The 127,500-nt window shown below is 43.7% G+C and overlaps 6 protein-coding genes across 9 annotated transcripts in view; 1 reads left to right on the plus strand and 5 right to left on the minus strand.

Moving 5' to 3' along the window:
* Positions 1-15,023: 15,023 nt before the first annotated feature.
* clcn5b (chloride channel, voltage-sensitive 5b) lies at positions 15,024-48,707 on the minus strand. 2 transcript variants are annotated; one of them, XM_061066194.1, is made up of 17 exons: positions 48,586-48,707; positions 47,596-47,756; positions 37,647-37,813; positions 36,745-36,844; positions 36,464-36,651; positions 35,981-36,103; positions 34,405-34,611; positions 32,592-32,672; positions 31,791-32,025; positions 31,509-31,684; positions 31,274-31,414; positions 28,719-28,905; positions 26,850-26,992; positions 25,996-26,145; positions 25,014-25,119; positions 24,580-24,796; positions 15,024-15,994 (listed from the first exon to the last, which is right to left on the minus strand). In XM_061066194.1, the coding sequence occupies exons 2-17, from the start codon at positions 47,732-47,734 to the stop codon at positions 15,904-15,906; spliced, it is 2,451 nt and encodes an 816-aa protein (XP_060922177.1). In that variant the 5' UTR covers positions 47,735-47,756; positions 48,586-48,707; the 3' UTR covers positions 15,024-15,903. The 2 variants fall into 2 exon arrangements, with proteins under 2 accessions (XP_060922177.1, XP_060922178.1); XM_061066195.1 differs by lacking the exons at positions 47,596-47,756; positions 48,586-48,707 and adding an exon at positions 39,779-39,912.
* A 2,182-nt stretch (positions 48,708-50,889) lies between these two features.
* On the minus strand, positions 50,890-70,026 carry shroom4 (shroom family member 4; the record flags this gene model as incomplete). Its single annotated transcript, XM_061066615.1, has 10 exons — positions 50,890-52,504; positions 53,429-53,571; positions 54,643-54,813; positions 56,256-56,357; positions 56,455-56,584; positions 57,550-58,182; positions 58,301-59,083; positions 59,355-59,416; positions 62,523-65,226; positions 69,944-70,026. Coding segments are annotated over 10 exons (4,980 nt in total), but the record flags the coding sequence as incomplete, so codon positions are not given.
* Positions 70,027-87,167: 17,141 nt separating this feature from the next.
* Positions 87,168-105,884, minus strand: LOC132996210 (protein Shroom4-like). The gene is made up of 2 exons (XM_061066541.1): positions 105,762-105,884; positions 87,168-87,323 (listed from the first exon to the last, which is right to left on the minus strand). Exons 1-2 carry the CDS (start codon positions 105,882-105,884, stop codon positions 87,168-87,170), a joined length of 279 nt encoding a protein of 92 aa, XP_060922524.1.
* A 3,564-nt stretch (positions 105,885-109,448) lies between these two features.
* Positions 109,449-113,379, minus strand: bmp15 (bone morphogenetic protein 15). The gene is made up of 2 exons (XM_061066486.1): positions 113,097-113,379; positions 109,449-110,500 (listed from the first exon to the last, which is right to left on the minus strand). Exons 1-2 carry the CDS (start codon positions 113,374-113,376, stop codon positions 109,449-109,451), a joined length of 1,332 nt encoding a protein of 443 aa, XP_060922469.1. The 5' UTR covers positions 113,377-113,379.
* Positions 113,380-119,865: 6,486 nt separating this feature from the next.
* leap2 (liver-expressed antimicrobial peptide 2) lies at positions 119,866-122,220 on the plus strand. The gene is made up of 3 exons (XM_061066537.1): positions 119,866-120,081; positions 120,653-120,828; positions 121,244-122,220. The coding sequence occupies exons 1-3, from the start codon at positions 120,004-120,006 to the stop codon at positions 121,296-121,298; spliced, it is 309 nt and encodes a 102-aa protein (XP_060922520.1). The 5' UTR covers positions 119,866-120,003; the 3' UTR covers positions 121,299-122,220.
* A 1,318-nt stretch (positions 122,221-123,538) lies between these two features.
* phka1a (phosphorylase kinase, alpha 1a (muscle)) overlaps positions 123,539-127,500 on the minus strand; it is a 20,031-nt gene continuing 16,069 nt past the window's right edge. Inside the window, exons 29-34 of one of the 3 annotated variants that reach the window (XM_061066538.1) lie at positions 127,178-127,204; positions 126,449-126,493; positions 126,138-126,299; positions 125,956-126,009; positions 124,654-124,854; positions 123,539-124,553 (exon numbers count right to left, since the gene is read on the minus strand). In XM_061066538.1, the coding sequence (XP_060922521.1) occupies positions 124,386-124,553; positions 124,654-124,854; positions 125,956-126,009; positions 126,138-126,299; positions 126,449-126,493; positions 127,178-127,204 (657 nt within the window). In that variant the 3' untranslated portion in view covers positions 123,539-124,385. Of the gene's footprint in view, positions 124,554-124,653; positions 124,855-125,955; positions 126,010-126,137; positions 126,300-126,448; positions 126,494-127,177; positions 127,205-127,500 lie in introns of those variants that run through there. The other 2 variants (XM_061066539.1, XM_061066540.1) reach the window with 2 other exon arrangements.

Below are 127,500 nucleotides of genomic sequence, written 5' to 3' on the forward strand. Positions count from 1 at the left end.
ACGGCTCCTCTGAAGCCTCATCTTCCTTATGGACCCCTGGTGGCTGGTCACAGTATAGCTCATGAACCGTGATTTAAAATACACAAAAAATATGTTTTTTTTGTGTAGTTCTATGAAGTTTCTGATGAGTTTGGTTTCAATTAGTTATTTGATTAGATTAGACTGAGTTTAAAGATGGACGCCATGACTGAAGCCTCATTGTCCTCATGGACCCCTGGTGGCTGGTTACAGTATAGCTCATAAACCTTGATTTAAATTACACGATAAATACGTTTTCTCAAAGATGGTTTCTGTCACTTTAGGTTGTTCAAGGAAGTTTCTGATGAGTTTGGTTTCAACACTTTCTTCTTCACGTCATTTGACCTCCAGCTTCAGTTCTCACTGTGCCCAAGCTGCAGCTGACCCCTGACCTTCGACCTCTCGGCTCAGGAGCCAAGTGAAGTGGCAGCGCTTCTGTCCGGATTAAAAGTTAATTCCCAGGAAGTGAAACTTGAATTGGTGTCTGGCGTCGAACTGGTTTCCAGTGCGTGAGCTCGTCTCTCGCTGCCGTCGCGCTTCCTTTCGTCCTTTGAGGATAAATAAACAAGCCGTCCTTTGTTTTATGATCAAAAAACACAAAATGGAAACCACGCGGCCGCCCGCACACTGTGGGGCCCTGTCATCCCAAATTATCTTTGCATTTGATAACGGCTAAATCTAATTTTTGTTTTCAAAAAGAAAAGATCGAACGCCATCATCCTGTGAAGCAGCGTGAAGAGCGAATGGGAAACAACAGAGAGAATTCAGGATTTAATTCCGGGAGACAGTTTCATGATCTAACAGAAACACACACGGCTGGAAAAAGCTTTTGTGTATAAATGAGTCAAGGCGGAAAAAGCTGGTTCTGCCGTTGTTGTTGTTGTTGTTGTTTACTCGCTGGTGACTCGGTCGTGATGGAGGAAGAGGAGGAAACGTGGCAGAAGAGAAGCTTCTTCAGGTCTACGAGCCGGACTCCAGGTTTTCTGTCCGTGTGGATTCACTTTGACTGTGTTTGGACATTTTGCACGAGTGCAGTCACAAACAGAACGTGGACGTTTTAGGGAATTGACTCGTGACAAGTCAGAAATCAAGTGGACAACCCGACAGCCTCAGGAGCATCTGATCTCCACTCGCTACGACTCCAAACCAAACCGCACGTCTCAGGAATCTGTTCCAAACTCAGATCCAACTCCTCCGCTTCACTGACTGCAAAGGATTCTCTCCACTTTCCTTTGTTCAGAGGAATCCCGTCTCTATTCAGATGTAATCATCCTCAAATTAAAGCTGAGGCTTCTTCACAATCGCAGATTATTTCCAAATACGTTGAGCTGAAACGAGGGAAATCGAATCAGTGCGGCCGAGACTCAAATTCACAAGAAACCAGAAAGAAAATTCAAAATAAACCACATCAGCCGTTCAAGTCGGAATCAAACTCAGGACGTCCCACTAACCGCTGAGCCACCGTGCACAGAGGAACAGGCCCAGATCGAATTAGATTTATGAGAAAGCTGATGTGAAACAGGCTCTGGTCGTACGTACGTGAAATTATATACGTGCGTAAACACAGTCTGCTCTGAATCCAACACAAGGTCAATTTAATCAGATTTACCCTGAAACCAGGAAACACCACGGAGCACCGCTGTGGAACTTGGCAGATCACTTTGTGTAAGAGAATAATGCTGCGTGTAGAATCGACCGGCTGTAATTATATCCTGTGTGATTCTGATGCATGTGGTTTTGCACAGAAACGCACAAAAAGGCCTTTGAGCGCCAGATCGGTTTCTCCAGAACGTTCAGATCCGTTGGAAAAGTTCCGGAGAACGAGTCGGACGCGCTGCATCGATCATTTGTTCCTCATCAGACCTGGAGAGGGAAAGTGAGCCAGCACTTAGAAGGCCGGGGAGACAGAGGCCTTGAATAAATCAGCTCCGGGACGGATTTCCAGCTGCACACCGCTCCGAGCTCCCGTCCAAGATCCACGCGCACGTATCAAAAGTGACGTGGCGTCCTGAACAATAATACATATCTCAACACCAGGCTTCGTTCCAGGTCGACTCAGCGGACGTCCAAAAAGAAACCGACATGGAAAAACTGTTTCCTGCTGAATTCTGGAGAGAAACTCTGGTTTTTAATAACTTCTGAGTCTTTTTAACTGATCTACAGTTTAACAAATAGATTTTTGTATTTAAAAAAACAAGTAGAAGGCAACGTAAAAGTGCCTGGAACCTGTATTCTCTCAACTGACCAACAGGGGGCGACTCCACTGGTTGATACTATAGAAACAGTTTCCTGCTGAATTCTGGAGAGAAACTCTGGTTTTTAACAACTTCTGAGTCTTTTTAACTGATTTTACAGTTTAACAAATAGATTTTTGTATTTAAAAAAACAAGTAGAAGGCAACGCAAAAGTGCCTGGAACCTGTATTCTCTCAACTGACCAACAGGGGGCGACTCCACTGGTTGATACTATAGACGTCTATGAAATATGAAACATGACGTTAAACTAATCTCAACCTCTGAACATTCGCCTCAACACAAAGCATCATTTGAAGCTGAAGTTTTTAAAAGGTAAAAAGTTGCTTGAGCCGAACTTTTGTCCGAATTGGTTTCATGTCGTTAGCAGCTACTGCGAGTTTTCGTTAATTAATCAAATCAGAGTAACTTTCAACCCATTAAACCTGCAGCTCTTCTCTAGAAACACTGATGACTAACCGTCACCTCAGATCCACGTGGTTTTAGTTTTAACGATGCAGCTCAGTTTAACAAATAGATTTTATGATTAAAAAAAAGACGTAGAAGGCAACGTAAAAGTGCCTGGAACCTGTACTCTATCGACTGACCAACAGGGGGCGACTCCACTGGTTTATGTCGTTAGCAGCTACTTTTTTTTTTTTTTTATTTGACCTTTATTTAACCAGGAAAGTCCCATTGAGATTAAAAACCTCTTTTTCGAGGGAGTCCTGGCCAAAAGGCAGCAACAAATAACATATGTACACTCACAATATTACACTCACAACATATAAACAGAAATTAAAATGATAAAAAACAGTTACAAATAAATTAAAATTCATAAAAAACATCTGCAAGTAAAAGAAGTGGTCTGAAATGATCTCATCATAGATTTAAAAGCGTTCAAAGAAATCATTTCGTTAACTAATCAAGTCAAATTAACCTTCAACCCATTAAACCTGCAGCTCTTCTCTAGAAACACTAACCATCACCCCAGGTCCACACCGTGCCGTCAGTTCACGTTTGTTTAGAAGCAGGTTTTAGTTTTAACGATGCAGTTTTGGCCACACCCACGTTTCTCAGGAGTCACGACTCTAATCCCATGTTTCGCTGCTTGTTCCTGATCTAACATCTGATCTGCTGGAATCAACGTGGCTCAGCGGCTCCTCCAGGTGCAGCTCCACCAACCAGAGCTTCCATGCTCCAGGAAACAACATCTGGGGCTTATAAAATAAAAGATTACCATTAAAAATATGAAATTGATGCTCATTAAATAGTGAGCGAGGAAACACTGTGTGTAGCTGCACAGTCAGATTCAGCTAATTGTCTGAAACTCAGCAGCTGATGAAGGTTAATGAAATCCAGACCTTCAGAACCTGCTGCTAATTGGTTGAGTTCTGGTAAACTCCTGAGAACCTTCGAGATGAACCTCTTTACAGAAGTGAGGAGAGAAAACCTGCTCTTACTTTGAAAGAGTGTAACTGGGAGGATTATGGATTTTTATATGAATAGAGATAGAAGATTAACTCATGTACAGTTTGGTATTTTAATAAACTTTCCATCCTCACTACATGAAATCCAGTAGAATCCTCGAACCTCAGGCCTCAGAAGTTTCATTAGTTGCTTTACTTGCAGCAGCAGCTTCACCTGAACTCTTCACGGGTCCGGATCTGCTCCACGCTTCCTCCTCTCGCCCGATAACAGGCTGTGAAATGAGAGAATTTACAGCCACATTTTCAAAGCAGAGATATGTTTTCATAAATTAAACTGCACTCCGTCGTGCTTTGGCTTTTGTATTTCTCCAAAATATCACAATCGACAGAGAAGCCCTAAGACAACTTGAGCAGCTAATCTGCTGGTCTGCAGCTGTGATGGAGCCCAGATGTTTCTCCGGCCGCTGGAACAATAACCGACGTGTTTTCTATTTAACTCTCGGGGTCAGAAGGTTAATCAGGACCCGAGCTTCACCTTCACTTTGAGTTTGACGCCACATTCATGGAGGATTTTGTTATTTCTCATCTGGGGCTGGAAGGTTCGAGCGATAATTGCAGAGGCTGCGTGTGATTTCAACCTCGTGTGGATCCGACGTGTCTGTCGTCCGTCCAGTGAAGGATCCAGAACTTTGACGCGGAGGTTTCCTGGTGACGCTGATCCTGGGAAAACTCAACTCTCTCTCACGACAGGCCTTCGGGTTTTTGTTTCTGAAACCAACCCGAGCTTGACGTTCTCCTTGATTCCGACAAAAGAAAAATCACGTAGAAAGTCCAGCTAACGAGACCGAACACAAATATCATTAAAACCGTTATTGTCCGAACCAGTAAGGACCAACTGGGACCAGTGGGACGCACAGGACCACAGAAACACAGCTAGAGCTTCTCCTTCGTGAAATACAGTTTCCACTTGACGCACACATGATGTCGATAAAAGTGACAGTGAAGTAGATATAAATTCACGGCCGGCCCTTAGCCTCGATAACACCTGCTGCCAATACATCAATTTATACGACTCACCCAGGTGCTGGTATAAAGAATTTTATTTCAAGTCAAATGGGGCCTTTAAAATGACTGATGGGCATCTAACAGGCGGATGATTCAATGGTCCGTACGTCCACCACACGTTTCCTTATCTCCTCCGCTCTATGAAGAATCCAGCGTGGATCCACGGAGACGAGAGACGAGACGTTTGTCCTTCATGAGACACACACGAGTTTCAGGAACTTCGTTTGCAGGCGACTCATCGAAAAGGAAAAAGCTGAAACTGGAGGAATCGACCCGTTCGGTTTCTGAGTCGACTGAAAACGTCTCCGTCACTTGAAGCAAGAACTTCTCCAAGAGCAAGAACTTCAACCTAATGCAGTTCAGCGTCTTTAGAGCTGAAAAGAGATGTGAGATTAAACTATGAACAAGCTTTTGTCTCCACGTTGGAGACAAAAGCTTACCATCTGTTAAAAATGTTCTTCTTAAAAATCCAACCTAAATGAGATTTCTTCATCCAATTTACATTTTCTTTGCTTTAATTCATTATACGTACACTTAAAAAATAAATCTCAAATTATCCTTGTGTGTTTTATTTCTAATTTCTCAACATGATCAACGTGAACAAGAGCAACAACACAAACAAACTCGTCTCAACAAGGTTAAGCAAGGACTATTATGTCAGCTTAGCTTGAGGCAAACATTCAACTCATCTGTAAAGATATATATTTAGATGTATATATTTTATTTTCTATTTTAAATTTTTGATATTCTATTTCATTGTTATTCTATTTTTTTTCTTTTTTATTCTATTTTATACTCTTTCTATTTTTATTTTATTTTTTGGGGTTGAAATGACTGAGCATTGCTTAAAGAGAGTGTGTGACCCAAGCATTTCATTGACAGTGACTACTTCATGTTATCTCTGTTCATTTGACAATAAAAATCTTGAATCTTGAATCTTGAATCTTGAATCTTGAATCTTGAATCTTGAATCTGTGGTTTATCTTAATGTCTTGCTGATGTTTTCAGGCCAATCAGCACAAACCATCCACTTCTCTCAGATCGTGAAGTGAAAGCCACATGAAGAAACTATTCCAGTGACGCTAGAGTGAAGAAGAAGAAGAAGAAGAAGAAGAAGAAGAAGAAGAAGAAGAAGAAGAAGAAGAAGAAGAAGAAGAAGAAGAAGAAGAAGAAGAAGAAGAAGAAGAAGAAGAAGAAGAAGAAGAAGAAGAAGAAGAAGAAGAAGAAGAAGAAGAAGAAGAAGAAGGTCCATCAATGTCAAGTCGTGCAGATCGATGGACCAACTCAGAGAGAGTCTGTGTTTGGAAATGAAAAGAATGTTCAGTTCGTCTGCTCCGGGCGAAGAAGGGATGAGAATGTGTCCGTTGGAAGAAGAGTGCGAGGACGGGAGAGTTTTACTAATGGAGGAGATGAAGATTCCTCCAGGACGCCATCAGGCAGCGAGGACAGTCGGTGGAATCGTCGTCCTCCTCTTCGTCTCGCAGGTCAGCGGCAGGAGGAGGTTGAAGAAAGGTGAAACTTTGTGAGAAGTAGAGAAAGCAGCTGGTGTGTGGAGCCGATCCTCGGACTCACACAAACAACCCGGGTGGAGTGTTTATCTGTAATCTACCACATTAAAGATTAAACACACAAAAACAATCCTGACCCGTCGCCTGCAAACACTTTGAATGCAACTTTATTTAAAGAGTCGAGACGAACGTTTAGATAAATGAGGCCACGGCTCAGTTTTAACACTTTATCATCTTTCCCTGACCCGCGGTGTTTTCATAAGAGTGTTAACAAAAGAGCGATTGGTTATTTTAACCTGCTCCGCTAATACAGCACCACCCTTCCTGACCACACACACACACACACACACACACACACACACACACACACACACAAAACACACCTCTATGCAGCTGTTATCTTCATATCAGCATTCTCCTGATCTCACACTGCACTTTCCCTGTGACTCCACTTCTCTCTCTCTCACACACACACACACACACACACACACACACACACACACACACACACACACACACACACACACACACACACACACTCACAACGCTGCCGCACACCCTTCATATCTACAGCGTCTCCTGTATTATTACCCAACATGCTCTCTGTTTTCCTTTGACCCAGCCAGGAAATGAGTTTCATAGAGCTCACACACTCTCACACAAACACACACACACACACAAACACACACGCACTCACTCAGACACACACAGTAAACCCAAAACATCCTGAAGAGACTTAGAGGGGCCAGACAAGCGCTCGACCTGACACACACACACACAGACACACACACACACACACATTGAAGAACAATACTACAGGTTCAACCCTCGGCCCGGCTCCCGGCCTTTGGCAGTGGGACTTTCAGGGCGGGGGGGTGGGGAGTGGTGCAGTCAGAAACTCGCCGGGCACCGAGACAATGCGGTTCCTCCTGCAGCGGAGCGACAAACACCAGCGGGTTCTTTGATAAGGTCTCAACCAGCCGCCCAGGCTCGGCTTGCTGGGTTGGGCGCAGGAAGCCGAGGGAAACGACCCGTGGAGAATTGAGGACGTCGCCTTTTCACATGGACGAAGGTTTGTGAGAGAAATGAAAAAAGTTACAGGTGGAAAACAACTCGTAGGGATGAGAGAACACATGGAGGAGGAACATCGAGCCGAGGACGTTACAGACAAAACTGTGTAGGTTCCATGAAGTCATGAAGTCATGGAACCTACTACCGACAGAAATTACAAACGTGACACGTAAATGTATGTTCAAAAGGTAAATAATGAAACACTTGGGTAGTGAGACTTGTGACACTAGATGGTGATGTACTGTACATTAATGTGTAGTATTCTCTTACATGGTTTGCAGTTTTCGTCTCTATGTAATTGGATATATCAGTGTTTTATATCATGACAAAGGTAAAACTGCATAACCACTAAGTTAATTTTTGATATCTGTAATGTAAAATTGTATGATCATTATTTTTTATGTATTTTAACTTTTGATATTTGCAATGTACAGATGTTTTAAATGTTTTATATTGTTATTGTAATGTATGTTTTAAATGTTTGATATCTGTATGTATGTTTTAAATGTGGACCCCACTAAAAGAAGCTCTGTCTTAGGGCGGAGCTAATGGGGATCCTTCAAAATAAACAAATAAACAAACAAATTAAAACTTAAAGAAATCTTCCACGAACTTGGAAAAATGGGAATTTGGTGGAAACAAGTTGATTTTCAGGCCAAAGAAAATGTTTTCCTGAAACCAGCAGCTTGATGAAAGTGAGTCTGATGTGTGAGTGTGAACAAGGAGAAGGTTTGAGAAGAACTGACTGAGAAACTGTCTCAACCAGCTGCAGCTGAAGAGTGAAGCTGAACTGAGATCAGTTAAAAAGACTCTGAAGTTATTAAAAAACAGAGTTTATCTCCAATATTTCAGCAGGAAACTGATAAAATATGAAAACCAACGTGAACAGGTGAGTTTCTCCGTTTCTGTGGAGAACAAAATGGAACCGAGAGAAAAGTGATTACTGGACTTTATCTAAAACACAAAATCAAGCGAATGTTGAAAAAATCTGTTCTTTGTTCATAATCGTATAATTTTTTGTGTTGCCCCCAAATCAAACGAGTTTAAATCACTAAATACTTTCGATCAAATGTAGAAAAGTCGAGAGAGATTTCTGTTTTTCAAACCAACTTCAGTTGAGTCGGACGAATGAGACGGAGATTCAAGCAACGTTTTCGTCACAGGGGAGACACTCGATAAATCAACGACACGTTCAATAATCCTTCGTCAAGAATCAACTCCGAGTCCACGTGAATAAACCCGACATCTGCCGGCCGCTCTGGAAACACTCAAACACGTCCAGACGCCGAATGGGATCAATATGTGGGTTCATGTAAAGTTTCTGTGGCAGGACGTCGGTGTAAAAATAAACTTGTGGTCGATAGCGATCTGGGCCACGCCGAGGGAAAATATGGGAAAAATATGGAAAACAAACAAGTTGGAAGAAATCGAGTTTGTTTCATATTCTTGGCGATATTTTAGACCGACAGTTATTATGGGAGAAATGTGGGTTGAGTTCAGAAATGTAAATGGATGCAGAGGAAACGTGGTGAAGGCGAGTTCCTTCACATGAGACGGGCGAGACGGATTCTGCCCAAAATGAAATAAAGGTCCAGTGGTTGTTACTGTAATCGAATACTTGTGTAAACTCAACACAGGCAGGAGCAGTGAAGCAGCAAATATAAGTACAGTGGTACATGTGTGTGGTACTGTAGTAAACTGTACTCAGACTAAAGTACCTCATGGGTAGAGTGGGAACAGGCCCAGAGCCGATGGGGCCTCGGCTTTAGTGTGAGATGCATTATCATTTTTAAAAGAGGGGATCGTAAAAAATAGTAAACACGAGTAAAAGTAACACACAAAAAAAACACACACACACCAGGAAATATAAAATATGTAGAATTCTTATAAATGTCCACGTGTACAAAATAATCTAAACGGCTGTAATCAATCAAGATCATCCGCTGGAGTTAACGAGAACATGTTTAAATTCTACGCTTGGCAACAGGAGACTGAAACGTCACCCCCCCACCCCCCACCCCCCCCACACCCTTCAGCACACACATGAAGACACGTCAACATTCCACAGATAAATATAACGATTTTCCCGCAGCTGGATTCCATCAATCCAGATGTTTCTGTTTTACCGGCCGCGATTGTTTCAAATGTCAAGTTTCATATTCGGTCGAGATCCGATCATATTTGTGATCTTATCGTCTGGTGAAATCTTTTAGATGTTCATCATGTTTCAGAATCAGAAGAAAAATATTAACGCAGATGTTTCTCGTCACTTCTGTACATGAGCAGAATCGTGGTTATCGTCATGGTGACGTCTGTGTTTACCGGAGAATCTGCAGTGAAACACATTGAATCTAAATTAAAGATCATAAACATTATTTATTAACCTGCAGTTTGAACTCGTCTCAGTTTCAGAGTCTGTTGAGTTTCATAGAATCTGTGGAGCGTGAAAGTGACATGAAGAAGAAACACTCAGAGGAGAGCAGCTGTAACACACTGCAGATTAATAACACACAAAGTCTTTAAATAACACAAACAACACTTTAATGTTGCAGCTGCAGACGATGGAACCATTTGAATTATTTTTATATTTTGATGATCTTTTGTGTTATTTTAAAATCGTAACTTCACTTATCAAATAAAGGTATTAGATTTATCATGTTTATATTAATTGTATTCATAAAATGCTGTATACACTTATTTCCCTATTATTATAGTTTAATAAGTAAAATAAGGTGCAGAGATGGAAATACTTAAATAAAGCAAAACAATTAAACTTATTTGATTTTCCTGTGATAAACCAGTTTAAATAACAGTTGCTGAGCTACAGTTCAAGTCTTTGTTTTCTTACTGTGCAGAAGAAGAAGTGAAGTCAAGTTAGATTTGTAGTGAAAAATATGATAAAAATTAATCTGGTTCAAACTGCTGCAGCTTGATGATCATGACACCTGAGCCTCAGATGTAACTGAGTACTTTTACTCCATTACTCCACTCAAGCACATATCATCAATCTGTACTTTACTTTAATAGATTAATTTACCTTCACTTGTCTTTCTTCTCCACCATATTGTTACAAAGCGCTGTGTGTTACATATTCAAATAATATTTAATATTTCTAAGAGTAATCAGTACTTAGAGGGGAACTGGACCAATCAGAGCGGGCAGGTAATCAGCGTGACTCCGCCTCCTGCAGAAGCGTCAGTAGGAAACACCTGAGAAGGATTCAGATTAATTAGGTAATAGGTTACACTCTGAAAGTATTTACTTTTTAATACTTTGTGTATTTAAATCCAAGTTTTCACTTTTACTCAAATAGAAAAGTAATATGTTTTAGTACTTACTCTGTGATATTAAAAACAACGTCCACATCTGGATAAATCAGAAGTTTAGATGTGACTGTGTGTACAGTTCATTTTATTACATGTATATAAAATCTGGATTGACACTCAGTTGAGTTCATACTCCTCATAAACCACATTCAAATTCACTGGATCCAGATTTTATATTTGGATCTGCACCAAATTGCCCACATTCATAAATATAGAATCGAATCAAAGGCTCATTCAGATTTCTGGGTTTGAAACACTGGTGCTTTTCTGGCAAAGACACCGAATGTCACTGGGGGAGAAAAACACAGAAATGCAAAACATGACAAAAACAATTCATAGCAAAAGTCGCATTGAACAAACATTAAACGTTAAAAAGTTTAGAAAAAACCTTCGATGGGACTCGGGCGCCGTTTCTATAAAAAGCTGATATCTGTTACATGTTCCACTCAGTTACACAAAGTGCCCGTTCCGATCAGGAATCAGATCTGAGGGCGCAAACTGGCGCCAACTTCAGGACTTCAAGGAATGTTTCGTTATCCACGGAGAATAAATCACAACCAGCCAAACGCCGAGCGGGAGGAGAACCGATCTGATTACCAGCACGGGTCCGTCTCGTCTTTCGTGTGTTCTGGAGATTCAGAGATAGTCGTCCACGCTCCGACCTCAGCCTCCGACCCCGAGTCCAGCATGTGACGTTTCCAGGGTCTCACCAGAGGAACCAGGGATTCATGTGGGACTGGTTCTCTTCCAGATCAGACCCAGAGCTCGGTATCCTTCTCTGGATCCAATCAGGCTCCGCTCTCTTCTTCCAACGCAGGAGCTTGTAATCATTTCGCCGTGTGAGCTCTTAAAGCTAAAGCGGTGCACGTGTTAGCACTTCAACCGGGAGTTATTCAGATTAACCACCAGGAGAAACACCGGGCTAGTAACCGTTGGTCCTGACACCGAGTCCAGGACGGGTTCAGACTGTTTGATTAACTCTGAACTTCTGTTCCGATGTGAAAGGTCCGGGCTCTCGAACACGTTGATGTGACTTCTCAACCGATCTCTGATTCCATCGGCTCTCGTCTGCGGTGGTTTGGACTCCGGGGGGAAACCGAGGATATCTTGGGGCTTCCGGTGCAGACAGACCATCAGCGAACCAGGAGTGAGTCTTTCTCTCGATTGGCAGGGACCGAAAAAGTTCGGTTGACAGGTAACGTCAACGTGTTCGAGAGTCTGGACCTTTCACATCGGAACATTGGTTCAGAGAAAGGATCTCTCTCAGGGGACCACGACTAACGAGCTCTTAAAGCTAAAGCGGTGCACGTGTTAGCACTTCAACCGGGAGTTATTCAGATTAACCACCAGGAGAAACACCGGGCTCGTAACCGTTGGTCCTGACACCGAGTCCAGGACGGGTTCAGACTGTTTGATTACTCCACTGAGATCCTGTCTCTGAACTTCTGTTCCGATGTGAAAGGTCCAGACTCTCGAACACGTTGACTTATCAACCGATCTCTGATTCCATCGGCTCTCGTCTGCGGTGGTTTAGACTCCGGGGGAAACCGACGATATGCTGGGGCTTCCGAGTCTTTCTCTCGATTGGCAGAGACCGAAAAAGTTCGGTTGACAAGTCACGTCAACGTGTTGGAGAGTCTGGACCTTTCACATCGGAACATTAGCTCAGAGAAGGGATCTCTCTCAGGGGACCACGACTAACGAGTAATCAAAGAGTCTGAACCCTTCCTGAACTCAGTGTAAGGAAGTGTAGGGGGGGGGGGGTGTTGGATCGGTTTCGGGAGCTTGAAAACTCCGGAGCAGTGTGAACCATGAACTCAAAGATATGAATCTGGATCCTTCTGAGACTCGTTATAGAGACAGGACTAAAAAAAAAACAGTCAATTAAATTAATGTAATGCATGTAATCAGATTACTCTGATGCCGTCACGCTGCCCACAGTCTTTACTGGTCGTGGGGGGGGGGGGGGGGGGGGGGCGTCACCAGTCGACCCAGTTCGTCCTGTGGCTCATCAGTGGTCGTCATGGTGACGGCTCAGTCACATCACCGAGCTGACACATGAGCAGCGGCTGGAGCTGTGGGAACCTCCACCTCAGAACCTCAGGTGAGGCCAAGAGGGCAGAGACGCTACACTGCCGAGCGGATTGGATTGCATTCCTTGCAACACAATTACACACACACACACACACAGACACACACAGACACACACTCTACATAAACTCCCCCTGAAATATTTGCTGGCTTTATCTTGCCCTCAGGAAATGCACTCACACACAAAAACACACACACACACACGTCATCTCCTTGCATGTTTCCTTGTGCTTCCTGCTTCTCTGACACACACACACTGTGACACACACACACACACACACACACACACAGACACACACAGGGAGGAGATGAGCTTTGACACTTCAGGGTGTACGGTGACACCTTGAATCGGCCGATTACAACATCCAAATGTTTGCGCTGCGTTGTAATGTGCACCGGGACAAAGGCCTGGGAACGGAGAGAAGTGAGGTAAAGTGTCTCCTGGACGACGAGGGGACGGAGAGAAAGAGACGGAGAAAAGAAAGAGAGAGAATCAAACGGGTTATTAAAAGAAGAAAAGAAAGAGAAGAATGAGAAACTCTGACCTCATCAGGAGCAGTTTACCTCACAGGGACCAAAACCTGGTGCTCATGAGGGTTCACATCGTTTCTGGAATCCTGGTTAAGGTTTGGGTTAAGGTAAGTTCCCGTGTGTGTGTGTGTGTCTGTGTGTGTGTGTGTGTGTCTGTGTGTAGTTGAGGTGTGAGATGCCACAAGCAGCTCAGTAACTCGAGCTCCATGTGAAGTCTCAGTCACAGGAACTGAGCTCGAGAATAAACTGAGTCATTACGAAGCAGCTACACTGATGCTCATGTTCCCAACACACACACACAGTTAATCAAGTCCAGCCGCACACACACACACACACACACACACACACACAAACAGAAAAGTGAATTCAGTGACACACACACGGCCGCCGCCAAGCAACAACTGAATCCATATGCAACACACCCACACACTCATGAGGTCGCTCGTCCTCTTCGATCCAGATTCCTTCTCACAGAGATCATGTGACCGGAAGACGAGCCGCGACTCGCCGGCGGAGACGCTGAGTCAGCGAGTGTCACCCCCCCCCACGAAGGGTTCTGAGGTGAGAACATAGAACCAGCGCGAGGTCAGAGAAGAGTCTGACCTCCTGACCTCCAGGATGTGAGGGATCCAAACTACCATCTTGTTTCTAGAAGATGTTCAACTTGAAATATCTTCTTTTGCCTGATTTTCTGTCCTAAACCCAGAAATACTTCAGAGCAGTTTGAAACTCTCGTGGTGAGGAAGAGGAGGAGGAAGAGGAGGAGGAAGAGGAGAAGGAGGAAGAGGAGGAGGAAGAAGAGGAGGAGGAAGAGGAAGAGGAGGAGAAGGAGGAAGAAGAGGAGGAAGAAGATGAGGATAAAGAGGAAGAGGAAGAGGAAGAGGAGGAAGAGGAGAAGGAGGAAGAAGAGGAGGAGGAAGAGGAGGAGGAGGAGGAGGAGGAGGAGGAGGAGGAGGAGGAGGAGGAGGAGGAGGAGGAAGAAGAGGAGTATAAAGAGGAAGAGGAGGAGGAAGAGGAGAAGGAGGAAGAAGAGGAGGAGGAAGAGGAAGAGGAAGAAGAGGAGGAGGAAGAGGAGGAGGAGGAGGAAGAAGAGGAGGAGGAAGAGGAAGAGGAGAAGGAGAAGGAGGAAGAGGAGGAGGAGGAAGAGGAGGAGGAAGAAGAGGAAGAGGAGGAGAAGGAGGAAGAAGAGGAGGATAAAGAGGAAGAGGAGGAGGAAGAGGAGAAGGAGGAAGAAGAGGAGGAGGAAGAGGAAGAGGAGGAGAAGGAGGAGGAAGAGAAGGAGGAAGAAGAGGAAAAGGAGGAAGAAGAGGAGGATAAAGAGGAAGAGGAAGAGGAGGAGGAGAAGGAAGAGGAGGAGGAGGAGGAGGAGGAGGAGAAGGAAGAGGAGAAGGAGGAAGAGGAGAAAGAGGAGAATTCATGACATAACCAAGAAAGAAAGTCATAATATCCCAAGAAGATTATTTTAGGAATAATGTTCTGACTTTACAATCATGAAATTACATTAATTTTCATTTTTTAGTGACGTTTAAACCAGCGTTCGTCTCTAATATTCATCAGGAAACTTTTCATAAATATGAAGAATTCCTCTTTGGTTTGTTCTCGACGTGAAAACCACTCAGCAGAACAACAGCTTCAGTTGCTAAGTAACCAAAACATGGGTTTGGGGTCTTTCAGCTTCATAAAACCAGGTATTTAATAAAGTCAGAAACCAGGAAGTAAAGATCCGATCACATGACGAGACCACTCACTCTGTTCAAGTTAGTGAAATAATTTAGTAGAACAAACAATTTTTACATTCACATAAATTACAGATCGGAGAGAGACGCTTCATAGTCACAATCTCAAAGTAATCACAGACAACACGTTGCCGGGGGGTTCCCAGGCTTTCATTGTGGAGTGTAAGTGTGTGTTTGTGTTGTGTGTGTGTGTGTGTGTGTGTGTGCATTAGATCCTCTTCTCACACTCCTGCATCCTTCATCCTGAGGCAGCCGGGGAGGAAGAGGAGGAGGAGGAGGAGGAGGGAGGTGACGGAGCATCCATCAGCTCGGCTCAGAGCTTTGTCCAGGCTCGCTGGGACGGCCGGAGGGTTAGGCACCGAGCTCCCCAAACTCCTCCTCCACCTCCTCCTCCACCTCCTCCTCCTCCACCTCCTCCACCTCCTTCAAAAGTCTCTCTCTTTTCTCGGTGGAAGAGAAACAAGACGGCAAACGAGCAACGACAGAACAGAAAAGGCCCAAAAGAAGCAGATGTGAGATTATTCCATTGACTTGTTCCTCCTGCGTTTCTGTCCCACTTCCTTCTGGAGTCCGAACACCAAACTGGGACCAGCAGCTTCCCAGTGGATGAGTCATTGTTTCTACCGAGCGCCGTTCGGTTTCCAGTGGGACGCCAAAAACAAAAAAAAACCAGCCTCCAACTTACTGAACAGAAACAGAAATCCATTGTTCGACAATCACCTTTTCCAACTGGAGCTCGACTCACTTGGCTTTTGACTTTAACAGTCAAAGTTGAACAGATAAAGGTGCATTTCGAGTAAGAGCTGGTGTTGTGTTGTGTCCCCCCCCCCTCTGGTCAATAGAGGATGGATGGATGGAGGGATGAGGAGGAGGAGGACGTGGGAGGAGGACAAGGCTCAGTTGAAGAGGATGGAGTCCGGGTCTCTGTTGGCGATCTGTGCCATGTGTTTCAGGATGTCCTTCTTGGTGATGATTCCCAGCAGCCTCCTTTACACAGGGAGGGAGAGAGAGAGGGAGAGAGAGAGAGAGAGGGAGAGAGAGAGGGAGAGAGAGAGAGAAACGTTAGGCAGAAGCAGATTCCTTCCCCGAGAGTCAGAGGAAGAGACAGAAAGCAGAATCGCACACATCAAGGGAACACGGGAACATGGGCGAGCAACACGCCAAGGCCGAGATCACACGAGAGACGATCACAGGCGACACCGCGGCGCCGACCACGCTCAGCTTCACCGACGGGACGCCCCCTGGAGCCGGGAGGTGGAAACTGGGTTTGTGACGTGCGGCAAAATCTAATCTCTCAACACAACTAGGGATGGGGCGAAAAATCGATTCAGTTACAAATCGCAATTCTTGTGGATTTTAAAATCGCCATGCTGCCTCCAAAATCGATTTAAAAAAAAACATATTTATTGTTCTATACGGGGGGGATATATGGGGGGGGGGCAAGTTGACCAGCTCTTGTTTTTGCACAAGAATCTAAACATACCCAAGCACTAGCTTTGCATCGCCTACATGCAAACAACAATGAAGCATAGCCTACTTTTTGTTTATGTCAAAGTTGAAATAATGAATGAACTTTTATTCATTGTATTTAATTTACCTTTTATTTATTGTTTAAAAGTAGCCTAAGTGGTCATTAAGTTAATGTTAATATTTGAAATAAAACTTGTAAAGCTCTAAGTGAATTTTACTGTGTTGTATTTGTACTATGATTCAACTTTTTTCCATGGTCCAATATTTAAAAAAAATAATAACCAAAAGAAATCGCAGGAAATCGTAATATCGAATCGCAATACTTACAAAATCGCAATACCCAAAGAATCGCAATACATATGGTATCGCCACCTAAGTATCGTGATCGTATCGTATCGGGAGGTCCCTGCAGATTCCCGTTCCTAAATACAACCTTCTGCTCCAATTCAAAACAGCACCGGTGTTTGGCAGGAACCAGTTCAGAGAGCAAATGTATTAAAGACGTTTTTTCTATTGGAACCAACGGGATAAACACGGGACATTTAACCCTTAAATTATCATTATCAACACCTCAGAGGCTAAAGTTCAACAAAACCTTTCTTAAGTTTGAATGAACTGGTTAATTACAGTAACTTCTGTGTGAGAAAAGTTGATTAAAATCCAGTTTTCAGCTGATTTGGCCTCTTTAAAATTATAAAAGCACAAATATTCACGGCCTCAGTCGGATCCCTTCAGGCTGAGAATCACAGACGGGTTAAAGAAAAGACAGATGCTCACTCATCCCCTCACGAGTGTGTGGAATCCCGACAGGCACAGAGAACTCAACACAAGGAAAAGGATGTTTTTATGATCTGTGTCATCGTTTTTTCTGAGGAAGATTCTTTCAACAGCGCAGAGAAATGAATCCTGACTCATATCACGGGAGGAAGAGAAGCAGCCGATGGGCTTTTCAACTGGGAACCTGCAGGTTTCAACAAGTTCAATGTGAAGAGTGGATGAAAAGAGTTATAAGAATTACATACAGTTTTTAGTTCTGTGTTTTATCTATCAGCAACAACAAAAACACACAACTGATCCCGAACAAGTCGTTTGTACTGCGTTCTAATGTCTGTATGTTTGAGAAAAACGACAAAACCTACAAACTATGCAACAGAAAAACGACAAAACCTACAAACTATGCAACAGAAAAACGACAAAACCTGCAAACTATGCAACAGAAAAACGACAAAACCTACAAACTATGCAACAGAAAAACGACAAAACCTACAAACTATGCAACAGAAAAACGACAAAACCTACAAACTATGCAACAGAAAAACGACAAAACCTACAAACTATGCAACAGAAAAACGACAAAACCTACAAACTATGCAACAGAAAAACGACAAAACCTACAAACTATGCAACAGAAAAACGACAAAACCTACAAACTATGCAACAGAAAAACGACAAAACCTACAAACTATGCAACAGAAAAACGACAAAACCTACAAACTATGCAACAGAAAAACGACAAAACCTACAAACTATGCAACAGAAAAACGACAAAACCTACAAACTATGCAACAGAAAAACGACAAAACCTACAAACTATGCAACAGAAAAACGACAAAACCTACAAACTATGCAACAGAAAAACGACAAAACCTACAAACTATGCAACAGAAAAACGACAACCTACAAACTATGCAACAGAAAAACGACAAAACCTACAAACTATGCAACAGAAAAACGACAAAACCTACAAACTATGCAACAGAAAAACGACAAAACCTACAAACTATGCAACAGAAAAACGACAAAACCTACAAACTATGCAACAGAAAAACGACAAAACCTACAGACTATGCAACAGAAAAACGACAAAACCTACAAACTATGCAACAGAAAAACGACAAAACCTACAAACTATGCAACAGAAAAACGACAAAACCTACAAACTATGCAACAGAAAAACGACAAAACCTACAAACTATGCAACAGAAAAACGACAAAACCTACAAACTATGCAACAGAAAAACGACAAAACCTACAAACTATGCAACAGAAAAACGACAAAACCTACAAACTATGCAACAGAAAAACGACAAAACCTACAAACTATGCAACAGAAAAACGACAACCTACAAACTATGCAACAGAAAAACGACAAAACCTACAAACTATGCAACAGAAAAACGACAAAACCTACAAACTATGCAACAGAAAAACGACAAAACCTACAAACTATGCAACAGAAAAACGACAAAACCTACAAACTATGCAACAGAAAAACGACAAAACCTACAGACTATGCAACAGAAAAACGACAAAACCTACAAACTATGCAACAGAAAAACGACAAAACCTACAAACTATGCAACAGAAAAACGACAAAACCTACAAACTATGCAACAGAAAAACGACAAAACCTACAAACTATGCAACAGAAAAACGACAAAACCTACAAACTATGCAACAGAAAAACGACAAAACCTACAAACTATGCAGCACAAACATAAAAACTCACTTTAAAAGGCCATTGAAATTAACGTTGAGGTTATTAAGAACAACTTAAACACATGTTAAACCTTTAAAGCTCATTTCTTGGGGTATTCAAGACTAGGGTTGCAAAGGGGTGGGAAGTTTCCGGTCAATTTCCGGAAACTTTCCGGAAACATTCCATGGGAAGTTAAGCTCGGGAATTTTGAATATCATTACTGGGGAAAATATATTAGCATGCTGATTGAGGATTGTTCATCTGTTCATCTAGCCTATTTCCATTCATTTATCCATCAATTGTAAAATATGTTTACAGACGATTCCAATTGTTTGGCTAACTATTTATATCTCTGGCATTGCATTAGTGTTTTTTTACAAACTTTTTTCTCATCTTATTCTACAGAACAATGCCACGTGCACTCTCTCATGTGTGGAGACATTTCACCCCATCCAATGTAGAAGGAAAGGCTGTGTACATTTGCAAATACTGTGCAAAGACCTATGTTAAGAATGACACAACGATGCAGAAGCATATAGTCAAGTGCCCAAAGTTTCCTCAGGGCTCAAATCAGCCTATGACAAAACAAAATGTTTATATTTATGTCTGTATATGACAAGGTAAATACAGTTAGTATAAATTACCCACACTAGTTCCAGTTTATTCCCGTTAATTCCCGTTAATTCCCGTATATTCCCGTTAATTCCTATGGAAAGTTTCTAATTTTGAATATTCCCGGAATTTTGCAACCCTATTCAAGACTTACATTTCCTGCTCTTAACTCCCACAACAGATAACAACACGTCGAGCTGGAACTGGAGACGAGACAGTCTGGGAAAATACCTGCTGTCCTCCCAGTGCGTGTTGGAATGAGCAGGATCCATCTTACATGTCGAGCGGGGGGGGATCAGAAGCTGCTCTTCAGCCTCCAGCTCTTTCTCCTTCAGTGTGTGTGTGTGTGTGTGTGTGTCAAACTTCATCTTCACTCTCAGGCGCTGAGTGATTGATGAAGCTTCACGTGAATATAAAACACACACGGACGTTTTCCTCTCTCTAATCCCAGCTCCGCTCTGGATTCTACTGTCACACATGGATCCACTCGGGGGGGAAATCGCAGCCTCTCTGTTGTTGTTGTGGACGAGCATCTGCGGCAAACGTGTGCGACTCGTGCTGAAGCCATTGTGTGTCTGTCAACAGCCAATCAGCAGCCATGTGCACTGTCGGGGGGGCCCCATGAGCAAGGCAGCGAGTGACCCTTCAACTGTTCATTTATGATAATGTGTTCTGGTGGAGATAACCCGAAAGAAGTCAACATGAAGGATTCGGTTTAAATTAGTGCCGCAATAATCCAAGAAGTCCACCCAACACACACACAAAACACACACACACACACACACACGAAACACAGACACACACTTGTCTTTTGAGTGCATGACATAACTTACTAGTGAAACCTTTCCAACCCTAACCCTCAACCTTCTTTAATTCTACATTTCTATATTTGATAGCTATTTGTTTAAAGATTTGTTAATTTTTGTATCTATACTTTTATAACAAACATAATCACACTTAGGAGGAGAAGAGGAGGAGGAAGAAGAGGAGGAGGAAGAGGAGGAGGAGGAGGAAGAGGAGAAGGAGGAAGAAGAGGAAGAGGAAGAGAAGGAGGAAGAAGAGGAGGATAAAGAGGAAGAGGAAGAGGAGGAGGAAGAGGAGGAGGAAGAAGAGGAGGAGGAAGAGGAGGAGGAAGAGGAGGAGGAAGAGGAGAAGGAGGAAGAAGAGGAGGAGGAGGAGGAGGAGAAGGAAGAGGAGAAGGAGGAATAGGAGAAGGAGGAAGAAGAGGAGGAGGAGGAGGAGAAGGAAGAGGAAAAGGAGGAAGAAGAGGAGGAGGAGGAGGAGGAGGAGGAGAAGGAAGAGGAGAAGGAGGAAGAAGAGGAGGAGGAAGAGGAGAAGGAAGAAGAAGAGGAGGAGGAGGAAGAGGAGAAAGAGGAGAATTCAGGTCTTAACCAAGAAAGAAAGTCATAATATCCCAAGAAGATTATTTTAGGAATAATGTTCTGACTTCACAATCATGAAATTACATTTATTTTCCGTTGCAACGTCCCAGCGTTGCAAAAATTCCGGGAATTTTCAAAGTTGGAAACTTTCCATGGGAATATACGGGAATTAACGGGAATATACGGGAATTAACGGGAATTAACGGGAATAAACTGGAAATGTTGTGGGTAATTTATACTAACTGTATTTACCTTGTCATATACAGACATAAATATAAACATTTTGTTGTGTCTTAGGCTGATTTGAGCCCTGAGGAAACTTTGGGCACTTGACTATATGCTTCTGCATCGTTGTGTCATTCTTAACATAGGTCTTTGCACAGTATTTGCAAATGTACACAGCCTTTCCTTCTACATTGGATGGGGTGAAATGTCTCCACACATGAGAGAGTGCACGTGGCATTGTTCTGTAGAATAAGATGAGAAAAAAGTTTGTAAAAAAACACTAATGCAATGCCAGAGATATAAATAGTTAGACAAACAATTGGAAGAATGCACAGTGGAGCGTGTGCTGCATTCCATACATCTTTAAAATAGAGTTTTGAATGATGTTTTTATTGCCCAGCGTTTCATTTGCATAGTTGTTCCCGGGCTTAATATTCCCGTGGAAAGTTTCCGGAAATTTACCGGAAACTTTCAGCCCCTTTGCAACCCTAATCACACTAGACAAAAAGCTGAAGTGTTCAGTTTTTGAGCAGATTCTTTGCAAAGAACATTTGCTCTCGTTCCCTCAACTTGAGACAAAACCCAAGTTCGACCAAAAACCCAGAACTCAAACCCGAGCTGCTGCCAAAGTTCCTGCAGAGAAATGAATCCAGTTTATTTATCTGAGGCAGAGAAAGTGACGGAGAGAAACCACAAGTTGTGTCGTGTGTGAGCGGCTCCGAGCCAGCGATGGAAACTCACACTGGTTCTGTGCCGTCGTGAAAATATACTTCTCAAATCCCTGAGAGCTTTGTTTGAAAAATGTCAAACCTCCATATAAACAACTGTGGTGTGTGTGTGTGTGTCTGTGTGTGTGTGTGTGTGTGTGTGTGTGTGTGTGTGTGTGTGTGTGTGTGTGTGTGTCTGTGTGTGTGTGTGTGTGTGTGTGTGTGTGTGTGTGTGTGTGTGTGTGTGTGTAAAACATGGACATGTAACATAACACTGATTAAGTTTATTCTCACTGGGCTTTATCTTTTCTTCTGGTTTGTCTGAATTTAATTCTCCAGATTAACATTGTTCTTTTTGTCAGTACAGTCTCGTCATCACCACCACAAAGACACAAACTGGACTGTGTGTGTGTGTGTGTGTGTCTGTGTGTGTGTGTGAGATATGTTCGTCTGGAAGATGTTTTTAAAGATAATGACAATTTCGGGGATGGTTCTGGTAAATAGAGGTTACGCCCTGGCCTCATTAGAAACAGTTTTATTGTTAACAGCTCGATTTCCCGACTGTCTTCTGCTGTCGTCGCTCAACAATTTGCAGTGTTTTTATCAATTAAGGCGAAAAAGCCACAAAAAATGTATCAATAGCTACGTTGATTAATAAATTTAAATGGATTTTGGTATGTTCCAGGCAGCAGTGAGCTTTGTGCTCGTCGGAGGATGTTTCAGATGCTGTTAATGTGAAACAACATAAGTCAGAACATTTGTAATTGTTGGATTCCGATGCCAAACACGCCCAATATTTTTGAACGACAAATTCAAAATGTGGCATTTTCTCTTTTTAAAGTCTCAGCCTAACAAAGTTTCATTTATCTGCAGCCAGCAGCTCAAGCTTTGATTTGTTTGAACTGCACCGAGGAGCTCATGTTCTCATCAGCAGCAGCAGCACGACTGAACAACTCAGATTGTGTGGAAAGGTGGTGAACAACACAAAGAGCAACACAAGTGACCTTCTAGTTTAAACTGCAGGGGGCGCTATCGAGCCATTTTGTCACTTCCACGTGCACGACACATTAAATAATGAATTTCTCGGAGAATGGAGACGAGTCGTGAGATTTCAGTCTGGTTCATGTTCTTCAGAAGATGGAACACGTGATGAAACCTTCTGTCGAGAGAAATAACCATTTAACCATTTCTCCCACTCCCTCTCTCTCCAGATCAATACTCACTCACTCGTCCTCTGCTAAGTTTCCCAAGCAGTCACTCCATCATACTGGGTAGCGGGGGGGGTGGGTGGGGTGGGGGTCTCACTTTGAAGCGGCTCAGTAAATTAACGTTTACTCCAGAAAGCAGCAGGAGGACGTTTCCGACACCAGGATGAAGGAGGTGCTCGTCCTCTCGTGTTTCTCCAGGGTCACGCCGTTACGTCAACACAGATTAACCCCCCCCCCGCGCTGAGCAGACCCCCCCCAACCCCCCCGTCTGAGGGGGTCTCAGCCCAGTGGAGATTGATGGGTTCAGTGGCAGCGCGGAGATGTTCCTGTTCCCCTCCTTCCATTAACCGTGTGTGTCCTCCTCCCTAACTCCTCTGTAATGAATGAGCTGACTAGAGTGTCTCCTTCACATCCATCCTTCACTCCTTCACTCCTTCACTCCTTCACTCCACCACTCCTTCACTCCACCACTCCTTCACTCCTTCACTCCTCCACTCCTCCACATCCATCCTTCACTCCTTCACTCCTCCACATCCATCCTTCACTCCTTCCCTCCTTCACTCCTTCACATCCATCCTTCACTCCTTCACTCCTTCACTCCTTCACTCCTCCACTCCTCCACTCCTCCACTCCTTCACTCCTTCACATCCATCCTTCACTCCTTTACTCCTCCACTCCTTCACATCCATCCTTCACTCCTTCACTCCTTCACATCCATCCTTCACTCCTCCACATCCATCCTTCACTCCTCCACATCCATCCTTCACTCCTCCACATCCATCCTTCACTCCTTCCCTCCTTCACTCCTTCCCTCCTTCACAACCATCCTTCACTCCTTCACTCCTTCCCTCCTTCACTCCTTCACTCCTTTCCTCCTCCACTCCTCCACATCCATCCTTCACTCCTTCGCATCCATCCTTCACTCCTTCACTCCTTCAGTCCTTCACATCCATCCTTCACTCCTTCACTCCTTCACTCCTTCCCTCCTTCACATCCATCCTTCACTCCTTCACTCCTCCACTCCTTCACATCCATCCTTCACTCCTTTACTCCTCCACTCCTTCCCTCCTTCACTCCTTCACATCCATCCTTCACTCCTTCACTCCTTCCCTCCTTCACTCCTTCACATCCATCCTTCACTCCTTCACTCCTTCCTTTCTCAAGCCTCCTTCCATTAACCGTGTGTGTCCTCCTCCCTAACTCCTGGGCCTCCTCCCTTTTCTCCCCTGTAAGGAATGAGCTGACCCGAGTGTCTCCTCTACATCCATCCTTCACTCCTCCACATCCATCCTTCACTCCTTCCTTTCTCAAGCCTCCTCCCCTGACGCTATCTCCCTCTAATGTCTGCAGGAGTGGGAGTGAGAGCAGTTTACACGTCCGTTCCTCTCGTCTGTCTTTTCTCTAGCTCGTCCTTAACGATGTGTGAAGGCAGACATTACATAAGATGTTTTCTTGTTATGCATGTGGTCATAGATGAGGTTATTCTCACCCGTTATGTGTGACCAGACATTGGCGCAGCCCCAGCTTCCTGAAGATGTCCACGGTGATGTCCATGGGGGTGTGGTCAGTGACCGTGAAGGGACTCAGGTCCAGGATCCCTCGGAGGCGGAGAGGAGGCGGGCCGTCCTCCGCCTGGGGAGGGGCGTGCTCGGTGAAGACCACGTGGGAGGCGCTGACCACGCCCTCCTGACGCTTCCGGGCGTTGTCTGAAAGGAGAGGAGCTTGATGTTCAGGATCAGAGACGTGGGAAAAACTGGGATGTTTCACCGATAAAACAATCGATTCACTCTATTTTTATGGTTTTATGGTTTTATGGTTTTCAGGTTGTTCCCCCAGTGGCTTCACTCACCAGAATCTAACTTCATCTTTATACACAGTGTGTGTTCGTGCTATTTGAATTTGACCTTAAGCTGAAGTTCTGACCTATTGATATGAGCAGGTCTCTCCTCAGCACAAAGCCCACGAGCCTCTGGGACTCCTGGGACACGACCACCGGGAACCCGCTGTAGTGCGTGCTCTCCACCAGCGTCTGCACATAAAACACAAACACACACACAGAGACACACACCTGTTACACACTGAATACAACCTACAGAGCTTGAACATTACAAGAGAATAAAGCTGAAGCGGACTTGCAGCTCTCACTTTGCACGTTTATGAACTGTTATAGTTTATAAACCAGCTAACCTGTTAATATAAACCATATTGATATTATGTATAATTTTATACAATAATGTTGTCTTTTGCACACTCTGTCTACATATTCTTACACTCATAGTATATTATATTATCTATTGTATAGTCAAATACTTATATTTATACCTCCACTATATATCATATATTATATCATACTCTCTGTATATTCTTTGTATATATAAGTCTATATACACATATTTAAACATGTGTACATGTTATAATTATTATTATTATTACTATTATTATTATATAAACTGTTGCTGCCATTATTACTATATACTGCTATTATATTGGTATAATTACTATCATATATAAATATATATTATGTTATATTATATACCACATATACTGTACTATTTTTATATACTGTCTAACAATAACATTACCATCATATCATCAGTACTATTACCATCATCTTGCCACTGCACCTTATCTACCTATTTATCTTGTGCTTCTGTTTTTTATTCTTTCTACCTCAATATTTTTTATTTTATTCTATTGTATTGTATTTTATTGTATTCAAATATACCGGCTGCTATGACGACTTAATTTCCCTTCGGGGATGAATAAAGTAATCTATCTATCTATCTATCTATCTATCTATCTATCTATCTATCTATCTATCTATCTATCTATCTATCTATCTATCTATCTATCTATCTATCTATCTATCTATCTATATCTACTGAATGACATCACGTGCCCGTACCTCCACTTCCCCGACAGTCATGCCCTCCTGCGTGAGCATGGCGAGCGCCGGGTCCGACCTCCTGGGCCTCATCACGTCCACGGCCAGGCTGCTGTGGTCGAACTCCTCTTTGGCCTCCAGGAAGGGATAACCGTTCAGCCGGATGTGAGCCTGCGGAGCCAAGACGAGTCAAGAGAGGTCAAACTTTTAACTCTTCGTCTCTTAAAGCCGGCGTTACGTTTCACCAGGTTTTACACGTGTGGCAGAAATTTAAGCCTGAGCTCCCGAGACAATCGATGAAAACTAGAATTATTAAAATCATGTTATGCATTACAGACTCTTCTTTCCTTCAGCAGGTCGATGACAAAAAGTTAATAATCGTGAGAATTTCCTTTTGTAACTGTTGTATATCGTGCAGGAACCAGAGCCAGAGGGAGCAGCTCGATATATAAAAACACACAATTAACTGATGAAGACGTTGGTGGAAGAATCGAAAATGAGGAAAAGAGACAGAAAACAGTGAATATCAGACCAGCTCTTATTTAAAGAGAACTTAAAAGCTGCTGAATTCAGAATCTGCTGAAGGAAGCACCCGACTGTAGCCGAGAGCATTCCTTGGATTGTGTTGCTCTAAGTCTAACGCACACATCCCAGTGCTTTCACATGAGTGTATTTTCTTTCAGCTGGAGAGGAACCAGTGGGAACGGTATGTAACGTATGCTCTCCAGTGGTGGTTTGCCAAAAAATACATCAAATCAAATAGAACTTACACAAACACCCCCCCCCCCCGACAAAAAGGGAGGAATTCGTGTTGCTTCACTTCTTATTCCGCAGTGGATACGTAATCGTGATTTATCTCCGACAGCCGAACTCACCTCGTAGATTCCCTCTCGTCCGAAAGCATCTGCCACCCATTTGCTGGTCATGGTCGCGGCCATGAGCGGGACGATGTACTCCAGCCCGCCCGTCAGCTCGAACATGATGACCACCAGCGACACCGTCATACGAGTCACGCCCCCTGCAGGGAGACAGAGGGGAGATGGCTCAGAACATGACTCGGCTCAAAAGGGAAAGTGAGAAATCCGTCTGGGAGGAGTCGAACACGAGAGAAACACACGAGTGGAGATAAATATCTGTAACATCCAACCGGCTGGGGTCGGGTGCCATGTGGCTGCGGGGGGGCACTGAGGTGACGACAGGAAGTGCGTGCTGCTGCTTCCTGTTTAGTTCGTTATATGTGAAAGTTTTTTGCGTCTCTGCATTTTCCCTCAGTTTTAGTTCAGTGGTTTCACTCTGAATCCGTTTATAATAATCTTGTGTGTTTGTGGCCAGAAACCAAAGATCCACTTTTAACTCAAAGCTCTTGATGTTCTCCTCCTCCTCCTCCTCCTCTTCCTCCTCCTCCTCCTCCTCCTCCTCCTCTTCCTCCTCCTCTTTCTAAACAGCCGGCGTTAAGTCAACTGTGAGTGAAAGACATCAATTTCGGAGGCGATGAAAGCAAAGTCTCTTTTAGTTCAGAGCTCCGTATGTTAAAAAGCATAAAGGGAGGTGGTTATGTTTTGTCACGATTGTTGCCCGATGTTAGCTGGAATAAAAACACACCAGACATCCACACGTCTTTAGGAAAGATTTAGATTCAACGCCAAAGCCGAGGGAGTTGGACAGAATGGATTCTATGAAAGATGTCACTGACGCCATAAAACGCAGAGTGATTTCCCTGATTAATCTAAGATTTAAATTGTCTCTCTATTATTTGTGGAGATATCTTGGAAAAGGTTGTTTTTCTGACCATATTTTTATGTTGATCTTGATGTTGACCTTTGATAGATCGGTTCCAAAAGTGAATCACCTCGAGATAAACTCCTGAGTAATATTCCCACCAAGCTCGGTGCAAATCCTCCGTGTGTTGTTGGGGATATTTTGTACAAACACACACACACACACACACACACAGACAGACACACACACAGTTGGGGGGGTAAACACAACACGCTGCCTCCAGCTATGCCAACGCTCACGCTCATAAAACCTTCACGGCACTGAAAGCAATTACTGGAGCCCGACCGAACCAGAACATAGTCATAAAAACATGAAATGCTTATGACCAAATATAAAACTGTTACACATATAAGAACTGTTCAATAAGAAATAGAAAAACAAGTTCCCCCCCCGCCCCAAGGGGTTTCCATCAGCCCCACAAACCAGCTATTCAAATACTGTGTATAAAAATAACACTTATACACAAAAATGCATCTTTGTATTTGAGACGTTAGGGACACAAATGGCCTCTGGGTAATTACTGCAACGCCTTTCTAATAAGAACTTTTAAATATAATAATCTTTTAAAAGATTTCCTCATGACAAGAACTTCTTACTCATGAGTTTTATACCAAACATGAGCGACTCTGTCTTAGAACAAGAGAGAAGAACTCAGGTCAGAGAATGAAATCTAGCTTCAGACACAAATCATCATCTTCTCGTATCGCTGACAGACGAGAGGGATTTGTAGCAGGAGGATATTTTTTGACGTGTTCGATCCACGTTTTGCTCAACTAATCTAAATTAAAGTCTCTGTTCAGGGTTTGTCTGGAGAAGCTTCTGGAACCGAGCACGTCCATCTGCTCGCTGGGCATCAGGAGACATTCCTCCATCAGGGGAAACATGTCTCCTAATCCCTGTGGCGTGTTCCCAGTCCTACACGCTGGGAGGGAATACCAGGCTCCAAGCCCCCCCGAACCTCTCACCTAGACACGCAGCGGCGCCGACCATGGCGTAGAGCCCCGGCGTGATGCAGTCCGCCCCCGGCGAGCACCACCCTTTAAAGATGAACCAGTCGTGGTTGTAGTAGGCCAGCTGCTCCATGCCGACGCCCAGCAGCCTGCCGGCGATGGCGCCCACCGCCATGCTGGGGATGAAGAGACCGGAGGGAACCTGGACGCACACAAAGAGAGGAGAGACTTTATGTTAAAGGAGAAATTAAGGCTCCAACAGGTGGATCCTTCCCGGCCGAAGCTAACCCAGGATTCAAAGGCGCTGGTGACACAAACGTTATTAATAGCGACGCCGTCTGACATTTAGTTTAACCCCCAAAATCGAAGTATATCATCCTTTCCAAATTTAAATGAATTCCCTCAGAGGGGAAAACGGTAAATTCAAGGAAATATGCAATTTTTGGAAATCGACCAAGTTGTAATTATGAGTGAAACAGAATAAAATAGCAGCACCTAATAGGATGAATATTAATTGTAACTAACTAATATTATGAATAAGAGAACGTTATTTTATCTAGGCTTTTGATTTAATTGATTGGAATTTAATTTAATTTATTTGTATAATTATTTCTTTATTTACTTCCATTTATTATTATATATTTTTTAATTATTTTATTTAATCTTATTTAAGTTATTTAATTTCTGCCTCTTTTTCTTTACCCTGAGTGTTTGATTGTGGGTTGGGGGTGTTCATAAATGTTTATAAATGTTTGAATGTGTGTTTCTTATATGTAAAACTCAATAAATATATTGTTAAAAAAAAAAAATGAATTCCCTCAAGGCGTTCTTGAAATATCGTTTCCACGAGAACGGAACAAAACGACTCCTGTCACCGAAAACAGTTGTAATGACATGGTTAATAAATTGTCTTTCTTTTTATAGAAAAACTGGATTTCAGTTTTCCAGTTCAAAGGGTGGGAGATTTATTTTTAGCCTTCGGTTTGGAGCTCTGTCTCGACTCGTCGTGTCTGGAGGCCAACGGATCTCCAGGAAGGTCACAGTCACACAAACACAGCAGAGACGAGTGTGTGTGGAAGTTATTAAATCCCACATGTCCTCTCCGTCTTTGAAGATGAACTCTCGATAACTCTGAGTGAGGACGGTGGTCGGGCAGGTCGGGCTGCTGGTCCGTGACCTCCGTGACCTCCGTGACTTAACGCTGCTTTTCCCACGACCCCCTGTTGCTTCTCCTCATGCTTGAGGCCTGATTCACCAATTACTGAGATGCACACGTCCACTTTATTGTCCTCATCACGTCGAGGGATGTTTGTGTACACGGCGTGTTCTCTAGGAAGCAAAATTAAAACCTCCGTGTGCATTTTTCAGCCACATGTGACTCAGCGTAAAGCCTCGGTAATAAAGTGATTATCGCTTTGTCTGGAGAACAATCTGCTTTAATCGGCATGCAAAGCCCACGGAGGGTTTGTTCCTAACAACTTGATCCTCCACTAAGCCACATGACAGTGACTCATGTTGCTGTGAATCACTGAATAAAAACGCAAAAAAAAGCTGGTTTCAGAGTTCCAATTACACGACATCTGGCAGAACGGGCGAGTGCAGCGAATGAAAAGTAGGACACTGGTCGGGAGTCTGGTTCCAGACATGTTCCACGCAGCTGGTTGTGTTGCAACTCGCACACGGTGCTACACAGCGTTCACATGCCTGAAGGAAGAGCTCAAAGGGGAGTGATGACACGTGAACAGGCCGGGGAGCAGATAGCGGAGGTGGTAACGACAGCGGCGGAGCGGAGGAGCAACTCGTCAGGAACTCTGGGAACTGTCTGGAAAACTGAACCAGGTCTAATCCTCATAACCAGTGGTGTATAAAGTACTTGAAAGCCATACTTGAGTAAAAGTACAGATTTCTTACCTGAAAGTGACTTCGGTAAAAGTAGAAGTCACCCGTTAGAAAATGACTTGAGTAAAAGTCTTAAAGTAGCTCATATTAAAAGTACTTAAGTATCAAAAGTATCTGGTGTTGAAATGTACTTAAGTATCTAAAGTAAAAGTACAAGTACCAAAATTAAAAATGCAAAGTGCTTTTTATAGTAGGTCTATAAAGACACAAAACAACCCAAAATGTTTCTCCTCAAGATTGATCTCAACTGAAAAATTATAACAACAATATGAATATTATGTATATAATGTATAATTTTACAAATTTTGAACCCTAGATGAGAGAGAGAGAGAGAGAGAGAGAGAGAGAGAGAGAGAGAGAGAGAGAGTAACGAGCCAGTTTGAGAATGTAAGAAGTAGAAAGTACACACATTTTTGTTCAAATGTAACAAGTAAAAGTAAAAAGTCGTCAGGAAAATAAATACTCAAGTAAAGTACAGATATGTGAAAAATCTACTTAAGTACAGTAACAAAGTATTTCTACTTCGTTACTTCCCACCACTGCTCATAACCCCTGGATTGTGTTGTTATGATCCAAGTTGACACGCCAGATGTCACAGAACCTTTGAGGAATCTGGAAAGTGTCCGGAGATGGTGAATGTCTCAATGCAGCTGCAGTGCGTCTCCACCCACCTTCATGCCGAAGGTGATAACTGTGACCACCATCTTGAATATCAAGGCCAGGGCCAGCTGCCACAGAGCCGTGAGGAGGGCGTAGTCTGCAGGCCGGTCCGCCAGGCTGTTCCCTGCACCGGTGGCTGATGTGTTGGTCGGCTGCGAGAGGACGGAACAACACACAACGAGTCACACAACGAGGACACACAAAGAACCGGAGGACAGGGAGAGAGGGAGAGAGACGTCAGCTGACCTGTTTGTATCCACAGAGCTGAGAGGAGTCCAGCAGCGAGCAGTCGTTGAACAGCTCGGAGATGAGCTCGGCTCCGCTCATCTTGGTGTAACTGTTGGGGAACGCGATGAGGGCGGTTACCGCGGTGACCACCAGCACCTCCGTGACCGGGTAGTGGCCGAGACGCGTGGTTTTACCTGAGGAGAGAGAGAGATCTGATTTACAGGTGAACCGGGAGTCGGAGAGAAAGACAAAAGGATCTCAATGAAAGCCGAGACGTTTGAAGTCGGCGCCGTAACTCACGTCTCCGGCACCAGGCGATGTTGGCTCTGATGAACAACGCCCCCCAGACGCCTCCGAAGATCCCCAGCAGGATGAAAGGGCCCAGCTCCAGCAGGTGCCACGGGGCGTGGAACTCCACGTAGAACAGCACCAGGCGGCTGTTTCCAAACGGGTTGATGGAGCGCAGGGTGAAGGCGGCGACCAGCGCGGCGAAGAAGGAACGCCACAGGGTCTTCAGGGGGAAGTAATAACTCACCTGGAGGAGAGAGGCAGAGGAGCGCCGAGGGAATACATCATGTTAGATTCTCCGAGAACAGAGAAAACTTAATTGGACGATTTAAAACGTCGACAAACGATGAATCAAAACCATCAATCTTGACATTTACCAAGTGAAATCATATGGAAAAGGCTCAGAATAGTCACACAAAATAGAAATAACTCAGAGCTGGCTTCTGGCGTTCAGACGAGTCGGGACGGATGTGAACACCGGGTCTGCACCGGGCACGAGGGCTATAAACAATCTGGATTATCAGATCAGAACCAGACTTCAATGCTTCAGAAATAGTTCTTTCATTTTGGAGTTTCCTGATGCAGCACGATGAGAGTTCAACGGATTAGAAAGCTGCCAGGAACCGTCTAGGACTCTCATTTTGTAACGGGTCAAAAGCAATTAAATATCAATTCAGATTTGTTTTGGTATCTGGTTGTTATAAAATATCTGCCGAAGAGAATCTGATTGGATTTGATTTGCCTGTGATTACCAGACAAAATGTCTTAATACCAGTAGCCGAGCAGGTTAATAAAAGAGAAATAATCACTCACCTCCTCCAGGCTGAAGAGGACTCCTCCAATGGGAGCCCCGAACGCCACGGACACGCCCACGGCCGCCGCCGCCGATAAAACCTGCGTGCGAGAACAAACACATCTGAATTAACTTCAACTGAGACATTTTGAACAGATGAGACTCTGATAGGATTCTGACAGGACTTAATTATTTCTCTGTGTCTGTCAAACGCAAAGAAAAACATTTGATTCTCATCAGCCGAGGATTCGTGTTGCCAAGCGATTGATCGCGGAAAGAAAAACCGCGACTTGTTTTTCATTTGGTCGCAGCGGGAGTCGCTGTTGGTTCGTGTGGTTTCCGACAAACACAATGAGAAGCAGCAGGTTCTCTCTACCGCTGTATTGATACTTAGTCCTTCTACTGAATAAGTCAGAGCAGATGAGTCCGATTCAAACTAAGACATTTCCACTGAGCTGGTGATAAAGACTGAATATTTTCATAACAGATTGTTCCAGCGAGATGAATATTCACCCGTTCGTATATTCGTCGGCAGGATTACGCAAAAACTACTGACTGGATTTCCACAAAGCTTCGTGGAAGGATGGAAAATTGGCCGAGGAAGAACTCAATCGTTTTTGGCATAGATCTGGTTTTTTTTTAAAATTTTATTTGACCTTTATTTAACCAGGAAAGTCCCATTGAGATTAAAAACCTCTTTTTCGAGGGAGTCCTGGCCAAAAGGCAGCAACAAATAACATATGTACACTCACAATATTACACTCACAACATATAAACAGAAATTAAAATGATAAAAAACAGTGACAAATAAATTAAAATTCATAAAAAACATCTGCAAGTAAAAGAAGTGGTCTGAAATGATCTCATCGTAGATTTAAAAGCGTTCAAAGAAATCATTTCGGTTAATTTAAAATCTTTTTGCAGCCAGTTCCATGTGGTGGGAGCAGAGTGGACGAATGCCCTTTTTCCTGATTCAGTGCGGGCCAATGGAACTAGCAAAAGCATCTGATTGTTTGAGCGCAGACTGTAAGAAGCAACACTTTTCGGTGTGATTAAATTACAAATATATGATGGCAGTAGCCCAAGCATGGCCTTATAAATAAAAGTGCACCAATGTCCCAGCCTCCTGGTGGACAAAGAGGGCCAACCCACTCGAGAATACAATTCACAGTTTTAAAGTTTTAATAAAATTGGTTCTGGAGTTTTTGCATAATCCTGCTTAAAGTCAATCTAACGACATTGAAAACACAACCTCTTTGCCTTTTTATAGGGTTCATACACATTTTGACCAATGGATTTCCATGACTTTTCAATAACTTTAAACCAAATTTCCATGACCGAACATTTTGTGAAATCTCGGTGTATACGCGAAAAAGTGACAAAATGTAGTTTTCAAACTAACAATGCGAATTCCAAGGCATACAGTAAACCTTAAATGACACAAACCCAAAGTATGCCTGCCTATATTTTGAGCGTATTTCTTTAAAAGCATATGAATTATTTAAAACTCAGCGTAAATGAACTAGGGATGGGCATTCGATTAAATTGTCTTAAATCGATCGTCTATTAATTATGCCCATCCCTAAAATGAACGACATGAAAATATGAATATAACAAATTTCCATGACTTTTCCAAAACTTTAGGAAGATTATTTTTTCCCATGACTTTTCCAGGCCTGGAAAAATACATTTTAAAATTCCATGACTTTTCCAGGTTTTCCATGACCGTAAGAACCCTGGTTTTTGTTTTTCTTCTCCGGTTAGTATCTGCTCCGCTGAGACGCCCAGGACCATGAAACTGAACCCCCCCCCCCGACCCGCCTCGGAGCCTACCTCTCGCCGCTTGGCCTCGTTCTTGCGGTATTTGGTGAACAGGTGACACAGTATGTTGGCGCAGCAGCAGGCCACGTGCACCAGGGGGCCCTCCTTCCCCAGGCTGAGCCCCGAGGACACGGCCAGGACCAGGGTGATGGTCTTGATGATGAGGGTCCACTTCCCCAGGTAGCCGCGGATGATGAAGCCACTCAGGATGGTTTTTATCTGCGAGAGAAAGAGGGAAAGTGTTTGTGTGAGCGCGGATTAGTTTGTGTGCGTAGACAGGATCAGGATCTGTTTACGCTTTGGAGAGGGAGAAAAGGTTTAGATACGAGCGTAAAAACCGAGCGTACGAAAGCGTAAATATTGATGGAAGTGAAGGAAAGAAAGTGGAGTTTGTGTTCTGAGTGTTTTACTTTAAATAAGCCAATAATCTGGTGAGCAGGAGCCGGCTGACCAGGGTCTGACCTCACGGCGAGGAGACGTCAGGAGAACGGGATTCAGATTCCAGGAGAATTAAAGCAGGTCTTCATTTGAAAGCAATTAGAGAGAGGGAAGTGTTTGTGTTTGCAGGACAGAGCTGTGTTTGTGTGCTCTGTCTCTCTCTCTCTATACATGTCTCTGAAATGGTTGAATAAGTTTGGATGTGCTGGAGCTCGGTTTGGATTTCAGAAGGGAAATCTTTAGCTTTTAGTTTCCTCAGAAATAGAGGAAGAACAAAAGAGAGCAGAGAGTCGTCGATAAATCAATGTGCAAGGATGACTGATCCTGTTCATCATCCTGTCGGACAAACCTTATCCATGAATAGGGTTGCAAAGGGGTGGAAAGGCTAGTGAGGCCTACTGTAGAGTGCAGGACTAGTCAGGTAAGTTTTAATGATATGACTGGGGAAAATATATTAGCATGTTGATTGAGGATTGTTCATCTGTTCATCTAGACTATTTCCATTCATTTATCCATCAATTGTAAAATATTTGTACAGACTATTCCAATTGTTTGGCTAACTATTTATATCTCTGGCATTGCATTAGTGTTTTTTTACAAACTTTTTTCTCATCTTATTCTACAGAACAATGCCACGTGCACTCTCTCATGTGTGGAGACATTTCACCTCATCCAATGTAGAAGGAAAGGCTGTGTACATTTGAAAATACTGTGCAAAGACCTATGTTAAGAATGACACAACGATGCAGAAGCATATAGTCAAGTGCCCAAAGTTTCCTCAGGGCTCAAATCAGCCTATGACACAACAAAATGTTTATATTTATGTCTGTATATGACAAGGTAAATACAGTTAGTATAAATTACCCACAACATTTCCAGTTTATTCCTGTTAATTCCTGTTAATTCCCGTTAATTCCCGCATATTCCCGTTAATTCCTGTCAATTCCCATGGAAAGTTTCCAATTTTGAATATTCCCGGAATTTTGCAACCCTATCCATGAACAAACCACAGCAAACAAGGTGAGGCGTGAGGAATGAAACAGAGAATGGAGGGCGGAGGAGGAGGAAGAGGAGATGGAAGAGGTGGAAGAGATGATGAAGCAACAACTGTTAAGTCATTCACACGATTCCATTTTGTCTGAAGCCTCACCTCAGGGATCCCGGAGCCACATGCGTACGGAGCGAAGGCCCGGACCAGCGCCACGGCCAGGAAGGCGAAGAGCAGAGCCCAGAAGATGTACATCATATAGTTGACGAAGTAAGCAAACCCCCCCTGCAGGCGACACAGGGAACATCAAGTTACAAATCACATAGAAAACATCCACTGGTTTATTTGCTTCCTCACTCAGACCTGGTGGTTATTTTGTGTCATGACAGAGAACAACCAGCAGAAGGCACCAAAGCACCATTTAACGTTTTCTGAGTGTTATGATGATGCTGTACGAGCATGTGACTCTTCTGAGGATTTATGAATGAGAGACTGTGGATGAATATATGTGACAGTTTATAATAATATCATAATTCTGAGACCTGGATGAAAGAAGAGGATTGAAATCTGGATCCTGTGTAATTTGGTGCAACTTGAATTTAACGTGTGTAACTGTGATTCTAGTTGTTTTGTGTTCTCTCTGACCGTCGACGTCCCGGCTATGAGCTCGGCCCAGCTCTGCCACTGTGGACACCGGTCCCTCTCCTCGAACTTGGTCTCGTTGTACGTCCAGCAGCAGTGCTCGTGGTTAAACCAGAAGCCGTCGAGACACACGCCCTCTTTCAGGTCCGTCAGCCAATGGGCTGCGATGTCGATGCCGCCGGCGAGGGCGCCTGGAGAGACCAGAGGGAAAGAGACGAGTTCAGCACTGAAGGTTGTGAGTCTGTGTGTGTCTCTGTGTGTGTGTGTGTGTGTGTGTGCTCTACCTGACATGAGTCCCACCAGCAGCATGAGCAGCCACCCAGAGAAGGCATCGATGACGCTGAGCAGCAGAGCCACTTTCGACTGACGGCTCTTATTGGTGATCTGAGACGAAGGAGATCATCACATTACGTTGCTTTGATTCACATCCTGGTTTTTTTTTAGCAATATATTTATATATTTTTTACATATAAGAGTTGTAAAAATATTTTTTTACATATAAGAAACCTACATTCAAACATTTATAAGCATACAAAGGTTTATGAACACCCCCAACCCACAACCAAACACTCAGGGTAAAGAAAAAGAGGCAGAAATTAAATAACTTAAATAAAATAATTTAGAAAAAATACATATATAAAAATATAAGAATAAATGGAAGTAAATAAAGAAATAATTATACAAATACAAATAAATAAAATAAAATTCCAATCAATCAAATGCCTAGATAAAATAACGTTCTCTTACTTATAATATTAGTTAGTTACAATTAATATTCATCCTATTAGGTGCTGCTATTTTATTCTGTTTCACTCATTAATTTCCACTTGGTCGCTTTCCAAAAATTGCATGAAGGTGTCTCATACTTCATTGAATTTACCGTTTTTCCCTCTGACCCATTTATGTTAATTTCTCCAAGGCAAGGCAAGAAGCCATTTCCCTTAGCCACATTGCAGTTATAGGACTGTCCATACTCTTCTCACATCCTGTTTTTAAAATTATAACAACTGACAAAACTCACTATGCTTCTATTTCTCAGGTGCATTATGGGACAATAGAATCAGGCAGAATCACAGCTCTGCTTTACCAGAGGTTGTCTCATTTGACTGACTCAACCATTCATATAAATGTGAATTCTTTAAAGATGTAATAATAGTGAGGTTAATATGATAACTCTTGTCCGTACCTCTCGGTGTCGGTCCCGGTCCTTGCTCTTCTCTCGGACCCAGTCGATGGTGTTGAAGTCCTCGTAGGTTCCCACTCCGGGCAGCGGGTCGTCCAGCGGGTCCACCAGTTTACTGGGACCGTTCCCGTTCATACCGGCGGCCCTGCTGCTGCTGTACTCCTCATAATCTGCAGCGAGAGAGAGAAAGAGAGAGAGAGAAGCACGTTATACATGCACATCAAACACCTGCCTTGTTGAGACGTGAAGATCTATCTATTTATATAGTTTTACTTCTGGTTTCATCAAAAACACAGAATTCTTTGCCGAGCCACGGACCCGTTTTTTATTTAAAATCAGATGTCGATAAAATAACTTTCCTGGGACGGATTTGTGAAAGTAGGTGTTGTATAAACAAACCAAGAACTGAGACGATACTGAAGAGAAATCCACTAACGACCTGGAGTTCACCGCTCAATCCAAAATGAACAGATTTATGTCTTAATATCATTTCACAATTTCCCCAGTGGCTTCTTTTAAATGTTCTCTTGTATCCGAGCTTGAGGAGCTTTTCTCCACTAATGGATCTGTCAGCTCTTCTCTCAGATTCTACAAACTGACTCGTGCACAAGGACACACACAAACACACACACACACACACACACACACAAGAGCCTTGAGAAAGTGCAGCCAGCAGCGATGCCACTATACAAAGGAACAACAGAAGATGTGTATTGCAATCTGTGTAATATGGATTATTCCGAGGCGAGGACACAGAAATGTACAAGGCTGACTTCAGCTGCTCAACAGGAGCTGGAAGCAGCAGCCAATCAGAAGCTACCGTGGACAGAAACAGGAAGTGAGGACGGACAACAGATCTGAGATGTTGGAACAATCGTCTCAGCAGAAGAAACCACGTGTTTTCATTTGATCATAGACAAGCACAAAGTAGGTTTTCACTCCTTCTAGTTATTTCTATAAATTAGTAGAAGGCAGGAAAGGTTAAGAGGAGAAGTTTATACTTTCACACACTAAACAATATCATAAAGTAGAGTTCGTAAAATGTATACAAGAGTAAGTAGAAGTCATATTCCTCAAAAATGAACTACAAAACAATATGAATGGATAAATGAATTCCCAGAATCCTCCCGTGACAACCTCCACTGGAGCAGCTGAGGGTTTGAGTGCCTTGCTCACAGGCTCCAGAAGTTACAAAACTCAGGTTACGCAACACATCTGAAAGTTGTCGGTGATGAAACATGTTGAACACAAATAAAGAGTTATCAAGAAGAGGGGAAGGGAGAGTATTCGAGGAAACAGGACATACAACACCGATTGGGCAAGAGAGAAATGAGTCTTTTACTTTTCCTCATCAGAACAAGAGCTTTGCAGTATTTGATTTTTAAAAGGTTTTTATTCCCAGAGTGGACTGAACCTTCAACCTCCCCCCCGTTACCTCTGTGGTTTGGATTTGCCCTTTAACTTATTCGTGACAGCCAAAACAAAGAAGCAGGGATTTGTCTATATCTCATTTTCAATATATAAATATATAAACTAAGCTACTTGTGTGTGTATAGTATCTGGAGGACTGGGACAAAAGGCATCGACAACAAAAAGATAACATGAGTGCAGGGTTGTGAGTTTGACCTCAGCTCTGAGGACACAACAGCGTCTGTGACCCCCAACATGCATGAAATGGGAAACGCACTGACACAGACACACACACAAAGAGATAAGAGTGTTTGGAATTCATCAGGAATCTGATGCTGTTGACCTCTGTGTCAAATACAGCAACTAAAACAGCTGTAGACACACACACACACACACAAACACACTCTCTAAGGTCTGTTTCCCTCATGCAAGCTGCAGCACAGAAACATTAACCACATGACTCACTGCCTGATGAGTCGTAAATGGCTTTAATGATTAAACTCCACTGTGTTAAAGTTACAAAACACAACAAAGCACATTCGGCTATAAAACTCAACACAATTTCAAACCAACATGAAATCAGACCCACACACAGAGGTAGCTGCAGTGAGTGTTGAGGAATTACAATGATCCTGTTGATCAAGTAGAACCTGTGGCGTCAGTGTGACAGCACCTGGAACCTGCTCCTTCGCCTCCTGATCCTCTTTAGAACAAACTGAACTCACTGTTCTCCACCAGCTCCTCCTCGTCCAGCTGCGTGGTCCACAGCTCCAACACCATCTCCCCCAGCTGGAGACACACTCGGTGTCCAGCGTCAGTGACAACAACTCCCACCAGGAATCTGCTGCCTCCTCTGAACTCCTCGAGGAAGTGGACTCCAGCTGAGCTCCCCCCCCCCCGGTGGCCACCACCAGGCTCTGATAATGACTAATGATTGGCTGAGTTGTCTGGGAAGTGAATGCTGACTTGCTGAGCTGGTGGGAACTGTTTCCAATAGGCTGAGCGCGTGTGAGCTTTTCCCTGATTGGCTGTCGGTGGCTTGCTGCGTTTACAAAAATTGGGTCACATGTTTATCGTGTCTTTGACCTCTTAAATCCCACGGGATCTCTGGAGTCGCTAAGGAGAGACAGTGATAAACAGGGATCGTACAGGGTCAGGTTCAGAGGCAGCTTTCTTTCTATTCAGCTCATTCTGGGAAAAAAAAAACTTTTAAATATCAAATACTGCAAAGTTCTCCTCCGAGGTTCCAGTGGTCCAGTGAGGAAACCACATTCAAATTCAGCAGATCCAGATTTTTATATATATAATTATCAGTCCCCTAAACCTGTCTGATATTTGTCTGATATTGTAAAAGTAAATCCTGACATGTTAAAGGTTCAGTGTGTTGGATTTAGTGACATCTAGTGGTGAAGGGTCGTGTTGCGGCTGAACACCCTTCATCTCCCCCTCTCCCTCTGAACTTGTGGCAGCTTCAGTTGTCATAGGAAACTCAAAAGGTTTAGTTTGTCCACTCTGGGCTACTGTAAAAAAACATGGCGGCCTCCATAGAGAGGACCCGCTTCTGATATACATATAAAGAATTTAAATATAACATTTTTTAATAGAGTCAGTTCTAGGGCAAAGAAAACAACTTGTACAATTTAGATGAAACACACCAAAAGATCCTTTCACCTAAATCTTACACACTGGACCTTTAAAGAAAGTGTTTGTCCAGATCTGCGTCAGAATCTAACAGGTTGTTTCTTGTCCCATGGTTCAGTAGTTTTTTGCGAGTCGTTTGTTATCGTTGGTCGTCTCTGACGTCAGTGCTCGACCTTAGACGTCTCCCGTTCTCTGACCTGAGCGAGATCTTACAGGGACCTCTGGTAAATGGAGACGTACGTCAGCAAGTGAACCAGAGAGATGAAGACAAACAGACAGACAGACAGACAGACTGGGCTCTAACCTCCTGCTCTCTAATAACAGTCTGGAGCCTTCATATTTGAGAGCGTCTGAAGGAAGAAGCCTGACATGTTGGAGAGGATACGGTTAAACCACAGTCAGAGTGTTTTCCCAGTGGCGAGCGCCCCCACTGAAAGGTTTGGACTGGGATCATACTTTCTACACGGTGGGACTGTGACTGACAGGAAGTGAAGCAAACTGTGGTCGTTCAGAGGGAAATTATCAGAAAAATAAATCAAAACACGAGTTAGAGATGTTACAGGACGACAGAAGGAACCTGGTGTAGCGGTGAAGTCGAAAGTGAACACACGAGAAACCCCGTGGACAAGTGAAACCGGCAAAACAGAAACAATCCCAGCTCGATTTCACTGAGCAAACTGATCCAGGGTTAACTGCTTGAGTAAAAAGGGCAAGAAGCGTCATGCTGAGCTAAGCACCAAGTCTGTGTGTGTCTGTGTGTGTCTGTGTGTGTGTGTGTTTCTTGAGAGGCAGCACAGATGATAATCTTTCAGTTTCTCACACACATGCTTGATTCTTTACAGAAAACTCGACACACACTGTCTCACATGACAACGGAGCTAAAGCTACACAGATCGGTATCTACGGCAGAAGCATTTCCACAAACATGCGTAAAAACACCACACACACACACACACAGACCATAGTTGAACATTAAACTCCTGAGCGCTGGTTGCCATGGGAACTGGCAACTCACCTGACCCCCTGTGGCCGCGGCCGACCCCTAACGAGCGCTCATGCACAACGTTAATATTCATCCTGACGTCTGCACGGCTGGAGATTCTCGATCATATTTACTGGGTCAGAGGAAATTGAATAAAGACATAATGTGCGTCCCTGCGGTTTGTTCTGTTGACTTCTGGTGAACGCTAGACAAACGTTTTCCACATGGTCGGAGGAAAGAGACTTTGAATATGGAAAACCACAGAGGACGACTTCCATAGAAACCTGGCTCGGAAGCTTCGGAGGAAATCAGCTGTATCGTGATTCATCGCTGGTGATGCTTCCACTAAACATCTTCACCTTGACACTAATGCTAACTTATGGGTGAGAGCACGTCAGGTGACCGTGGTTATGACGATAAAATATGAGGTTTCCCTTCGCCTCTGTGGTGGAGCTGTCAGCTCCCAGCTGGGTGGACGTGAAGAAGAAGAAGGAAGACGACGACAGAGGCAAAGTCGAGACCGATCGGCAGCTGTTATGGAATTTGCAGCTTTCAAAAAATATCCCCGGTCGACCTTTACGTGACCCAACAACCTGCAGGTTATGAAATTTCCCACAAGAAAAGAGAGGAGGGGATAAGCACCAGATTATTTGTTTGATTTTTAACTGCTTGTTGATTATTTGAAACCCACTATTTGTAGCTTTCTGCCACTAGGGGGTCTCGCAATGAAAACAAGCTCGTGATGGGGAGCAGCACTCACGCAGCAAGGGATCATGGGAAATGACATCTTGCCATCACGACTGTCAGCCCCCCCCCCCCTGTTAGGATTCCTTCAGTGCTAATCGTTTAACTCGTCTCTTTTCTGTTTCTTCACCTCCTCTCTCTGCTGTTCGACTTCAGCCGACTGTGAGTAAAGGTTGTGATGAACAAATAACACAAACACACACTCACTCATAGACACACACTCACTCACAGTGACTCATTCCCTGTCAATCATTACAACCTGTTGTTTGGGCGTTGCGATAATGCAAATATTAAATTCCTGGAAGTATAAAAACAACGTGAACAAAGGAAGAAATGAAATTTGCCTTATAAACCGTAGAACCTAAGAAGGAGCTAATTATTATTATTCAAGATGGCGCCGTACTAACGGGTGCCTGTCGTAGCAGCTCCTGGTATCTATTGTATAGTCAAATACTTATATTTATACCTCTACTATATATCATATCATATTATATCATACTCTTTGTATATTCTTTGTATAAATAAGTCTATATACACATATTTATACATGTGTACATGTTATTATTATTATTATTATTATATTTGCTATTATTATTATATATACTGTTGCTGCCATTATTACTATATACTGCTATTATATTGGTATAATTACTATCATATATAAATATATATTGTTATATTATATACTATATATACTGTACTATTTTTATATACTGTCTAACAATAACATTACCATCATATCATCAGTACTATTACCATCATCTTGCCACTGCACCTTATCTACCTATTTATCTTGTGTTTCTGTTTTTATTCTTTCTACCTCAATATTTTTTATTTTATTCTATTGTTTTGTATTTTATTGTATTCAAATATACCGGCTGCTATGATGACTTAATTTCCCTTCAGGGATGAATAAAGTAATGAATCTATCTATCTATCTATCTATCTATCTATCTATCTATCTATCTATCTATCTATCTATCTATCTATCTATCTATCTATCTATCCATCTATCCATCTATCCATCTATCTATCTATCTATATATCCATCCATCTATCTATCCATCTATCCATCTATCTATCCATCCATCCATCCATCCATCCATCTATCTATCTATCTATCTATCTATCTATCTATCTATCTATCTATCTATCTATCCATCCATCTATCTATCTATCTATCTATTGATAAAAAATATCAGTTTAGAGACTTTACTTTTAACAGAGTGTTCCTTCGCTTCACGTTTCTCTTCCTTCGTTTTATGCTCCGTCATCTTTCAGTGGAATTCCCTCTCTGGATATATTTTCCAGGTTTCTTCCTCATGTGTTTTTTCTTTTCTCCTCCTCACAGCTGGACCAGCTCCAGTTTCTTCTATGGACACATTCTTCCTCCTGTTTGTGATTTGGCAGATCCCTGAGGGACTCGGGCCGCTCGTTAAAGGCTTTTACAATTATTCCAAAACAGATTTTCTCAATGATACGAGAAGCCGGAACGAGATATGATTGTTTGTTTCAATACGCATTCTCCCTCTGTGTCTGCAGATGAATGATGCGGAGTCAAGTGGAGTCAACAGTCACACATGTACATTTGGAATGGGCCATTTGCTCGGCCTGTTGTGTTACTAGTTACATGAAAAATGGACGTAGAGGGAAATGAAAGTTTAAATATGGCAATAACCTATTCATGTAACATCAACACCTCAAAAACAATCAGTGGGATACAAATCTGACATCAGGGGCAAGAAGCAACAAGCTGACTTTGTGTAGAGAGCAAAGGATTTCATGGGAAAAGTGTTTTTTCCTTTTAGAACAGAAAGGAATGAAATGATCATTTTTCCATCTCCTCTCGACACGAGCACGAGTGGTTGTTATTGAGCTTTAAAAATACTTTTTTCCACTTCATCTGTGTATTTAGAGGGCGACTGCCTTGCTCAGGAGCACCGTCACTGCTCACGTGAGTTTAACAGAGGGATCACAGTGGGTTGGGATTAATCCAAAGACACACACACACACACACACACACACACACACACACACAACTCTCCTCTGTAAACACTGGAGGCTAACGAGTCCCGAGCAACAGGTTACACCAGGCTGAACGATTACGGCTGCGCTAAGAAAAGCTTCTGAGACGAGCGGCTTGGCAACCGGGGTCAAGTGCGAGCTAATGAGCCGCGAGAGACCAACACTCGCCTCAAGGGATTTTCCCAGACACACAATTCCATCATGGGCACGAGGCCCAGGAGCAAGGCACCACTGATGGAAACAGAAACCTTGCAACTCCACTTCTGCTGATTCTGGACTTTCTGCTTGAAAACTCTCCAGGTTGATTTTCTTCCACAAGCCACTGTGTAATTTTTAAAAACACAAGCGGTGGAAGGATTGAGTACGAAGCAGCGTTTCTTCTCTGTGAATAAAGCTGACACGGTGAAAACTCAACCCAGCAGCAGCGTCCGGGAGTAAATCTCGTCTCCAGACTTCCTTCCTGTCGGCTCCTTCTTATCTCGGAGTCTTAACTCTGCGAGCAGGAGGTGATGCTGCTGTGAGGTCAGAATGACATCAGCTGTTATCACCGGCTGACAAAGCTTCTCCATCGGGAACATAAAACATTGATGCTTGTTGCTTAGTATAGTTTTTTTATAGTTCTGACAAGTTAAAAAAGTCTAAATATTCCATGAGATCCCGTCTGCAGAGCCACAATACAGAAGAGGAGGTGTTTGAGTAATAACTGAGCAGCTTGTTTCTGAGAGTGAGGATGTTTGCATCAGATCCAAGCAGTGATGCTGGTAACGCGCTACTCTAATCTGACCACTTTCTTCAGTAACGAGTAATCTAACGCGTTACTATTTCCAAACCAGTTGTCAGATTAAAGTTACTCCTCCAAGTCACTGTGCGTTACTATTTTGTCTACTTTTTGTTACTTTTATTATCATCTACACGAACATGTGCACTTCTCGCTCTTACTCCGTCACTCGCACACATCAACAACCCTTCACTTCCTCATTTACCCCCCATCCCAAACACAACCAGCCAATGAGGGCCTGACATCCCCAACAACCCCATCCTATTGGTCCAAACAGTCACATGTCCCACCCCAACCCCTTCACTGACCCGCAGGATATCGGAATGCTCCTTCAACACAGTGTTTTACTGAACACACGTCAAATCCAAACATAAACATAAACCCAGTCCGTTACAATATATTTGAGTTCAAGAAAGACTGTCATTCTTTTATTTTTTTATAAAAACAAGTATTTATGTTAAAGGGACTCTCACCTTTGTTGCATTTTTACACTTTTTTTGGATAAGGTTAAATTGGTATTAATAAGGTAATGACACTCTAAAATGCAAGACAGACCCACCAGGAGTAAAAACAAAAAATTATTTCACTCTCATAATATTTAGTGAAAACTTCAACCAATAAAATTCTTCGGACAGAAGGACCTTATTGGCCGACAGACCTGTCTGTTTGCTGCATGGACATGCAGGTTTTCCGTCTGCTTCTTGTGGCGCATTCGTGCCCGCGTCATCAAGTGCGCGGAGGCAGTAGGTTGTAAGTCTGCTTGTAAATAAAGTTTCTTCAAAAAATAAAAACACCGGGATGGTTGTAAGTCTGCTTGTGTAAATAAAGTTTCTTAAATAAAACACCGCGGATGGGAACGAGGGGGTGGGGCATTGGAGGAAGGCGGGATGATTTGAATGTGTTGTAATTCTCAAATGCAACAAAGGTGAGAGTCCCTTTAAGTGAAGTCAAGAAAGACTGTCTTTATTTTATTTTTATAAAAACATGTATTTTTTTCAGGAAATAGTTTTTAAGTTCAACTTAAAATGTCAGGAGATACATTATATGTTGTTGTTGTTTACATAACTGTTAAAAATGCACTTCTAATAAAGTGAGTGTTGACAAAACCGGTTGTCATTTTTATGTTGAGTCGGCGGGGGTGTTGTCGGCAGCTGCTGAATGTAACTAGTAAAGTAACTTGTAATCTAACTTAGTTACTTTTAAAATCAAGTAATCTGTAAAGTAACAGGAAGTGAAGACGCTGGTCCAGGTATCCTTCTGTTGACCCGAGGGAAGAAACCCCCTCAAAGTAACTTCAGAATAACATTTTTGATTTTATATTTCCATGCTTTGGACACGTTTCTCTTATATCCTGTGTAAAAGTACATTTGACCATCTGCTCTTGTTCCCTATTCAGCGGTTTGTGACGGTTTCAGTTCCCTGAGGAAACCTGCTCTTCTCCAGACTGGACTGTTCTCTATGTGCAAAAGGTGAAAAGGGTTTGTTTTTATCTGCACCAGTGACTCAGCACTTCAAACAAAAGATAAAAGACAAACTCTTGTATCAGGAACAAGAATGCAAATGATCAAACAGGCTTTTCTCTGTGGAGTTTACACAGTGATATACACAAATGTCTCTATTTACTACATGTCTCTGCTCCAATTAGACAACTGACCAACAATAACTCATTCACACACTGAAGTCCTCTCTGGGCACTGCGGGTTGTTTTTAGTGCCGAGTCATCTTTGGCCATGAGGTGATGACATCATTAGTAACCAGGAAGAAACACTGGGTACAAATGTCACGGATGAGAAGACGTCAGCGAGCTGCGACACACAAACACTCCTGAGACTATAAGTCACTTTAATATTTGTTTTCATGTTCCGATGGGCACAGAGAAACGGGGGAGAGAGAGAGAGAGAGAAGGAGAGGGAGAGAGAGAGAGAGAGAGAGAGAGAGAGAGAGAGAGAGAGAGAGAGAGAGAGAGAGAGAGACAGCACGTAGTTACTTATTACTCAGACGTGTGACCATGACTGACTCGAAGCATGTGACCCTCACAGCGACTGATTTTGGATTTATCTTGTATCTTCTCAGACGCTGTCACATGTCTCATTAATACTGAATTATGGAGCCATAAAAAAGCCATAGATCCAAGATATATATGACAAATATCTAAAATATACAACCAATGCTCTGCCAGCTCTTTGAATACCACCAAACACCAACCACTTCCCCCCGTTAGAAGCCTGCTTCCTCCAGCTTCTTGCACAATCTTGTCAAAGTCCTCACACTATAATAACGTTTATCTACTCGTTGACACTTGAACCCTGATGCCTGGGACCTGGAGAAGTTGTGTAGAAGTTGTGTAGAGGTTGTGTAGGAGTTGTGGTTACCTGAGCTGAGAGGAGGCACGTCTTCGGTGCTGGAGAAGTCCAGCGTGGCTCCTGCGATGTCCACCATCTCATCGTCGTCATCGTCACTGGGGCGATGAAGGCTGTCCAGGCTCCCGGTGGAGTACCCGGGGTTCTCCATGGCTCCGGGTCCAGAGGTTCAACTAGAACATCAGGAGAAGAGACGACATGTGTTATGAGCTAAGAGAGGGAGATCCGTGGAGGAGGGAGGGAGGGGGAGGAGGCTTCGGGCTGCGGGGAGGAGAGGGACCAGCCCCGGGTAGGAGAGGGACCAGCCCCGGGGAGGAGAGGGACCAGCACCGGGGAGGAGAGGCACCAGCACCGGGGAGGAGAGGCTCCAGCACCGGGGAGGAGAGTGACCAGCACCGGGGAGGAGAGGCTCCAGCACCGGGGAGGAGAGTGACCAGCCCCGGGGAGGAGAGGCTTCGGGCTCCGGGGAGGAGAGGGACCAGCCCCGGGGAGGAGAGGGACCAGCCCCGGGGAGGAGAGGCTCCAGCACCGGGGAGGAGAGTGACCAGCCCCGGGGAGGAGAGGCTCCAGCACCGGGGAGGAGAGTGACCAGCACCGGGGAGGAGAGGCTCCAGCACCGGGGAGGAGAGTGACCAGCCCCGGGGAGGAGAGGCTTCGGGCTCCGGGGAGGAGAGGGACCAGCCCCGGGGAGGAGAGGGACCAGCCCCGGGGAGGAGAGGGACCAGCCCCGGGGAGGAGCTGCTCCTGTCGCCCGGTTCATCTGTGGCCAAACCGGGACAAACACGTCTCCGGTTACCGGGGGAAGTTTTCTCACTTCTTCCCGGAACTCCACACACAATAACAAACACTAGTCGTTAGCTTAGCATTAGCATTAGCCTAATGCTTAGTTGTGTGACGAGCTGTCAAAGCCGACATGGAGCTCGCTGGGTCGCGGAGCTTCTTCCATGGCCGTGTTGGGTCGTTAGAGAGGCGGCGGAACGAGGGTGTGAAGCCGGGTATTACCTGTGGACCGGCTCGGGGACACGAACCCGCCCGGGGAGGAAGGCTCTGACTCGGCTTGGCTCCGTCGTCTCCTCCCGGGGCAGCTCGGGTCGCTACTGCAGTAAAGCGAGCCGTCATGTGGGTTGTTGTTGCGCGTCTACTACTGCCTCATACGGTAAAGTGGTATAGATAGTCGGAGCAGCCACTTCCGGTTCGTCACTGGGTCGCGTTAAAAGACAGATTCCACCATTTAAAAAAAAACAATTCTCGTCTTTTATTAAATCACTGATGTTTTGTGTTGATTTCAATTAAATTATTCCTCTATTTATCTCGTATATACAGCAAATCGTGCCGTTTTAATTTGAAAGCCCAAGCCACTCCATTTCCGGCAAACCAGGAAAAAAAGTCGAACCCAAAGCTGTCGAATCATCAACTGGGTCAGTGGACCAGTTCGATGAGTCTGTTATCAGGGTTCTGTCCATTGACTGCAGAGTTAATGTTATTTATTCATTATATTTATTACGGAAGTTGTTTTTTATGTTATTTATTACTTGATGTTTTTATTAATGTTGTTAAATAATTTATTGTATTAATCATTGGGTTGTTATTTATTACTTGACTGTTTTATTAATGTTGTTAAATAATTGTTTGTATTAATCATTGGGTTGTTATTTATTACTTGACTGTTTTATTAATGTTGTTAAATAATTGTTTGTATTAATCATTGGGTTGTTATTTATTACTTGACTGTTTTATTAATGTTGTTAAATAATTGTTTGTATTAATCATTGGGTTGTTATTTATTACTTGACTGTTTTATTAATGTTAAATCATTGTTTGTATTAATCATTGGGTTGTTATTTATTAATTGACTGTTTTATTAATGTTGTCAAATAATTGTTTGTATTAATCATTGGGTTGTTATTTATTACTTGACTGTTTTATTAATGTTGTTAAATAATTGATTGTATTAATCATTGGGTTGTTATTTATTACTTGACTGTTTTATTAATGTTGTTAAATAATTGTTTGTATTAATCATTGGGTTGTTATTTATTACTTGACTGTTTTATTAATGTTGTTGAATAATTTATTGTATTAATCATTGGGTTGTTATTTATTAATTGACTGTTTTATTAATGTTGTCAAATAATTGTTTGTATTAATCATCGGGTTGTTATTTATTACTTGACTGTTTTATTAATGTTGTTAAATAATTGTTTGTATTAATCATCGGGTTGTTATTTATTACTTGACTGTTTTATTAATGTTGTTAAATAATTGTTTGTATTAATCATCGGGTTGTTATTTATTACTTGACTGTTTTATTAATGTTGTTAAATAATTGTTTGTATTAATCATCGGGTTGTTATTTATTACTTGACTGTTTTATTAATGTTGTTAAATAATTGTTTGTATTAATCATTGGGTTGTTATTTATTACTTGACTGTTTTATTAATGTTGTTAAATAATTGTTTGTATTAATCATTGGGTTGTTATTTATTACTTGACTGTTTTATTAATGTTGTTAAATAATTGTTTGTATTAATCATTGGGTTGTTATTTATTACTTGACTGTTTTATTAATTTTGTTAAATAATTGATTGTATTAATCGTTGGGTTGTTATTTATTACTTGACTGTTTTATTTATTCATGGATGTTATTAATTACATTTAAATCGACCTGTTTATATTCTGCTTATTTTACTATATTTTATTTTCTTGAAGCCAAACATGTTGCATCATTGTTTGTTGCGGTATGAAATTTGTTAAATGTCGACACCCTGTGGCCACAAGTGGAAGTGAATGAAGGATGGAGGAATGAAAGGATGAATCTTCTTCTCCTCCTCTCTTCTCTTAGCAACATAAACATCCCTCCATCCTGCCTCCCATGGTGTTGACTGGTTCTGTTGCTCTTCACTTCCTTCCCCCTCCCTTAAATAAACTCTTTCTATCCCATCCCTCCATCATTCACACCCCCATCTCTCCTCCTCCACCTTTCTTTTGATAGCTCCTCTGTTCTGTACTTTTGTTTTCTGACGTCAATAAACTCACAATGAATTTGATAATTTCAAATTGCGGAGATTGTAAAAGCTTGGTCTTCAGGGTCTGTTACACTTTGGCCTGAGGAGTGAAGGAGCTGGGGATTGAACCACCGGCTGCCTGGTTAGTGGACGTCCCACTGTTCCCCCTGGACCCTCTGTACTGGTGTCTCCATGAACATCAATTATGTTTCATTTATAATTTCTAATTATTGCCTCGAGACCTCAGACTTCTCCGGCCTCCCCCCCGTTCACCACAAATCACCACAGGACACAGGGAGATAAAATACTATTATTATTATTTATGGTACTTTTTCTTTTTGCAGTTACAAAAAAAAAAAAGGTTGTGTCTCCTCCCGCTCGTTTCCAGCCGGTTTATGAAACATCTTTTTATTACGATACAGGAACACGTGAAATGTACAAAACAAGAGAAATGAAGGAGAACACGTGGAATCTGGTTCTGTGTTTGGTTTGAGAACAGCAGGAAGAAACCGAGGGAACAAACGAGTGTGGAACTTCTGAACAGAACATTTAACCAGTGGCTTTGTTGAAGGTGTTTTTTTGTCTTTGTGTGTTTTCAGAGCGGATTCATTCAGGCGGAGCAAAGAGAAAAGGTTCAGGATCAGGGGGGTGAATCACAAATTTAAACTTTGAAAACTTAAGTTGCTTTAGAGGAGGTGGTATTCAGATTCTGTTCTTTACACTGAGCCACGCTAGCTGTTTCCCCTGGTTTCCAGTCTCTATGCTAAGCTAAGCTAACTGGCAGCTGGACAAAGCTGTATTTTTCCTGAACAGACGTGAGAATGAGATCAACTCTCTTTTCTAACTCGGCAAGAAATCAAACAAAAACTGCAACCTCAGGATTCAATCTGATCTAAACACAGGAAACTTCCTTTACTCTCCGATCTTTTCATTTCTTTTACAAACAATTCCAGTCATACAAAACAAATCAAAGCATTATATACACACGGTATACGATATAAACACAAGTGTCTTCTGTACAGAACAACAGTCGGTGGAGTCTCAAACTCCACAAAGTGAAACGAGTTACAGCCGCGGACGTTACGAAGAATATGATACGATGCCGGATTATACGGTTTACGTGTTTCTACGTTTAGCTAACGTCCCAGTGACGGTTAGTGAAGCTGCAAACTGGGCGTCGCCATCGTGACTTTAGTGTCGTTAACGATTTCAGACTTGAATCTGGAAAATGTTCGGGGGAAAAACCGAGTCCGGACATTTTGCAGAGTTTTGTCGTTTCTTGGTACGAAGCACCGAGTTCTCTGAGATTTAAATATACAAGAGAAGAAGAAACAATAAGCAGCACCAAGTGGGAATGTCTTTGGCAACATAGTGTGATGAGTGGAGAGAGGAGGAGAGTGACAGGACGTGTTCCAGCCTCAGAGAACAGAGAGGAGCTGTGGTTGGTTTCTGTTGTTCGATGTCGGCAGCCGTCCTCTCGTCCATCTTCAAATCCCGTCCTTCGGTTGGACTGAGCCAGGCTAGCCTATGGTTTCCATGCTTTATGCTAAGCTATTAGCTGTAGCTTCAAATCGATCAGAGAGATACAAGAACATTCTCTCATCTCAGATCTCAGCGATAAACCAAATGAACACATGAAACTGAACGTTGACTTGTTTCAGTGTTCAACTCGACTCTGTCTCCAGCTCCTTCCTCCCTCGTCTTCAAACCGATTCGGAGTTAAAGCATCTTCAGATCGGTCTGTCCTCAGTAATGTCCGTATCCCATGGACATTCCCAGTCCCAGTCCCAGACCCAGACCCAGACCCAGACCCAGACTCTCCCTCAGGCCCCTCAGCTGCTCCTCTCCCAGCCGGATCTTGTCCTCCAGCTGCCTCTGCTCCACCAGCAGAGCAGCCTTCATCTTCACAAAGTGACTGTGGAGGAAAACACACAGAGACAGATCCTCATCAACACAGATTTCAAAGATTGGACACAATAAATCAGGATAAAATATTGATATTATATATCATTTTATACAATAATATTGTCTTTTGCACACTCTGTCTACATATTCTTACACTCATAGTATATTATATTATCTATTGTATAGTCAAATACTTATATTTATACCTCTACTATATATCATATCATATTATATCATACTCTCTGAATATTCTTTGTATATATAAGTCTATATACACATTTTTATACATGTGTACATGTTATAATTATAATTATTATATTACTATTATTATTATTATTATTATTATTATTATTATATATACTGTTGCTGCCATTATTACTATATACTGCTATTATATTGGTATAATTACTATCATATATAAATATATATTATGTTATATTATATACTATATATACTGTACTATTTTTATATACTGTCTAACAATAACATTACCATCATATCATCAGTACTATTACCATCATCTTGCCACTGCACCTTATCTACCTATTTATCTTGTGTTTCTGTTTTATTCTTTCTACCTCAATATTTTTTATTTTATTCTATTGTATTGTATTTTATTGTATTCAAATATACCGGCTGCTATGACAACTTAATTACCCTTCGGGGATGAATAAAGTAATCTATCTATCTATCTATCTATCTATCTATCTATCTATCTATCTATCTATCTATCTATCTATCTATCTATCTATCTATCTATCTATCTATCTATCTATCTATCTATCTATCTATCTATCTATCTATCTATCTATCTATCTATCATCTATCTATCTATCATCTATCTATCTATCATCTATCTATCTAAAATGATGTTGGATCAAATCTATCGACTCAAATAGACGCAGGACAGACAGTTGCTGGTGTTGTGAGGTACCTGTAGTCTCGGTGCTGGTCGGGCGACAGGCAGCGGGCCAGCACCCGGCTCACGGCCTGCTCTCTGCGGTCCACATGGTCCTTCAGGTCCTGGGCCTCCGACAGCTGCCGCATGAGCTGACGCTTCTTCTCCAGCAGAGGGAACTAGAGAGCAGGGAGGCGACAAGTGAGTGGATGTGTTCAAACTTTGTCAACTCGTCTTCTTCTAAAGCTTTTAATGATAACTTTAACTTTAAATTCCCTAAGTTACCGTTGTCATGAAGCAGATAAAGCGCAACTTAACCTCAACTTCAATACTTAAAGATTTTTGTTCTATTTCATCTGGCAACTGCAAATCTTCATCTTTCTATGATAAACAATGAAATCGGCTTCAGTAAGAACAATTATTTTCCAAAAATAGGTCTGATTTAACTTAAAATAAGTCTTTTTGTGTATCTCTGACATATCTCTGATGTAAACAAGCTCCTTCATTTTGCTTTAAGATGTATTTAACTACAGCTCGTCCCTCCTACACCTCATATTCCCTCTGTCCTCTGTCCCTTGTCCTCTGTCCCCTTCTCGCCTCCTTCCCTCTGTCCTCTGTCCTCTGTCCCCTGTTCTCTGTCCCCTTCTCGCCTCCTTCCCTCTGTCCTCTGTCGTCTGTCCTCTGTCCCCTGTCCTCTGTCCCCTTCTCGCCTCCATCCCTCTGTCCTCTGTCCCCTGTCCTTTGTCCCCTGTCCTCTGTCCTCTGTCCCCTCCTCACCTCCTTCCCTCTGTCCTCTGTCCACTGTCCTCTGTCCTCTGTCCTCTGTCCACTGTCCTCTGTCCCCTGTCCTCTGTCCCCTGTCCTCTGTTCTCTGTCCCCTGTCCCCTGTCCTCTGCTCGCCTCCTTCCCTCTGTCCTCTGTCCTCTGTCCTCTGTCCCCTGTCCTCTGTCCTCTGTCCCCTGTCCTATGTCCCCTGTCCTCTGTCCTCTGTCCCCTGTCCCGTCCCCTGTCCTCTGTCCTCTGTCCTCTCCTCGCCTCCTTCCCTCTGTCCTCTGTCCCCTCCTCGCCTCCTTCCCTCTGTCCTCTGTCCCCTGTCCTCTGTCCCCTGTCCTCTGTCCCCTGTCCTCTGTCCCCTCCTCGCCTCCTTCCCTCTCTCCTCTGTCCCCTCCTCTTTCCCTCTGTCCTCTGTCCCCTCCTCGCCTCCTTCCCTCTGTCCTCTGTCCTCTGTCCCCTCCTTCCCTCCTCCTCACCCGGTCGTTCTGCTCCGTCTCCGGGTCCAGCGTGTCCAGCGTGGTCTCCACCCGCAGCAGCCTCCCGGACAGAGACAGCAGGAGACTCACCACCTTGTCCAAGTCTCCGATGAACATGCGGAACTTGTCCACCTCGTTGGGCTTGCACACCGACACCACCATGTTCTCCACCTGAGGACAGAGACCAGAGCCGGAGGTGAGCCAGGTCCAGGAGGAGGACGAGTGTGAATGATCAAGTGCAGGATATGCATCATATGTGATATGTGTTCATATAAACCATATTGATATTATATATCATTTTATGCAATAATATTGTCTTTTGCACACCATGTCTACATATCCTTACACTCATAGTATATTATATTATCTATTGTATAGTCAAATACTTATATTTATACCTCTACTATATATCATATCATATTATATCATACTCTTTGTATATTCTTTGTATATATAAGTCTATATACACATATTTATACATGTGTACATATTATTATTATTATATTTACTATTATTATTATATACACTGTTGCTGCCATTATTACTATTTACTGCTATTATATTGGTATAATTACTATCATATATACATATATATTATGTTATATTATATACTATATATACTGTACTATTTTTATATACTGTCTAACAGTAACATTACCATCATATCATCAGTACTATTACCATCATCTTGCCACTGCACCTTATCTACCTATTTATCTTGTGTTTCTGTTTTTATTCTTTCTACCTCAATATTTTTTATTTTATTGTATTGTATTTTATTGTATTCAAATATACCGGCTGCTATGACGACTTAATTTCCCTTCCATCCATCGATCCATCGATCCATCGATCCATCCATCCATCCATCCATCCATCCATCCATCCATCCATCCATCCATCCATCCATCATCCACCAATCCATCCATCCATCATCCATCCATCCATCAGCCACCAATCCATCCATCCATCCATCATCCACCAATCCATCCATCCATCCACCCATCCATCCATCCATCATCCACCAATCCACCCATCCATCCATCCACTAATCCATCCATCCATCCATCCATCATCCACCAATCCATCCATCCATCCATCATCCACCAATCCAAATCCATCCATCCATCCATCCATCATCCACCAATCAATCCATCCATCCATCCATCCATCCAATAATCCATCCATCCATCCATCCATCATCCACCAATCCATCCATCCATCCATCCATCCATCCATCCATCCATCCACCCATCCATCCATCCATCCATCATCCACCAATCAATCCATCCATCCATCTATCTATCTATCTATCTATCCATCCATCCATCCATCCACCCATCCATCCATCCATCCATCCATCCATCATCCACCAATCAATCCATCCATCCATCTATCTATCTATCTATCCATCCATCCATCCATCCATCATCCACCAATCCATCCATCCATCCATCCATCATCCATCCATCCATCCATCCATCCATCCATCATCCACCAATCCATCCATCCATCCATCCATCATCCATCCATCCATCCATCCATCCATCCATCCATCCATCCATCCATCCATCCACCCACCCACCCACCCATCCATCCATCCATCCATCCATCACCTCCTCTCCCAGCTGGGTGTTGGCTCTGATGTCGTCCTGCAGACCCCTCTGAGCTTCCCTCAGAACGCCCAGCTTCTTACGCAGACTCTCCATCAGCTGCTTCTGCTCCACACACGGAGAGGAAAGAGATGTTATGACACCACACAATGAAACCAGCAGGGGGCGCCGTCTGTCCACGACCACGTCTTCATCACGTCACCTTGTAGCTCAGCTCGTCGTCCTCGTCTCTCTCCCGGTGGTCGGTGAAGTCCTTCATCTGGGACAGGAGCTGAGCTTTGGCGGCCGACGTGCTGTAATAGGACGAACAGCTGGAGCTCGCCCCGGAGCGCCTGAGGGAGAGAGAGAGAGAGAGAGAGAGAGAGAGAGAGAGAGGAGAGTTGACTTTATTCAGATCAAACTCGAGATGTGAGGAAACAGACTGATTATAAGAGAACATAAACAAGAGTGTGAATCTGTCCTCAGGCCAAAGTGAGACGGGTTGTCCATGTTCCTGTTGGACGGGTCACACGTCTCTAGTGGTGGGAATTGGCAAAAATGTGACGATTCAATAGTATTGCGATATTTGGGCCACGATTCAATAGTATTGCGATTCGATTCTGCGATATATTGCGATTCATGTCCCCCATATTATTCAAAGGCATTACAAAAAAGAGGAAAATAAGACTGCTCAACTCACTGCAAATGTCACATTTAAACAACATCGTCTTGTACACATGTCTTCTACACATTAACTGAAGTGCAAAAACTTTGTCCTTGAACATTCAGGACACAGGACCTTTGTAATTATTTTCTGAATAGGAGACCTCTCACATGAACACTGAGCTCAATCATATAAATAAGAGTAACCTAGAGCTTCTACTTCTACTAGAGTCCAGTCCAGTTGGCTGCAAGGTCATGACCCAAAATGTTAAATTAATTTGGGAATATTGGCATTTTTGTTCAGAAAAAGCAGTTGGTCCACATGCTCAGATGTTAAAGTTCCTCTGGAACGTTACTATATCTCCTGCAGTGGAGAACATCCTTTCCGCAGACACACTAGATATCTTTTAAACTCTGAAACTCTCCTCGTCATGCTTTGCCAGCCGGGGGCTGTAACATATATAATTGTAAATTAAGTATTACATTTTTTTTTTTTTTTTTATAAATATTGCAATACTTTGTGCTACAGTATCGATATAATCGCAGGCGCAAAATATGGCGATACTGAACAGAATCGATTTTTTCTCCCACCACTACACGTCTCCACTCGTCCCTGTCCCTGTTGGACGGGTCACATGTCTCCTGGTCTCTGTACCTGTCCAGGCTGTCGGTGTTGTGCTCCGGGCTCCGGTAGGCTCCTCTCCAGCTCTCCGTGCCCGACTCGCCCTCACTGCTCTGGGGGAACAGCTCCTCCAGGCTCAGCCTCTCTCTGGAGCCCTCGCTGGTCTCTAGCTCCTCCCCCTCCACGGAGCTGCTCTCCGCCCGCGTCCTGCCCGGCGGCGGCGAGGCCTCAGAGTCCGGGTACGTGTCGATGTCCGTCTCCAGGACCGTCACCGGCAGCGCGAAGCACGGCAGCTCGCTGGTGATGGGTTCCAACTCTCCCGGAAGCTCCTCCTCCTGGAAGTCATCGATGTCCGTCTCCATGGGGACGTCCAGGTCGGCCTCCAGGCTGTGGGCGGGACTCGGGCTCAGGGTCGTCTCGGACTCGGTTCCCGGCTCTGGGATCTCCTGCTGCTCCTCGGCCTGGAAGCCTCTGGTCCCACGGAGCTGCTGCTGCTGCCGCTCGGAGGCGATGGAGAAGTAGGGTTCAGGAGGAGAAACTCCGTTCTCTCCACCAGGGGGAGGAGTGGAGTCACTGGGAGAAGGAGGTCGCTCCCTCTCGGCTCCTGGTCTCACGTCGTGCTGCTGGTTCGCTGGCGTCCTCTCGTGGGCGTGACCCTCAGACGACCTTCAGAGACACAGAGGAGACAAATATGTTAAATAATAAAACTTTATTTAGTTTTTCACGTTACAAGTGAAAATAATTGTCAGATTAATTCATATTTATTATTTTCCTCCCGTCTCACCTGCTTGTTTCCGTCGGTGGTGAAGGTAAAGACGATACGACCTCCTCCTCTTCCTCCTCCTCTTCCTCCTCCTCGCCGTACGAGCTCTGCAGGTGCCCCTCCCTCTCTCTCTGGGGCGGAGCCACCGGTCTGAACGCCCGTCTGGAGAACATGGGACTGGGCGGAGTCACGGTGAAGGAGCGGTCCTGGAACGGAGCCGGATGCTGATTGGACGTGGCGTGGGCGAAGGCGTGCTCCTGGGTTTGGCTGCAGGTGCAGCGAGGACACGCCTCCGTCACCTCCTTCCTCTCGGGGGGGAGACTGTAGGACCTCTGCCTGGACGTCTCCGGGGGAGGGAGGCACGAGGAGGAGGGAGACGCCGTGTGGATGGAGGGAGGGATGGAGTGAGGAGCGGAGGAGGAGAAGAGGGTGTGGTGGGACGCACGCCGCCGGTGGAACTGCTCCCACTTGGGCGGCGGCGGTCTCGGTGGCGGCGGCGTCCTCTTCCTGTTCCGCCTGAGCGTGCTCGCCGCCTCCCCCCCCGCTCCTTCCTCCACCTCGCTCAGCGTCCGACCGGGCGCCACGCAGACCGACGGCGCCCAGCGCTGACCGCCGTCGAAGCGGAGGTCGTTCTCGGACATGGCTCGGCCTCGCAGCCCGAGGGGGGGCGGCGGGGGGGGGAACGAGTACCCGTTGCTGCTGTCGACGTCTCGGGGGCCACATCGCCCGTGGGGGTGGAGCTGCTGGGGCGGGGGGGCGCTCTCCGGGGGGGGTCTGGAGTCCCGCCTCCAGCCGGGGAGGTCCCTGTGGGGGGCGGAGCAAGCAAAGAGACAAACAGATGAGTCAGCAAATACAGAATCAAAGAGCAAAGAAAGACACAGGAAGTGGAATTGAAAGCTACATACAGGATCTCCATATATGGGCCGACCCCTCCTAACCCCCCCCCCCGGAGACTCACTTAGACCCAATCAGACAGAGATGGAGAAAGTGGGCGTCGCCACGTCACGTCGGACTCGACTCGGACTTTTGGGAAAGTCACAGAAACGACACCTGACGTGAACAGGAAGTGACTCACCTCTCAGTCAGGCTGTACTTCCTGTTGAGCGAGCTCGTGTCCTGCGTTCGGGCCGGAAGCGTCTGTGGAGGAGGAGTCAAAGCAGATGATTAACACCAGAGACATGAGGGAAGTGGGCGTGTCCCTCCGGCCGGCGGTCAGTGGGGAGGAGGCGGAGTTTAGAGTCCAGCTCTCCGCTATAATCTTTGGGCCATTTCCTGGAAGTCTTCAACCTTCTGTATTTCAACCTTTGCTGTTTCTTTGAGAAGCTTAAATGCTGTCGCCTGTCGATAAGAGGTCAATATATTTGTTTGTATTTGTGTTTTATTTTTATTTTATAGCTACTTGATGTTTAAACTGAAGAATATCAACCCTCAATTACATGTATTTGTCATAAGATTTCATAACAACATCTAAGGAATCATCGCTTTAGAATTTCTTTATTCCCTATAAATACATTTTTGGGCATTTCCTGGAAGTCTTTATCCTTCTGTATTTCAACCTTTGTTTTTTCTTTGCGAAGCTTAAATGCTGAGAATTTCACAAAAAACCTATCGTCTGTCGATAAGTATTAAATATATTTGTTTGTATTTGTGTTTTCTTTTTATTTTATATTTATTTGTTGAATAACCTGCAGAATATCAAGCTTCAATTAAATTTATTTGTCATAAAACTTCATAACAAACTCTAAGGAATCATTGCTTTAGAAATTCTTTCCCCTATTGGCTTCTGTCTCCATTGTCCTCGAGATGGTGCTGAACTGTGTGTGTGTGTGTGTGTGTGTGTGTGTGTGTGTGTCTGTGTGTGTGTGTGTGTGTGTGTGTGTTTCCCTGGTGTGTGTGTCTCTGTCTTATCTCAGCCTTGCCGTCCCTCCAGCACATCTGTTCTCGTTACAGCGGCAGATACCAAAAATAACTACCACGCTCGGAGGTTATCTCGCGGTGGCATCAACTTTTACAACCCTCCCTCCCCCATCTCCCCCCCACCCACCAGCCCCCCCCAGAGAAAACAACAACACGATGTCAGCTCGGACGAAACATCTGCTGATCTGACGACAGACTTGGTCCAAGACAAACGTCGGCTTGGCTCCGCTCGGCGTCGAACCAGCAGCTCACCGGTGGGTGGAAGTTCACCGGAGGTTCTGGAAGTTCAGACCAGAGGCTGCCCCCCCCCCCCACCGCCCCCCCGCCGAGCTTTTTGAATCACTTTGTGGCAGAGACGAAACCCAACGCTGCTATTATCGCTGACACAAGTGTACGCCGCTGTTGCACAACAATCCCCCCCCCCCCCGCAAAGTTCCGTGAACTATTTCAATTGGAATGTGTCGGCCTCGAACCACATGCAGGACGTGAGGTTCCACTACAAACCAGACGTCCCACCACAGAGGACTTGGACCGGGACGCCGCTCTGCTCCAGCGTCCCAGTTAGGCTCCTCCTCCTTCCTCCCTCCTCCTCTCTACAGTGGTCGATCCTGCTCGAGTCCAAAGTCTCATTTCACAGTTTCTCTTCCACTGCGACTGGGCTGAGCCGAGTGTTCAGAAGCCAGCAGGCTTTATGCTAAGCTAATCTAAAACCAGTTTTTATAAATTCAAGGAAATATGGGAAACCTTCATGTAATTTTTGGAAAGCGACCAAGTGGAAATTAATGAGTGAAACAGAATAAAATAGCAGCACCTAATAGGATGAATATTAATTGTAACTAACTAATATTATGAATAAGAGAACGTTATTTTATCTAGGCTTTTGATTTGATTGATTGGATTTAAATTTTATTTATTTGTATTTGTATAATTTTGTCTTTATTTACTTCCATTTATTCTTATATTTTTATATATGTATTTTTTTTTATTATTTTATTTAATCTTATTTAAGTTGATTGTGGGTTGGGGGTGTTCATAAACGTTTGTTTGTATTTAAATGTTTGTTTCTTATATGTAAAACTCAATAAATATATTGTTAAAAAAAACAACCAATATTTATGTTTAAAGGAATAAATAAACTCAATGTGTCGAGTTTAAAGAATCTGACAGTATCAAACATTGACGTCCAAGGAAATGGATTTAGCGGGATTAGCTCATTTTAAAGATGTTATAGTTATATAAAAGTATTCTCTACATTTTGATGAATCAAGGTAGAAATCTAATAATGTATTCAATAACTGAAAGGAAGTCTATGATCACCTGTGGCGTGTTTTTAAAGCTTAGAACGATCCCGTGTTTTTGCCAATAATTCCAGTTCATAGATTCCAGCCTCCTGCCGACTCTAGTGATGAAGTTAGAAATCTAATAATTAGTGCTGTCAGTTAAACACGTTATTAACGGCATTAACGCAAACCCATTTTAACACCGTCAATTTTTTTAACGCGTGATTAACGCAGAGCTGCAGCTTCAGTATCTGTGTTCACCTCCAGTCTGACCTGCCTTCGCTTTTTGTTTTAATATTTCGCCAACTAAAATATATATTTTTAAGCTATTGTTCCACAGGACACGGAACTTCTTCGTGGTTTAGTAGCTTTTATTATCCTCTATAAACATGTGCACTTCTCGCTCTTACTCCGTCACTCGCACACATCAACAACACTTCACTTCCTCATTGACCCCCGATCCCCAAACAACCCCATCCTATTGGTCCAAACAGTCACATGTCCCACCCCGACCCCTTCACTGACCCTCAGACATCAGAACACTCCTTCAACAGTGTTTTACTGAACATACGTCAAAACCAAACTTGAAAATCAAATATTAAGCCATGGTTTAACTGCACTATAGGCTGAGTCCTTGTTAACCTGAAATGTGAACTTTATAATTTTATTTTGTACCGCCCTGTTTGGCAATGTTGTTTTTCAATAAAATAAAACATTTGCATAAAGCAAGCCAATCTGCTTTTCCATGTTGATAAGAGCATTAAAACGAAAGTAAAATTATGGAAAAAAAATAAATGAAGGGACATTTAGAATAGATAAATATTTGCGATTAATCGTGAGTTAACTATGACATAAATGCGATTAATCGCGATTAAATATTTTAATCGTTTGACAGCACTACTAATAATGTATAAGATAACTCAAAGGAAGCCTAAGATGCCGAGTAGGAAAACATGTTGCAGGTTTTTAAAAGCGCCAAAAGCTTTTTTACCAATAAATCCAGTTCTTTAATAACTCTCACTAGTGTGGTGATGCATTGGTCTCACCTCTGTGGGGGGGTAGCTCCTGGACGTGTGTCCCTGCTGCAGAGGCTGCTGCTTCTCAAAGGACTGGGCGGGGGGGCAGACGGGATGGAAGGCCGATCGGGGGGGTGGATTCTGGTTCTGGGAGAACGCACCAGGCTGGAGATGGAAGTTGTGTTGGAAGTCTTGGTGACGTGAGCTGAGCTGAGCAGCGTCCTCCCTCTCTCTCTGGAGTCTCTCCATCTCTTTCTCTCTCTCCAGCTCCCTCTCTCTCTCCCTTTCCCACTGTCTCATCCTCTCCTCTCGCTCCCTCTCCCGCTGCACCCCCCTCAGCCGGGCCCTCTCCATATCCAGCTCCCTCTCTTGTCTTTCCTTCTCCTGCTGCCGCTCCTGTTCTCTCAATCTTTCCTCCCGCTGCCTTTCTCTCAACCTCTCCTCCCTCTCTCGTTCCCTCCCCCTCTCCTCCCTCTCCCTCTCCCGCTCCATCTCCCTCTCTCTCTGCCTCTCCCTGCTGGTGCTCACCGACTGCCTCCTGCTCTCCATGGTGTCTGAAAGCACGGAGCTCTCCTGAGACAGCGCCCCCTGGTAGGAGTATCTCCTCTGGGTGGGCTGCAGGCCGAGCCCCCCCCCCTGGTGCTCAGGGTGGGGGGGCTTCTGCCGACGACTCGACAGACTCGGAACATTCGACCCAGTTATGGTTTTGCTCGTCTCCTCGAAAAACTTCATTCTATCTGCAAACGGAAGGAGGTCGGTGTCCTCCATCCGGGAGCATGAGGAGGTGCGGCTGTGGGAGGAGGAGGTGGAGGAGGAGGCGGAGGAGGAGGAGGTGTAGGTACAGACCCCATGTCGGGATCCTGTGACCCCTGAGACCCTCTCATCCGGGACCCTGCTCCGTCGCTCCTGCTCGGGTTCTGGTTGGAGTTTATTCTCCGGGGTCCAACGCCAGCGGCGAGCTTTCCCGGCCGGAGCTGGTTCTTCCACAACTCGGATGCCGACACCAAAACTGGGCAGGACCGGGTCCAGGACCGGGTCCAGGACCTGCACAGACCTGGAGGTGGTGTTGCTGTGGGTGGAGCTTGCTGACGGAGGCGGAGTTGGTTCATCTGAAGCGTTTGGTTTCTCAGCGGTTGTCCTGACGTCTTCGTGCATCACAGGTGAAGCAGCCTTGGTGCTCCTCTCCTGGGCCGGAACATCTGGGTCCTCCTGTTGGTCATGGAGGTCGGGACCCTCCTCCTCCGGGACCGTCTCCCCACTGCAGAGCAGCCCCCCCGGGCCGCAGCTCCTCTGCAGCTGGGCCTTCTTCCTCTGGATCTCGTTGCGCAGGTTGGTGGCGAACCGCTCGTTGCGCCGGCGGTTCCGTCGGTGGTTCCTCGACGGCGTTAACTTCCTCATCGCTGCCTCTCCTTCCACCTTCTCCTCCTTCTTCCCTCCACTTACTCCTCTATCCACCGCTCTCTGCTCCTCCAGTAACGAGTCCACACTGGCAGCGGCACTGAGAGGCTCAAAGTCACTTTCCAGTATCTGGTCCGAGCTCAGTTTCCTCTGGGATCCACTGGGATCCACTGGTACGCTCACCGAGCGGCCCCAGGGGGGGTGATGCTGAGCCGAGGAGGGTGGGCCGCCATTTACACACATCCCATCGAGTCTGTCACACGACTCATCACCTTCACCTTCCAGGAACACAGATCCGGGGGTGGAGCAGCGGCTGCCGTCCCTTGCAGGCTGGTGTGAGGACTGGGAACACTGGTTGCTGAACAGGAGCTGATCAGGAGGGTGGGAGGAGTCACTGTTAACCTGCAGTGACTGGAGTTGTGTGGCGAGGAGCCTCTCGGGGGCGCTGTGCCGGTGAAGCGACTGCTCTTCAACCTCCATGGAGGACTGGGAAGGGGAGGAGCCAGGAGGAGAGGTCGTCACCTGGTCAGAAAGGTGATCTGAGGTGGCGTCTAGGCTATAGTCTTTGTTAGCACTAGTGTCACATCGGGTGTGTGTCTGTCTCTGTGTGTAGTGTGAGTCTGAGGTGTCCTCTCTGAAACGTCCAGTTGTGTCTCTTTCTTCCGGAGCCGAGACGAATCCGTTGTGAATCCCTGACTCAACCTTCAGAGAGGACTGGTGTTCCTCAAAGTAGGAGGTCAGACTGGACACCTCGATGGGAGCCGAGGCGCAGCGCTTGTTGCTGTGACTCCTCGTGGCTCTGAAGCTGTCCTTCCTGGTCGGAGGCTGAGGAGGACTCGTCTTCCTCTCCTCCGCGCCTCCTTCTCCGTTCCTCACAGTCTCAAAGTTCCCTCCCCTCCTCTCCACCTCGTAGCAGCAGGACGAAGGCCTCTCCTTCACCTCCACAGGCCTGCGCCTCGGCCGGGTGAGGGACCTGGACTTGTGTGCGATCAGCTGGGCCTCGGTGGACGAGCTCCCCGGGGTCGCGGCCTCACCGGCAGGGTAGTCTCCGCACGCCGGGCCCAGGCTCTGGAGGAGGTTCTCCATGGAGCAGGTCTCCCCGGGCTTCAGCGGCACGGCGGCGTAGTCGGACGTGTTGGAGCTGGCGGAGAAGGAGCTGTAGGCCGAGTCCCTCTTGTTGTTGAAGAGCGTCGGGTCCACGGGGGAGTTGTGGGAGTCGGAGTCCGGCTGTGCGGTGGGCGTGGGCGTGTCCAGGCTCTCCATGGAGCCCAGGGAACTGCTTCTGTCGGTGGAGGAGTACGGTCTGGACAGCTGAGTCCACTGCATGGACAGGTCACTGCAGGAGAGGAGAAGATCAACGTCAAGCTTTTCACGATCAGACATCAACAGCAAAATGACTTCACCTCCGTCTCTGGGAACTTGAAACAAGTAGGTAGGTAGGTAGGTAGGTAGGTAGGTAGGTAGGTAGGTAGGTAGGTAGGTAGGTAGGTAGGTAGGTAGGTAGGTAGGTAGGTAGGTAGGTAGGTAGGTAGGTAGGTAGGTAGGTAGGTAGGTAGGTAGGTAGGTAGGTAGGTAGGTAGGTAGGTAGGTAGGTAGGTAGGTAGGTAGGTAGGTAGGTAGGTAGGTAGGTAGGTAGATAGATAGATAGATAGATAGATAGATAGATAGATAGATAGATAGATAGATAGATAGAATACTTTATTGCTCCCCGAAGGGAAATTAAGTCGTCATAGCAGCCGGTATATTTGAATACAATAAAATACAATACAATAGAATAAAATAAAAAAGGTAGAAAGAATAAAAACAGAAACACAAGATAAATAGGTAGATAAGGTGCAGTGGCAAGATGATGGTAATAGTACTGATGATATGATGGTAATGTTATTGATAGACAGTATATAAAAATAGTACAGTATATATAGTATATAATATAACATAATATATATTTATATATGATAGTAATTATACCAATATAATATCAGTATATAGTAATAATGGCAGCAGCAACAGTATATATAAAAATAATAGTAAATATAATAATAATATGTACACATTTATAAATATGTGTATATAGACTTATATATACAAATAATATACAAAGAGTATGATATAATATGATATGATACATAGTAGAGGTATAAATATAAGTATTTGACTATACAATAGATAATATAATATACTATGAGTGTAAGAATATGTAGACAGAGTGTGCAAAAGACAATATTAATGCATCAAATGATATATAATATCATTATGATTCATATTAACACAGTAAGTAGGTGTTCCAGTATATGGAGCGGAGTAGAAAGAACGTAAAAGAAGAATATCCTGTTTCATCAAACTCAAAGAAACTTCTAATGCCCCCTCGGAGAAATCCATGCGGTTTCCTTTAATCAGGATAATGTTTCTCCTCGATTGACATAATGGCCGACTCTCTAATAAACTACATGCAATAAGTCAGCTTTAATTTTCAGATGCCCAAGCTGCGACTCTCCCCCCGAGACACACAGGGTTTATCCTCCTGGAACAAAGCGTTTGAACTGCAGCGCCGAGTGAATCTGTTTCCGATCAGTCCTGAGCTGCAGATCCACGGCAGCCCCCCATGTGTTTTTAAAGACCCTCGGAGGACGGCTCTTTAGGCGCAGAGGGATTTCCTCCTCATCAACTCCCACTGCCGGGAGTGGAACTCTCTAACTCATCCCTTGATTCCTCTCATCCTCCTTCTCCTGCCTCCTTTCGGACTCGACCCGTCCCCGGCTCCTCTACGTCAAACGTGGATTTATTACAAAACTGCAGGAGAGTGGAAGGCCACTGATTGAAAGAGACGTGGATGTTTACAGAGGAGCCTGCTCGTGTGTTTTCTCACTAATAACAAGTAACAGATACTGCAGTGATTCTCAAGTCAAGTCGGGTTTAATCTTTATAACCAATGCCCGCGAGTCTCAAATCTGTGCGTCACTGTCTACGACAACTTTGACCTCGACTCGGATCAGGAAAAACTATTTAAACGGGGGAAGATCGGAGGATAAGAGCTACAGAAAGATGACTTCTTCTTCTTCTTCTACGGATGGACAGACGTGTAATAAATGTCACATATATCAAATGTTGTGATTGCTCGACAGGCCGTGGATCTGAGCGCTGACCTCCGCTGGACACCGACCTCCAATCTTCCTATTTCTGTTCACTTCTTCTTCCAACTTTCTAACAATAAAACGTCCAAGAGTAACACACACACAAGAAGAAAGAAGAAGAGAATTTCCCAACAATGCAAACTTCTTGGAGAACCACAAAAGGAAAAAGAACTGGCAGCAAAAAGGAATAACTGAGAGAAAAGGGGGGGGGTATAAAAATACATTTACACAAACTGGCTGATGTCGGGGTCACCTTCTGTTCTGGTGCTTGGTTCGAATCCAACTCATAAAAGGGCTGAATGAAAAATATGCAGACATTTTTTTGACCCTTTATATTTCTCTGCCGTCTTATTCAAACAACAGGGGAAGTTGCCAAAGGGGAGAAAACGGATTCGCGTCTGAAGCAGTATGGGAAACAGACTTATCTCCGGGCTATTTCTGTGGCATTTATGGTTTATAATCCATGAAGGGATCTGACAGCTGATAGAGGGGGGGGGCTTGTAGGTTCATGCTCTTACCATTAGAGTTTATAAATACTGTAAAATCCAATGAATCCCCTCAGACTGAAGGACGGGACTTGAACCCAAGAAAGACTCCATTACATTTTGCTGCGTGTTCTGTTTTACTTTCCCATAGAATAATTCAAGGATCTTGATGAAAACCATCAGAGTGACTGAAATCTCCTGGTGCTGTCGGTTATAGTGACGGGTTGTTATGGTTTAGTGGACTCTAATATGAATGGATTAATAAGGAAAATCATCTAAATGGGAACAAATCATTCCCAAAATACTCTAACAAGTCATGTGACCACGTTCCCTGTGATGACACACTCAACTTAATGAGTTTCAAAGAGTCAAGTAGTTTTTATACTGTACGGAGATGAATGGAAATTACAGGAAAATACATATAAATATCACTGTGGGTTTATAGCACTGATTTAAAATGGCTTTAACGACTGGACTGGTCCCCATTGAAACACAGAGGAACTCCACTGGGGAGAGAAGTGTCTTTATCTGCATGAGAAACTCCTCTGAAGGAAGTGAGCCGTGAATGAGAAAGCGGCGGCGGCTGTATAGATTTGACCTGAGTGACAGCGAGGGGGGGGGTGAGGAGACAGGAAATGAGACGGGAGCTGGACAGGAAGTGATACGGTCAACTCCCGCCCAATCAGACGGCGTCGTGAGACACGTGAGGAGGTCGACACAGACTGGGATTAATCCACAAGTACACACTTTAACACTATCACAACTCGTTTTGATGTTTACACAAAAACACACACACACACAATCGTTTAGTGTAATTAACACACACGCAGATGCAGACGGGACAAAACGTCCCTTCACACAAACACAGTTTATTGAATGTCTTCCTCTCTTTGTCCACATGTTCTCAGAGTCACATGCCATTGTCCAGAGTTATGCCGGGAGCTGCCTCCTCATCAGATGCTGTGTGTGTGTGTGTGTGTGTGTTTGTGTGTGTGTTTATGCTGAGATCAGGCAGGGGAAGCTGTGGGAATAAGAGACCCACACACACACACACAGACACACACACACACACGCTGCTATGTAATCCATGTGGGACTATTAAATCTAATCGTGGTGCCTTATATCACTGATTGTTATCGGGAGCAGAACAGTTTGAGCAGCTGACGCACTACGAAGCTGACAAAGGGATAACGTCTGTTTGTATTGTGAGTCAACACACACACACACAGACACACAGACACACACACACACAGACACACACACACACAGCGGGGACTTCCTCTTTCCCTCTGAAGGATTACAGCTCAGTGAGATCATTCTCCACCTCAACCTGACTGGACAATCCAGGCCTTTGTCCCGACTGCATCATAATAATATAAATACACACATGTGGTCATACTAGGAACTGGATGGATTAGTCATTCAAGCAAAAAATGGCAGAAATCACCTGGATTCAGCTTCTTCGTTGGGATAATTTCATGTTTTATTGTCTTATATTATTGTAACCTGAATATTTGATCTTATGACGTCGTCTTGGACTTAAACAACAACTTTTTAAAACTATTTCCCACGTTCTATAAACCAAACTGTTGAACAATTAATCAAACCAAATTGGTCACACTCAGATACCAGTCCCCTGAAACATGCCTGAATGTTTTCATCAAGATTTCTCTGTAATTTCTTGAGAAATCCCACAAAAAATGTTGATAAAATCTCACAATGTCACAAGACTCTCAATTTAACCCGCTCTTAAGAGTTGAAGGGTTTATTCTCCAGAACTTCCACCAAGGAAATCAGTTCAGTAGCAGCAGGAAGTCGACGGAAACCATTTGTCAAAGTAATCAAACTTTACCCTGAACGGTTGAGCCGTAAAATATCATCTGGCCGACTTAAACCAGACCTTTATGCATCTGGAGTCTTCGTATTTGGGATAAAACTGATGTTAAGTCTTCTAACGAGACAGTTTAACCCTTAATTCAAATCATTCGACCCTTTAGGACGTTTAGATGCATTTGTTTTGCAAATTTTTAAAGCTTTTATTGATAAAGTGATTACAGCAAATCGAAGAACCGTACCCTTCACACCACGGTCAAATCAAACACACCGATTTCACCAGGGACAGACGGACGGAGGTCAGGTCACCGGGGTCGATCTGACTCACTTTGGAATGTGGATATAGAATCCAGAAATAGACCAATGAGCTTCCTGCGTGGGCAGAGTTGACTCGAGAACACGCTGATGTCACCTGCTTCCTGGCGATTGTTGACTTTGAAGGAACCAAAAAAATCCCCGGCAGCCGGTTGCAGCATGACTCACTCCCTGTCCGGTGAAAGCTGAACACTGACCGAAGCCCATTGGCTGAGTTCAAACCCAGAGTCTCTCTAGATTAGTGAAGAGGTAATATAGTCATTTCATAATAATCACATTGTGGTTTTACCTGTTGTCAGTTGCGTGCCAGGGTAATGTGTAGGGGCCGGGGTGGAGCTGCATGGCAGGCGGAGGCGGCGGCGGCGGCGGGAGAGGAGGGGAGTCGGCGGGGGGGAGGCAGGTCGGAGGAGGAGGAGGTGGAGGAGGAGGAGACGGGGGAGGGGGAGGGAGGGGCAGCTCCGACAGCTTCGCCAGGTGCCAGGAGTGAGGCCGGAGCAGAGGAACGTTGCGCCTGCGGAGACGAGAGAGAGAGAGAGAGAGAAACTCGGGTGAGGATCCACGACACCGGGGGTCAAACCAAGTTACACATTCCAGATATATATATTCTCAGATGTACAGAAGTTGAATATGCAACGTGAACTTGGGAAAATGTCCAGATATTGGATCCAGATCTTTCCAGAGTTTGTCCTTCTCACATAGATAGATAGATGGATGGATGGATGGATGGATGGATGGATGGATGGATGGATGGATGGATGGATGGATGGATGGATGGATGGATGGATGGATGGATGGATGGATGGATGGATGGATGGATGGATGGATGGATGGATGGATGGATGGATAGATGGATAGATGGATAGATGGATAGATAGATAGATAGATAGATTACTTTATTCATCCCCGAAGGGAAATTAAGTCGTCATAGCAGCCGGTATATTTGAATACAATAAAATACAATACAATAGAATAAAATAAAAAATATTGAGGTAGAAAGAATAAAAACAGAAACACAAGATAAATAGGTAGATAAGGTGCAGTGGCAAGATGATGGTAATAGTACTGATGATATGATGGTAATGTTATTGTTAGACAGTATATAAAAATAGTACAGTATATATAGTATATAATATAACATAATATATATTTATATATGATAGTAATTATACCAATATAATAGCAGTATATAGTAATAATGGCAGCAACAGTATATATAATAATAGTAAATATAATAATAATAATAATAATAACATGTACACATGTATAAATATGTGTATATAGACTTATAATACAAAGAATATACAAAGAGTATGATATAATATGATATGATATATAGTAGAGGTATAAATATAAGTATTTGACTATACAATAGATAATATAATATACTATGAGTGTAAGAATATGTAGACATGGTGTGCAAACCATGTCTACATATTCTTACACTCATATTTGTTTATTATATTATCTACATAGATCCCCTCCATTTCTATCTGAAAGCAGCTATAGCTAAATGAAGGTCTTTTAATGTTTCTGATTTGCAACCTCTTCTCCAGGAGCCTTTTAACCTCAGTGCAAAGCAATATTATTATTTTCTGTCTATACTAGATCATTTACCCAGGCAGGTTGGCTAAGATCACATCCCTGCGTAATTGCAACCGCAGTTGTTCGTGTTTTGGAACATCGGGGCAAACATAAAACTTCGACCCACTGCGACTGAGCCTCTCCAAACCAGATCCTGTGGAAACAGCTTCCTACGGAGACGTGTGAACTTCCATTAAAAACTCATCTAACATGTACAGTAAGTTCTCCGGTCGAATCCGCAGCCAAAACATTCCTCTACATCCCAGGATATTCACCGATTCCCTTATTCAGAGGTCCGACACCATGTGCTGGCCAGATTCTACTCAAACCCCTGCAGACTGCGAGTGAGTGAGAGGAAAGAAGAGAGAAGAGCGAGACACAAGGAGAGAACGAGAGAAAGAACAACAGCATATAGATTTAATATTCTCACAGTCTGAACGGACGTCTATGTTGGGAATCGTATATTACAGACGTTTGGGAATTCTGCTGCTCGATGAAAATAACTTCACGCAGAGAATCTATGCAAATAACAACTAAACCAGACAGAGAAATGTTCAAGGTCGTTTCACGGACGAGATACAAGGACTTAAAAGACTTGTAGTTTGACATTTTGTGACCAGTAACTAGATTTGGACCCTTAAGGACTTGAAACTCGACTTGGAGTTATATTCACCGACTCTTGATAGATTTTAAAAGACTCTAAACTTTTGTCTCGATTGACTCGACCCTTAACGAACTCTCCTCATTGCCTGGACTGAGTTGAAACTTGACTCAGATTCAGGGTTTCATTCAAAAAGTGACGACCTTTTAAGATTCTCAAACCGAACGCGTGAAGACGTAAAAGGAGACGGTTCCGGGTTTTGCAGACAACAACATTTGGAAGGTACAGTTCTGGGAGAGGAATGTGGATTCTGGCAGCACGAGGGAAAGGAAAGGACCATTTCTGAGTGTTATTGTTTATGATAAAAGCAGGAGAAGGAGAAACCATTTCCAAAATAAACACTCTAGCTTCCTGGTTGTGGCTCCTTAAGAGGGATTTCTATCTGAGCCACTGATTGTTTGACTCCGCTGACAATGTCCTTAAATTATCCCCTGAGAAAGTTTATGTGGAGCCTGTGTGTGTGTGTGTGTGTGTGTGTGTGTGTGTGTATGAATATGTGTGGGAACTATCCAAGCTCAACCAGACAAAATACCATTATCGCACCTATAACAAACATTTGCACAACCCACCCCCCTCCACCTCCTCTTTTACTCCAAGTTTAGCGATCGGAGATGGATGAGTGTGAAAAGGAAAAACAACCATGTGACGCCAAAGTTACAGTCGACGAAATACGAGTTACAGAAAGAAAGATGACAAACGTGTCACATGCCATCGTGTGTCCCACAAATTCGGGGATTTATTCGGGGAAAGAAATGTGATAATGGGATAAAGTGAAACACCTCTTCCTGTAACTGCTGTCTTGTATTGTATATTTATTTTCATTTTATTCACATTATTCTGGCCGTTTCTTTGGTGTCACTGAAACAAGATTAAGTTCAAGTTCAACAATAAAAATGACATGTTTAAATGAAATTTTGTTTCTTTGGGAACTGGGTGTAAAAGCTAATTAAGTGTCAGACAAAATCATAATTGTAATATCGTACGGTGAAGTTAGAGAACAACACAGTCTCAGTTATTAATCTATTTATCAGAGGCTCCATGAAGTCTGTGTCCATTCATCCATTGGACACAGGAAACAAACCAAAGCTGGACTCGAACCCTCGGACCGGCCACGGCCACCGACGCCGCTATCGCCCGCGCACGTTTATAATAACTCAACTAACGGCCACTTCCTGTTTCTCACACTGTCACCGGGCTGCCTACCTGTCCCAGCTGAGAACAACCCACTCAGAGCAGGAGTCACATGAAACATATTTCATTGTTTTTGCATAATTCGCTGGCAGACGAGAAACAACAGCGTGCGCTCGAGATGGAAAAAAAACAGATAACGAGTTAATCCGCCGCCGCCGCTGTGGTGAAGCTGCAACCGGGACAAGCCAGGAAATCCAATCAGGTCTGAAGGACATGGACATCAAGTGTGTGGCGAAGGCAGAGACCAGATATCTACTGGGAGCTAGAGAATAGGGGTGAGAAGAAGAAGAAGAAGAAGACGAGAAAGAAGACGAGAAAGAAGACGAAGACAATACGAAGACGAAGAAGAAGAAGAAGAACATGAAGAAGTAGACGAGAAAGAAGAGGAAGAAGAAGAAGAAGAAGAAGAGGCGATGAGTGTCCACGGCTGTCAAAGGCCGAGAAATCGTGAATTCCTGGTCTGTGCAGCTCTGAATGCTCCTCTATGAAAAGGAGCGGCTGGAATGTCCCAGTTAACGGTCAGAAACTGCAACAGCTGACTGATGCCACAAAGGTCAACGTGCATAATCTGATTCACACACAGACACACACACACAGACACACACACAGTGTCAATACAGTACAGGACTAGATGCCAGACGGGCGGTCGCACAAACAGATTTAGACTCTAACACAGACTCACAGATAAGGACAGAAAGTTGTGTAGAAATACTTTGACCCATGACGAGACGATTTAAAAGACACGATGACAAGAGGTTTAAATACGAGTTTGAAAAAGTGCATCATGTGTTCGACAACCCGTCCCTGGGAAAAATAAAAGAGCGGCTCGAAAAAGTGTCGACAACAACGACAACGCTAACTTCATATTTCTCTTCAAAGAAAGTTTCGTAAATCGAGTATTTGTCTGTGTTTTAAAAAGCTGCACGACTTCCAACACCTACCAGAGTCAACGGGACAGAAGCATCCGCTCTCCCACTGATCCCAGTGCAGCTCCCAGCATCCCTGACCCCCCCGAGGAGGATTAACCATCTACCGAGGAAACGTTCAGACGACACAAACTCCTCTGAGTCCGCCTCTCGTCGGCTGAGGTCGAGCGAGGGAGACGGGCGGCGTCCACACGGTGTACAACCCCGGAGGAGGTTCGAGTCCGAGTGAAGTGTGAGGCAGGTTCTGACCAGGAGGGGACGGATCCTCCCATCCCCTCCTCTTCCTCCCCCCCCTCCTCTCGCTGGAAGACAAAACATGGCTCTCTCTCTCTCTCTCTCTCTCTCTCTCTCTCTCTCTCTCTCTCTCTCTCTCTCTCTCTCTCTCTCTCCTCATCTCATTCTTTCCCTGCCTCGCTCGCCCCCTCCCAGGCAGGATGTGTGAGTCAGTGAGAGAGGAAGTGTTGTGCAGAGCAGATAAAGTAGTGGACGGCTGCTAAAATAATACCCAGGGTTCCACACTGTTATTGTTCGACTGGGGAAAAATGCAGAGGTACTTCCTCCTTGTGTGTGTGTCCGTGTGTGTTAGTGTGAGTGTGTGTGTGTGTATGTTAATGTGAGTGTGTGTGTGTGTTTGTGTGCGTTAGTGTGTTTGCAGAGCATGAAAAAGAAATCGAAAAAGAGCAAAGAAAGCAGAGAGAGAGCAGGACAGACACCGGGGCTTTTTTAAACTCTGGCAGAGAGACGGGAAAAACAAAGTGTGGTGAGAGAAGGGGACGTCAGGGAGGATGGGAGGATGGGGGGGGGGGAAGGGGGTCTGCAGGAGAGGACCAGAACCGGTGGAATAATCATACACCAAAAAACAATGAGAGGAGGAGAAACTCGTCTCCTGTCACTCGTCTTATCGCTGAGATTTATTTCTGTTAACACACGTTTCTGCTGCGGAGAACGATGGCTTTGACCTGCATTGTGCTCGGAGCTGCTGATAAGAAGCTGCTGCTCCTGACCTGGATTTCAATGAATGAATACATCACTGACTCTATTGAATATCAGACAATGCTGACAAATTCAACTTTCAAGTTTTCCCTCGTGCAAAGTAAACGAAGGAAAAGTCTGTTCTCGTGGGGTCAAAGTGCAGAAACCCCATGGGAAAGAGAACAAGCAGCGTAAAGACAGAACAAGAGCAGGAAGGTGGGTGTTGCATAGGATTATAAATGAAAGATAAGATAGATAGATAGATAGATAGATAGATAGATAGAGTACTTTATTCATCCCCGAAGGGAAATTAAGTTGTCATAGCAGCCGGTATATTTGAATACAATAAAATACAATACAATAGAATAAAAAATAAAAGGTAGAAAGAATAAAAAAACAGAAGCACAAGATAAAAATACAATAAAATAGGTAGATAAGGTGCAGTGGCAAGATGATGGTAATAGTACTGATGATATGATGGTAATGGTATTGTTAGACAGTATATAAGAATAGTACAGTATATAGTATATAATATAACATAATATATATTTATATATGATAGTAATTATACCAATATAATAGCAGTATATGGTAATAATGGCAGCAACAGTATATATAATAATAATAGTAATGGTGATATAATAATAGTAATTATAACATGTACACATAAATAAATATGTGTATATAGACTTATGTAAACAAGAATATACAGAGAGTATGATATGATATATAGTAGAAGTATGAATATGAATATAAGTATTTGACTATACAATAGGTAATATAATATACTATGAGTGTAAGAATATGTAGACAGAGTGTGCAAAAGACAATATTATTGTATAAAATGATATATAATATCAATATGGTTTATATGCACACATATCACATATGATGTGAAGTAAGTGTATAAGGAGCGGTTGTACAGGTACACAGTGCACAGTAAACACATAATTATTCTTAACAATTAATACCGAGTTGTAAATTATAAATAACTGAGTTACGCTGCAACTTGTGGCTCAAAGTGCTCGTTTCTAACTGAATATAAATGAACAACACAGTCCCACATAACCTTTTAAATATCAAAACGATAAACTATGTGCCTGAATAATAATGAAAATTAATCCACACTTATTCAGCACCGACTCGTGCATGTGATATTAATATTTTCAGACTTTAAAAAGTTATTTTTGTCCAGACTTGAACCTTGAGCAGCGAACGTCCAGACGTGTGAGCGGCTGAAGTTTAACCAGACGCTTAATAACAAGCCAGGGTCCCGGCCGGCTTCAAAGGATTTCCTGCAGACTTATATCTCCTGCAGACTGTGTGTGTGTGTGTGTGTGTGTGTGTGTGTGTGTCTGTGTGTGTGTGTGTGTCTGTGTGTGTGTGTGTGTGTGTGTGTGTGTGTGATGCACAAGCATGTGAGCAGATTCCTTACATTCTCCCTTCACAGGGGGAAAAGGGTTAAATGCTCCAAAGCCTAAACAGCCTCACCTCCTCCTCCCGCCCCCCCCCCCCCAGTCCCTTTGTGTTTGCAGGCAATTAGGACGTATTTGTTTGCTTTATGGGTCCGTGTGTTTGTGTGTGTGTGTGTGTGTGTGTGTGTGTGTGTGTGTTTATACTGCAGACCCTCATCACCCTTGATTGTGGATTTCTACACGACACACTCACTTGAAGACACGCGTTAACCGCTTAGACGCACACATCACGTAGACATTTGGACATGTAGACTACTGCTACCACACACACACACACACACACACACACATCACACACACAGACACACACACATACCAGGTAATCAGTACAGTGAGACTAGGCTCATACCAGAGGTCGATGGCAGGAAGGGTGAAGTCCACTTTAGCTTCTGCAGCACAATGCACTGTTTGTTACCACTCGACCCAGAAGATCGTGTGTGTGTGTGTGTCTGTGTGTGTGTGTGTGTGTGTGTGTCTGTGTGTGTGTGCACTCCTGCTATTTACTCCGTCCAACTATCGAGAACATTTAATCCGACTGTTTTCTAAGAAGCGTTTCCATCAGTCTCTGATCACTTCAGCGTTATGGAGATGAAATCAACGTGTGAGATCTCAGCTGCAGATCAACGCCTTCTCCGCAGGAAGTGACATCATGATCCTCGTTAACCTCTTCTCGCCTCGACTGTAAATCCATCAGTAGGTGGTTCCACCTTTACCGGAGTGAACCGAGCTCTTTAAAAAACAAAGACATTAACCGCAGCTGGAGGGTCAACGGCCGCCCGGCAGTAAAGTTTAGATGAAAACCTCTCGTCACCTCCAACTTGGAGATGTTGAGATTAAACTGGATTTACGTTGGTTGTATCTGAGGGTTACAAAGGGGCAAAAAGTTTCCGGAAACTTTCCATTGGAAGTTAAGCTCGGGAATTTTGGGAATTTTGAAAAAAAAAAAAAAAAAAAACGCAAATTAAACGTTGAGCAATAAAAACATCATTCAAAACTCTATTTTAAAGATGTATGGAACGTTGAGTTTCAACCCTCCACTGGTCATTCTTCCATCACATGCACAGATAACTCCCAGCATCCTTCACTCTACAGCAGGGCTATTGAGGCCTGCTGTAGTGTGCAGGACTAGTCAGGTAAGTTTCAATGATATTACTGGGGAAAATATATTAGCATGCTGATTGAGGATTGTTCATCTGTTCATCTAGACTATTTCCATTCATTTATCCATCAATTGTAAAATATGTTTACAGACGATTCCAATTGTTTGGCTAACTATTTATATCTCTGGCATTGCATTAGTGTTTTTTACAAACTTTTTTCTCATCTTATTCTACAGAACAATGCCACGTGCACTCTCTCATGTGTGGAGACATTTCACCCCATCCAATGTAGAAGGAAAGGCTGTGTACATTTGCAAATACTGTGCAAAGACCTATGTTAAGAATGACACAACGATGCAGAAGCATATAGTCAAGTGCCCAAAGTTTCCTCAGGGCTCAAATCAGCCTATGACACAACAAAATGTTTATATTTATGTCTGTATATGACAAGGTAAATACAGTTAGTATAAATTACCCACAACATTTCCCGTTTATTCCCGTTAATTCCCATGGAAAGTTTCCAACTCTGAATATTCCCGGAATTTTGCAACCCTAGTTGTGTCACACGACGTTAACACAACACTGATGCTTGAGTTAAGCCTGAATATCAGGGATTTTTGGGTGATGATGCCTTCACAATATTAGGGATTTAAACATTTCTGATGTCAATACGAGCACAGGAAGAAGCAGAGATACTGGGAAGTGTCAGCGTCAGTTAGAGTTCACTTGAATAAATCACTATCAGCTGATGCATCAGTGACGAGCATCGACTGGAATGAAGGAAACGAACGTCACAGAAGAAGCATGTGAGTCCTGAGAGATATTGATGAGCTGAGACTAGTTATTAAACTTCTCGTCTGATTTGATTTACTTCCATCGCCGCTGTTTCCTCACAGACGAAGAAGAACCTCGGGACAATGAGCACGTCCAACAAACATTTCCTGTTCCCACTCAGGAGTTCTGACTGGTGTGCATTGGGAATCGAACGCACGTCTCTGCGTTCGCATGCACACACACTTCTGCTGCAGGGGCATTATATAGAAATTCAACTTTCACGTTTTTAGTTTTATTGTCGTTGATCCTCGTGCAAAGCAAAAGGCTGAAGGGAAAGTTGGTTCTCGTGAGCATTGTTGGGTTTTGTTTTGTGTGTCTGCAGCAGCACTTCATCTCTTCCTGGTTTGCCAGAGGGATCAAAGTTCAAAGTGTCTTTATTGTCCCTGCAGGGACGTTGGTTTGCAGCCAGGATGCACAAAGACACGCATAAAGACACACAAAGACACGCACAAAGACACACAAAGACACGCACAACACTAAAAAAACCTTCGTTAAACCATTTCTGACATTTACAAGTTGAAGTGCAGAGACAATGGACGTCAAATAAGTGTTTCCCCCCCCGAGCTTCTCCTCACTCCTCACTGGTTATTCCAGAAACAAACGACAGAAAGAGTAATTTCACTGAGTCCAGGCGCCGCCTCGGGTACGTTGAAGACTTGGGAGAACAGCCGGAGAACATCGTGTTCACGCTGTTGAAAGAACTTCGTTCACGCTGCAGTTTTTAATCTGTTATTTCATCTTTGGTGCAGCTGTAATTCCTTTTATTCAGTTTCCCTCCGTCTTTTAACGCTGCTTCCTCGGCTGTTAACTGACGGAGAGCGAGACTTACACAGAGATGACCGGAGAAATCTAAATGAAACTACAATACTTGGCCGATAACGCTCAATTTGAACAGGAATGTCCGATCAGCTGATTATAAATCAAGTTATTAATGGTGAAAAACATGAAACATCCTCAGTTTCTCGAAGATTTGCAGCTTGTGCCTGTTTTGTATGATGACAAAAGTGTGTTTAAATGTATTAAAACATAATAAAAAGCAGTAAGTTGATTTGCAGCCACATCAAGGAGCCGTGAGAGATTTATTTCACAGCAAAGGTGAAAAGTCAAAAGTCACGAAACACGAGGGGCGAGCGAGGTTACAGGGTTAAAGGGGAAACCCTCTCTCTCTCTCTCTCTTTTATACCACCACTGATGGAGTGTGATGACTCCTAATGTCCCGGCTCCTCTTCCGTTCCAGGACATGCAAACATATTTCAAACATGTGTGTGCGTCCAAGCCGGCCTCTAGGAATTTGTGTACGTCTGAGTCGACCGCCGTGTGTGTGCGTGTGTGTGTGTCAGTGTGTGTGTGTGTGTGTGTGTGTGTGTGTGTGTGTGTGTGTGTGTGTGTTTGTGTGTGTGTGTGTGTGTGTGTGGAGGGAGTCCGAGCAGCGTCATGTATCACAGAGTCGCTGTTTAATGGGCCAGTTAATAAAATCCAGGCCAGAGGAGACAGATAAACTGTGGAAGACCACACGCGTAGTGGACAGACACACACACACACACACACACACACACACAGACACACACTCTCTCACACTCACACACTCAGACACACACATTGTACCAGGGCCACAAATAACAATCATTCTGCCAACTACTTTGCTGATATAAGAAAATTAAAAAAGTTGTGAATCAGCAGCAGCTCAGTAAAGAAAGTTTGTCACTGAGCTCAGATGCTAGTTTTGCCCCCCCCCCCCTCCAGACTTTATCGAAGATCAAGCTGCTTCAACTAATTTTCCCACATCTGAAGAATCATAATTACAAGTTACTGAACTCTTTTATTGTCCCGTCGACAGCGAGGACACTTCTTGTAATTATCGGAAAGAATTCAGATTTGCCGAGGATTACGAACTTCACATCTTCTCCCGCCCTAATGAGGTGACAACCCCATAAACTCCCATGTCTGCCCCCGTCTGTGATCTTTGTGTTGATATTGTGCGACAGCAGATGAGCCGAAACACAGACACACACACACAAATATCCACAGTGTCGATAAGTCATCCGAAAACATGCGTCACAAACGAAATTCTTAACATCCAGGGATCTAATCAGACCCAGAGTGTTGTACGGGTGTGTGTCTGTGTGTGTGTGTGTGTGTGTGTGTGAGGAAGAGGTCTTGAGGAATGCCAGGAATGTCTATTGTTCACTTTGGGAAGCAGCGATGGGGGGGCAGACTATTGTGTTTCACGGTTCTTGGCACCACAGACTTCAGTCTTGCCCGGTCACCAGGGACCCTGTGGTACCGAGATCTAAACAAGGGGATGTGGGAGTGCGTGTCCAAGTGTGTGTGTGTGTGTGTGTGTGTGTGTGTGTGTCTGTGCACACATTTTGCTCCTGCGTCTGTCTGAGGATGAATATGTAACGTGCTCGGACCTCAGCATGTGGACTCGAGACCGTCTGAAGATAAAATATGAAAAACAAATATTACAAATGAGCAAAAACAAACTGAGAAACTGAGCGTCGCTGCGGATTCGAACCGAACGCTCGGAACCACAGATCCCAGCGGAGCAGCGGGGGGGGGGAGTTCAAGCTGAATGTTGGAGAGCAAGAAAAGTTTGAAACAACTTTCATCCGACTTTCATTTCAAATCCACTTGGACTTTTGCACGGTTGAATCTGAGCCACGAGTCGATTCCTCAAATTGCGCAAAAACTAGAGAAGTAATAATATTGTGGAGTGTTTGATCGGCTTCAGAGCAAAACCACAGATATTCACTTTAATATCACTTGAGCCAAAAAAGAACCAAATCCTCATATTTGAGGAGGTAAAAACATTAAAAATTTACGATATGATTCAAATATTTATCCGAATATCAAATTCTTCCAGACAATGTGAACATGAGTCAGTGAATCTGAATCTGTCTCAGGGAACGTGTCACAACATTTCAAAAATGTTATTTCACCTAAATACCTAAAAAAATACAATAACCACAAACCCCAACCCCCCCACCCCCCACTTTCTCTGTTTCCATTCTTTCATCTGCTCGTCCTCCTGCCTTCGGCAAAAATAAATGTTTGGTTAATGTGTAACGGAGATGAAAGAGGGAGAAGCGATGAAAGAGACTTTGTCGTAAAGTCTTGTTTATTCTGTCAAAACATCAGCTTCTCTAGTCATTATCATTTTAATTCCCCAGGTTTGCTCCTGCTGCCACGTACGCTCACTCCCGGGTTTGTGTTGCTCTGTAATCTCACCTTTCTTCTCCACCAGCATTTGTTTTGATTTGCTTCTGACTTTTGGGGGAGAGAGAGATTTCCATCCGAGGAGAAGTTTGAAGGAAGTGACGAGAAAGAAGATTGATATCAGAATAAGAAAACAAGCAGCTGCACTTTCTCAGTGGGTAAAACCACAACCGACAGCAGAGAGGTAGAAAAATACAAAAGTGCATTCTGGGGGATAAAACATGGAGATGTGGAGGAGCTGGTAATTAAAGGTTAAAAGTCGACAAAGTTTCGTGGAAATGCATTCTCTGCTGTTTGTGGAATTCCACAAACAAATCATCAAGGCTGAAAATAACTAAGAGGACAAAACTTTAATTTGAAAAGATTTGTTAAATGAAACAAACTGATCTCATGTGGAGAGAAAAGCCCCTTGAACCATAAAGGGAGGAAATAACATCATCCTCCACAATTAGGAGAGAGAACAGAGCTACAGGAGCGTTACAGGGGTTTCTGGGTAATGAAGTTTTCCACATATACAACATAATGTAAACATGCGCACACATTCGATGCACACACGCGCACAGCTGCGTCTGAAGAGCGGTTTCCTGTCGCCTGTCAGTCAACGGGTTCGGTCTTTGTTTGTGTTACAGCTGCTTTTTTTAACACAAACACACAATTCTGCCAACGCATTAAGAACGAGCCGGACAGGAAGTTTGGGACGAGCAGGAAATGATGCAAAAGCCGAAGAATGTCCTGCGGCCTCGTCCAGGGCTGCCCACTGAGAGACATAACACACACACACACACACACACACACACACACACACACACACACACACACAGACACACACACACACAGAGACAGACACACACACACACACGCAGGGTACAGTTGGATCTAACAAAAGGTCTGTGAAAACAGGAAGTAGTATAGAGGGAACATATCCAGGTCGAGCCAAAAAAACATCCTTCTGTCCCATTCCAGAAATATATCGGAAAAAATCATCAGTCAGCGATAAACACCCCCCCCCCCCCACCCCCCAGAAAGATGTAAAGAGACGAAAACACTCCTGGGGTCGAAGAGAGAAAGTGAACGATCACACACGAAGCAGCCAGGAGATGAATATCTAAAAGTCTCTTTATCCACAAGGGGGCGCTGTTTGGTTATTGTTAGACGAATTATCTAATTATGGTTTGATTTGTTTGTTTCCCAGCAGGATCACACAGGAACTGCAGAAGTGATTTCCTTGAAACTGGGCGGAGGGGGGGTATGGAACATGGGCCAAGAAAGATTAAACTTTGGGTCACAAAAATGTATTTGTTATCAATTTCTTTAACGTTACAAGAGAGTATGCTTGTTTGTTTGTTTTACATTTTCAGAGATCTCCAGGGGATTGATTGAATTAACAGTTAAGATACATTATGCATAAAGCAAATCTAGTGTTAACCATCAGTGAAGTTCTCTGCCTCTCTACACTGTTTACACTTTATGACGCTGGATTTCTCAATGAGGACGAACACACAACACGAGTCACCATCAGCTGCCTTGTTAAAAAACGCCTGTAAAACAAAGTCCACTAAAGTCGTCTCCCTCCACTGAAGAGCCGGGCAGGCCGGTGGATTCCTGTGGTTTGCCAAATTTAGCCAGAGGGCGTCTTCTCTCGGCGGAGCAGGACGGTGCCGAGAGTCCGAATTCAACGTATTTTATATAGAGAATGAACAATGGTGAGTAAAGGAGGAAGAGAAACCTCAAACAATAACTGTGAGGAAAGAGAAAGTCAAAAAATGTGCGGAGAAAGAATTTCAGCGTGTGAGTTTCAACGTCCTGTTAGAAGTCAAGACAATATGAGAATCGAGTGGTTTTCATTTCCGCCGTCACACAACCGCTTATTAATGTTATGAAAACCAGCTCAAATACAACTCATCCATTTTATAAATCCATTTTACAGCTTTTAGATCAAAACCAGAGAAAAGCTGAAAACAAAAACCAGCATTTTCCGAGTCTCCACCTTCAGCAGCTCACTTGTTTCCTTCCTCCACATCTACATCATATTATTAAAACCCAGTATGAACACTTTTCCAGCGCAAAGCCCGTTTATCCACCAATGCTCCCACAGTAAAAACGCTACGCCGCACAGGGAAACCCCAGTGAGTAATTTCCTGATGTTTCCAAGACAAGTGTTCTGGCTTCCAGGAGAAACTCTCCACCTCCCGCTCGGGTCAAGTGAGTTTTAATTGAGCTCAGAATAACAGAAAAAGACACGCAGGGTAAATTCTCACACTTTCTCAACACGTGCGCGAACACGTATAAAAACACACGAGGTGGAAACGCTCGCCGCTTGGCAGGAGGGTTTGGAAAACCTGCTCTGGAAAGACGCCATCGTGGACGAGTCGTGGCGAGAGAACGAGGAATCAATGAAAAGACTGGAAGGTTTTATTTCATACGTTTATATGAGTGCATATAAAACAAGCTATGGCTCCACATAATTGACTTGAGGTAAAGTTGAAATGGGGCGGAGCCAAAGAACGGCAGATTTTAAAGTGAAAGGGGGGGGAGGAGCATTAAATTCAGATGCTTTATTACTCTTTTATTAATGTTTAAAAGTCTAAACGTCCACTAGAGGGAGCTGTTTGGTCATTGACAGACTAATTAACATCAAGGTTATGTCCTATTTGTTTAACTGTTCTTCTGTTTGAACTTTACAACTCTATCCATCACTGTTATTAGTCTACAGACCCACAAGGGGGAGTTATTGTCAGACCAGTTATCATATTACGGTTGGTTGGTTAGTTGGGTGTTAGTTGGTTCCTTCCCAGGTAAGGAAGCTTTGACCTGTAGCTCTATAGATCTGTGGGAATGAGATCTAAAAGAATTTTCCATTTTTTAAAGAGGTTTAAGACGTCTTCACGTTTCATTCTACGACAAAAAATATAAATCAGTGAACTCTGCTCGTGATCTTTAATGATTTCAAGTATCTTTTGCTGACACGTGGGGAAATGAACCTAGATTTGACCCGGGCCACTTGACCCTCTGTGATGACACACGTTTGTTGTTGAATGGTTTATCACATGTCAGGTTTTTCATCCCTGATATTGATCTATTAAGTTAGGAAAAGAAACAGAATACCAACAGAAACCTTGTGTTATTAACAATAGGTGGTAACGGGTTTTGGTTTTTGACTCTGGGTCATTTTCTTCACCAGGAGAAGCCGAGTGCACAGAGATGAGGATTCATTCAGTCCAGCAGGAGGCTGCTGCTGCAGAACTTTCCAGACTTGTTCCAACAGTAACGACTGAAACGAGCTTTGGGGAAAACGCTGTGACGTCTACTGGCTCAGAGTCGGGGGTCAAAGGTCAGCCGTGTTCCACGCAACACAAGCAGAGATTAGTGATTAGTGTCAGAAACCTGTCAGTCAACGGGAGTTTAATTCATATGAGGAGCAAAATACAAATAACAGCTCTGTGTTGACTTCTGACACAATAAGTTATTCACAGACATGAATAAAATGTAGTTGTGGTTGTGAATAAACTATATTATATTCTTATGGTAAAAATGAATCATTGCCATTTGTTTTACATACATTTATATTAGAAAATATATCAATAACTGAAATCTTTACTCCCTATTAGCCCCAGAAAATCCATCTCGGTCTGGATCTAGCTTTAAACTTATAAAAACTTATTTAAACTTCTCAAGTATTATCAGATTTTCCATAACAATAATAATAAAAGTATTATCTTTTAATCATGAAAACAAATCTACAAGAGTTTGGAGATTTAAGAATAATTTAATCTGAGGAAAGAGACTGAAGAAAAACATGAATTCCTCGACAGCAGCAACTGTTACATTTAGATCTATGGTTAATGATGAATGCACACAGACACACAAACACACAGACACACAAACACACACACACACAGTCACACACAGACACACAAACACACAGACCCACACACACAGCACGTTGGGAAAGTCCCTGAATAGTCAGACACTCACAGAACATTCCAGACACGCTGGATTAAACTGGGTGTGATTCTCATTACCAGTAACATTTCTTCAATCCATGTTTGTCCATCTGTCTGATTGAGTCTGTGCTTTCACACTGTACGTACTGTATGGGTGTGTGTGTGTGTGTGTGTGTCTGTGTGTGTGTGTGTCTTTGTGTGTGTGTGCTGGACGGCCGATCTGGTTTCACAGCCAGAGCAGGACGCGCTGCAGCCAAACATCTGTCTGAAGCCGTCCGAGGAAAAGACAAAGTCAGAGTTGTATCCAGAGTGAAATCCTGCAAACTGGATTCACGTCTCAGCCCAGTTGTGTGTGTCTGTGTGTGTGTGTGTGTGTGTGTCTGTGTGCGTGGGTGAAAAGTTGAGAATGTGTAGAGATGCTTTTCCCTCTATCTCTGCAGTAAAATAATATTAAACACAGTATTATCTTCGTGGATAAAAACACAACAGAGGAGAAGTGTTGTTGTATTTTAAGACTTCTGTAAAATCAACATGTAGATAAAGTGAAACCACAGAGAGAAGATAAAGCTCTCGGGCACTGACATGGAACTAAGGTTGTGTTATCATAACACAATTCAGTGTCACCACAAAAACACAACAACAAAATGAAACCCTTTGTATGTGACAGAAGAGTCGATGCAAAGAGGAAACTATCAGCTGCTTTTCTCCGGGGGTTAATTCAGCTGACGCAGCTCGCTGTTGAATCTGGCCTCAGATCTGCAGCGGCGGCGTTTGATTTGTGTTAAGACGCCAACATGGACGTTAAGTCAGCGGCGTGGAAAAGTTCCTCTCATTAGTTCTGCTTCCAGACGCCTGAATACCAGCACTGAGCCCGGGAGGGAACCGGGTGGGAGAGAGGAACAATTAACGGTTTCTCCTCCTGTGCCAACCATCGTCATGCTGCAGTAAATAAACTTTAAAAAAACCCGCAGCAATCAACATATTTATGTAAACCACGGATCAAATGACTAACGGAGGCGTTCAGTGCATGGCAGTGTTGTGGTGACGGCGTGTGTTGCTGCCCCGAGTGGCCAGAGAAGGAAACTACAGCTTTGAATCAAACAATTTCCAATATTTCAAAAAACCACACAAAACTTCACTTGTGTTGAAACATTGAATATTTGGTTTGAGGTTCTGTGGAATTCTGTTTCATATTAAGTTTTAAACAGCCTGTGTTTATAGAACAGTTATTGTTGTTTTCATGATCTATAATCAGACCCAGGCTGCAAAATACTGTTAATATAATGAAAACAATAAATCCCTCGCTTCTTAGAGCTGAATGCTTCTCTGAATCCTTACAAACACACACGGCTCGGTGCTCATCAGAGTGTATCTGTGTTCCTTCTGACACCCTGAGGGTCAAAGGTCACATCCTGTGCAACCTTTCTCTATCTGCGAACTTTGCTTTCATGTGTGTTTTCATGTCTGGCTCGTACATTCCTAACTCCCCTCTTTCTCGTCTCCCCCCTTTCTCGTCTCCCTTCTCTGTTCAGCGAGTCGACGTAAAGACGGCGTGAGAGACAGAGGACAGACACGCATCCTTTTCTGAAGACGAGTGCTGGAGGGTGTTGTTACCTCCGGACTGTGAGCTTCAGGATCCGGTACGAGCCCTTGATGAGGATGAGCGCCTCCTGCCTGCTGCCGTACAGCGCCGACCCGTTGATGTTGATGAGCTCGTCGCCGACCTTCAGCGTCTTGCAGCACGCCGCCTTCCCTCCGTCCTCGATCTGCGGAGACAAAGAGTCGGTTGAGACGAAGGAGAAAAACGAGTCGGAAGGCGAACAGTCGAGGGCTTTCAGATTAAAGGAATACAAAAATAATCGTAAGAATCAAAAAGTCAAAGAAACGTCCCCGGAGCTGTCAAGACGATTCCTTTAAAACCCCATTTCTACTTGAACTGTCTCTGTCTCCATGGAAACGGCGCCCAGAAAGAGCATCGCCAAAACAGCCCGGACCAAACATCCCACAGAAACCCATCACATTCCTCCCTAACAGACTGTGTGTGTCTGTGTGTGTCTGTGTGTGTGTGTGTGTGTGTGTCTGCCACTGACCGTGGGTCACACAGTGGTGAAGCTCCGTGTTGTTAATGCATTGCTGGGATGTTTGAGAGCGTTCTCCGGGCTGCGGGGGGGGTGAAACCAGGGCGAGTGTGCGGTGCCGTGCGGTGAGAGGACTGAGTTCGGTCATAAATCACATCAACAGAAAGAGAGAGAGAGAGAGAGAGAGAGAGAGGACAGGGTGAAAGAGAGAAAGACAAGAGGACACACGGATGAACGGGAATAAACGACTGGACCAGAGAGAGGAAAAGGAGCCGACGAGGATAATGTGACGAGAGAGAGAGAGAGAGAGAGAGAGAGAGAGAGAGAGAGAGAGAGAGAGAGAGAGAGAGAGAGAGAGAGAGAGAGAGAGAGAGAGAGAGAGAGAGAGAGAGAGAGAGAGAGAGAGAGAGAGAGAGAGAGAGAGAGAGAGAGAGAGAGAGAGAGAGAGAGAGAGAGAGAGAGAGAGAGAGAGAGAGAGAGAGAGAGAGAGAGAGAGAGAGAGAGAGAGAGAGATAGATAGATAGATAGATAGATAGATAGATAGATAGATAGATAGATAGATAGATAGATAGATAGATAGATAGATAGATAGATAGATAGATAGATAGATAGATAGATAGATAGATAGATAGATAGATAGATAGATAGATAGATAGATAGATAGATAGATAGATAGATAGATAGATAGATAGATAGATAGATAGATAGATAGATAGATAGATAGATAGATAGATAGATAGATAGATAGATAGATAGATAGATAGATAGATAGATAGATAGATAGATAGATAGATAGATAGATAGATAGATAGATAGATAGATAGATAGATAGATAGATAGAAAGATAGATAGATAGATAGATAGATAGATAGATAGATAGAAAGATAGATAGATAGATAGATAGATAGATAGATAGATAGATAGATAGATAGATAGATAGATAGATAGATAGATAGATAGATAGATAGATAGATAGATAGATAGATAGATAGATAGATAGATAGATAGATAGATAGATAGATAGATAGATAGATAGATAGATAGATAGATAGATAGATAGATTACTTTATTCATCCCCGAAGGGAAATTAAGTCGTCATAGCAGCCGGTATATTTGAATACAATAAAATAAAATACAATAGAATAAAATAAAAAATATTGAGGTAGAAAGAATAAAAACAGAAGCACAAGATAAATAGGTAGATAAGGTGCAGTGGCAAGATGATGGTAATAGTACTGATGATATGATGGTAATGTTATTGTTAGACAGTATATAAAAATAGTACAGTATATATAGTATATAATATAACATAATATATATTATATATGATAGAAATTATACCAATATAATAGCAGTATATAGTAATAATGGCAGCAACAGTATATATAATAATAGTAAATATAATAATAATAACATGTACACATGTATAAATATGTGTATATAGACTTATATATACAAAGAATATACAAAGAGTATGATATAATATGATATGATATATAGTAGAGGTATATATATAAGTATTTGACTATACAATAGATAATATAATATACTATGAGTGTAAGAATATGTAGACATGGTGTGCAAAAGACAATAGTAATATGTCACTTTGTAGATATTGGTTTTCTTTTTGAGTTTTTGAATATGTGCCGTTTTAGAAATCTGTGCTGTGATTCAATTAACCTCCGACCCCCTGCTGTGAGCGTCAGGAGGATCAGTGCAGGTCTGAGATCAGCTCCGGTTCCTGAGGTTCTGGTTTTCCCACACTACTACACACGGAGCTGAATCTCTTTCCGGGTGAATTCCACCGTTAACCCGATATTAAAAGCTTCAGGGGCGCGTATAAAAAGAACAGAATCCTGGTTATGGTGTGAAAATGAAGAGCAGACGTGTGTCCCTCCCTCTTTTTCCACCGTCCCGTCATTCATTCATTCTCTCACCACTGGCTGCAAAATATCAAAAGAATGCATGTCATGGAAACACCGCTCTTATTTAACGCTTTTGGGATTTTATAGACACACTTTTAAAACCTGATCCTGCTGGAGGAACAGTCCCAACACACGGGAAACACCTGAACACGGAAACACAACTTCACCACAACTTCTGCTTCTGACAATGATCATTTCAAATTAAAAGTCTGTGGGTTCACACAAAGGTCCCCAGCCCAGCGAGAGTCTTTTTAAAGACGGGTCACCGGGGTTTATTGGACGATACTCACCGACCAATGAGAAACAAGCGCTGCAGTGTCTGTGGCTGTAGCATGAAATGAAGGATTCTGCACAGTCTGGGACTCACACACCTCTGTTTTGGTTGCTATGGTAATATACACTGTGGAAATTAAGGTATTTCCACACACACATGCCAAAATCATAGAGTCTACACACACACACACACACAGACACACACACACAATGTTCCCAAACACAACTTGCATAGTTAGAAAGTCAAATACACATCTCTACTAAGAACTCTTATTATTCTGTGATGTAATCATTGGAGGACTCAAAACTAACAGACACACACACACCAACACCCCCCCACACACACACACACACATGCCAAAATCATAGTTTACACACACACACACACACACACTCACAATGTTTCCAAACACAACACACATAGTTAGAAAGTCAAATACACATCTTTGATATGAACTTGTATTATTCTGTAAAGTAATCATTGTAGGACTCAGATATAGCACACATACACACACACACACACCCACACACACACACGCACACGCACACACACACACACACACACACACACACACACACACACAGCTGAAACTATAAGTGGACCGTTCAGCTCAAAATGTGATCCATCATTTTCACATGTAGAAGAAGAAGGGGACAATGACTGGGAGGAAGAAAAGGAGATGAAGATGAGGGGAATAACCTTCGAGGAAAGAAGGTGAAGATGAAGTATGAAGGGCGGGAGAGAGGGAGGAGAAGCAGAAGGAAAATACGGTTAAGACAGATGATGAAGGGAGAGAAAGAAAAGGGGCAAAATTAGGAGAAGGGAATGTGATGAAGATGAGGAGAAAAGGGTGAGAGGACAAGATGAGGATGAGAGAATCAAAAATTAATTAAATGAAACAAACGATGAGTGAAAGAAAGAAGGGATCAAACTTTCAGGAGGGAAGAGAAGGTGATGAGGATGAGAGGAGATAAAGATGAAGATCCTTCATCACCAGCTGATAATCTAATATCCATAAGCGACAAACTTCAGAAAGTTGATAAATAATCCTCATGAATGAAAGAAGAGAACAAGCGTTTCCAGAGATAAACGCTGAGTCAGCGTTTCCAGAGATAAACGCTGAGTCAGCGTTTCCAGAGATAAACGCTGAGTCAGCGACTTTCAGAGCTCCGAGGAGAAGTCGTGAACTTTTTAGGATGCGGTGATTAAAGTGATCCACAGGAACGTGTGTGGGGGGACGAAAGAAGCTCGTTAAAACCTCTGGGCCAGTTAAACTCAGTTTCACTGCAGTCAGACCTCTGTGTGTGTGTGTGTGTGTGTCTGTGTGTGTGTGTGTCTGTGTGTGTCTAGGCCATGTGTGGGTGACTTCACCCTCGGCTCTGGGCAGACGGAGAAGAATACCTTCTCTGTTTGCTGAACCACACACACACGTACACACACAGACACACACGTGCACACCAGGCAGGCACACCCTTTTATTTTTAGATTCAAGGGGTGACTTCATTGCCTTGAGTGTGTGTCTGTGCATGTGTGTGTGTGTGTGTGTGTGTGTGTGTGGGTCTGTGAGGTGGCATGGTGCCCGCCATTGTGCCCGGAGAAAAATGGGAATCCTCATGCTGGTCACAGGTTGTCATCACTCGACTATCATCTGACACTAGCACCCCCAGACAGACACACACACACACACACAAACACAGACAGACACACACACACACAGACACACACACACACACACAAACACAGAAAGACACACACACACACTGCAAACCTCATCAAACAACAGCCTCTTTATCAAAAACTGAAAGGATCATCAGCTCCAGTCTGAAGATTATTAACAGTGTGGGACAAAAAGATCCTGCAGCAGAGTTTGTGTGTGTTTGTGTGTGTGTTTGCTTGTGTGTGTGTGTGTGTTAGGTTGTGTATTTGTGCAGAGCAGACAGAAAGCAAACATCTGCACTTCAATATTAAACAGCACGAACTACTGCAGTGGCTTTACGTACTTGTGCATGTGTGTGTGTGTGTGCGTGTGTGTGTGTGTGTGTGTGTGTCTGTGTGTGTGTGTGTGTGTGTGTGTGTGTGTGTGTGTGTGTGTGTGTCTGCCATTGCAAGGCGGTGGCTACACACGTGCATTTATAACCTCACATTACTGAAAGGTCCAGACGGAGAAAATGAGTAGTTCTCTGAGTAACACAGCTTTGAGTTGGTCTGCAGGCACACGCACACACACACACACACACACACACACACACACACACACACACACACACACACACACACACACACACACACACACACACACACACACACACACACACACACACACACACACACACACACACACACACACACAGGTTGTGTCTTTGTATTTAACTGTTGCAAATACACAAAATCCAAATCTACATTCAAACACAAGGACTCATTTGTGCAAAACACACAAACACACAAGAAGAAATGAAGTGAAGGAAACACTTTCGACTCTGTTTACACAAAGACAACACAAGAGGATTTAAGCCGGACTCGTAAAAGTGTTTACACTCAAACTGGGATCAGTTCATTGTGTGTTTGAACGCACACAACATAAACACACACAGTGTTATCGCAGATTTACATTTAAAATCAGATCCTGTGTGTTAATAACATTAATTAAAAGGCAATTCAACAGTTATTTAAATGTAAAGAGAAGCGATCTTTTTAAAATCCAGACCCGTGAGGAAATGTGTTTTCACCACAATCCTGTAAACAGAAGCCGGGTTTGTTTTACAGTCGAGCTGTAAATTGTTTAGACATTAAACTTTCACCTCCTGGATGTGAACGTTTACACAAACTTTTCACTTGTATGTTGTGTATCTGTGCAGCCGGCCGACGTGATAAATAAACATCACTCGGGAGAGATTTATCTTTTATTGTTCGAGTATCTCGTCCAGTCTCAGGCAGGAAAAGTACAAACAAAAGTTAAATATCAAACTTTCTGAAGATCTGATAAACGTGTGGGAGAGTTTCCTGTAAACTGAGTCTTTCAAAAGACTTTAACCAAGAGTATGAATGAACGTTGCAGTGCAGAAGTTCTTCAGGAAATCCGCTCACTCGTGTGTGTAACTGCGACGTACGATTATCAACCACAACTTGACATCTCTGTTTAAACCGCTCCTGTGTGTTGAAGTGTTGTGCGACTGTCAGCTCGGTGCGTCGGGTCCTGAATGGAGCCATCAACCCGACAGGTCAACACATGCTCCCTGCAGAAACCCCCCCCGCCCGCCGAGGCTCTGTTCGGACCCCCGGGACAAAGAGCCTCGGGGGAGGGAGGACCCCCAGGACCCCCTGCTGCTCACCAGCTTCACGCTGCTGCTGCTGCTTTTGTCTGCAGCGCCGGCGCCCGGACCCACAACACCAGCACGTGTGTCTCCGCTGAGCCCAGTTGTTCCCACATGTTTTGACAGTGTTTAAATTCACCTTAATTCCCAGTGCTGGCCGAGGTCTGCTCACAGCCACGAGTCTGAGTCACTAAGTGTTTGACCTGCTCTCCAGAATGAGGTCAAGGACTGCAGAGGGAGACATGACTGAATGATCTGGTCTCGTGTTTGGGAACAGGAAGACGAGACCAGGACTGGAGTCTGCACGCTGGGCCTTTCAGAGACAAAGCTGCAACCATCAAACTAAATATAAAACCAGTTTCCTCTTATATGTACTTGAGTTTCTGCAGCTGGTTGCTTCGATACAGAAAATACTACAAACAAGGAAGTGACGTCACTGATGAGAACCAATCAGGAAGCACATGAAGCTGACTGAGGGATTGAATTCACAAGGTAGAGAAGAGACACCTTTAATTCTCAAAGTACAACAACTCCAGGAGCTGCTCTTCTGGATCTGATGGCCGGAATGTGAGCGTATGTATCCATGACAAATGAGCTCTATTTTCTCACTGCTTCTCATTCAGCTGCACACACACACACACACACACACACACACACACACACACACAAACACAGAGAAACACACACCCTTCATCCACCTCTGCCCTCCAGTCTGGGCCTTGTGAGGCTCTCCTCCCTTCCTCACACCCACGCTCACACACAAGGCCTTCTTTATCACGGCGGCGGGAGGAGGAGGGGAAAGGCCGGAGATGGAAAAAGAAAAAAGCTCCCACGCTCACACCAGGAAAAGCAACCGGCAGCGAGACGTGAAACCCTGGTGTAGGGAGTGGGGTGTGTCGTTTCCCTGGATCACAGGGACATGTCCACACAGAGATGCCCCAGGAGGAGAAGCCTCTTCTGGGGGAAGACGCAGCCACGAGGCCCCTTAGAGGAGCAGATGAGATGAGATGAGATGAGATGAGATGAGAGGAGAGAGGAAAGGGGAGGAGAGATGAGATGAGATGAGATGAGATGAGATGAGATGAGAGAGAGAGAGGAGATGAGATGATAGGAGAGATGAGATGAGATGAGATAGAGGAGAGGAGAGGAGAGGAGAGGAGAGGAGAGGAGAGGAGAGGAGAGGAGAGGAGAGGAGAGGAGAGGAGAGGAGAGGAGAGGAGAGGAGAGGAGAGGAGAGGAGAGGAGAGGAGAGGAGATGAGATGAGATGAGATGAGATGAGATTAGATGAGATGAGAGGAGAGGAGAGGAAATGAGATGAGATGATAGGAGAGATGAGATGAGATGAGAGGAGAGGAGATAGGAGAGAGGAGAGGAGATGAGATGAGATGAGATAGGAGAGCAGAGAGGAGAGGAGAGAGGAGAGGAGATGAGATGATAGGAGAGATGAGATGAGATGAGATGAGAGAGAGGAGATGGGAGAGAGGAGAAAGGAGAGGAGATGAGATGAGATGAGATGAGATAGGAGAGAGGAAAGAGGAGATGAGATGAGATGAGGAGAGGAGAGGAGAGGAGAGGAGAGGAGAGGAGAGATGAGATGAGATGAGAAGAAAAACAAAAGAGGGGAAGGAAACGATCCACATCCCATCTTTACACTTATTTGGTTTTATCTGTTCAATCGACTTATCTCTCATCCTGACTTCAGCCTCAGAAAAACATCCTGGGGAACAGTCACATGGACGAACAGCAACATGTGAGTTCTCTCTCTCTCTCTATCTCACTCTCTCTCCCTCTCTCTCCCCTGGTTAACACTGTGGGTTTTGTTCGACCCTGATCTGTCGGCCTCTCGCGGCGGCGGGCGGGGACCGACCACACGTTGGGACGGACTCACCTTCCCTCAGATGAACCTCTCTCTGCTTTTACATTTTTCCATCCACGAAACCTTGATGAGAGTCGGTGAGTGATCCAGATTCCAGACCGACCTTTGGAAAACCGAATAAAGAGCAGCACTGTCCTCACGTCCCTTATTAATAAAGACAGTCGAAGAATTCCTCCGCTCATATACAAACCTTTATATATCTAAACACTCCCGTCGGCTCTGTGGTTTCTCAAAGTTTGTTTTCCAACCAGGAACTTTTTTCAGTAATTATTTAAAATATGCCGTGGCCACTTCCTGGTGGGTCTCCCCTGGCCTGGTTTATTATTATTAGCCGCACTCCCAGGACGAGACTAAATATTTTAAATTCTAATTAAAGAGTCACAGAACAGAATGTGTTTCTGCTCGACAGTTTGATAACCTGTGTTTGGGTTCTGCCCTCCGGAGTCAAGTGAGGAAGACGAGCTGAGCTGCCGAGGATGAAGAAGAAAACGGAGAAAGAAACGCTTCATTCAAAAGAAAACAGACGCTGCTGTGACTGACAGGTGATCACTGGTGCAGCTTCACACCAGAGATGCTGGTCCCAGTTCCAGCTCCAGTAAACCCATCGGAATCCAATCTCTTAATCTGGGAAAACAAGAATCTCATCTCAGAGGATCCACGCTCAAACACATCAAAGACGCCATTACCCACAATGCTTAGCAGGGGAGCAGAAAACACACACACTCACACACGACCCTGAGGAAATGCCATCCTCATCGAGATCTACACATCGTAACACACAACCCCAAACACACACACACACAACCCTGAAGAAATGCCAACCGGTCGAACCTTAATCCTCGGCCATCATCGAGATCTACACATCATAACACACACACCAAAACACACACACACACACACGACCCTGAGGAAATGCCATCCTCATCGAGATCTACACATCATAACACACACACCAAAACACACACACACAACAACACACTCTCAACACTGACTCCCTCTAATCCATCATAAGCCCGACACTCAAACTGTGACACTTCACCTTCTTCATGTACACTTAAGTGACACACAAAAAGAGTGTAATAATCCAGTTGTCACATGTGCACACACACACACACACACACACACACACACACACGGGTTTGTGTATGTGTTAACAGTAAAGGGGGAAGAGGTCCTTAAAGAGATGGACTGGTGCTCGACTCAAATATACAAACGCTCCCAGAGGTTTTTTAGGGACGTGGTGAGACTGCACACTCTCAGAAACACACACAACACACACACACAGACACACACAAAGCACAGGGTGTTCTCCTGGTTATTTAACTGTCCTTGTGATCCTTACAAAACACGATCTGGTGAAAATGTTACATGACCGCGAGCAGAAAAAACATATTCACTGGTTCAGAGCATATTTAATTTAATTTTAATTTAAATCACAGATATTATCTCTAATTAACGACTACTAGAAATGTTGTGATGTCATATAAACAGAAAACACACACTGATATTGAGTTCATTAGTTTTGAGAGCAATGAAAGCTTGATACTGACCCAGGATTCAATCTCTAGGGGATGAAATGCAACCTTTTTCAAATCTAAAATCAATTTGATTTGCTCCTTAATTTCTTTTTCAGGAGCCAGAACACTAAATATCTTCCCACTGGGTCGAGCTCTAACGACCACGAGACGATAACGCTGCTCCCTCCAGCTGTTGTTAAAACACTCCTGCTGTACACACACAGCTGTTTCCCTCTGTTCTCGAGTCAGTGCTCCTGAATCCACACTTTACATTCATGAAACTGATAAACTTATCTTAACTAAAAGCACTTATCTTAGCCCTTAAACTGGGTTAGTAAATAATGAGAACAAACATCAGGTAAGAGAAGTAGCTTGTTCCTCTTTTAAGATGAATATCAGTTTCATAATGAGGGTAATGTGATGTAAGTTTAATTTTATACACGTATCTACACACACACACACACACACACACACACAGAAAGAGACACACACAGAGACACACACAGGCCCCTGGCTGTGTGTTTCTGGTGGAGTATGGAAGCCATTAGATCCGGTGTCCAGCACTGACAATAGCAGAGGTCAAAAGGTCGGCGGCCTGGTGGGACCAGGGACGGACCGGCCTGATCCATCAATGTCAAAACAAAGGAGTCTAAGTGCATGTGTGAATTCCTCTAACACACACACAAACACACAGACACACACACACACACACACTTAAACACGGGTGAAATATTAACTTCACAATCGGCTCTGAATGACCTTGCCCTCTCAACTCAAATCTGCCAAACATTTCCTCAGAATCTGATGTGGTGTGTGTGTTTTGTGTATTTGCGTTAGACATTGTGCATTGTGTGTGTGTGTTTGTAAATCTGTCAGATTCAATCTTATAGACCGGCTCAGTCTCTCATTGTTTCCTTTCCAAGGTTCCAACTGTTTTTTAAGGAGAAAAACCTGAGGGGAAGTTTAACTCTGTTATAAAAGAAGCTTTCTGTTGATTGTTGAAGTTTCACAGAGGAATAGCCTCAGTCAGCTGGAGGAGGCGGAGCTTCAAGGTCGGGTTTGATAACCGTGTCTGAAATGCTTTTTATCTCATTCGTTGAAATCCTCTTCACGTCCCGATCGCCGTGAATAAAGAAAGTCGCCTTCGCCGGGTTTAATGACCACGACACAACCGGAAAGTGGCGAGCAGGTTTCAGAGAAGTCGTCTTCCAGCAGCTCTCCGTCCGGCTAAAGGCAGGAAAGCATCAATCTGTCCAGAAACCTGAAACCATGAACACTTCCCTCCATGACCTGATTGTATCTCCTCCTCTATTATCTCTCCATCCATCTCTGGGCCTGCAGACGAGCTATTTTCACGCAGGATCACTTCTGTCATGGAGCGTTTTATCCTCCTTAATCCCTCCTCTTCCTGTTCCCTCCTTCCATTTCTTTCCCCTCTGTCTGGCCCAGTTCATCCATCACTCCTACATTTCACTCTTCCGTCAACCCCTCCACCTTGAAAAGCAAACCCAGAACATCTCTTTTTGTTTTATAGAACTTCTCATTTATCTTTAGATCCCATCCCAAGTAATCTGGAGGAACTCTTCCCCTATACTTGCTGCTCCCAGACATTCTGGTTCCATCTCTCAGAAGTTCCACTCGCCTCCTTCAACACAACGTGAGGGAAGTTGTGACTCTGAACGTCCCCACTCATCATCCGCCTCACTCCGCAAGGACGAGGGATGAAAGGATGTTTTCCTTTCAGGAGGAAGACGACAAGAGAAGATGCCGTAAACAGAGAGAAGCTCGTGACATGTCGGACCTAAAAGCTGGAGTCGATCCACGAGAAGGAGAGAACATTGCACAGTGGAATGTGTGTGTGTTCCTGTGTGTGTGTGTGTGTGGTAAATTCTCTGGTTTGAGGCACGGCTACGTCGCAATAAACCGTAAACACATAAACACAGATGCTCCGAGACGCACAAGAACTTCTTAATCCGACATAATAGCTCGGAAACTGCTTCTCGTGTGGAAGCTCTGGACGCTGTGGTCGCTGGAAAATGATGTAAAAGAAAAAACCAGGACCAGGAACAAGGTGGGATTAAAGCAACTGGGAGTTAGTTATTACCAGAAGAATGCATCTGTCACATGGAGGTTTCGGGGGCTTGAATTGAATTATCATCATCGATTCAGCTACTGATTATCTTCTAAATTAATAGACTGCTCATGTGCTTCAGAATTTAATTTATGACTCCAGTTCCCCTGGTCAGAAAAAAAAAACACTGACACCCACCAACATCTGGCTTTGCTCTGCAGATGTGAATGGATCCAACTCACGGGTCAGATGACTCCGCAGCAGACGCAGCTTTTCATCGGCTCCGATCTGCAGCGATGGAAACATGACGCAGGAGGATTTACTCTTCTTTATTTCAGCATCTCCGGCCGTGATATAATGACGCAAGTGGAACTTATTGATTTGTTCTTCTTGGGAACAACGTGCAACTCTGAGCTTTTGCTTTTCTGCAAGATGCAACATAGGCGAGACAGTGAAGCTGAGGGAGTTGATCAGGTTTAAACCAACCGGTGTGTTCCTGCTCAATTTGGTGTAAAAGAGGTACGAGTCTGGAAAATTAAGGGGGGGGGGGGACACACCCAGTGATGCAGGTCAAAATGTGCAAATCAGCAGAACTGAAAACCCAACAGGGGGTTTTCAAAACATCGCATGCAGTTGCAATTTTGGTGAAATCTGAGTAAAGCAAACATGGCCGATGTGTGCGTTGAGTGTGTGTGCGTGTGTGTTTGTGTGTGTGTGTGTGTTGCCCCACCTCACAGTGAGAGGGCAGCCGCCTTCAGGTCAGGACTTCTTCACCCCCCCCAAAACCAAAAACCACACACACATATCCACCAAAAGGCATTTATCACCCCCATGTGCCTTTAGTATGTTCTCCTCACACACACACACACACACACACACACACAACATGCTGCAGGAATAGCAGTGTTGTGTGTGTTTAGGGGTCACTATACTGATGTACTTACACAAAGAGGGGTTGTTACGACAGTGTGTGTGTGACAGTGTGTGTGTGTGTGTGTCTCCAGACACAGCCTAAAAGAAACAGCGAAAGGCTCCACAGATCAGAGATAGGGACATTCCAGCTCCACCCATACACACACACACAGACACGCACACACACACACACACACACACACACACACACAAGCATCGATCTCACCAGAGTCCACCGACACTCAGAGGGATCAAACCTCTTTCCCTCTTTCTTCACGTCGCTTCCTCCCTCCATCGTTTAACACTTTTTGTCTCCAGACGTATTTAAGACTTCACCTTGTGATTTCCTGAGTCACACTTTATAGACTTAATACCTCAAATACTACTGATTTAAAAACATAATAAATCCTTGTTAGCAGTCCTTGAATTCAATCTGCATCAGAAACGAGTCTATGATTTAAGCTGATTGTTCTTCATCCAGCATGTTTGTTTTCCTTTAACTATGACATGCAGCTTATTTTCATTGATCAATCTTCATATAACAGTATTTTCTTCGAAGAATCCATCATATTTACCTTTTGATTTGTCCGATATTCAGTAAATATTCACATTTTACCGGTTGAAACGATTTATAAATGACTTTAAATGATCTTAAAATGAACCAACTTTTTCTTTTCCGTCCTGAACTCAACACAAACCTCCTGCGATCGTGAACACACTCGTTCTACTGTCTCTCTCATCAATATGCACCATTGTGTACCATGTTGTTACACAGCATATGTTTTCGGTTAGTTAAGACAGTGAGAAAAGCAAGTCAGGACAGAGGATATGGAAACACACACACACACACACACACACACACACAGTAGAGACAATAGCATCTCTATCTGATGCCATCCTCATCTACCCCCCGCAGAGCAGAATGCTACTGGAGGCTACCTTTACAGGAATGTAGGGACTACAGCACACACACACACACACACACACACACACACACACACACACACAGACACACACACACAGACACACACAGAGAGAGAGAGAGAGAGAGAGAGAGAGAGAGAGAGAGAGGGAGAGCTGTTTACCGACCCAGGACATTTGGTTGCATACCTTCGACCACATGTAAAAACATTCTTTTGTAAAGTCCCGGGACCAACAGCAGGACGAGAGAGAGGAAGATTATCCTCTTCTTCATCTATGTTGTCTGTTCTGGGGACGAATCAGATTCTCTCAGATTGTGTAACGCACAGTGTGTCAGAGCGCCGGCCACAAGGAACCCCGGAGCCTGATGTCCCACCAAGGAACACGGAGAAGAATCCAGACACGAGTAGAAAACAACAAACATCTCTGGAGACACAACGTGCTCCGTGCCCACGTGTCTAGACCTCGGTTTGGATTTACACCACAATATATTTCAGAATTCTATAGTGAAACAGGGGTTTAAATATTTAACTGAATTTAAAGAATCAGGTCTGAGTTAAATAAACAACACGGGGATTAGAGCCAAACTGAAAACAGTTGCATGTGCTCGTAAGTTGAGTCGACTGTGGCGTGATTCTCCTTCTTCTACGTCCACCGGGTGTTTCCCAAAATACTGAAACAGAAATCAGAGAGAACTTTGAATTGAATTTGCGTTGAATTGAAAATCCATCAAATAGCGGCGTGCAGAATGGACACAGAGGCTTGAGTCCTCCTGCAGGTTGGGTTGCATCCTGGCCCTTTGCTGCAAACTCCTTCCACACTGGCTAACCCCATTTCAAAATAAAGGCAAACGGACGGAAAACCCATCAAATCACAGCCCAGGTATCGAATCCTCACAAAGTTAAATAGCAACCACCCTGCGTGGTTAGCACACGGCAGGTCAGAGATGGTTAGATGAGCCATGTCTGGTCTGCAGGGTTCTGATGGGAGGAGACACTGAAGTCAGACGAGCCACTGGGAACCATCAACAACCTCTCCTGGAAGTTTCTAAACCCAGTTATATGATGAATTGATTCTTAAATCAGTGGTCGTCACTTCATTAGCCGTCTGTGAGTTAACGACAGGAACCTGAGGGACACATGGCGTCCGCGGCGGCGACCCGGCGGCGAGCTGGCATGAGGTCAAACAGTAAAACCCTCCATGAAAGTGAGCTGACAGCTCAGCAGCTGCTGCTCTGTCCTACACAACAATGGAGAGAACTCAGCACTTAGTCATCACAAACCAACAAAAGACACAAAAGATGACCCGAAACACACGGGACCGACGACTGGTGGTGTGCGTTCGGTGATAAACGCCTGCGTGTGTTTTAGGGTCGTATAATCACACATGTGGGTCAAGAGCAGGAATCTACACACAACAACAAACTGACGAGTAAAGTTAATGTGTGTTTGTGTTTGTGTGAAAATCAATTGATCAGATATTCCTGCAAACGACATATGTGCTACGCCAACTTGTAATTAATTCACCAGGGGGCAGTGTTGCAGTTATTAAACTCGTAGGAAACAAAGGAGGCCATGGATAGAAAGTTTGTGTTACATGACGTGTGCGATGTAACGCAACGCAGTCAAAACAAACCATTACATTAGGTCTTTTCACCAGAGCGTGTTCCAGCCCTGACCCGACGACACACGAGTCACTTAACGGCTGATGGAGTCACACATCTACAAGACAGACACATGTACTTGCACACACAGACACACAATCTCCACACAGACACACACACACACAGTGGTAATTTGTTATGCTCCTGGAGGAATGTTGACCAAATGGCTTATATCCCTCTGCTGTCTCAGACGGGGGGGGAGCCACCCTTCCCCCTCCAGGAGTGCACACACACACACTCATGAGGGACACACACTACACACAACATGGGCAACGGGAAGGTTCATGCTCTATCACTCTATCGAGAACAAACGGGGGTGACTTCTGCTCACATGCACATAGAAAACACAACCACAACCTGAAATAAACATAATTATGATCACAACCGGTTCTTGTCTTTTAACATCTTTTGATTAACTGCTAATAAAATGGAGGTTGTGATGTTCTCCTCTGGTTGTGAGGGTCACACTCGGGGGCAGACCCACAACTCGCTGGAGGGATTGAACATCTCATCCGACCCTGGGAAGTCTGGGGTCATAGATCTGATCAGATTTATCCTCATATTCATATTATATCGTGGTCGTCCTGCTCTCTTTCTGACAGATGGTGTTTCACTCCTCCTTGCAGTGTGGTCAGTGGTCAAGGTTACCGAGCTGCTGTTTTGATTCATATTCAAAACCAGAAGCAACCCCTGACTGAGAGCTGGAGGCCATGCACGCCCACTTATACCTGCAGCCTGCTCCTATTGGACGGTGCTGGCTGTCAATCACACAGTAGCCACGCCTTCTGTTTACTGATGTTGGAAATCAAGAGAGAAGTAAAATGAATTCTCTCATATTGAGAATATAGATTTCAGGAACTTCTGTATCGGCGTCACTTTCCAGGCCGTGAGTCTACGACGTCACTATGTCACGATACAGCTGAATCTCTGTGACACTTTATTAAATTTAATATGACAAATCTGAGCATCACACACACACTCACACACACACTCATCCCTCCTCCTCTCCAACGTGAAGGGATTGAACTAATGACTGAATCCATACAGACACTGTGAAGTCTGTTCTGAGCCTGATGGAAACTCTCTTGCCTCTAGACCTGAAACACATGCATAAACTCACACACACACACACACACACACAGACACACACACACAACCATGCAAACCTCAACGTTACCTTCTCTCCATCCTGACTCCCTCTTCTTTCCTTCAAGGACTTTACACTTAATCATTAAGCGCTTTAAACACTTTTCTACACTATAGTTCCCTGTTCAGCACTCACCGCCTGAGCTGCTTTATTGTGTGTGTGTGTGTGTGTGTGTGTGTGTGTGTGTGTGTGTGTGTGTGTGTGTGTGTGTTTTAACTAGCCACTGGACACAAAATAGCCATAGACCACAGTTTGATTTTTATCTCCTCTAGCAGTCCCAGTCACATTTTCCCAGGGGCTGTGTTACTGTGTGTGTGTGTTACTGTGTGTGTGTGTGTGTTACTGTGTGTGTGCGTGTGTGTGTTACTGTGTGTATGTGTGTGTGTGTGTGTTTCCAGATGACTGAGCCAGGCTTTTCCATTCCCCACTGTGGCGCTGTGGTGAATATGGATGCACACCGGCCAACATTTACACCAGCCACTTTTCAGCAGAGTGGGCGAGAGAGACATAAACTGAAGGAGAGAGAGAGAGCGGGCAGAGGTTGTGAGTCGTCCTACTTATGCACTGGACTGACACACACACACACACACACAGACACACACAGACACACACAGACCACCCCCGGCCGAACACACACCAATAATTACTCGCAGTAATTCTAAAGACACCCTCCTTATTTCCAGCAGCTCACCGCCGGCCGCGTGAAACACGAAGAAGAAGAAGCCGGGGAGGAAACGCCGCCCCCCCCCCCCACGACTTTATCGCACAAGTCGAGGTCACGTCCAGATCTGGGAGCGCACACACTCAATCTACGACAAAGCCCGACGAACTTTCCCAAACACGCACACACCTGAGTGCGAGACCAACACACAAACAGCCGAGGAAGATGAACAGAGTTAGTGTTTTTCATTCATACACAACTGACAAACATCAACCAGCGCCGGATATTTGTTTGAGCTCTGGGCCATAACTTTTATATTCTCTGCATGAGGAGGAGGAGGAGGAGGAGGAGGAGGAGGAGGAGGAGGAGGAGGAGGAGGAGGAGGAGGAGGAGGAGGAGGAGGAGGAAGAGGAGGAAGAGTGAAGCTTCAGAGCAGACGAGACGTTCTGAGTTGAAAAGTTTAAACCTAGTGGCTGAAAAACCTCCCACACACACAGAACTCATCACAACTGTTGTTTAGGTGAAGCTGTCTGTCTTTATGAATATTAAAAATGTGTAAAATCATTAAAACCAAGAGGAGAATCTCTAAATTCTCCCATTTAAGAAACTTGAAGTTATGATTCTCTTATTAATCTGTGCAGGAAAGAACATGCAGCTTCAATAACAAGACTTCTGGTCAGTTTGAAGCATAAAAGTCATTAAGTTGTTACTTAAAAATGAGAAATTGCTGCATTTCTTCATCAAACATGAATATTAACGTACAAATCAAGATTTCATCATCATCATTCACTCACAATGAAATAGACAAAACTATTAATTAAACAATAACAATGGCCAGTTTCTCCTCTTTGTGTGTTTTGTATGTAAAAGTCTCATATTTAACTGAAGGAAGGAAACAAATGTAACAGAGTAGAAATACTGAAATACTTTTCAGAGTCAGATCTTGTATTTGACTGCTTCAGTTACAAGTTACTTTACAAACACGAAACTTTCTGTCTGGTCTGTAAATAAAGATGATATTGTCTTGTTTTGTTTGTTTACTTTCATGTGAGATGCATCATGTATACAAGAGTATTTCTACTTCTACTACATTACATTTCAGTGAGTAATACTTCTACTCCATTACAGTTTATTGACTGCTTTAATAGAAGTTGGTTTACAAACATGAGGTGTTAGAATACAAGAGTAAAACTTCACCTTTTAATGTTGAACCTGATCCTTGTTATTCTGTTGTTGATCAGATTTATTGACTAGTAAACATCACTAGTTGACTAAAAATCACTAATGAACTTTATTAGTTAGTTTTTTGACTAGTGAACAGTTTATTGACTACTGAACATTATTAGTTGACTATTGAACTTTTGTAGTTGCAGTTTATTGACTAGTGAACTTTATAAGTTTTCTAGTTAAGATCACTATTTGATTAGTTCATTGACTAGTGACCCTCCCTAGTGAACTTTACTAGTTGACTAGTGAACAGTTTATTGACTAGTAAACATCACTAGTTGACTCATCATTACTAGTGAACAGTTTATTGACTACTGAACTACTTTATTTATTGACTATTGAACTTTTTAAGTTGCAGTTTATTAACTAGTGAACTTTATTAGTTGACTTATGAACAGTTTATTGACCAGTGAAACATTACAAGTGAACTTTACTAGTTGATCAGTTTATTAACTACTGAACATAACTAGTTGCATAGTGAACTTTACTAGTGAACCTCCCTAGTGAACATTACAAGTGAACTTTTCTAGTTTGCGAGTGACCCTGACCCCAGTGAACATTACTAGTTGACTGGTTACTAGTTAACTAGTTAACTCGTTGCCCCATGGCTCCGGACTCACCCTGGTGATGACCAGCGGCTCCCCGTGCTCCAGACCTCCTTTCAGCGTGAAGCCCCACGGAGCCCCCCCACTCAGCTGGACCTGGATGTGGTGGAAGGACACGAGCTGCTCCACCGTTTCCATCCTTTCTCTCTCTTTATCCCTCTCTTCTCTCTTTCTCTCTCTTTCGGTTCCTCCGGTTCTCTCTCTCCTCTCACCGCCCTCCTCCCGGTGCGGTGCCCGGGCTGCGGTGCTCCGTGGCGGGCTCAGCGGAGCCGGTAGCGGGGTCTCGGCTGCTCCATCCCCGCAGGAGCGACGACAAGGAGCGGGTGGATGAAGTGTGGAGGGAGGGAGGGAGGGATGGAGGTGGAGAGAGAGAGAGAGAGAGGGAGAGAGAGAGAGGAAGAGGGGGAGGACAGAACGTGTCCGGACAAAGTTATCCGCAACTTCACGGTTACAACTTCCGGTCAGAATGTTTAGCCGTTAGCTAAAAGTGGACGTTAGCATGTTTTACGGTTTTAATCCGGTCCCTTTTTCCGATTACATGTTATAAAATCTCTTTTGGTTCAATCCTGCAAATTAATAACCGGATTATTCCAGCAAAATATGTCTTTTAAACGCTTTTATTTTGCTATTTGACCCTCGTGTTTCCGGTGTAACCCTCGCTAGTTTCCGCAGCTGCAAACTTCGGCAAAACTTTTTCCCAGCGCGATGCAGCCAGGCCCCGCCCCCTGTTCAAACTGCAAAGGGTGTGATTGACAGGTGCCTCCACCAATAGCAGAGAGGCTTGGGATTCAAGGAGCCAATGAGAAGCATAGAACTTTATTTGTGTTTCTTTAATGTTTCTTTGTGTTAAAATAAGATGTTACTTTTGTTATTAGTCTCTTTCATTATATATATATTGTTTTTCTTTATTGCTGAATGTGTTTTATATCTTTTATTTTGGTATTATGTCCTTTATATCTTGAGTTTTGGACAACCCTCTACAGATGAAGATCATTATTGATATTACATTTGACCTTTGACCCTTTTCTTTTGGACTAAAATTGTCTATTTCTTTATCTACAGCTGTGCAGTGTATCGTGTGTTGTTCGACCAGCAATAAAACACACTAATATCACGTCTTTATGAATATAGGGACAATGAAAGGGTTTGAGTCTGGTCCTTACAAACTGCAGAGACTTTATCGCTCTGTCCTCAGATCTGAGGTTCTACAGATCTGAGGTTCTACAGATCTGAGGTTCTGCAGATCTGAGGCTCTGCAGATCTGAGGTTCTGCAGATCTGAGGTTCTACAGATCTGAGGTTCTGCAGATCTGAGGTTCCACAGATCTGCAGCTCGAGCACCTTCAGCTCACGAGGCCTCAGGCCAACAACAACATCTGCTATCACGTCCCACACATTTCCAAAGCCTGACCACTCATTCCTGTGTGCTCCGCTCAACCGCCGGATTAACACACATTCAAACAAGCGATTACAACAAACTCTCAGCGGAGCCACAAGAGGCAACGTCACAGTTTCGGCTCCGGTGATAAACTACAGTTTATTTAAGATCTGTCAATAATTAGGTTTGAAAATGGGTCAATCGAGATATTTCACATCCATTTTACATCATCAGATAATCAATTGAAACTCAAAGATCAGTGGGATGACAACATGTCCCAACATGTCCCATCCACTAACATAGAGGAGGCCGGGTTTAGGATCTCTATCAGCCACCAGGGGGCGATCCAGATCATTTGGCTCCACTTTCAGGGAGCTGTGATGTCGTCCATCTTCATTTTCAGCCTGTGATTGTCCCATGAAGCTCGGTGGAGCCATCAAGTGGTGGAATGCCAGCACTGCACCACCAGAATTATCAGGTTTTTCTGAAAATAGATTTAAACTCTGTTATAATCACATTAAAACATGATTTTAAGGATATAAGCCTAAAACACTACAAGATATAAGTGCTGCTGCTTAGTGAGAGTGATTTGTAACTTGCTCTCTTTGTCTGATACCATCTCACATCTGTTTTTCTATTGTGGTGAAGCTTTTATATATTTAGATACCGTCACTCACAGACTTTATATAAAGACTACATTCACTGTTTATATAATCTGCAGCCACTTCTGCTAAATGAATTGTTCTGCACAGGGAGGAGCCGAACAAACCACTTCCTGTTTCTGTTTTTAACCTGAAAATGAAAAGAAATGAAAGAAACTCGAATCCGGAGCAGGAACCACTTTTCTTTTTTAAGCTTCCAAACTTGATCTCACATGAAAGCGGCTGAAAAACAAATATTACAGCTCAGAGTTTCTAGAGGAGAAAAGAAACTGGACCAAAACAAAGTCTTCGTGGTCCGAGAGGAGAGACGTCTGGACACGTCTGTCCACTCTCTCCATGTCCCGTCTCTTGACACGTGCAGAGATATAGTCACACACACACACACACACACAGACACACACATGGTTAAGTGGCACCGCAGCGTGGTAGCATTCCACAACAGTGATTATCTACAGTCCCCATCTCTCCAGGCTGCAGAGGGACTGTGGGAAAAACTACAAACTGTGGGAGGCTGCACAGAAATATGACCATAAGAGGCAGAAACACACTTAAAACAGTAAATAAAGAACTCTAAGAAAACAGAAATCCTGTGGAAAGACTTTAAGATCTGATATCTACAAGTTATGGAAATATTTATTTATCTAGAATATCACTGAGTGGAGCTCGTATCTCCATCGTTCTCTCCTCAACTCAAACTCATTTATAACTCCAACAGCAGATCCAATAAAAAAAAGCCCAATATATTAGTCTTTAGAAAACATGCATTATATTTTATTAATAATTTTCATTCATAATAAAAAAATTGCATTGGTCTCCCTTACAACACTTTTCTTTAACACTCCCCCTCGTTAACTGCCCCTCTTTTTTTTGTTTGTTTTTAAGTTGAGTTTCTCTAAGTAGCAGCACGAGTTTCCTTTCCAAATCCCCTCCCTTTATAAATATTTACAAAGTACAAAAATAGAGACTTATGACTCTAGACAGCAACAAAAGTAACATCACAATAAATTCTTCACATTTCCATCCAACACGGTCGAGCCCTCGTCCGATAAAATTCTCGCTTGTCTGATTCCTCAACATCCAGGAAGGGTTCTCTCTTCTTTTATGTTTTTTTTTTGTGCCCTGATATGATGATGATGAAATGAAACCAGGTTTTTGTTTTAAAAAGAGATACAGAAAAAAAAAAGAAAAAAGATAACTGAATTGATACACGAACATGAAGAGGAAACAAAGATTCATTAGACGATTTGCGGTTGATCCGAAAGTTTTTTCTTAAAAAAGGTGTAAAGTTGAAATTTCTGCAGCAGTTTTGATTTTTGACGTCACCACTCAAATCGTTTTTTTAAATTACTCACAAGTGGCTTAAAATGTTTCCGGCAATAATTCAGCGGCAAACATGACAGTGAGAGAGAAATGGAGCAACCGGCACAGTGCTTTAGAATCACATCACAATTATTATTACAATTATTATTATTATTATTATGAGTTCAATCGTAACGTCCAGAGTTCACGTCCAGCCGCTGCCGCTTTAAAGTGCTTTCACAGTGATGGCGAGCGTCTGAAACCACGACGACTTCCTGTTGCCACCGAGCTTCAGATCTAATGACCCGTCAAGTCCGCCCCCCCCCCCCCCCACTTGTAGTCCTCTTGGCTCCCGGAGTCCCTTTCAGCGACACGTGCACGACTTGGCCACCATGTCCTCGAACTCCTTGTACTCCACCTTCTTCTTGTGCACCACCAGCACGCTCATGGGCATGTACTTGCAGGGCACGCAGGACGGGGGGGGCACGTCCCCGATGCCCAGGTCGTTGATGAGCGTCTGGATGATGGCGTGGTTGGGCGAGTGGTACTCGCTGGGCAGCAGGCGCGGGCAGTCGCCCTGGCAGAAGCGCGGGTTGTACACCGGGGGGGCGATGAAGTAGTGGCCCCACCCGAGCTCGTCGAAGGAGAGGCGGAACGAGTGCAGCTTGCAGCGGTTCTTGGGCACGCTGGTTTTGCGTTTGTAGGTGGGGAAGGAGGAGGCGATGGAGGCCGAGGGGCTGGAGGAGAAGGAGGAGGAGGACGTGGAGGTCGGAGCGTTCCTCAGAGCGTCCAGCAGGGGGTCTTGGGACTCTGAAGACGAGTCCCTGGACTCTGAAGACGAGTCTGTGGAGCGGCGGCGGCGGCGGCGCACAGCAGGGTGCCACCGCCCGATCTGTCTCATGATGTCCTGACCTTCAGCCCCCAGCAGCTCGGCCATCCAGTCCTTCCCTTCCCTCCCTTCCTCCAGGTACAGGAGCAGGGACGGGACCTCCAGGTGAGCGTCCTCTCGCCGTTGTCCTCGGAGACGAGACCTCCACCACCAGGGGCCGCTGTGCTCCCCGGCGAGCCAAGGTTCCGTGCACCAGTACTGGGCCGTGAGGGTCAAGGGTCCTCCGCCGCCGGCGTCCTGGTCCTTCCTCTGCAGGAAGTGACCCGTGACGTGCTCCGTGATGTCCGTCTCCGTCCACTGCTCCTGGGGCTCCAGGGTGACCCGGCTGCCCGGGCCCAGGGACGGGATCTGACCTCTGCAGCGGAGGGGCTCGGGGGCCGGGGCGCTGCTGGAGGAGGGGGTGGAGGAGGAGGAGGATGAGGAGGAGGGAGGGGATGAAGAGCGGAGGTGGATGAAAGAGGCTCGGATCAGCTGCTCGGAGGGAAGAGTGTCCAGGTGGTACTGGACCGTGAAGGTGTAGTGGTGGTCTGCAGGGACACAAGAGGAGACATGTGAGACACACTGAGTCCTGAGGAAGAACAACCTGAAGATCTGAGCTGCTCACTGGATTCTCCATTTCTTCAGAATAACAAAAACTCATTAATTGCAAAAGTAAATCCAGATATAGTGGATTTAAATGTGGTTTCATGAGGAGACTGTTGTTCCTCATCTCAGGTATCAACTCGTGTTCCAGGTGCAAACTGGAAGAAACGGTTTCTCTACTCTTTACGTTTCTTATAACTCTAGAATCAGTGTAATATTAAAAGTCAATGGATAATTTTTGGACACACGTTTCAGTCACACATCCTGCAGATCTGAGCTTCTCAGGATTCTCAACTCGCTTTCTTGTGAAAAACTAATACTAATTAATTGTAAAAGTGACTTGGTGAAACCCACCGCTCCCTAAATCCCACAAATCCAGATCAAGTGGACTTAAATGTGGTTTCATGAGGAGACTGTTGGGCCTCCTCTCAGGTATCGACTCATGTTCCAGATGCTAAGTGGAAGAAACGGTTTCTCTACTCTTTATGGTTCTTATTACTCTAGAATCAGTGTAATATTCAAAGTTAATCAATCATTTTTGGACACACGTTTCAGTCACACAACCTGCAGATCTGAGCTTCTCAGGATTCTCAACTCGCTTTCTTGTGAAAATCAACAACTAATTAATTGTAAAGGTGACTTGGTGAAATCCACCGCCACCTAAATCCCATAAATCCAGATCAAGTGGATTTAAATGTGGTTTCATGTGGAGACTGTTGTTCCTCCTCTCAGGTATCAACTCGTTCCAGATGCAAAGTGGAAGAAACGGTTTCTCTACTCTTTAATAATAATAATAGCGGATCCTATATCTCGTTGGCATCAGATAATGTTGGTGGATCAGCTGATGATGGATCCTAACTGGCGCCAGTGGACGATAGTGGATCTGGTCTTGATGCTGGATCATGATCCTGCTGCTGACCAGAGACTATGATGCAGCAGGACTGCTTGACATATAGTATTGAAGTTATCCTTCAAATGTTTACCCTCATCATTGCTGCTAAAACCTTTATCCTGATGATGTTCTCCTCTACACATCTGTTGCACTTGTGTCCAGCGCCTCACTTTGCAACTTCACTCATCACAGAACCCACTTCCTTTAAAACCCCCCTTTCAAAATAAGAGTCACTACCAAGAACCCGCTTAGAATAGGAAATACAAATCAACCCTCAACAATAACGCCATTAAATAAAATAGCTTACAATTATAATGCCGATATTATTTCAGTATAGAAATTTAAGGCCCCTTTTAGGCATGTATATCACAAAACAGGCAGAACAAGAGATATATTGAATTGCTCAAAAAAAGTTAGGATGGTGGTCCCCCCCCCCCAAAAAAACAAATACACTCAACTTCCCCAGATCGCCTGGGCACCCTTTCCTATCTCAGTGGTGACTATTTTATTTCTACGAAGATTTTGCACATCCCAATACTTGTGTGTAGGTATGTTTTGGCTGTTCTGTGTACTGTGTTTACAAAGTAAATTTTCCTTTTTCGTTTGAATAAAATGTAAACTGGGGGGGGCATCATAAAGGAGTTATGCTTAGGGCACCGAAATGGCTAGCAGCGGCACTGCTTGTGTCGGTCCTGGGAGACGGATCCTCACATGTGTCTCTCTGAGGTTTCTACGTATTAGTAGTTTGTCCTGACTCTTGCTGAGGGTTAAAGACTTGTGAATATGGGCTATACGAATCAAATGTGATTGATTGATTGATAACTCTAGATTCAGTGAAATATTAAAAGTGAATGGATCCAGTATAAGTGGTTAATGAGGGTTTATATAACCCCTGCAAAACTCCACCATATCTCCCCTAACATCCCGGATGTTTGTGTTAAATGTCTGACTGAAAAGGGAACTTTGATTCACTGCCTATGGGAATGCTCTAAGATTTTGGTATTTTGGGAAAATGTAGTTAAATGTTTTTCACGGATGGTTAAGTGTAACATTCCCTTGACGTCAACAATCTGTATACTTGGAATATTCCCTCAGAAGACTCCATCAGAACAACGAAGCAATCGAAGATGGTTGACTTTGGACTTCTCCATGCAAGGAGAGTGATTGCACTATATTGGAAAAATGTAGAACCACCATCACTGGCAATATGGAAGAAGGAGTTGATGACTTGTCTTGGACTGGAGAGATTGACATACATTGTTAAAGGTAAACAGGAGGAGTTAGCTTGTATTTGGGAATCATTTATGTCATTTTTGACCAATGAAACGGATTAAACACTGACTGTACAACAGGTTGTGAAATGATCCTGCCTTTTTTTTCTTTTTTCTTATTTTTATTTGTATTTATTTATTTATTTTTTACTCCATTAGTTTGATGTCTGTTGTCATTGTCCATTTTATTTATTAATTTTTTCTTTGTCTGTGTGAATGAGGGGCTGTTTGAGGGGATATAAATGAAAATGTTTGTAAATTCTGCATAAAGTTTGATATGCACTTCAATAAAAAATATTGTTAAAAAAAAAAAAAGTGAATGGATCCTTCCTGGACACACACTTCAGTCACACACACTCAGTAGATGGTCTCCTTCACCTCTTGCTGCAGGCTGGTAGTGGACCGTGGAGGCCGAGGCTCGGATCAGCCGCACCGTGTTGGAGCCGAACTTCCGGTGCTGCTTGGGCCTCCCGTCCGGTTCCGCCGCGCTCCGGTACAAGCTGAGCATGAACTGCACGTTCTGGTCCCGGTTCTGGTTCTGGTCCCGGTTCTGGTTCTGGTCCCGGTCCCGGTCCCGGCCGGAGCTCAGCAGGGACACGACGAGGCAGGAGAGGACGCACGCACGCAGGAGGCCGTGGGGGGTGCGCGTCGCCCTCATGTTGCTCAGTTACAGGAACTCACAGGACACCCGGAGCTTTCAGGGCTGGAGATCAACTTCCGGCAATCACCCCTGACCCCAATTAACCCCTCGGATGTGCGGGGAACGCCCACAGAGGCGCCAGGGAGCCTCCTGATTGGTGCGTAAAGGTGCGTAAAGGTGCGTAAGGATGCGTAAAGGTGGCAGGGCACCCCCCTGCTGTTAGATCTCAGGAACTGCAGCATCAGTAGATTATAGATTCCTAAAAGTACCTTGGGACAGTTTGTTATTTAAATTCAAGTTAAACACTAAAACTAAAGAAAACACTTTTAATAGAATCAATCAATCAATCAATCAATTAAATGTTATTTGTATAGCCCATATTCACAAATCACAGTTTGTCTCATAGGGCTTTTACATGGTGAGACATCCTCTGTCCTTAACCCTCAACAAGAGTCAGGAAAAACTACTAAAAAAAAAACTTTTAACATGTAAAAATGTGTAAAGTTGTGTAAAGGTGCGTAAAGGTGGCAGAACACCCCCCTGCTGTTAGATCTCAGAAACTGCAGCATCAGTAGATTATAGATTCCTAAAAGTACCTTTGGACAGTTTGTGATATAAATTGTATGTTAATACTGAAACTAAAGAAAACACTTTTAATAGAATCAGTCAATCAATCAAATTTTATTTGTATAGCCCATATTCACAAATCACAATTTGTCTCATAGGGCTTTAACATTGTGTGACATCCTCTGTCCTTAACCCTCAACAAGAGTCAGGAAAAAACTACTAAAAAAAACCCTTTTGACATGTAAAAATTCGTAAAGTTGTGTAAAGGTGCGTAAAGGTGCGTAAAGGTGGCAGAACACCCCCCTGCTGTACATCTCAGGAACTGCAGCATCAGTAGATTATAGATTCCTAAAAGTACCTTTGGACAGGTTGTGATTTAAATTTGATGTTAATACTGAAACTAAAGAAAACACTTTTAATAGAATCAATCAATCAATCAACTTTTATTTGTATAGCCCATATTCACAAATCACAATTTGTCTCATAGGGCTTTAACATGGTGTGACATCCTCTGTCCTAAACCCTCAACAAGAGTCAGGAAAAACTACTAAAACAAAACGGAAAGAAGTGCAACAGATGTCCTGTGTAGGAAACCACAGAACATAGAAGTGTAACTTAACAGTTTTAATCTTGTGATGGTTACGCTGGTTTTTCTGTGAAGTATCAAACTGTTTAAAAACCATATTGTTGAGATCTGATCCAGGATCAGTGGAGTCCAGCAAAGAGACACGTGGTCCCTCAGGAAGAATCAGCTCCAGGAAGCAAAAGGAAACTGAAGCATCATTATCAAGCGTTTGTTATGTTTCATTGAACATTTTCCTTTCTCCAGCTCCTTCTTCCCGTCTGACGTCCGGCTGCTAAATGTTCAGAGGGTTGATTTGGTCGCTGTTGACATCTTAGTGTGGAAACTAATTTGATTTATTCATATTTATTGACATGAAATGGTTTAAACGTTGCAAAGAATCGTCCTCATGGGATTAATAGAGTCTGAATTGCTCAAATACCTTTTACACACTTACATGTCTTCAATAGAATTCTTGTTGTCTCATAGATGAAGTTACTTTTCAGTGTTAAAGACATAAAAATCTCAGCAAGGTGCAATTCATGCCAAACATCCACGAGGTGGCACTGTTCCCCAAGATGGTGCCTTAAGTTAATATCAGCAGGTTTCTGTTCTTCACAGAGAAATAAAAAGAATCAGTTCTAACAAGTTTACTTTAAGGGCAGTTAATTAAAAATGTATTTGTTGTGTTAATTAAGAGTTATATGAGTGTGTCTGGTTTGCATTTCTCTCTTTTATAAATCTATGAATTTCTCACATGAAGGTCAAGGTGTGTGTGTTTGTGTGTGTGTGCTTGTGTGAGTGTGTGTTTGTGTGCTTGTGTGAGAGAGTGTGTGTGTGTGTGTGTGTGTGTGTGTGTGTGTGTGTGTGTGTGTGTGTGTGTGTGTGTTGGGAGACGAACTTTGCTCTGTGTCCATGACTGTATGTGGGTCACAGTGGAGCCTTTCACCAACACACAACTCAATGTGAATATCTGTGTGAGTTGATGGAAGCACGGCCACACGTGCACTTAACATGTTATCACACACACACACACACACACACACAAACACACACACACACACACACACACAGTACACAAATTGTGAACGTGAGACCTGTATATCTCTGATAAACTCCTTATCTGTGATTTCTATTCCTTTCCAACTTGTATCCTGTTGAAACTTTGTCAAATACAGTGAATAAAGTTTGATTAGAGTATAATCCAGTTTGCTTTGTGTTCTTCTACACGTGCACCTAACATGTTATCACACACACAGACACACACACACACATTGCGTTGTGTCCTCCTCCACGTGCACCTGCCTGGTGAAGCTGTGAGGAACCAACAGAGACTCGTGATCTTTGCTTTGCACGATATGATGAGTGACAGGATGATATCCCTTCCTGACCCGCTGCACGTTTCCCTCTTGCAGGATGTGACCTTGATGATATCTCTCACACTCATTAACTTTGTCACGAGCAGGAATTTATAATGTAAATTTCCAGTGAGGAAAAATAAAACAATAATACATAATACCACTTGTATTTTATCTGGATCAACAACTAAAAAAGAAGAGAGAGACCTTCCTGGATGTTGAGAACACTTCATCACCGACTGACTGGAAAGCCTCAGTTTTATGGGAAGGAGCTCCTTGTCTGTTTCCTTAAGGGATTTGAGTGTGTGTCTGTGTGTGTGTGTGTGTGTTCTGACAGGTGATGACATGACTCAGCACATGCATGAATTTACTGTATGTGTGTGTCACTGTTTTTCCTCCTGGAACCAGTGAAGCTGTGCGACTCCTCTCATGAAGAACAGTCTAATAAACAGAATCACTTGTTCACATCTGCCGTCAACATGTGGTTTTTGTCGATCAGGATTTTCTATTGGATGATATTTGACCACATGATGGTGTGAGTGTGACTGAGGACACATTGTTCTGGATGAAAAGTCAGAAGTTAAAGTCCATCCTCTGGGGAGCATGAACTATAGGAATCAGATTTCATGAATATCTGTTTATAGAACTACAGACACTGATTGAATCGGTTCAAATAAGGTGAGAACGTTCGTTTAACATGATCTGAATGTGCAGACAGGAGTCGTCCGTCCGCATCACGACCACGAGCCAAATCACACAAAAACCTGTTTGTCAGCTCAAATCAAAAAGAACAGTCAACAAAACGTCCGAGTCAACAGAGAAGGCAGCAGGCTTCTGAGAAACGGATATAAATACAAACAGGTTCCGGAGAAAAGCTGAGGAGAGGAAACCAAACTGAGATCCAGGATAAAAAGATCAGGTGAAGGAACGAGTCTCATCAGCATCTTCAATCCTGATGAGGACACATGTGCTCCTGCATTAAAGGAGAAGAGAAAATACAATTCTCTGTTTCTGAGGTGTCAAGTTTGATCCTTTTCTTTTCTAAGTAAATCTGTTTGGTTCTCGTGTCACAACTCAAACAACCACGTTCATCACATCTCCTCACACTTTACGATCTTTAGATTTCCATGAAATTTACCCCAAATAAATTCTTATAGTCGAAATCATATAAAACACGTGATCGTCAGCAAAGAAGAACATGAGTCAGGATGTTGCTGCTCCCGTTGCATCACTTTGGTCATTTTATGTGTCTGTGTCTCTTTATAAAACATTTAAATCTTCTTTTTGCCTCTTTGTGGTTGTTTTCTATCTTCCTGCACCACTTTGTGTCTTTTTGTGTGTCCTTGTGGTTGTTTTTTGTCTTTATGGTCATTTTACATCTCTTTTTTGTGGTTTTATTTCACTTTTTGATCATTTCGCCGGATTCCAACAATTATTAGAGTAAATTGAACAACTATTCTGCTGGTATTGGTTGTGGAGTCAATCCTTTATCGCAATGATCATTTAAATATCTGTTATTCTTTAAAAAATAAGAAAGTGTGATGTCAGAAAATTAGAAAATTGGTTTTCTTTCCTGGCAGAAATGATTTTAAAACCTTGTTCTACTTTCCTTCTTAATATCATGTTTATAGAGACAGATAAGAGCTGAACTGTCCCCACAGCCGCTATCAGAGAGTTATTGGCTGCGATTCAAGGTCTTTATTTCTGAGTATCTTCTCTGTGAACTTCAGCCTGTTCAGACCACACGAGGACCGAGCGCTGGTCAGACCAGGTCGAGTCTGAACCCTCCTTCCATCCCTTTGTCCAACTGGAGAAGTATGTCCTCTTACTTCATCGAAGTTTCAAGTTGTGTAACCCTGAGCATGAGGCCAGAGGAGTGACTGTGCTCAAAGGGAAACTGACAGAGTCACAGACGCTGCAGGAACGAGCCGGAATCACTGATATAATAATAAAACATACATGAATCTGTAAACCTGCTTAATAGAGAAAAGACGGTTAACAAAAATCTAAAAAACAGTTATTTCTGCTCTTAAATCTCAAATAGCAGAGGTTCAGGTTTGTGCGTTTTGCAGGACCAACATATCAACAGATCCTCAGCTGATCATCGATCCCTCCTGGTTTGTGTGTTTCATGATTCTTCACCACAGACACAAACACTGACTTCATCATGACATCACTCGATGGAGAATTATCGTCTGATCAACACAAACTTCAGATTTTATCTCTATTATATGTGGAGAATGTGGATCTTGACCTTTGGAACTTTGACCTGCAGATAAACTCCACCATGTCCAGTAGGGATCCTGCTACCATGGCAACCGCTCGTGTAATTCATTTGCAAAAACTAAAGTATTTACACTTTTGCGACTCATGTGTGGAGTGTGCGAACGTCTCACACTTTGCATCTGTCGCACGTCATCGCACAACAACCGCACAACAAACCCTGGTAGACCTTCATCTTCCTCGTCTTGAACTCTTCGTCTCTGCAGCTGCTCGGCCTGTCGCACACAACCTGATGAGTCATGGCTGCCGATAACGTATGACGCACATGTTCTAAGTTTTTCAGACCAGTGAATTCCTGTCATAATAACCTGACAGGAATCGGCCTCAGGAATTTTCCATTGCATCCGTCTGTGATCGTCCAGATTAGATTCTCCTCGTTCTCCAGTTTCTCTCGTCCAGGCCGACCTGATTTACCCTGAGTAGACGCAGTAATCTGAGTAGTGCACAGGAACATTTCCGCAGCTGTGGCGTTGAACTCTGAAGGTAGCGGCCCTCACCTTTGCCTTAATGACCCAGTTAACCAATTATTAATGATGGAGACTTGCAGACGCAGGTACTGGCCTCGGCGACTCACGTGGACAATTTGGAAACACCGCGACCTCTCGACCATTCTGTTAAGATTAGACGTGATCTCACCACTGACCTCAAATAAGGCCTGCTCGGCCTCGGGCCTGGACTTGGTCCCCGGGTGCAGCCCAGATCCTGCTGCTGTGCAAACAACCAGAGCAGACCAGTGGTGAAGGGCTGGTTATCCTGAGGTAGTCTCCAAGGACACGGGTGAACACAACATCAACACAACCTGAAATGTGCGACATGACATGTGCAGCATCAGGTTAATGTAGAATATTGTCCCTAAAAATATACAAACAACAAGTTCTTAGGCTAAAAAGTCAGATTTCTTTCTTCAGTTTCCTTCATTTTAAGAGACGGATAACAAAACACGGCGATCATGGTGTGGAGGCGCAGAAGCGAGGTCCCGCCCACTCTTGCTCTTGGCCAATCAAGAATCAGTGTCAGCTGTCAATCATGACGTTTCACCCTCGTTTCTACAGCATCAAATAACAAATTAAAACCACACTTAGCGAAAAAAATTGACATTTCTATAGAGATAGACGACCTGGCTGCTCCCGGCAGTACAGCTAAACCCTCAGCCTCCTCCATGTTAGCAACTGGGACATGGACCAAAGAAAAAGTCAAATTATTCTATCCCAAAGATGTTTTCTGTCGAACCGGTAAAGAAAAACACAATTAAAACACACACACACACATCTCCAACATGTTTAAACTGGTTCCTCTGAGTCCAGACGTGTCCTGCAGCTTTCAGCTTCATCTACAACCTTCAAATATTTAAATGCATGGAGCTCACGTATGTCATGTTCACCTGCTTCTATAAACCACCCTGAGCTCATATATTTGTATATATCTGCATTATATAAGCGATCCGGTTGGTTGGATTGCATCAGGTCAGGATGTGTTCAGGTTCACTGCAGGTTCACACACACACACACACACACACGTTTGGGGAATGCCGGGTTCTCTGCAAACACATGGTGTCACATTTGGGCCAGAAAAGAGAGACAAAGAGAGAGAGAGAGAGAGAGAGGTGGAGCGAGGGGTGGACGACACATGATGGACTCTCTCTCTCTCTCTCTCTCTCTCTCTCTCTCTCTCTCTCTCTCTCTCTCTCTCTCTCCCTCCCGCCTCCTGGGATCATGGCCGGTCTATATAAAGCCGAGCTCTGCCTCCCAGCCGGTGCCACAGCTCGCTGAGTCAGGTCCACTTCCAGCTCCCAGGAACCCGCCTTGAGCCGGAGTCCAGAATCCAGACTCACTATTTGGACTGAGTCCTGCAGAGGTCGGACCTGAAGCTGAAGAGATGCAGGAGAGAAGCAGTTTCGTCCACAGCAGAGCAGCAGTGGCTCTGGGCTTCGTGCTGGTGATGCTGACTCAGCAGGTGAGTGAGTCCAGATACAGGTGTCAGAGGATAGAGTCATAGAAACTCTCTTTTTGAGTGTTTGACATTTTATAAACTGTGAAAAACATTGATTTTATACGTTTGAAGTAAAGATAATCGTGAGAAAACAACTCAGAAAATGCCAATCAAGTATGTTTTAGAAAGTAACTGTACCATAATAGTAACGTACCCATATAAATAAATTATCTTTTTATGTATTCCCACTTTGGAGACATGTTCATTAATTGGTGGTTGTTGAACGTAAAAGTTAAATCTTGATCATGGGAACTTTAGACAAATGAAGGTTGTGAAATGTGGGTGAAAGCTCCAGAACAAGATAGGAAATTTAAGATTATTTTGTTTTGAGAACGTAGAAACACATTTGTTCAATATAACATTAAAACACAAATGTGTGTTGTGTTATCTCAACACTTTGTCCAATAGAGATACTCGGAGTTGACTTGTGTAGAATTACTGTTATAAATCAATGTTCAGCGTGTCCTTGGTCTCTAATCAACTCGTGTGTGTGCTGTTCTGTGTTGTGTGTGTGTGTGTTGTGTGTGTGTTGCAGGTGTGTGCAGGTCCGCTGGCCTCTCGGCTGCAGTCCGGCTCCGACCAGAGTTCAGACTCGGTCGTCCACACGCTGAGGAGAGTCGCTCGCATGACGCCTCTGTGGAGAATCATGAGCAGCAAACCGTTCGGAGCTTACTGCCAGAACAACTACGAGTGCTCCACTGGACTCTGCAGGTAAATACACCACATCAGATATATACTCTCAGGGAATCCGAGGTTATATCGTTAAAGCTCATGTAAATGTAAAAATACACTTAATCCAGGTCGCTAACACTCGGGTCCATATGAGCTGAGGCCTTAAGAAGCAAATCATTGAAGCATTCCAGTAGTTTAAAGGTTCAGTGTCTAGAATTTAGTGACATCTAGTGGTGGAGTTGCATGTTGCAGCTTTGAGCAGTTAGCTTAGCATCTCTTTTAGTTTATTTACTATGTACGCCATGTTGAATATTCTTTAGTAGATTGGAAATGAATAGATGTACGAGCAAGATAAGTGCGTCAATATGTGAACTAATGCGTTTTGTACGTTATCGAACTGAGAATTACAGAAAACAGAAAGTTAAGCTACGTGTTGTTCTCTATTTGTCCACAGGGCGGGTTACTGCTCCACCAGCCACCGGGTCCCGACCGAGCCGGTGAACTACTGACCGACCTCTGGACGTTCAGCCCCAGTGAACAGACGTGATCCGCACCCGGGTTCTGAGGACTGGAACTCATCCAGGCTGTGTAATCAGACTTCTGTATTTATATGATCCAATTTGTTTCTGATGAAATCTTAAAGGTTTTTATGGATTCACACAGCAAGTAGTTAATTAATGTTCCACCTATATTGAGAAATATCCCTCGAGGGGTAAAGTTCCAAAAGAAAAGTTTATACTTGATATTTTCCACGATAGGATCAGTGGGAAAGTTTTTTATTAAGGGCCCGAACAACTTCAAACTTTTTTTACTTTTACTTCTACTTCCATGGACCAAAATCCCTCAGAGGCCTGAACTGAATCCAAATGAAAACGAAATCTTTAACTTCGTCCTCGATCCTGCAAGTTACTGTGGCCTTGAACTCACCTCCAAGAAATTAACATGATCATAGAAGCAAAACACAAAGAACAACCAGTTATGACGTATATATATCAACAACCAGCCAGAAAGAAAAGTAAACAATGTGGAGCTCTTTTTTATTTTGTGAATGTAAAGCAGTTTGAATTTAAGAAGTTTGTAAAACCTTTAAAAATCCTGAAGAAATGTGCTCTGGCCAAAAATGTTCTTATTTCTCGTTTAACAAAGCAACCAAATGTAAATCTAACTGTAAAATCAGATTTCTGACGCAGTGGCAAAACGGTCTCAAGAACACAACGGTGAAAAGAAGAAGAGAAGCTGCAGAAGTAACAAAATTCTGCGGTCTGTTTTATTCCGTTCAAAGTTGTATTTAAAGTAAAAATTGTTCAGGTGCAAATGAATCTGCCGAGCACGAAATCCCTTCAATTACAAACATCTCATTTAAAACAAATGGAGGAAACATACACGTCATATCTGTCGTATATACCCAAAATATACTTTATGTGGAATTTCCTTTTAGATATATTGATAATTAATGGCTTGTTTTAGAATAATAAATAACCCACATCTTGCTCAGACAATCTTCCCAGATCTAAACCACCCTGGTCTTTTGGGAACAGTTCCCTGACGACAGACTCTGGGTTTTTTATTTTCAGATTTTGCTTCGACTCACCTGCATAGTTTACGTCATGCACAGAGCGGGGGGTTGCTGATATTTTTGTACACTCAGCATGTTTGAGAAATGTTTGAGTAGGATTGCACTTTTAAACCAAAAAATTATCTTTGTACTGTGTACTGTGTGTACTGTGTGTACTGTGTGTACTGTGCGTACTGTGTGTACCGTGTTAGCTGCCTGTGGAGCGTCGTAGGAGGAGAGGGGGGGGGAATAAAAGCGTTGCAAAATAACATTTGATTTCTTTTGCTTTTATTTGAGTTTTAGAATATTTCATGTTAAAAGAAAGTTGCTTTAATGCACGAGTCTCACATTTGACTTCATGTTCAGCGACTTCAAACGACTTGAAGACCAGAATCAATAACGTGAGTTAATGATTCTGAGTCTTCAGCTCGAACCCTGAAACCAGGCCTGTTGGAAATCCGCTCGCTCAGCAGTTTCCTGCAGGAGATTCACACGTGGACGACTCATCGATTCCTGCAGCTTCACTTTTACCTTCATCTGATCCAGAGGAGGAAACGTGATTCAGGTTCAGGTTCTGCTGGTGACAGATTGTGTGTCTGTGTGTGTACGTGTTGTGTGTTCAGGTTTACATATCTTCATATCACAGGTCAGAATCAAAGGTCTCCACTGAGCCCGAGTCTGTGTTTACCTCCGTCTGTGTGTCGACTTGTTTCAGGTCCTTTTGTCCCGTGAGCTGAACTTTAAACTCACCACAGTTCAAAGTTTAAACGTAACACATCTACTCTTCATGACACACAACTTTCTACCCTGTTCCTCTAATATTAGTTTAATGATTAGAAGTTATACATTTGCATAATGCGCACCTAGCACCTCATGGGACACGCCCACTAACGAAGCAGGTAGAGTGGGTTCTGCAGCAGAAGTTAAAATAAAGAACGACTCAAATCAACTTTTCTTTTCTCTTTTATTACAGAATTAGCTTCAAAAACAACAAAGGTTTGTTCAGTGGATATTATTCATTTCTAATATCACAAACTAGCTCCTCCTCCTGTTCTTCTCTACACATTAATGACCTTAATTATATTAATCTGAATTACTGGATCATGATGGTTTGTTCTTCACGTTCAAACGCCTGGAGAACAAAGTGTTAGAGGTGAAACGTGACCAAAAAAAAGAGTAAAACAACCCATGAGGTTAGTTTCACTGTTTTTATTATAAGTTCAACTGATTAAAGTTAAAGTTCAACTCGTGACGACAGTGAATTAAAGTGCTTCCCTTCTTTAAAGGGCTTAGAATTCACTGTGCAGTTTCAAAAACAACTATCAAAAGAACAGCATCGTGCTAAAAACTCTTTATTTTCCAACAAACTCAGAGTTTCACCCAGTGACAAGGAAACAGAATTCATGTAGCTTCACACACACACACACTTTTTACGAGTTAAGGCTTTAGAGAAATCCGTCTGATGTCTAAATGTAAAATAAATAGATTTAATTCTGAAACATTATTTTTTACATCACACAGCATGTAGGATTTTGAGGTATGGCGAAATGAGACCGGGTCGGGGGTGCATTCACCTCCTCCCTCCACCAGCTGCACCACAGTCTGAGCAGATGTGGAAATAGATCAGCATCAGCTTGCAGAACTATTTGTTTAACAGTGGTTACACACACGAGAGCAGACGAGTGGCTCTGAGTCTCTGAAGCTTCAGTGAGGAAACTGGTTTAGTTCCGGCTGAAGGTTCGTGTGAGTCACAAGTTTGAGCTCCTATAATGAACATTCATCTATTAATTTCAGAGTGAAATAAGTTAGATTTAGATGAAAAACATCGATGTACAGCTGCAACGAGTTAGCCGTTAGCTTAGCACAAAGACTGAGAGCAGGGGGAAACAGCTAGCCTGCCAATAATGCATTTTATCATCTAACTCAGGACAAGAATTTCCCATAATTCCCTTTAGTGAAATAACTGTAACATGTCTGGAACCTTCAGCCTCAACTTTACGGTAGAAAACCTTTTCACGTCCCGGTGCGTCCCGGCGTCTTCTCACTGCACGGCACACGAGCCGCTGGGCAGCAGGTCCTGCACGTACTCCGCCACGGCCTTGGTGAGGTAGGTCATGCTCCCGAAGCGGCCACTGGGGGCGCTGTCGTACAGCAGCCGGCACACTCCGGTGGCCGGGTCCCGGATGTGCTCCGACGCCCCCAGGTCCATCTGGAGCAGAAGAAGAAGAAGAAGAAGAAGAAGAGGTTCCTATTAAAAGAACTGATTACTACAACACTGAATCTGAGGGTCGTGGTGTGGCTCCGCCCACCTGATCCTTGTAGAACATGTCGTTGGCGAGGTGCACGATCTTCTCGATGTGGATGATGGAGCCGATGCTCTCGATCTCCACGTCCGCCAGCATGGTGAGGACCAGGATGGCCTCCACCAGCAGCTGCCGGTACTCGGGCTGAGGGACGCGGTTCAGGACCGTCTCCACGTGGACGGCGAACTTGATCTCACCCGGCGTCATCTGGAGGAACGAGACGGAAATAAAACAAGTGAAATAAGACGAGTGTGGATTTGAATTTAAAGTAAAAGCATCAAAATGTAAGAGATCTCAAAGGTTGTTGATCTCAGAGGACAGAAGACAGAAGACAGAGGATAGAGGACAGAAGACAGAGGACAGAGGAGAGAGGACAGAAGACAGAGGACAGAGGACAGAGGACAGAGGATAGAGGACAGAAGACAGAAGACAGAAGACAGAAGACAGAGGACAGAGGACAGAGGACAGAAGACAGAGGACAGAGGACAGAAGACAGAAGACAGAAGACAGAAGACAGAAGACAGAGGACAGAAGACAGAAGACAGAGGACAGAGGACAGAGGACAGAGGACAGAGGACAGAGGAAAGAGGACAGAAGACAGAAGACAGAGGACAGAGGACAGAGGACAGAGGACAGAAGACAGAGGACAGAAGACAGAGGACAGAGGAAAGAGGACAGAGGACAGAGGACAGAAGACAGAGGACAGAGGGAAGAGGACAGAAGACAGAAGACAGAAGACAGAAGACAGAAGACAGAGGACAGAGATCAGAGGACAGAAGACAGAGGAAAGAGGACAGAGGACAGAGGACAGAGGACAGAGGACAGAGGACAGAGGACAGAGGAAAGAGGAAAGAGGACAGAGGACAGAAGACAGAGGACAGAGGACAGAGGACAGAGGACAGAGGAAAGAGGACAGAAGACAGAAGACAGAGGACAGAGGACAGAGGAAAGAGGACAGAAGACAGAGGACAGAGGACAGAAGACAGAGGACAGAAGACAGAGGACAGAGGAAAGAGGACAGAGGACAGAAGACAGAGGACAGAAGACAGAGGACAGAGGACAGAGGAAAGAGGACAGAGGACAGAGGACAGAGGACAGAGGACAGAGGACAGAGGACAGAAGACAGAGGACAGAGGACAGAGGACAGAGGACAGAAGACAGAGGACAGAAGACAGAGGACAGAGGACAGAAGACAGAGGACAGAAGACAGAAGACAGAGGACAGAAGACAGAGGACAGAAGACAGAAGACAACATCAGATTAACATGAACTAAAGCAACGAGGAGACTTCTGAGTGAAGAGCGTTTACCTCTCTGGTCGTAGAAGACGGAAGGACAAAGCCCTCGATGGACAGACCGTGGCACTGGAGGACAACAGGTTGGTGTCATCAGGACGTTGAATTCAATGTGGATTAAAGGTTGTGTAGTTTGTGTTGTATTGTTGTGTTTCGACTGACAGATCTGAATAACTGAAGCTCAGTGTGGCTCTGACCTTCTGCAGGATCTTCCAGACCTTCTGGTAGAACCCGACCGGGACTCGGTTCAGGGCGCCGTCCAGACGCCTCCTGCGCAGCCACTGGCCGTGTCGCGTGTCCTTGCCGACCGGGACGCACTCCGGGACGTCCAGAGACTCTATGGACTGCATCCGGTACCTCTGCATCATCACAAACAGAGAGAGGACTCACTGCAGCTGCTGTCTGACTCTCACAGAACAGCGCCCCCTTCCTGTCCTGAGGCACATCACAATCCAGCAGACCACTCCCCCAAATCTGATAAATATGAGATCGACAGACAAATCTTTACCCCAGACTCGATGTTTTCTATGTCCAGCGACTGAGATCTCATTCCCTAAGACGCAGAAAAAAGAGGAGAGGAGAAAAAAGAAGAAGATACACCGATAAAAAACAAAGGTTGGTGGTGAACAGAGGAAACGGAGGGATGGAGCTTCTTCTTCATCGATTCATCCAGAGTCACATCGTGCAAGAATCATAATCGAGGTTAGAAATCAGTGAAATTAGAGATGAATAAACTGATTAGTTCCCTCCTGAGGAAAATTCCATGAAACAGCACTAGGTGGCGCTATAACCCTGCACAGGAAAGTAAAGATTCATTCTCATGTAACAGCGAACTTCCCAGTTTCCATTTTATCTGAAGGACGAGAGATTAAACACACACACGTCCACCTGGGTTTTTCTTCATTTAAATGATTGAACACTTCTCAACTTCTTTCATTTAATTTTCAATATAACAAATAACAAATATTAAGCAGAAATATCAAATATTCCCTTAATTGAGAAGCAGAAAGAGAATTAGAACAATTCTTAGTTGTTTCTCTCCAAACAGTAAAGAACAATCAAACACAGAAATTAAGTAGAAATTAAAAATTAAAGTTGAATAGCCTGAAATCATCAGCCATCAGAAAGTTAATACGGAGGAGTATCAGGGTTAGGGTTATAATATTCATAATCATAATCTTTAGTCGATGTTCATGAGAATTAAAACCCACAGAACCCAGTTTAACGTGGTTATCACCTTACGAGGAGTCAGAGACTGGTCCCACTGAAACAGACAATACACAAACTTTGCTTTAACTTTCTCCTTTGAAAGCCTGAAGCCTTTCCAGTCACTGAAATCAAGCAACCTCCACCACCATCATCATCATCATCATCCTCTCTTTCCTCTGCATCAGAATCAAATTAACACTAAATTACAACTCGTCTATTTTTAATTCTGTCAGATTTAAGCGTTAACTCTCTATTTGTCCAGACTCTTATCTTGAATTTTGCATCATCATCACCAAAACCCAATATTCCTGTTTCACAGCAAAACCAGTTAATGACATTAATATAAAAATG

Source organism: Limanda limanda, chromosome 22, assembly GCF_963576545.1.
Source record: "Limanda limanda chromosome 22, fLimLim1.1, whole genome shotgun sequence".
NCBI classification, from domain to species: domain Eukaryota; kingdom Metazoa; phylum Chordata; class Actinopteri; order Pleuronectiformes; family Pleuronectidae; genus Limanda; species Limanda limanda.

Coding starts and splice junctions, on each gene's coding strand:
- leap2 (XM_061066537.1), top strand. CDS start 120,004: ATGCAGGAGAGAAGCAGTTTCGTCCACAGCAGAGCAGCAGTGGCTCTG. Junction 120,082..120,652: donor TGGTGATGCTGACTCAGCAG/GTGAGTGAGTCC, acceptor TGTGTGTTGCAG/GTGTGTGCAGGTCCGCTGGC. Junction 120,829..121,243: donor TGCTCCACTGGACTCTGCAG/GTAAATACACCA, acceptor ATTTGTCCACAG/GGCGGGTTACTGCTCCACCA.
- LOC132996210 (XM_061066541.1), bottom strand. CDS start 105,884: ATGGAAACGGTGGAGCAGCTCGTGTCCTTCCACCACATCCAGGTCCAG. Junction 87,324..105,761: donor AGCCGCTGGTCATCACCAGG/GTGAGTCCGGAG, acceptor TTGTCTCCGCAG/ATCGAGGACGGAGGGAAGGC.
- bmp15 (XM_061066486.1), bottom strand. CDS start 113,376: ATGAGGGCGACGCGCACCCCCCACGGCCTCCTGCGTGCGTGCGTCCTC. Junction 110,501..113,096: donor CTACCAGCCTGCAGCAAGAG/GTGAAGGAGACC, acceptor GTGTCCCTGCAG/ACCACCACTACACCTTCACG.
- clcn5b (XM_061066194.1), bottom strand. CDS start 47,734: ATGGAGAACCCCGGGTACTCCACCGGGAGCCTGGACAGCCTTCATCGC. Junction 26,146..26,849: donor GACGAGAGGGAATCTACGAG/GTGAGTTCGGCT, acceptor TTGGCTCCGCAG/GCTCACATCCGGCTGAACGG. Junction 25,120..25,995: donor TGACTGTCGGGGAAGTGGAG/GTACGGGCACGT, acceptor TTTTATGTGCAG/ACGCTGGTGGAGAGCACGCA.